The sequence below is a fragment of the Dendropsophus ebraccatus genome, chromosome 4 (assembly GCF_027789765.1).
Source record: "Dendropsophus ebraccatus isolate aDenEbr1 chromosome 4, aDenEbr1.pat, whole genome shotgun sequence".
Lineage (NCBI taxonomy): Eukaryota > Metazoa > Chordata > Amphibia > Anura > Hylidae > Dendropsophus > Dendropsophus ebraccatus.
In genome coordinates this window covers 118,124,191-118,246,086 of record NC_091457.1, presented here as the reverse complement: position 1 = coordinate 118,246,086, position 121,896 = coordinate 118,124,191, and the positions used below count along the sequence as shown (strand labels likewise).

General features: G+C 42.8%; 1 protein-coding gene across 1 annotated transcript; it reads right to left on the bottom strand.

Moving 5' to 3' along the window:
* Positions 1-5,037: 5,037 nt before the first annotated feature.
* RYBP (RING1 and YY1 binding protein) lies at positions 5,038-70,407 on the bottom strand. The gene is made up of 5 exons (XM_069966875.1): positions 70,128-70,407; positions 68,814-68,939; positions 16,721-17,188; positions 7,726-7,821; positions 5,038-6,017 (listed from the first exon to the last, which is right to left on the bottom strand). The coding sequence occupies exons 1-5, from the start codon at positions 70,157-70,159 to the stop codon at positions 5,765-5,767; spliced, it is 975 nt and encodes a 324-aa protein (XP_069822976.1). The 5' UTR covers positions 70,160-70,407; the 3' UTR covers positions 5,038-5,764.
* Between the last annotated feature and the right edge of the window lie 51,489 nt (positions 70,408-121,896).

Here is a 121,896-nt window from a genome sequence, read left to right as displayed (position 1 = left end):
ATGCTTCAAAGACTGTACAGTAGTAACTGTCAAAAGCAGAATACAAGCCAAAAAGTTTACAAAGATCATGTTTGACATAAACAAGCATTCTATAGGACTTGCCGGAAAACAAAACAAAAAAAAACTACAAAACTAAAAAAAATAAAAAAGACAGAATGTAACCAGCTTTACACAGTAAATAAAGGTTACAAGTCATACGTAACAACAAAATTGATTGTGCATTGAAAACCTATACGTTTCAATGTCTATCTAAACGTTGGCTCTGAAACCATGTTTGGTTACATACACGCAAAAAAAAAGTTCATATTATATAGTCAGCAATTATTAAAATTTTCAATAATTTAAGATATAATAAGCTTAAAGAAAAACAAAAATTAGTAAGGCAGGTGATAAAGTTTCACACACAGTAGGGTCAATTTTTTAAAGTGCACCCATAGCCGAAGCAATGAGCCAAGAATACCACAAGCCTATCTATTCACTACGAACTGGCTCAGTGCCCAAATTCTAAGCGAACAGACACGCTAAGTTGAAGTAACTCCCATCTTGGAGCCATCTAAAGGAACGCTCTAGGCAGAACGGATACCCTGTGCTATGCCTAAGGCAGTGGTGCATGACACAGAGGTTTAAAGAACACCAAAGAGATTCCCTGTGTCATTCTCCTCCCCTCAGACCCTGCACTAGGCATAACAGTGAATTATCTCTAGCAGGAGTGCCCCTTTAAGTATTGTAAAAGAAATTTCCATAGTACTATATTACAGGAATTGCTGTTTATACACTATTATATGGCTCCAAGGTGAAGAATGTACAGAAAGAAGGCAACGGGTAAACTTTAAAGGTATTTGAACCTAACCAAGTGTTCCGATGATGGGGTAGGGAAAGAAGTAAAGATTGCTGAATGCTTCAATATTTTATGATGTGATGCCTCAACTTGCACAAAGTAAGATTGTTATTACCTGTGATATTTGAAGGGGAAAAAAAAAAAATTAAAAACACTGTGCTCTGTGTTATAGCCCTGTGCCAGCAAACCATCCTATAGTCATTCACCCTCTGTTACAAGATCATATTACCGGCTGTAAATTAAGACTAAGGCAGAAGGGGAAGGGGGAAAAAAAATGGTTTTTACCAGGTCATCTTGAGAAAACAAAATTGAGTTTTACATTTACAGAATTTACCACACAAGAAACAATTTAGAATATAAGCTGCTTATTCTGTTGTGCAAGCCATTAAATATATACTGGAGGGTTAGTTACATAGGCCGCAGTGTTCCACCAAGAGATAACACGTTCATTGGCTTGTGCAAATCCCACACCAGTTTACAAGTTTGGGTAGCCTAATCAAATGACAGACCCAAAGCAGCCCATTTCAGAAGAGGTGTTTAACCCTTTCACGACCTGGGGTCATTGATACCTCAATGCCCAGGTCGTTTTAAGATATCAGCTATCATAATGATCCCATAAGCTTATGTTCCTGTGTCTGCCCCCTCTCCTCTGTTCCCTGCTGCTGTTACAATCTTGTAACAGAGGCAGGGGAGAGAGGGGAGGGGGCAGAGCTCACGGGCGTGCGCCCTGCCTTCCCTCCCTCCCACGGCCTCCGTAGCCAGTAAACCGGAAGCCTGAGGCTTCCGGTTTCCATGGCTACCAAAGGGGCTATGCGGTCACTATTATGCAAGATGAATACTTGGCTAAAGCTCATTAATATCCATTTTGGACAAATATGGTGGCTAGATTGAATGACATCAGAATCTGCCATCGAGGACAAATCATTGTTGCCCATTTTATTGTCCAAACATGACTATATGCCTAATGAGAGTTTGGTGGGGCCTCTTCACTTTTCAGGTACATGCTCCTATCCTCTATGTGCCCCCAATGTTTTCTCTAATGTCTCAGAATTATCACTTTCATGCTGTCTGAACTACAATTCATCAGGACAGTCCCAGGTGGCATCCCACCACCCCAGCAGCCTATACACAAATAGGGAGAGATCTATCAATCAAGACTGGTGGGGTGGGAAGAAGCCTCTGGGGACCTCCCTGATGATTTATGGTTCAGGTAGCAGGAAAGTAATGACTGGTTCCCTTTAACCCAGTGTTTCTCAACTCCAGACTTCAAGACTTACCAAAAGGTCATTTCCTTAGTATTTCACAGGTGACATAATTATACATCAGGTATTATGACAGGTGTTCTTTGTATGGGGTATCCTCAAAACTTCATGGCCTGTTGGTGGGTCTTGAGGACAGGAGTTGAGAAACCCTGCTTTAACCCAAAGAGAACCCTATTGATTGAAAGGATCAATGGTGGTCCATTTAGATTTCAAGGATCGCAATGTATACAAGCTGAATCATTTCAGGTTGGATTTGACACTAGTCACATGATAGTACTATATGATGTGTTCCATTTTTTTTTTTTTAAATAATAATAATTACTGGTACATAATTGGTGTGGTCTAAAGATCCCTATACAAATTACACAAAAGTTGTCTAAACTCAGATTTTGCCTAAACAGTTAACTAATGAGTATAGGAGAATCTTGACTCTCCTGGATTCAAAATGTTTGGCCCTTTGGAGGAGAAGTTGCTAGTAAAGTGGTCTGACAGTGGCTTACTTCCAGTTGAAAGAACGTGCATGTTTGCTCAAGCCAACCATACAAATGTATGGGGGGAGTCGGGAGAAACAGCTGACAACTAAAAAAGCATATGGCTGACAACTATCTAAGATGTATGGGCATCTCAAGAAATTAAAATAAATTTACTTTAGTAAGCATTAAGGTTACTGGAATATGTTTTAAGCCGCACAGGAAGATATACAATTTACCTTTACCCGAACCGACAGAATATTAAACCTTACAGAGGGATTATTTAATGGTGAATTTCTGTTTAGCAGCCACTTTGAAAACGTTTGACAGCAGGGTGCACAAGCCAATAAACGTTGTGGATGGACAACCATTAATGCTTCGAAAAATTAAAATGCAAATACACTTGATGCCACATGGAGTCAAACATCAATAGATCCAATACCTGAAAGAAACCGGACAGTTATATCTGCTTTTACAGCACAATAAGGTTGACGGAGATACAAGGAGTTAGCAGCGCACACATATGTGGGGAATTAAAGGGATTCCATAGATTGTCCTAAACCAGGGGGCACGGTTCCATCAAAGTCTATACTATGACTTCTGACATAGAGCAAAAGTTAAACTCATGGCAGAGGAACATGCAAAGGTTTAATATGCAACACCAAGAATTCAGACTTTTACCACATGTGAAGTCACAATTCCAATAAACTATCAACTTGTGTTGCATTTTGTGATACAGTCAAAGCAAAAGCTGAAAACCATGAAATGTGAGTTATTCCCAGAAAAGGCATTTTGTAACATTCAAAAAGTATGACAAGGTCCCTAAACCCAAAGCACAGACCACCTGTTAGCTGGACAGATTGATCAGCTCCCTACTGGTCAGGGGCTGGAAGTTTTATGAATGAAAAACCTCCCTCTGTGATCATAGTTTTAATCTTTGGATCTGAAAAGTACACAGAACTTTCATGAGGTTCCATTTTAACCTCTACAGACACGCACCAGCCCTGCATTTGAAGTTTCACAACAGCTAATGATCCTTAATGGACAACCCTTTGAGGTTCTATCCACATTGAACTCTGTTATTCCCATTAAAGATTCTACTGCAGTGGATTATGTCAATGTATGATCCCTATTTACCAAGCTTTATGTCTACACTCTTCCATTAACATATAGGTGGAACCTCTAGTGCTGGTTTCAGTAGGCCACATAGCACTTAGGGGAGACTATGCACTCACATTGTGATCCTAATGGGAGAATGGACAGAATAAACATCCGTAGTACCCATAATTAGGAGCATACCCTTGCCTATCATCTCCTGGGAAAACAGGTCCTTAAGGTCCCTATCCACTTTTTACTTTTCTCTGCTGTAGCAACCTCCTCAGCTGTCAGGTTCAGTTGTTCAGTTATAAGGTGTATAGGTTTTTCCTGACAGATAATGTTGGTGGATATAGGGGTCAGGCGTGATAGTAAAATCCCTCTTCAGACCCCTTTGATCTGGGAGAGAAAAGCTGTTCCTGTGTATGGGAAGGACAGGAGAGATAACTGATGGCTAAACAATGATTTATAAGTTATTAAAGATGTATGACCATCTTAATGAATGAATTTTGCAATGAAATATTGCGTTTTACTGTCCAAGCATGTGACCTAAGCTTCTACAACCCAGCTAAAAAATACTCTTCGAAAATACCTTAACGCCAGGGTTCTTACCAGAAATATGAATATGAAATACATACTTTCTATGTGTTACAAAAAGCCTTTTCTTTGCTAGCAACATCTTAAACTGAACATTGGGTCCACAACAGGACGTCTTGCATTAAGTATAGATGATGGGTCCAATGCAAGTCACTATAATTCCTCAGCCAAGAAATGGTATGTCGTCCAACTAATAACCATGGTGCCAGTTTCAGGAGTGGCGAGTTGGCCATGACAACCAGTCTAGAACCAATATTCTAGCTTAATTTATTCTATAGATAAAATATTATAATAAATAAAAGTCTAGGCTGTGGACCCTTTTAAAGCCTCCTGTTAAACAAATATATATGGAATTTCGTTACATCTTCAGCGACTGTCACCGACACTGAAAAACAGTCATTGATGCAGCAAGGACTTTCCAGCAAGGAAAATCTGGCCAGTCCATAGGGGATAATGTAGGTTGCCATTTCACAAAAGTTAGTTTACCTTGGCACCCATAATCAATGCCTATACCTTCTACAAGGGTTGCCATACCTGTCCAAGACTATGCTAACCATATCACAAATTGCAACTTAAAAAGGATCATTTTATGTTACTGTATAAAATATTCACGTATGTATCTGTGAATATTACAAGCCACCCTTTTGTCTCTGAGACTTGCATTTCCCGTTTATAGGAATTATTTCACCTAAGCCATTAACAGTCAGAATAGGTCAAGAGATCCTAAGCGGACAACATGGAAAACACAAGATGGTATAGAAGATGGAACAAAGCAGAAGGTTCACACTTTTTATTGTCACCATCTTTTTGCACCCTCAATGTTTATCTGACCAACACAAACTTCTGGCACCAAAATGCGTTAATGTTCTAGTCTTCGGGGCTGTGTTCAAATTCTCACTTCACAGTGTATCAAGCACCAGTGTTTTTCTATGTATTGGTTTTAAATAACCATTTATTTATATATATATTTATATATATATACTTTATATCTATATTGATGTATAAAAATTGATAATATGCTGTATTACAGGAAAGGAGTCGGGGGAAGATGGGGAAGGCAAAACACCTAGGGGACAAAAAAAAGTAAGGGCTCGGCAAAAGCAAATAAAGGAGTTGTCAATGCAATAAATAAATCCAAAAATAATAAAAAATAGAAAGAAAAAAAAAAACAGTAGATCTGTATAAAAAGTAGATTTAGGTGCACATCCAATTACAAATGATTGCTAGGGAAATGCTATAAAATAATGGAATACGCAATTGTTAGGGGTCATTCTTGACGGTACAATGGTTGCCAGGTTTCCAAGTAGAGTAGAAAGTGTCCTGGGAGGAGCAATTGTTAGGGTCCAAGAAAGGAATGAACCAAATGAATTCAGTCTGAACCAAAAATAATAATAATTATAATCCAGGAATATAAAGAGACGAGGCAGGCGGGTGTCTGGGAATTCCTGACCACGATTCGGAGTCTCTTCTGCCCAATGTATGTGCAATATTTTGTGTTCCTTTCAGAATGACTCGTCATTCACAACGGACATGTCGCCCTTAGGGGTTGAGGAGCGGGAGGAACCCTTGTCTGTGAATTCTGAGCCAGAGCCGCTCTGGTTCTGCTGTTCCGAGCCCGCACTGGAGGTGACTGTGGAGGAAGAGGTGGAGGAAGAACGAGTCTTTTCTTTAAAGTCTGTGATTATTACGGTCACATTTCCCACCGTTACCGCGAGCTGTTGTGCAGTACTTCTGTCCACATTCTTCAGCCTGGGCCTGTAACAGGAAAAAGATAAGAAGCTCTGTCAGACTCATTGCTACCTTAGAATTATGTAATCCACAATGTTCCTAATGCAGACCAGATAAGAGCAGAGCAGAATCCAAGGGAATCAGTTGGCCTCTACTTCCAATGGACACTTGCGAAAAGTAGACTAAGAAGAGATCTCATAGGGCCTACTATAGACTTATCCTTAAATTAAGTAAATTTTACTTTTGTAATCTTAGAATAGTGTTCCCCATCTCCAATTGTTGTAAAACTTCTATTAGGCCCTTATAGCCAAAGGATCTCAAAGTAATGTATGCTGGGAGCTTAGTTTTGCAACAACTGGAGATCAGAGTAGAAAAAAACAAACAAACATGTTGCCTTAGGACATGGAATTCCAATGCATCTTGCATCTAAAGATATAGTCCTGTCTAAAACAAAAAAAACTATTTTTTTATATCCACAAAATAATGCTGTCATCATATATTCAGTAACGCATTCACTGCAATTATCTTTCCTGCAGACCCCTCTCCCACCCACGAGGTCACTGGCATTTTAAGGGTCACATTTTTCATCATACAAATTGTAAATAAACTGAAATAGCACATATAACAAGGTTAACTAAGAACCAGTCTTTGTGGTGGCACATTTTTGCTAGATGGCACTGTTGCTACACTATACAATTTGTTGCTTATAGAAAGCACCACACCTGCCATAATATACTAGTTTAAAGGTGTAGTGTAATATAGTAGTCTCCTAATATAAAAAAGGTATGACCCATTACTCTTTTACCACCTATTTAAAGGCCGCCAAGTACCTATAATCATTTCATATTGATGTCTGATCAACGCTGGAAGAGTTTTCATCAACAGATCTGATCCGATCTGTGACTTAAAGGAGAACCAGAGTTAGGGTGATTTTTGGCAGAGTGTTGGGGAGGATGAAAGTAATAACATGCTCTCACCTCCCCCTCCCCAGCCAGAAATCACCTCAGCCCGGAGTTCTCCTTTAAGGTAGACATATACATTAAATTAATATTCTCCATACTAATCCAGGAATGCTCACATTTTTTTAAGGCATGGAGCATGAAAAGATGGTCACCTTGGATCAGCTCCAAAAGAAAAAAAGAGAAGACAAGACTTGTTTTAGGCCAAACCCACAAGAAAGTCTAATATTGATGATGGCTTCTAAATTTTAAGGGAAAAGCTTTGACCTCCCATAGTAACCGGCATTCTCTGTCGGGCAGCAAATGCAAAATCTTCATCTTTAGTTGTCTGTCCCGGTGCCTGGTAAGTGGACATGAGGGCAGAGACCCAGCAGCATGTAGTCATAGCTTTTCACAGACACTCATTTGATTGGCAGCCTAAGCGCAGGGAACTTAACGCAAAGCCCAGTGTTCATGCTGCCAAGCAAGCATTAATGACTGAGAAGAGGGCAAAAACAGCATGACATGCCACTGAGGCTCTGCCCACATGCCTACTTACCTGTCATCGGGGTAGATGATTAAAGATGAAGATTTGGCATTTGTCGTCATGATGGAGACTGCCGGGCACGGCGTCTGAGAGTTGTACTTGGCAGATGTAATGTACTGAGGCCAGCTAACTCTCCTCAGGGACAAGATTGGTTCCCTTTAAATATGCAATCTTGACAATCCCTTAAGTGAGAGTTAGTAGAGTTATGATTTGATGACTCCTCTTGACTTGGATTGCTCCTCAAACTCACCTTGAAGTGTGGTTAAAGTTACTGATCTTTGTTGCATTTGCAGACTGAATACTGTTCATTTCATTTTCAGGGTTTCTGTGTATGTCCGGCTTTGGTCTGTGGGGACACAACCAACAACATTAAGTATTTAGAATCAGTGTGTGCAACAGATTGTGTTAAAGAGGACCTGGGGACAACCCAAAAAATACTTTACTATCAAAAAACCCAAGTTGTCCCAGGAATACTCCTTTTTACTGTTTCCTGATATCTCCCATTCCTGAGATATATGGATTTATAGTTTGTCTAACAATTCAGTTAATAGAAGGACGTGAACTTTTAAATAATGCAAGTAAATATCAGAATGATGGATCTGATTATACAGACACCCCGATTGTATAATCAACCCATTGCCTGATATTCTCTCTCTTTATTAAGTTCACGCCCATCTGAGTATCGACTGAACTGTCAGACAAACTATAAACCAGATATATCGAGAACAGGAGGGGAGGACATATGAAGAAACTGTAAGGTAAGCAATCAGGACACCCCAAGTTAGTTAATGGTAGTAACAGCAAATTTTGGGGGGGATTGGCCACAGGTTCTCTTTAAGGCACCAGTTTGACTAAGTTATTAAGAGCTGCTCACTGCCACTTAGTGCATTAGCTGCAGTGTCCAAAATGTATTACATTTTCTGTGTTGTTGAGGAAAGGTCCATTTATCTTTATGGTCCACCATGGTAACAAAGTTAACTAAGCTTAAACAGAAACATTACCAGCATCCAAAAGTAAAAACCTACATATACATTAATGTCCTCAACATGTAACATTTCAACCCTCACAGGGGTCTTTGACAAAGAACACTTTATTACATGCTGGGGACACTAATACATAAGGGGTTTTTTTTCCTCTCTTTTTCACACTTCGTGTCCACACCTTAAAAGGTTACATTCATGAACCAGAAGTCACTAGGATGGTCCCCTGTAGCTTTCCCCTCCTTGCCAGCCATGACTGCTAGACCTCTCCCTGTTTGTGTATAGTGAACAACCTAATGAACTGTGGGTTAGACAGCATAAAACTTTATTTATTTTATTTATGTAGAACTTTAATAACTTAAAAAAAAATCATGCAGAATTATGCAGGCAGATTGTGGACTGCAAACCAAGAGAATACCATTTTTTTTCCTGCCTTGCAAGGAGTGAGGTCCTCTCAGATGTCTTTACTTAGTATTGTCTGATGGAAAAATAAATTCGTTTTAAAGTGATGTGCTGTTCCATTTTCTTCTATATGTGAGGTTATAAGTTAGGTCACAGTCCAAGGACAAAAAAGTTGGGTTGTTGCCATTATCAAGAATGACGAGGGACTCCAAAACCCCATTCTAGGCTAAAGAACAGGACATGCATCACTCCTCTCTACAGAGGAGTTTGACCTGCTCTCTAAACAAGAAAAGGGCCTTCCTTTTATGACCGGTCAAAAATTAGGTAGGGTTGTCATTGAAGAATCCTTTGAACATTACAATGAAAGACTAGGACTCCCCTCTCCTGGTTTTGTCCATCTTTGCTTAGGCACTGTGGAGGGGGTATGGTTGACTTCCTAACATGCTTCTGAAATTTCATATTACACAAGGGGGTCAGGAAAGCATAATGTCTCAATGAAAAATCAGAGCCACTTGTACAGAGTGGTCCTCTATGTTAGTGGGGGGGGGGGGGGGGGGTTCTGACTGGGGGACCCCAGCTACGATGTCCATGTACCCTAAGATGACTTACTCCAAAAGGCAACCCCTTTAAGGATTCCATACTTAATACAAACATATTGTACAAGAAACACTTGTCACCTGTAATCATGATTGCAAACTTTTCATTAGGCAGACAAATCTAGGGCTCTACTTCCTTGAACATTTATAAGAACCCAGACAGAGCCCTTTAAGAGCGCTCCCTCTCCTTCCCTTTACACTCCTACTACTAATAATCCCAATTAGGCTGTTGCTCAATAACAATTTTTCCAGCGATGCCTCACGGGCCTGTGAAATGGGATTTAAAACAGCAACTCCAAGCCAAGCACATTCTGCGAACACACAAAAGATTCCTTCTCGTCAACATACAAATATCTAGTGGCCAATATATCCCAGAATTCCACGGCTCTTCTGTTTTGGAATGTAAATTAGCTATTGAAACCGTGGCAACAAATACACAGCCTTGCAATATAAAGTAATTATGGGCTCCTCAGCCCCAAATCCAGAGTGCTTCTCACATGCGAGTGCAAACAATGAGACACTTTTATTCCCTAACAATAAGGGTTTTCACTCCCCGTCTTAATTCATACAGCTGCTCGGCCCGCCATGTTTACAATGATACAATTTACACTTATAGAAAATTGAAAGTTTGCTGTCAGTGATGTTTGTGGGGCCCCTTTTTCTGTTCTGTAATAATAAGGCTTGTAAATAAACCAGGACCAGAATTCAGCAATGAACAACTTGGGACTAAGGAGAAAATTATAGTGTCACAATTCTTAGAGCTACTGAACCATGAAATGCACACACACGCTCTTTGGTCTCGGCCCAGGCTCACATACGTGACAGAAGAGGCCGCTCTGTAGGAGGCTTCCTACTGTGGATAAAACAATTTCCCTGTTTTTCCTTTCCCCTTGGTCTTTGGGGGCTACCAGATACCAGATTCATGTGTAGCTCATCACACAGAAATCACAGAACATTACATTCAGCATCTTTGGAGGAGAAGATAGACATCTGTCTGAGCCACTCACCAAGTATAAGAATTATTTGTGTCTTGCCATAAAATGATATTCTCTGACAGGACGTAAATATCAAACCTGCCAAAGAGGGCAACATAGAGCTATCTCAAGATCACCACTTATCACCTATCCTGCAGACAGGTAGCGGTGCTCCAACCGGCCACAAGTACAGGGGTCATTTGTCCAAGGTGAACATAGTATCAGCACACACGCTCAACTGCCGCTCCCTTCACTTTCTATGAGACTGTCAAAGAGAGCTGATCGATGTATACTGCTATCTTACACAGTCCCATAGTTAATGAAGTGATGGCTGAAAACTCGTGGCCACTCCATTTACTCAGGGACAAGGGAACCCCATTGTTGTGAACACTGACAAGTCATAATATTGGAATAACTGTAAATACTAGACCCATGTCCCTCGTTTCATTATTATGCTTAGTCTATAACAGTATACTGCCAATTCCTAAGCTCACCTCATGGTTGCAGAAAGAATGTCATGTTTTAAACCAATCTCTATTCCGATTTGGAGCTCTGCCTTGCCTGCTATAAAGATATTTTAAAGAAGAAGAAAACTCCCACTAAATTAAAAAGAGGAAGGAAGGCAAGTGGTGGTGGTGGTGGTGGGGGGAATAAAACAACCTAAACTCACCTCACCCTGCACCTCTGCTGCACCGCTTTTGGGTCCCATTGACCACCAGCAGAACTCATCTCCAGCTGGAAACTGGGTGCATCACGTACCCAACTCTTTCAGAGGCAATGTCACGGCTGAGGAATTGCCCGCTCAGCCAGTCAGCCAGCCAGGCCATGACGTTGCAGATCACCAGTGACTTCAGCTGAACAAGTGAATATCGCTACGTGGCACTATAAGTAAAGGCCCTATTACACAAAATGATTATCGGCCGTATTCTGCCGTTACGGCCTATAATCGTCTTGTGTAATAGGCGCCAACGATCAGCTGACTTGAACGATGGCTGATCCTTGCAGTCGTTTGTCTTTCAGCATGTTAAAAGACAAACAACTATGATACTAGCGATCTGCTGCTATCGCTCCGAGGAATAGGAGTGGTGGCAGCAGACCGCTGCTGTCTGCTATGGACTGCCCGGACGATCAAGTGATCACCTGGGCAGCCCCCCCCCCCCCCCGTACTAACCTGCTCGCTGCTGATGCATGTAATAGCGTCTGCAGCGAGCGGTGAATGAGGAGCAAACAAGCGCTGACAGCTGTGTACTAGGGGATTAAGTTTGGTTTATTATTTTCCCACACCCCTCTGGCTTCCTGACTTTTTTTTTTGTGGGACTTCTCCTTTAAAGAGTGAAAAATGTTTTCTTCCAAATCAACTGGTGTCAGAAAGTTATGTAGATTTATAATTTACTTCTATTTAAAAATCTTAAACATTCCAGTACTTATCAGCTGTTGTATTGACTGCAGGAAGTAGTGTATTCTTACCAGTCTGGCCTGTTGCTCCCCTGCTACCACCTCTGTCCATGTCAGTAACTGTCCAAAGCAATAGAAAATTCCCTTGGAAAACCTCTCCTGCACTGGACAGTTCCTTTCACGGAGAGAGATGACAGCAGAAAGCACTGTCATACTGGAAAGAATACACCACTTCCTGCAGAATATACAGCAGCTGATAAATACTGGAAGAGTTAAGATTTTTAAATATATAGATTTGTTATTTACTACTAACTCTGTCACCAGTTGACTTAAAAGGAGGGGGAGTCATTCAGCAAAATTTTAAATTTAAAAAAAGATGCAAGTTCCGATGACTACAAAAATAATAAAACATTTCTCAAATCTTGTGTTTACTTAATTTCAAGCAATAATCAAGAATATTTACCCTCTTTACTGAAGAAAAATAAACCACCAACTTCACGACACTAATTTCATTAATGGAGCAAATGAAGCAAACCAATAATTATTATATTGACTGGGCCATTATGTAAACCAGGGGTGGGGAACCTCCGGCCCGCGGGCCGCATCCGGCCCCTGAGACCTCCCGATGCGGCCCGCAGCTCCCCTGTGATGCGCTCCGCTCTGGAGGAGGAAGGAGCCGGCATACACAGCATCCTCCGGTGTCTGTGACAGCTGCCGGATACAGGAGGATGCTGTCTGTTTTGGCTCCTTCCCCACTAGAGCGGCGCGTGTCTTCAGTCTCCTGCGGGCCGCACGCGATGACGTCATTTCATCGTGCGCCGCCTGCAGGAGAAGATCGGCACAGAGGACCTGGGAGAGAAGAGGACATTGGACAGAAGAGGACCTGGACAGCGTGGCAGCGGAGGTAAGGTGAGTGGGATGTTTATTTTTTTTATTTGGGGGTTAACTAGGCTGCCAGGGACAAGACTGATGGGGGTTAACTAGTCCACCAGGGACATGACTGATGGGGGTTAACTAGGCTACCAGGGACAAGACTGATGGGGGTTAACTAGTCCACCAGGGACATGACTGATGGGTGTTAACTAGGCAGCCAGGGACAAGACTGATGGGGGTTAACTAGTCCACCAGGGACATGCCTGATGGGGGGATAACTAGTCCACCAGAGACATGCCTGATGGGGAGGATAACTAGGCTACCAGGGACATGACTGGGGGGGGGGGGTTAACTAGGCTACCAGGGACATGCCTGATGGGGGGGATAACTAGGCTACCAGGGACATGACTGATGGGGGTTAACTAGGCCTACCAGAGGCATCACTGGCGGGGGTTAACTAGGCTACCAGGGACATGACTTGGGGGTTAACTAGACTACAAGGGGCATCACTGGGGGTTAACTAGACTACAAGGGGCATCACTGGGGGTTAACTACAATAGCAGGGGCACTAGGGGAACAATACTTTGTCTTGCCCCGTGTGCTGCAAACCCGCGCTACTAACTGCTGCGCACAGTATGCGGCCCTTGAATGATTTTATTAATGCCTAACCGTCCCTCGACATGGAAAAGGTTCCCCATCCCTGATGTAAACGAACACTGATCTCCTAGTTCGGCCCTCTTATACAGAGCCTAGTACACATCTTAATGATTGTACATGCCCGCCTTTGCGTTAATCAGTCATTGGCCGTAAATCCTCTTTCACATGGAGAGAGATGGGTGTCAATGGCCAATTATGTAATAACATCTCTAAATTAAGCTGGCTTTATTACATGGGGCAATATCTGCCTGATTTAAAAGACAATGAGCTTTAGGGTGCATTCACACGTACAGGATCCGCAGCAGATTTGATGCTGTCTTGTTATTTAGATTTAGGCTGGGTTCACACTATGTATATTTGAGGCTGTATTTGTGAGGCTGTATAGCAACCAAAACCAGGAGTGGATTGAAAACACAGAAAGGCTCTGTTCACATAATGTTGTAATTGAGTGGATGGCCGTCATTTAATGGCAAATATTTGCTGTTATTTTAAAACAACGGCTGTGGTATTGAAATAATGGCCGTTATTTACTGTTATATGGCGGTCATCCAGTCAATTTCAACATTGTGTGAACAGATCCTTTCTGTGTTTTCAATCCACTCCTGGTTTTGGTTGCTATGAGGACCTGACATGAGGACCAAATACTGCCTGAAATATACATAGTGTGAACCCAGCCTAAATCTGCAATTTGGTCTGTGTGAAGCTACCCTTATACAGCAAGTGATAGGTCAGAAAAAGTGACCCTTCGTCTTTGATCCCCATTAGGGCCTTTTTATTACCTAAAATGAGCACCAGTTATGTAGCTCAGCACTCAGAAGCCTTTACACAGCTCCACACTTGTGCAGGCAGGGATGCACAAATGATACCTGAACCGTTTGTGGGACCCTTCACTTTGTCAGCCATAAATTCCCTACTAAACACAGGGTGATGTGTGCCCAAAAAATATATAAGAACTGTATATATTTTAAGCCTGCTAAAACAATGCAATCAGTCAATATCAGCTCATTGCTAGGCCTTTTACATTGTTCAACCAATAACTGCCCCGTGTAATAGGGCTCTTGCTGTTCATATACTTGGTTGCCATTATAACTGTTAATAATGGCCTATCCTCAAGACTGCCCTTCACTACCTGATCGGTGGGGGCCTGACACTGACCACCTGTTTGCCAGAACTGCTGCACCTGCAATACACCATGAACAGAACCGGGAGCAGACCACGCCATACATTGTGTAGAGGCCATGCTTACGTTGTATAGAGGCCAGGCATGAGTTACTGCACGTCATTATTATTTATTTTTAAAGTGCCCTTGATTCTAGAGCGCTGTACAAATGATAAGGGTTGACAGACAGAATTTACACATGCAGAATGTAACAAAATCAAGAAAGTAAAAAAAAACCTACATGAAGATGAGCTTGTATGCACTTTAAGGAAAGCAGAGATGCAGATACCGAGTAATCTGCATCAATCCCGCTACAGAGGGGTTTGCCTCAATCTCTTTTTACTTAATATGCGGCACCGCAGTTCTGATACAGAGCTTGATGGTGGAGTGCTAGGTGTCAACACCCCACCAATGAAGATATTGATGGTTTATACTGAGGAGAGGCCATCAATAAGTAGATTCCCAGGAAACCCCTTTAATACAGAAGCACTACACATGTGAAGTGGCTGAATAGTTACTTTGGGAAATAAGGTTAATAATCTATAGATCTACCAGGTTTGAAGAGATTTGTATATACATGACATTTGACATATCTGCTCACAGAAAGGCCATAAATACCATAGATGCGACTCCTGAACCTGCTATACTAGACATTCAGACACAGTTTAGGTTGGCTGTATTGCCTTGGGTGCTGTGAACTTGTACAGGGCTAACCACTCTGAACCCTAACAAAGCATCGAGGGTCAGTGGCAAAACATTATGCAGTCTCCTACAAAAGGTCTTTCCCAAGATAGAGCAATGGCCCTTATACATGGACCCATAATTCGACAGATCATTGATTTGTGTAATAAAGACAATGATCATCGGCGGATTGTGTCTTTTGGTTCAAACCTAAAAGTCGCCTACTGAGCAGAGCAAAAGGTCCTATTCCACAGAACGATTATTGGCCGTTACGGCCGATAATCGCCCTTTGGAATTGACAGCAACAATCAACCGACATCATTCTTGTTGGCTGATCGTTGCGTCGTTTGTCTTTCAAACATGTTGAAAGACAAACGACTGATACAGCAACGATCTGCTGCCGTCGTTCTGTGGAATAGGAGCGTCGGCATCAGACGCTGCTGTATGCTATGGGCTGCCCGGACGTTGAGCGATCCCCCAGGTAGCCCCCCACGGCCCTCCCCAGACTCACCCAATCGCTGCTGCCACGTGGAATAGCGGCAGCAGCGAGCAGGGAACGAGGAGCAAACGAGCAATAATAGCGCTCGTTTGCTCCTGTCAGTTGGTCCGTGGAATAGGGTCTTAAGTGTAATGCGGCTGATGACTGTGTCCTGTAATGCGGCTGCAATCCCTGGTGTCCTGATAGTTTTGGCACGCTCCCTGCAGCAAATCACTGGCCACAGCACTATTCCTTTGATTGGCTGCGCAGCCTGTCACTTCAGACACTGAAGGGAGCAGACCCAAGGTAGCAGGACATCAGGGAGTACAGCGATATTATATTCCTTTGCACTGAAAATCTTCTGTGCTACATGTAGGACATTGCTTTCATGTATACAAACATTCCCTAAGGGTAACTTCACACACAATGGATCCGCAGAGGATTTTAGGCGGCAAATTCGCAGCGAAATCCGCTGTGGATCCCTTGTCATTCATTTTGAATGAGAAGACATACTCGCAGCGCGATTGAGCTCCTCCTGCGAGTATGTAAATGCCGCCCGTTAACCCCCTGCTGGCAGGAACTTATACTGTACCTGCTCCAGGATCTGGCTTGCTTTGGGGGTTCATGGCATCTGGGCGTCCTTGTTTAGCCAATCAGTGAGCTGCCCCACCGCAGCAAACTGATTGGCTGAGCGTGAAGTGCAGACGCCGGGAACCCCCAAAGCAAGCTGGAGCGTGGAGCAGGTACAGTATGCTCTGGTCAGCAGTGGGTTAACAGGCCACATTTACATACTCACAGGAGGAAGTCAATCCCGCTGCGAGTATGTCTTCTCAGTCAAAATGAATGACAAGGGATCCGCAGCAGATTTCCCTGTGAATTTGCCGCGTAAAACCCGCTGCGGATCCGTTGTGCGTGAATTCCTGAGACATTCCTAACTACAGTACGCCGCAGTTTTAGATGACCTGAAGGTTTTGCAGGTATGATATCCACCATTCTCAGCTGCCAAAAACCTGATGGCTGCACTGCCACCACTATAGGATATGCACTTACCGTGTCTTTTTATAAGTTGTCTTCTTGACAACACTTGTACTAATGTCCCGCTCTGGTTTTTCCTTTTCGTGCCTCTCTCTTTCAACTTTCTGTTCTTTTTCAGGTTTCTCTTTATCAGTCTTATCCTTCTCAATTTTTTCTCTGTCCATCTTTTCCTTGTCTAACTTCTCGCGGTCTAGCCTTTCACGATCCAGTTTCTCCCGGTCACTTTTTTCCCTGTCTATCTTCTCACGATCTAATCGCTCTCGGTCTAGCTTTTCCATCTTTTCTCTGTCCAGTTTATCCCTGTCCAGTTTCTCTCTGTCCAGCTTATCCTTTTCAGGTTTTTCCTTTTCTAATTTCTCTCGATCTGTTTTCTCCTTTTCAGGTTTTTCAATTTTCTCTTTTTTCTCCTTCTTTGGAGGTGGTGGGGTGGCATACTGCTGAGCAACTTGCTGTGCCACCAATTGAGAGTTTATTCTAGGCTTCCTATAAAGAAATACAGAAAGGAAATATTAGTTGTCTAACAAGAACAAAGATTATTTTACACTATAATGCCAGAAAATCAAATACTCAAGAACTGACAGGGGTGCATAAACTTAGAACAAAAATTCAGTGTCTTTTCACCAAAATCTCCATCACTCTAATTCATAGACTGTTTGGCACTGCACTATTCAAGTAAATGGGGCAGAGTTGCAATACTACTCACAGCAGTTTCTGAAGAGGAAAAAAAAATATTCTTAAACAGCCACTTTATAGAAATGACTTGTCTCAAACAAACATAACTGTTGGAAGTACAAAAATCATGTTAACAAGAGTTTAACGTTCCAAATAAGCAAAAATAGTGGTCCAAACGGTGCCATGGAGCATTTCTATAAATACTGTTATTTGGAACCCCCTGCATACATGTCTCATAGAGCATTTTTGATTGAATGAACAGAAGAGACACTATACAGACACAGAGTAAGCAAGAAAACCTGGAAGATATATGCTCTGAAACTTAAATTGTAAAAGAATGAAAAAAATTAAAAACAAACAAAAAACACACACTTTTATTTTGACTAATTCTTTGTGTCAAAGATAGTCATATATGAGAAGTATTGTATTGCCCCCCAAAAGTTATACAAATCACCAATATACAGTTATTATGGGAAATGCTTATAAAGTGCTTTTTTCCCTGCACTTACTACTGTATCAAGGCTTCACTTCCTGGATAAAATGGTGATGTCACTTCCTGGATAAAATGGTGATGTCACAACCCGACTCCCAGAGCTGTGTGGGCTTTGGCTGCTGGAGAGGATGATGGCAGAGGGACATTGAGGTACACAGGGCACTGGAGGGACACTGAGCATCCCTCTGCCATCATCCTCTTCAGCAGCCACAGCCCGCACAGCTCTGGGAATCTGGTCGTGACATCACCATTTCATCCAGGAAGTGAAGCCTTGATGCAGTAGTAAGTGCAGGGAATAAGCATTTCCCGTAATAAGTGTATATTGGTGATTTGTATAACTTTTGGGGGGGGCAACACAATACTTTAATAAAAAATTTCACCGGACTTCTACTTTAAAGTTTGTGTCTAGCCTAAGCCTAATAAGTGCTAGATCCCAAAAATTCATAGGAATATTTGTCGGCTGCACATTACCGTTCAGAGCCAGACAACAGGATCAACTAAAAAAGTATCTGCTACGCTGCGCTACTTTCCGTTGGAACAATTGAAAGAAGATACTTTACGTCTGAGAGGAGGTAGAGGCGTCCAGAGCTAATCTCCGATTCTAAGCACGCCGGTTTTGAGCAGAGTCTTCATCGTAGGACAGCATTACTCTACACAACAATAGATGCTGCTCGTCTCCAAGGAGTCTGAATGATTATTTTGTCTCCGGAATGACAGTTTCATACTCATTGACTGAAATTGTGAGAATGCAGAGACTGGTATAGCCGGGGATGCAATCATCCATCCCTTACTAAACCCCCTAAAATATTCTGCTTTTACCACCATTTTGCGCAGATTTTTTTTCCCCCCTCATTTAATATTGACGGGTTTGAATAATGGGTTGTACTGATCAGAAACCTTCTTTAATCTGCTGCTCTTCAAAAGCTTCACCCAGAGGATATTCAATTAATTCACCGGCTTTCTGTTTCAGCTGGTCTAAGGACAGTAAAGAATGAGACTAAATAATCTCCACATGTAGTTTTAACCTGACTAAAAAGGGAACATATGTAGCAGTCCAAGAGCCAAGAGAAATTAGCAGACGTGCTGACATTTTTCTCTGAAAGGGCACTAGTCATTTTGCTTGGCTGAACCATTATTTCTATTAGGAATTTACATTGAGTGTAAGAAATTCTGATTTTTGGAAAAATCTATGTTAACAATTGTACAGAAATTAGATTTAAATGTTAAAAAATATATATATATATATATATATATATATATATATATATATATATATATATATATATATATTATATATACATACACGTATGTGTACACATACACACACGGCTCCCGCCTTTCAGATTCAGGACAACACCGTCCATGGGCCTTGGCTGGTATAATAGTTCAGCTCTACTGAACTGGGCAGAAGCCGCAATACCACACACAGCTTAGAAGAAAGCAGGCCTGATATTACTAATCCTGGAAAACTCTTTAAAAGGTTAAAAAGCAAAGATTTGGTTGTAAACGCTACATCCAGAGTACAATGCCATACATTTTCACAACTTTACTACACAACTCTTTTTGCACAACGGGAACCATGAGTTTTAGATAGTTTAGAACATTTTTAAGCAAAAGTCCAACATTTAGTGACAGTACAGCCATTTTTTTGTTGTGAACACAAATGGAAAATGTCTGGCACAACCACCAGATATGCCACCTATTCAGAGGTGCAGAGCACATGAGGTCACCTTCGAATCATAGAATATTACAGAACAAAGACCCAGCGAGTCTTCCTGCGCCATAAAATATTTTCAAGCTTTATTAATCATCTTCTAACTATATCACCGGTCAATCTGGGGCGTTTCAGACTATTAATCGTCCTTAAATCAAAGCCTAATAAAATCATGTGGTTTATACAATGAGAGACAGAGCACATTCTCCTAGTGCTCTTCTACCTCGCTTAAATAGACCCGTGGAGGGGGGTGACACTTATATGGGGCCGCTTCTGTTTTTCTCCTTGTATACAGTGCATGATTTTATTAAGCCATGATTAAGGACGGTTAATAGTCTAAAACACTTGGCTGGATCAGTGATGTTTTTAGAAGATGATTAATAAAGCTTGAAAGTACCTTATGGAGCTGAAGTCTTGCTGTGTTTTTGTCCCATTCTTGTTGGACTGGTTAGAAGAATCAGGTAGTGAGGGAATTGGCTCATAGAGGGAAAAAAAAGAAAAAAATGTGACCCGAAGTTGAATGGGAAAATACTTGTTCAGCTGATCGCTTCTTTTGTGTGGCCAATAAAATCATTGGGTTGCACATTGCCCTGTGCCAGCTGCATAAATCAGTGCCGATTAGTGAGCTCAGCAAGTTTTCATGGCCTGTTGGGCCACCATGGTTCCTTAGCACAGTGTTAGAGCATGGCTGAAATTGCACCCATGTATTTATTAGTGGGGCAATTATGGACAATATTATGTGCAGTACTTCGAAATGTTAAAAAGTGAAGACATGTCCTTGCCAATATAGTATTTAAGAACCCCCCCACACCCTTCAATATGCTAAAATAGGGTCACCTCCTCAGCGATAGATGTCCTGTAATCTCAATTTGCCCAAAGGTCAAAGTGGAAGAGTTCATTAACCTTTGAATAAACAGAACCTTAGAAGTAAGGAAATTCAATCGCAAGCTTGACTGGATGCCTAATGCTTTAAATACCTGTCTAGCTAATAAAACTAGGATAGATGGCATGCTGTTCACTGTAGGTGCAAGTTAAATCTACATCAGGAAAGGGCTTAAATGTAAAAATAAAATATCAAAAATTTTGCTCCAAATATTTGAGGGGAAAAAAACTAGTACAACAAATTGGTTAAATGTAGACAACAACCCCATCCTATTAGGACGTGGTGGTGCTGGTACTGTCTGTAAGGCAATCACTGCTGCAGTGGGTATCCATGCAGGCGTTAAGACAACTCCAATTAAAGCAGATTTACACTTTAAACATTGAATTGTCCATACGTTACTAAATCAAGAGTCCGAAAATCAGCCAACTTTTGGTAATTAAGCTTGTATTATGGGACTCTTGCCGTGGCAGACATTTTTGCACAAAGGAGGCGCAGCCATATTAGTTTTCACCTTTTCACTATCCGGTCAAGAACCTACGGCACAACAGTCCATCAGTAAATGGTCAAACACAATGATGTATTTTACTATCCACTTCTAAAATTGGACTGAAAGGAAACCCCAAAAATAGCCACACAATAAATCTCTAAAAACACTCCAAACACCAAAGCCAGACGGGCACGATAGCACGATACAGATATCACTTAATATGGAGAGCGCAAAAACTTCAGACAATAACAAGACTCACAAAAAGAACAAAGCCTGAGGCAAAAGTACTGTAACATACATCAAGAGATTAGTTACATATGAAAACAGACTTTTTTTTTAGAATCCAATGAATAGAAACAACTGTATATAAAATCATACAAGAAGAGATGACACTGATGAGCCATTTCCCAGTGCCAAAGAAAATTGGCCCCTAGGCTTATTATATTTATAGCCTACAAAGCTCCCTATACATTAAAGAGGGCAGTACACAAATCCAAGGGAAATTTATATATCTAGACCTTAAAGTGTATTAAAAAAAAAAACTTAATTTCAACTATAGGAAAAAAGAGAGTAGATATGTGGTCCTGGCAGATGACCCTGCCCCACACTTTTCCTTAGCTTACATAATAAAGAATACTGAACCAGTCATGGGAACTCACATATGGCTATATAATCATAGGACTTCTAGAGGTAACCCATGCCTGCCTGGTAACAAATCCAGCTTGTGAGCTATGGAAAGGAGCCTTTGATGCAGATGTGAACCTAGCATTACAGAGCAACCATCAGCTAGATGGCAAGGACAAGATTGTGATAGTTAGGAAGTGTTTTATCTATACAGTTACTACCATATGTATGCTACCTGTATGGATAGTCCTCTCTGCCATTGAGTTTGTTGACACCATCCTGGGGACAGTTCCCAGACATATCTGACATCTATTGTACATAACCCTATGCTCCAGTGTCTAAATGGGGTCGTGTATATACAGAACTTCTATAATAAAAAGGTAAACAAGATGAAGAAAAGAAAACCAACTTTTTTTTTAAATTCCTCAAATTACAGTAATGGCATCTTATATCATCTTACATTATACAGGAAACCTCCATGTGTACCATGACGCTTTACGTTTGGCCTAATCTGTCTCAGTCCTATGATTATATCAATCTTTTTGAGGTCGGATGCCAACTCATATACAGGATACAGAGTGTCTACATGATGTAGTGTGCATTGTATGTAAAGGATAATATTTCCCCTAAGTATACAGTATCAATGTTACCATTCACATGTAAGAAACTAGTCATCCCTTTCATTAAAAGTATCATCTCCTGTATCTCTGGGGTTTGTGGTTTCCTTGTTTTTGTCAGTAAAATACTTCGAACCACACACAGTAACACTGTAGAGCAATGTTTCAAGATATCTAAACAATATACAGGCATTCACGTAATCGTTTAGCCAAGTTCTCGTAGATGATGTGATATACATATCTATATGCCCATGCACAGACCAAGATGATGGGCTCTACTCATAACAGATAAAGGGGCCATGGACGGCAAAATCATCTCCTATCAGAACAAAGGATTAGACCTCATTCACCAGGGGGCAGTTAAAAGGGTTTATCCAAGATAAGAAAAAGTACAGTTATTTTCTTGCAAAAACAGCACCACCTGTCTTCAGTGTGGTATTGCAAATGAACTCCTTTCACTTACATGAAACTAAGGTGCAAATTTACACCCAAACTGAGGACAGGGGAGGTACTGTTTCTTGAAGAAAGCAGCCATGTTTTTCTTTTGAGAACCCCTCAGACACATTAGTTTGTATCCGGAACATCCAATGAGCCTAGCTCCATGGTGTATGGAAACTTTTTGTATCTATAAAAATGTAAGGGCTCCTAATTACGTGTCAGTAGCTACAACATTTGGGCATCTCTCTACCCTGCTCTATACAGAAAGGGGTCTTGATCCCCCAAAAAGTTGTCACTTTTATGCCTTTTGGCCAAAATACAAGTGTAACATTTGTTTTTGGCAGTGGCTGTGGCCTAGGCTGCTGGTTATGGTTAGGTACACTAATGCATAAGGAGGTTTAGACACTGTGTAAAGGGTGGCCCAACAGCTACCCGTAGGTGACTTGGGTCTTCTTGACTAAAGCCATGGCAGTTGGATATTCCAAGGTGCACAAGTGTCCCAACAGTGGTGATCCTGCTGGTGCCTGAACTCAGTGATGGCACATTGGGCACACTTCTCTTTCACACACATTTGTGTCTCAATTGGAACTTATTAGTATAAGTCGTCCTTCCTGGAGGTATAGAGGTGTCTGGGAGGCCATCCCCAACTCATGGCTTCTTGTCAGACACTGGAGTAGCAGACTAGAGCAGGGCTCTCCCTAAGCCTTAGTGAAGGGTGGTCATCAAGGGGTGACTTCATTTTTGGAGAAGACTCTGGTTTGGTTATTATGAGTTAATTTTTTTTTTTCCGGCTGAAAAAGGAAATATATTTTTCTCCCCTCAAGGCATTGCCCTTGAAGTCTCCATACACCACTGGATCTCTTCAATGAGAATCCGTACTCCCACTGCTACTGTATAAGTCAAAAGCTCTTCAGAACACATATAGTCTGTTTATAGACTCTCAAAGTTCTCTCTGCTGCCATTTGTAAGCCTCAGATCACCTCCATCTATTCTACAGTATGAAGAGGGCTTCTGAACAGAGCCCAGACAATTTAACGTAAAAAAGAAAGGAAACATGGAGTCAAGGGTAATTGTCACCGAGTGCTTAGCAACTCGCTGCAGAAGAATCTTGTTACAATGGCCTATGCTCTTGACCCTACATTTTTAATTAGAGCTGTCCTATGGATATAGATAAGGACTGGAACAAAGAACATCTCAGGAAAAGAAAGTACATTTGTGACATTCTTCCTGGAGCAAAGTGCGTTCTCCGAGCTGGGAGACAAAGTGTTAGTCTGTCATTGGAAAATGATAAACTTCTCATTTCATTGCAGAACTCCAGTGTCTTCTCTACTGACAGCGGATACTTTCTGCATGGCAAAGGACAATCATTTAAAATTGGAAATCTAAATTTCTATCTATAAAGGGATGATACTGTACACATGACAAAGCCCTATGCATGGGCCCCATATGTCACTACATGGAGTTGATGTCGGACTATATTAGGTGCCCTGAAGTACTTTGTGCTGCCATATGGAATTGATGTAGGATTTTTTTTCCAGAAGCTCCTGGAGGAAGAGGAAATTAGCTTAATAAAATCGCCTGAAAGAAGAAAAAAAGTCTTTCAAATCAACTGGTGCCAGAAAGTGACAAAGATTTGTAATTTACTTCTATTAAAAAATCTCAAATCTCCCAGTACTTATAAGCTGCTGGATGTCCTGCAGAAAGTAGTGTTTTCTTTCCAGTCTTGAGAGCGCAGGAGAGGTTTTCTATGGGAATTATCTACAGCTCTCAACAGTTCCTGTCATGGACAAAGGTGGCAGCGGATAGTAGTGTCTCAGACTGGAAAGAATACACCACTTCCTGTCCACTTGACCATCTGAAGGCTGCTTTGTGGACCGGTAATCACTTACTTTGTCCATCTCTATCAGACTCACGTTAAGTCTTTCATAAAGACACACAGAGAAAGTGACTTCCTGTGGGTTCGGAAAGTCTCAGAGCTGGTGACATGGGTAAAAAATAAGACTGGATTGGCTATATGTGGAAATAAAGTCTAGCGGTAAGTGAAGGGGCGATGTGGCTCTTTAACTATAGAATGTAGCATTGTTTCCTGGAACCCATAATTCCCCCCCAGTATTTAAGGGAACCCATCATCGCTTTCATACTGCCTAAACTATAAGTCATCAGGGCAGTCCCAGTTGGCTATTCTTTACCCCACCATCCTTAAAGTAAAAAAAAAAATCCAAAGCACTCACTCAAGGCCATGTACATATACAATGTATAAACCATTATAAAAATGAATGAAGCAAAGTTACTAGTCCTAGAGTCTAACAGAACTCCATATAAATTAAAGGGTAACTATAATCTTTATGCAATGCAATCAACTGCGCTGCAGGAAGAAAAGCGCATCTGGTGAGTGTCTGCATAGGGAGCGCAGCGGGACTATGCAATCAACTATGCTGCTGGAAGGAAAGTGTATGTGGTGCGTCTGCATCGGAAGCGCAGCGGCATTTGCGTATCCTGCCACCAGCTAAAGATTATAGTTACCCATTATGATGCGCTTATTCCAGCATGTGCAAACAAGCAACGTTTCAACCTCATAGGTCTTTGTCAAGCTTAGCCTTGATTGATAGATCTCTCCCTAGATGTCCAAACTTAAGGCTGCATTACACGTCTTGATGCGTTAGATCAGCACTCGCTTACAAAGCCTATTACACGGCTCGATAATCGTGCGGGCAGGGCTGAACAGAGATCGCTAGCAATGTCCGTTCAGCCCTTGCTTTAATCAGATGTCGGCAATGCGCCAGCTACTATACAGAGAGATGTGTGGCCAATGATTCTTTGACATATAGAACGACAACGATTAGGCGATCAGCGCGCTCCTTAGGTGACCGTTGCTCCATTACACGAGGCAATACCTGCCTGATTGGACAGATAAGTGCTCCATGTAATATGGCCCTCTGGACATGGAAACAGTCCATATTAGTTGTGGTTCAGGCAGCATGAAAGTGTTGACAGGTTCCTTTTAAAGCCTCTGGAAGTAGGAAACGATGGTCTAAAAATTATGTTACCAAGAAAGCTGATGATATAGAAAAATAACTAGTCATAAGCGACAAAGTGAGTAGCATAATTGACTCCTGGCAACCCAGGTGATGTCTTAAGCAGCCATCATGTTAAATCCCTCTACCGTCCCCTGGCAACCATAATGCCTCATAGCTCGCAAAGCGGCTGCCAGATTCCTACGTGTTTTGGATTACTTAAGAATAATTCAGATTCTTTATGCATCTGGGTTAAGAGGATTAGAAGGGAAACTGTCAGACTGCATGTAAAATGTAAATGCTACAGGTAGGAACAGACTTGTGGTTCATTTCGTGTACATTTCATTCAAGTAATGTGAAGTAGCTGGCTGTTATCTACATAGGATGTGGTGCATGGGGGGTGGAAAGGGGATGGGGGCTAGGATGGAGGTTGTCAAGCAATCTTAGGAGCTTGTCATTTCCACCTTCCGATCACAAATTGGTTAACCAAATTGAAGCCGATTAAAACCTACATATTACCAACGTGACTTGGTTTCTGCCAGTAGATTGCATCTAAAACAGACCATAAAAATACAGTACTCATCTGGTCCTCTGGTCTGGCACTCGCCCAAAAAAATGTTGGTTGCCAGGCAGCAGAATTGCGGGGTCCTCTGTGATCACTACATGAAATTATGTGCACGAAACGCAGCGGTCCAATAGATGCCACACAACTGGATTTAGGTTAAAAGAAATGCAGACAGCATTTAGCAACTCGTCTAGAACATAAAAAAATAATAAAAAAAAATAGATGTAAAGCCCATCAGCTGTATAATAGTACTCTTAGGGTGGTATTACACGGGCCGAGCAGGGCCCGATAATACCTGTAAACGAGCAGCGATCTGCTAGATCGTTGCTCGTTTACTGGACCTATTACACGGCCCGATAATTGTTTGACAAGAGCTGCAAGGACATCGTTACCGATGTCCTTGCAGCCCTTGCTAAACTGGCATACATTACCCATCCACGTTCCAGGGCTGCTCCTGCGTCCGCTTCTCCCGGGGGTCCCGCGCGCTCTCTAGCGTCACAGCAGCCTGTCAGCTGGTAGGCCGCTCAGCCAATCACAGGCCGGGACCGCCGCGGCCTGTGATTGGCTGAGCGGCCTATCAGCTGACAGGCCTCTGTGACGCTAGAGCGCGCGCGGGACGCAGGGAGAAGCGGACGGCAGGAGCAGCCCTGGAACGTGGATGGGTAATGTATATCGTTAGTCGCCGGCCACGCACCGCTATTACACGCAGCGGTGCGCGGTCGGCGCCCGACGAAAATAGGTTCTAACCTATATCAACGATCAGCCGATGATCGTTGTCATTGGCTGATCGTTGCATTTATTACACGGAGCGATAATCGGCCGAATCGGGCCAATTCGGCCGATTATCGTTCCGTGTAATACCACCCTAAGTTTGTATACAACAACCCTACACAAAGTCATAAAAATACAGTATTTTCCAGCATAAGACAACTGGGCGTAGAGAGTTTTGGATATACTTGCTGTATAGGACTACCCCTCTTTCAATGCACACCAAAAAAACAAAACAAAAAGAAAAACAACAACATCAGACAGCAGCGAGATCTGAGAGGCAGAGAAGGAGGTACAGTAATACCGGTAGGATACAAGGGCGGCCAGATGAGTGAAAGGGGTGTGTTTTTCTGGGCACAGCACCACTCTACTGTATCTCTTTTTTCCATACCCCAGACGCCTGCAGCTTGCTCTGCCCTTCATACGGTCACCACATATGCCAGGGAGGGATGTTGCCGTTTTTGAGCTCCCCCCAACATAAGCTACAACTGAAAATCCTCCGATCCGGTTCCAAAGTTTCAGCACCTGCCCTAGAAGATGTCACCCGGCGTATAAGCTGACCCCTGACTTTTGAGAAGAATTTCCTGGGTTAAAAAGTAGTCGTATACGCAGGAAAATACAGTAATTAAACTTCATATGGTTTACATAAAGATTCATAGTGCCGTTTGAAAGGATATTTGCACCGGATTATTGCTTAATCCACTAATGCATCTGCCCGTGATACAGAAGGACAACATATCACTAGTAACAGTGTGAAAGACCCCTTTGATCAGTATAGATCTTAGCTTCCTATACATTTCCTATGAAAATGGCTGGGTGATGAAAAGGCTCGAGATCGAACTTAACCACTTATCTGCCAAATTGAAGTACTAGAACTAGAGCCCTGTATGGAATTATTCTGAACTACGAACAGTCCCAGCTCTTAACTGGCCGCAGGTGTCACCATAAGACCCGCACAAGGTTTTGGCATGTAAGCAACAGTTTATGGTTTCTGAACTTTGTCACCAGCACGTCACTAAAAAACACTGACAGGGCTGTGCAAACAGAGCCAACACAACACGTCTTTCATGGATTCATGAAAATAAAACCCAGCAAGAGTGTTCCCCTCAAACCTAACAAAGTCAGGTGCAGACAGAGGTCCTACATGGCTACAAATGCATCAATCTGCAGGCTTAGTCCTCAGGCACAGAGCCAGCAGAGTAACCTCATCAGCATAAATATGACCCACCATGCAAAACTACTAAAAAAAACAAATTGTGCCAGGGACACAGCAGCCCCATAAAATAGCCAGCCAGTACAGAGTCCTTCCAAAAGTGCCAACTACACCCCCACCCCACCCCACCAACACAACACACTTATGTCCTCCATGTTAGCTGCCAATCAACAGCTACTAAAATGCAGCCATCACATTGGGCCAGTCTGCAGCCAGAGATCAGCCAAGGGTCATGGATGTGAGATATATCAAGTTGCTTCACTAAACCCAGGACACATTTAGTTACGGAGTTAGTCATGATGCAGTGTCCCTGTACCAATATCTGTCTAAAGTTGATGCGTGGCTCAGATATATTTTGTAACTTGTCATAAAGTGTGTATCCATATATTATGGAAGTGCAAGGGTTAAAAGTGCTTTGTATTGCCACACCCAATAGTCATAGGTGAAGGAATTGGCCTTCCCTGCAGGCTGAAGTGTGGTCTGAGGAAGGAGTCTCCTAGGTTCAAACTCTTTCCATATGAGAACCAATCCCTGCTGAAATGTTAGAGCCAGTCTGCCCATGACCAGAGACAGATCTAGACAGATCTGGTTTGTATGAGGCATTTAAGAGGTTTCACCCAAAACTATCTTCAACCCATGCCAAGAGGACAACTCGACTTTCAAGACCCTGTTCCAAAGTCTTTTCAAGACAAGAGAGGTAAAGATGAACAAGGACTCTCTAGCAAAACCTAACTCTTCTGTGGTATTTTTCTTTTAACTCAAACCATACATTACAATTTGTGGGCAATCTATAAGCTTCCCGGGTCATTCATAAAACAGCAAAGTTATGGAATAAAACCCAAGACTACCGCACACTGTGGGGAAGTTTAATGAGATCCATATTCCCTCTACATAGTGAGACTGCTAAGGAGCTATGTAATATACGTGCTAGATGTTTAACAGTATTTCTAGTTATTTTAATAAGTTCAAATTCGAGTCAGAGAAGTTTCTAACAATGCAATTTGTAGAGTAGATCTACTAAACCAAACAATCTGTTCTTAATAAACACCTACATGTTCAATATAACAAAAGCCACCACATTATGTTGATACTTTTATTGTCCGTATATTGTTTTTGACGGTTAAGTGACTACATAAAAAAAAAAAACGTTCTTCTGGACAGTAGCGATAAGAGATGAGCGAACTTGTCGAAAGTTCAGGTTCGAACAAACCTGATCAATCAGCATTTGAATCTTGCTGTCTAAACAAGGACTGACTGAAAAACAACATTGACACCCTCATAGGCAGACATAATGCTGGCCCTGGAACACAAACATGTCAGCTTGATGGATAATCGCCAATTATCTCATGGCCTGGATGCCATATTTTTTTTTCCAGATTGGAGGCTTCAAGCGAGGAGTTAGAATAGAAATGGGCATGCACCTTGAACTGTCAGAAAAACAATAATTTGGCTAAAAGTTTTCTCCTGTCCTCCCCATACAGAATGTTCGGCACAGCTGTGTTCTTTATGGGGAGGGGAGGTAAGACTGCTCTGGTGGCAGCTTCTCTCTCTGAGAACAAAGTGGTTGGCCAGTGATTTTCCAGAAGTGGCTGATGTTGCCGAGAGCAGTGGGCATTGTCGACAAAAGTATAAGGTGTATGGAGACCATGTGAGAAAGTTTCTGCCATTATCGGTTTCTTGGGAAACTGCCCAGCACATTCTATCTCCATAAACATTCAACTGTCTATCATTAGGAGATAATGAAACCACTAAAGTTTTTAGCAGAATCATGGTTCCAAAGACTTCACAAGAAAAGATGATTGAAGTAAGAGGAAAGAAGTGCCAAAGAGTACAATATAAAAAGCACTAAAAGGACCCTTAAAGCTTTCACAAGAGTCATCCGAGAGAAGTCTACATAACCAGTCCAGGCCCTAAAAAATGTTCTCCATTGTTGCTAAGCATTCTTTAATCAGACAAAGAGCTGTCCATCACTCATGGGAAATCTATGCTCATCTCAAGACAAGTCATGAATACGGATCACTGCGATCTCTCCAGCCTCTATTGTCCCCGTAAAATTAGGTTACTATTGCTTTACCTTGAAGGACTCCATTAGGGGGGAAAAAAAAAATGTATGCCCTCGGGAACTCTGGAAATTTGTTTTCGGAAATCCTTTAACCCTTCATATACCACAGACATAAGTAGAGAAGTACGTACAGAAAACCAGAGCTTCGGTTGGTCGGATTATAGCGCTTATGACTATGTAGTCTACACTATCACTGTGCTCTAGGGCAATAAAGCTGCATTTTTATGGGCCATCATGAGACTCACTCCTAGTCAAGCATTTCTGCACCCATATACTTTGTCTATAATAGTAATCATTGGGTAGTCCAATTTATGGGCTTCCTTACACTAAAGAATACCAGTGTTACACAAAATCAATCATGAATAACTAAACAATTAGCATTCACCTCCATTCATTAAGCCTTATGTTAACTCTAGAGAGGAGCACGAGTCGAGCATGCTCAAGTCGAATTGTTCGAATCGGTGGCTGACTAAGTTGGATGCAGCCCTAGGTAGTCCAGGAAAACATGGATACATGGAACCATGATTATATGGGATAATGAAGTTTTATTACCGGGGCACGGGGCAGGCAAGTAGTCATCTGTGTGGCTCTCCGCCTGTGTATAGTCACCTGTCTCTCCCTATCTGCGCGCTCAGACGGGATAAGTAACATGCACCTACCTCCCCGGCTCCAGCGAGGACCTCCCCGGGGCCCGCTGTCATCTGCTAAGGTTCCTGGTCTCAAGATGCTTCTAGATCTCAGAGGGGACCCCACTCAAACCAGGAAACGGCCGGGGAGCAGGAACCTGAGTGGATGACAGCGGACTCCAGCGCTGGTGCCGGGGAGGTAAGTGCATGTTGTTATATTCCCCCTCACTGGCTGTTTTGAAGAAAGTCAGAGCCCAGACTTCTCCTTTAAATAAATAGGGGCCAGATTAAGGTTGGTGGAGTACCCTGGGTAAAAAAAAAAAAAAAACCTAGTGAAAGCTCCATTCCACCACCTCTAGCAGATTTAAATAAGGCTTGCAGCCATACATGTGCATGGTACGCTACATAAAAGCCAATGCAGGTTATGGAAACATCAAATCTCTAAGAATACAAAAAGGAGCTGCAAGCATGCACAGTGACCTCTCCATCTCTTCTCTGCTAAATAGGATCACCAAACACCCATCAGGGCCCAACCTGTAATGGTTGTTTATGTTAAATGCAGGTTGCTTAGAGAATTCGCAAGCAAGTCACAGTCACACGCAACTTGCATTGATGTAAACGGTAGCAAAGCTGCATGCGACAAAAAAATTAATCGAGGATGGATTTTTTTGGTGGCTGCCGCATTGCTGTCACGCTATGTTGCAGTCATAATGCAACTCCATTCATTAACAATACGTGAGACCTAGTACAAACTTTGTGTTACGCTATGCAAAAATGAAGAATTATTATACACTGATCCATCCAACAACAACAAAAAATAAGCAAAAATAAAAATGGAAGGTTTACTTAGAACAGTTTAATATTCCTATGGCAGTCTTCAGAGATCCCAACCTGTATTACGCTGTGTGTGCTGCAAATGCTTAGTACGTGCTACAGAAGGCATGGGGGAGGGGGAGCAGGCTGCTAGCGCTTTATGAGTGTGCTGCAGTGAACAATACATGCAAGCACTGGAAGAATGCAGGCCATCTTCACTGAAAGAGCCCAAGCCTTTCACTGCACCCCGCACACAGGGAGTCTGGGTGTGCAACTTCTTAGTATTCTTCTCCTGTCCTCGTCTGACCCTTACCCAGAAAGAGAATTTCCTGTTACTTGATCTGCTCTCCGGCTTATTAGATGAGCGCTGCTGCGGGGCTAAGGAAGGCTGGCTAATCATTGAGAATTCTGGTATTAAAAGGACAAAGAACACGGGCAAAGGACAAAGAACAAGCAGAAGAGCACCGGCTACTTCACTGAACTCTTAATGCATTGTACTTGGTTTGTAAAGTAGCGACCTGTATCATAAGACTACCATATCTACATAAAAATTCAAAGATATTTGTTTCACCGCTGGTAAGAAGAGGTGTAGAAGAAGTGTAGAAGAGTTTGTAGTGTTTAGTTCTATTCTTGGTAGTATCACAATACAATACACAGGGCTGCAAGGAGTCATCAAAATACAAGAAAGGGGTCACATGACCACATTGTATTTTTATTCCTCATATGCTGTATGAGTCCCCCGCTCAGCCTATTCATTTACTGCATGGCCAATACTGGTAGTAATCCTACATTTCTATTCCAGCAGCAAAACCAGTCAGACATAACCGAACAAGATCATCACCAGGGGTTAAAGAAGCTGGACCAGCAGTGATCAGCTGATCACTGAAGCGGCTGCAATTTTCCTAGTCTTCAAGGAGAAACCCCTTTAGGTCACGTTCAGTTGTGGCAATAGATTTGTTGCAGATTTAACACCAGAAATATACGATGCATCTAAGAACAATACATATGAATACGGTTTTCTGTAATAGAAACCGGTTGTACAGGCTTCATATACTCAGCTTTGGCCTTATGCTAAACAGAAGAGGCACTTTAAACTCGGATACTTATAAATACATTATCCAAAAGCAGGTTTCATCCATTACCCTTTATATTTAAGCCCCAGCCCTTTCAGACCAGTGGGGTCCAGAACAGAAGTTGGGGTCCCATGCTTCAGGTTTACACAGTAACACCACTACTCTCAATTTCTTCCAGTTTTGCACTTTTCATTCACCATAAAACTAATTAGTAGCGTCGGATTCATTTCTAAGCTGCTGAAAAGTCATTGGAGAATAAATCAAAGCATTATAATTTCAGGATAAACGATAATGATAATTAGGCAACACATGGTTAACCCTTACTATCCCGTTAATAAACATTCATTGTATGGTAGAATTTACAGACTCTTTACTGACTAGGGGGAAATAAAAATAAAGGTCTGGTTGGTATCTCCCTAGGATTTTGAGAGCGGGTGAATACAGGGAATGTCGAGAGTTCCCATGATGAACATTACAGGATGCCCATTGGGCTGGGTTCACATGTAGCGTTTAACTTTTTAAGCCAAAACAGAAAAATGGTGCAAAATTTTCCATTATTTTATCTCTGTGTTAGTTTTACTTGTTTTTTGCTAAAAATATGTGCGTTTCCATTGATGCCTGTGGCCCACTAAACTCCAAAACTGCCTCTTGGATTACCTAATTGCTTAAAGGAGAAGTATGGGGGAAAAAAAATCAAGTGCAGGCAGGTGGTGGGTTACAAAATATAGAATTTATACTTACCCATCCCCATGCCCCAGCATCACCAGCTCTAACACCCACCAGAACTCCCTCCTCCCCCCCCCCCCCCCGTCTTCCTGGTACTCGGGTGAAAGTACCTGAGCCAGCTGATGGATTGCCTGCTCAGCCAGTTAGTGACTTCAGCCGTGTCCTGCCCCAGTCACTGTCCCACTACGTGTTTCCTTTGCTCTTATCACACCTTGGTAAAACTATGACTCTTATGTCACAGGATAGGACAGGTTGGCCGCTGTTCTTTACTCCAACCACTAGACGTCACTCTTACACAGCAAAGCTGCAGATAACACTTCGGTCTAGCAACACATACACTCATTTTTCTCTAGTAACCCATCCTTTTAGTGAGCACTTGGCTACAGGCCAGGCAGGATGTGTGTATAGTTGTTTCTGTCACTAGCTATCCAACCACCATGGATAGCTAGACAAGACCTCTAGGGACACCAGAGACAAGGGAGTCTCATCCCTTACCTACGCCGAGGTCAGACTAACAGAATAGAACGGTCGACCATCTTAGAAAAGGGACGGATAAGTTCAAGACTGATCCTACAGTAGAGCACAGCGCAAATTCAGCCGCTCTCTACTGACAAGCACTCAGCTTTATAGGAAGGACACCACAAGTCAGCTCCACCCAGAGGAGAGACCTGGGACTCGTACTACCTCGGAGGATGGGTAACCAGACACTGAGGCAGAAGGTGGTTAGGTGAGATAACTAGTCTCATCCATACATTCACCACATCCCGGCTGAATACAGGGGCAAGGGCCCTCCTATCCGGTACCTATCTCCTGTAGTTGATTCTTCTATCAACTTAGCCATCTACCTGTTGAAGTATTGTTGATTATTTTTGCATTAAGTACCTGAGCACTGTTTGTGACTGTTTGCACTAAGATAACTTTTTTAAGTAGTTTAAAGTGGGGCTCTCATCTTTTGCCAGACCTGCACCTTCATTTCGCACTTGTCCTAACCAAGGTTCTTCTGCTGTGTGTCTGGGGGAGGGTGTTAACTCTCCTGTCCACCGAGACAAGTGCCACCAAAACACAAACCCTACCAGCAGGCCCAACATCAGTACCAGCACCCCGGGTCATGGCACAAGTGTTCCAAAAAGTGTCTGCAAAGTGGACAAGCAAAGACCTTGACTCAGAGCCCCGATTCCTGTGAGCAGGACAAGCTAAAAGCAAGAGACACTGTCTTCTCCTACTGACTTCAAATGGGAGGCAGGGATACCGCCCCACACACACAGGCTCAGATTATGTCTGTGTGGTGTCCCACTATTAGTGTCTTGTGCACCTGTCACAAAGTTCTCTCTCAGGTTAAAGTGGTGATGAGGTATTCTTAAGTTTCACCACTAGGGGTCAGTGTTTTATATTTATATGTATTGCACAGCTGAGGAAGGTTATGGGTTAATGTTGTTGTTATACCATGTGTTTGTTTCTGACCAATGGGAGGAGCTTAATTTCTCTCTACCTATCCCTGCTCTCTAGACACTCACCCCCTGAAGGAAGAGATAGTTAGCTCCCTGTGGGTTGGTGGAAATCAGTGCAGTGCAGTCTAGTCTAGTCTATTCACAACAGTGTACACATGCAGTTAGAGACCAACCTGTTTTTTACTACTACCACTTTATCTATTATGCAGTGCTAAGCACTTTAAAGGGAGAGTTCACCAAAGGAACACCCTGACCCATGCCGAGAACAAGTCTACACAGAGCAGGACATTATCCTGAAACAAGAGGAACTAGCCTCGACAGGACAAAGCAGCCAGTAGTTAAAGCCTACGTATCCTCTCACGCAGTGCAGGTAACTAGGACATCCCAGACACTTAGCTTCACTCAGATTACCATGGCTGGGGCTTGTATCACCCTACTGGGACGGGTTCGACGATACAAGGGGGCTGAAGGTAGCCAGACCAAAGTCTATACACAAATACAAGAAAACACTTCACTACAAATATTTCTCCAGGTTCTGGCAGAGTACACTGCTACACTGGGTTGGAGCTCCTCTGGCTAACTCCTCTACACTACTCTACCTTGCAAGCGCAGCTAAAACTACCTCTCTTACTCCTCCTCAAGCACATTACTCCTCCTCAAGCACATAAGGTCAAGCACCAAAATCTGTGAAGAGATTTATCTATTTTGTGACACGTGTACTGGTACGTGTACTGAGAAGCCTTACAGTAAAGCTGTTTTATTTTTTTTATACTACTAGGACTCTGTCATCTTTTATCCGCACCTGCACACACAGCACGATACACCTTGGGTCATTTTTTCTCTTTCTGTGGGTGGCGGTACCGACAGTCCAGGTGGGTCAGGACTGCCATGACAAGAGCCCAAGGGATCCGTAACAACCCAGCAGGTTACAGACCATTTGGAGAACACAGTCAGCCATACAAAAAGCAGGTACCAACATTACACCTGAGTGCTGGACTAGCACTGGCGTCACGACAACCAACACCTCTGGCTGAGCCGACACAAACACTAGTATTAACATCACCTGGTGCCAAAAAAAAAACCTCTGTGGACAGGAACTTTAGATAAAAAGCACACACACTCTAATTAAACCCAAAGCAGATTTACAATACTACTTTCACTTAACCCTGGGTCAGGGGGTCCTGGCACCTGCTTGCTAATGTTTTGTCTATGGGCCTGTTCACAATTCCCCTGGAGGAAGGAGGCATATATTTTGGCTCTTAGTTGTGGCCCCTTGATACATATGCCATTTAACAAATGCCCAAATAAACAAAGACCTGTACTGTTACCTCTAAAAAGTGATTTTCAATCTTTAAAAAAAAAAAATTGTCACACTGAAGCTAAGGAAGCCTTTCATTACCCATCCCACTTAATACCGGCAATCTCCCGGCAGTTCACTCGCTCGGGCGGCTAGGACCGTGAGGCACACACAGACGGATGTGCGGCTTACTGGGAATCCTAATGCTTATTTTTTCCTGCTGGCTAAACACAGAACTCCTGGCTGTTTGCCTGACCCACAACATGTGTGGAATTGTACAGCCAGCACAGTGTGTCATCTGGAAGGGGAAGCTGGAGTCGATGGAGGCATTGTCTTATTTATACCCGCCCCGAGGCTCAGAGTCTGCAGCCACTAACAATTTAAATGTCACTCACGAGAGAATGAAAGGTGGCACAGTGGTTAATATTACTGCCATGCAGTGCTGGGGACGTGGGATCAGCTCCTACCAGGGCATATTATCCATGGATTTTTTAAACGTTTTACCTGCATTTGTATTTGTTCTTAAGTTTGACAGACCACACTGGCAGTTTACAAAGCTATCAAGGCACATTTTATATACATATATATATATATATTATACACACACACACACACAAATATAAATACATGTGTACATATATTACACAAATATGATTACACACACAAACTTTTTCTTGGCCTTTGTGTAAAAAAAAAAAAACACAGAACTGACTGAATCTTTGCTGATCAACTGTTTTACAAATATGTCACAGAGGAAATTTTTCAGCCCTTGATCCATGATGAGGATTTTTAAATGGGCACTCAGGTAAGGACCCTAAAAAATGAGCAATTATTAGCTGAATCTGGTCGATTCAGGCAGATATCACTCTTATAAAGAAAACGATCAGCCGAGGTGACGGTCAACAACTGCTGACTGTGTATTGCCGACTGTGTATACACTGATAACAGTGTAAAGAAAATAATAAAGATTATACTTACCTGTTGCCTGTTTGCTGCAGCAGCCTCTGAAGTGACAGGCGGTTCATCCACTTACTGGCCACAGTGCTGTCCTGTCTCGATCAGCGATTGGCTGAGTGGCCTGTCACTTCAGAGACTGCTTCAGAAGCTTCAGCAGCTGCAGGAGACCTGGGGAACCTGGACAGGTAAGTATAACAATTTTTTTTTATAAAAAGCAAGGGCAGCACAACGTGCTAACGTCCATGCAGCCCTTTCGGCCCGTTTCTCGAGCCATGTAATATGTTCCATAAGCAAGCACCAATCTGGCAAATCACTTGCTTACAATGATCGGGCTGCGTAATATGGCCCAAACAGATATGATGTATATGCCTATAAAATGTTGGCTTTCTATTGTTTTGGGGTTAAGTTGTAATAGAGAGCAGAACACGTGGAGCCCCTGCACCTCACTGGAATTTTTGGCCCTCAGAGTGGGATGATACATTTGTTTATGCTCCCATTCCTTATATTCCAGTAAGTGATTTTCACCCACGTGTGTGGAGTGTGGAAGATACAATTTTTCCTGTTTTTAGTATACAGCTAAAGTTTTTGTGGTCGTTATAATTATTTTTTGTAGAAGTGCTATGTACATTAAATAAAGATGGTGGTTTTGGTATATATGCAATATGCATAATTTTGGTCACTGCACGGTATTTGCTTTTATGGTTTATGTTTCATATTTACCATGTTGGCTTGCACAGCTTGGCAGGAGGTTTCCACCCTCATGGAGTTCGAACAGAACCCTACCAATCCCTATGTGTCTGCGTTAAGAGACTGCCCCATAGACTTTGTATAGAATTTCATCTGGTCGCGCAGACAGCTGAGAGGTAACACATTTAGAATGCACTCTTGGCGATATTTAGCAATTGTTGACTTGTTTGTGACAGGTATCATTTCAATTTTCCTTGCAATTTTTCACGATGGATCTTAGTGGGGCCCATGGTAGGCCAAGAAAGTTTGTTATCCAAAATACAGGTAGTGTCTATTGCTACTGTAGCCCAAGCGAAGTACTCTCTCTCTAGTATAGCTCTGTCGTCTTCTGTAACAGGACACTGAAAATGCTGCTCGGTTATAGAAAGTGGTATAACAGCAAGCTACGTCTATTACTCAGAACATTCCTGCCTGTCACCTCCATCAGATCATCCAAGTACTGAAACCTGTAAAGTAATATCACCTACTCTAGTTTCATATGGACACTTTCCAATAAGCTGGCCCTATCCCAACAATAACCATAACTATAAGTGGCGGTCTGAGAAGCTGACCACAACTTAGTAGTTGATGCTAAACCAAAACCTATTTTTATACTCATGGAGATGAGCACATGCATTGTGTAGATCCTGTTTCCATGGAATCTCTCTCCATTGTTGGATGAGGATGGTGCTCAATATATAAATCTCAATGAAGAAAACCACCAATTGGCTTTATGGTAAATCTTGAGGGCAATGCTTGGCCCACACATTCTGCACCACAAGCCCAATCCCAATCTAATCAGCAGAAAACAAAGCACTAAAAACAGCCACACTTAGTAACTAAATGAAGTGAGCAAACCTATGGAAGCCCACCTACCAAGCAAAGATGACCTGAACTTCTGCACCAGTATGACTGAAGTCAGAAAAGGAAAGGTTTATTATTCTATACATAAAAGGCAAGTCAAAAGTCAAGAGTATGACCTCTTTGAAATGAATAGGTTGCATAAAAAAGAACAGCAGGCTAGGATAACAAAGAAAACCTTAATCATGACAGTCAAGAGGAGCCTAATCTACCATTTACGGAGGTATTAGACGGATCTTGCATGCCCAGAGCATAGGCGAATTTCATGCCATGGAGAGGCCATAGTACAGTGTAAGACTGTCCCGAGCATGAGGCCACCGTAATGTGGTGGGGCAGTTTATACCATTTTCAAGTGGTAACCAAGAGCCTCATTATTTTTATGGAAGTTTTTTATGGCAGTTGGGGGGGCTGCTTTTAACTATTTTCATGTCTGTAGTGGGTCTGTATCTTGCCATTGCGGTGAGCTGTTGCATTTTTCTGTGTTTTTGTGTACCTGACTTAACACCTAGTAGTGAAAATGCCCATAGTCTATCAGGTTAAAAAGGTCGATTGTCTGATATTGCTATTCTGGTTCATTTACCTTCTACACTATACTACAGTCGATGTAACTGGTTTTCTTTCTGGCAGGTATGTTCTGCTTTCATATCTTTGATGGTTACTCTGTCATTGTTTGTTTATTATTGGGGGAAAAAAAAAAAAAAAAAAGGTCTATTGGTCACCCTACAATGAGCGGACCACATGGGTTTATGGCCCATTTATTGGACTGTTAAATGGAAAACACCTACAGTATGGTTGAACAGTGGATAATCAGGAAAACATTAATGTCCTACTGTGGCTGCCCTTCAGTCAAAGGGTGCTGATAATAAATAAAATATAAAAATTATTTTAAGAGTAAAGATGAGCACTAACAGCTATATCCATGTTTTTCTGGACTCCCTAGGACTGCATGTAACTTCTTTAGCCACCGGTATTCAAATGCGGAATGATCGGACTAAAACATGTTCGAGTTGTGTTCATTTCTAGTTATGAGCTGTTTGCACCATAAATTGGTTGGTAATACGTCAGCATAGCTAAAAATGACACAAAACAGCTGCCCTTTAATCAGTCTGATAACAGCGACACGTGTCTCTGGCCGCTTGGGCTGGAAGCGGAGGAAACAATCCATATACACAGTAGAAAAGGATGGTGACACAGACCAGAACGCCACAACTGGGAAGAACTGGGAAGTCAAAGAATAATTTAGCGTGTACCATTAATAGTTCAAAGCCATCCCAAGATTTAAAAGTATCCCCTATTTTGTGGGTAGGGCTTAGACAACTAACCAGAGGAGGAAAGTAAAAAAAAAAAAAAAAAAAAACTCTGATCAAACAAAAAGTTAAAGAAGTCCAGTAAAAAATTTTTAAAAAGGAAGGCGGTGGTGGCAGTGGAGGTGGGCTATTGTGGAAAATAATTATTCTTACCCCTCCACATGCCCCATCCATAGCACTGCTTCAGTTGACAGCCAATGGCCACCTGCGGCTTTTCCAGCTGCAATGTCACATACCCAGGTGATCAACTGGGGCAGGACGCCACCCTAGTTACTGACTGTCTGAGCAGGCAATCACTCAGCCGGGCCGGGATGTCGCAATTGAAAGAGCCAGGTACTTGACGTAACCTGGATAGCAGACACAAATGACATTCGGCAGCCATTAGCGGGACCTGGGATCGGTGCTACAGGAGACATAGGGACAGGTAAGCTTTCTCAGTTTTTTTTTTTGTTTTTTTTTTTCCCCCCACCTCCCTACCTTTCTCCCTTTTTTCAAATTCACGGGCCTTCTCCTTTAATGGAAAGGTTCAATCACTGTTCTATTAATTTTCTATGGGACTTTTGAACATTACAAAGTGCTGATTTTGACAATGTTCAGAGGCCCCATAGGCAGTAAATGCAGTAGCGGTCAAGAATACATGCTGTTCCTCCATTCACTTAGGAAAAACTGACCTCTGTGGGTGTCCCAGTGATCAGCTAGTTACTTCTAATCCTGGGATAACCCCTTTAAAGGGGGTTCTCTTCTTTGGACAATCCTATTAGTTAGAAGTGTTAATTAACAATAAGCTGATCACAAAGTGTTCTCCTGCTGAGACCCCCACTGTTCAGCTGTAATCCTTAGCACTAGGAGTTCAATTCCCCTACAGCACAACCAGAAGTTTTGATCTGGGTGGTAAAAGGAATCAATAAAGTGGCCTATCATTTAAATCATTTTTTTATGTTAAAAAGTATTTTGGGTGGTTATTTTCTAATTTTACTATCTATATTTTAGAACAATCTCGAAATCCTGTAGTTTTCCTTCTCACCACTGGGCCTGAGGTTTCCTGTTGTGTCTGTGATAAGAAGGCTGCTTTATAGTGATCTGTACAGCATTACAAAGGTGAAAGGTGACACCAGTACATAGAGATTTTAACAGCTGAAGCTCCCATCTCAGCCTCCCTCTCCCTATGGAATGACCTCTTCAAAAGTCAGAGTATGCTTCCTATTCATGTCAATAGGATAGGTCCTGTCCATTGTTGGATATTGCTGGACTGTCAGATTAGAGATCAGCTGAATGATCTTAACATCATCAAAAGGTAACCATCCACAGACTAAAAGGACCCTGGGAATAAAATACTCTGTACCATCCAATCAAAATCCCTGCTCCTTATAGTCTTGTTCACCACAGATGTCAATGGCGTTCTGTATCTGTGACTGTTCCCACCATGCTCTTACTTGCCTATTCTTCCTTTATCTCCCATTCATGACTCTGCATGAGTGGTTACACAATCTTTGCCAAGAACACAACCCCTTTGTTTTGGGATCAGTGCAGGTTTTAATAATTGGAAACACACTAATGACACCAATGCCAGTTAAAGGGGTGGAAATCCCCTTTAAATTTTCCACATAATATAGCTTACAAAAAGAAACTGCACAGAGTAGTTCAAAAGACGGCACATGCAGGCGTTCCGAGGGTTCGTTTCATCTATAAACCACCAAGCAGGCTATGGAGTATGATGGTTGAGGGGCTCCCTTAATAGTTTATGACTTGCCTGCAGCTTGTATTATGACTTGAACAGCTCTTACTTAAGGCCTATGGAAGTATGGGGAATGTGAATGAACTTGTGGTACTAAAGCCAGCCCGGATATGTTTCTCAGTTTACCCTGAAGATGGATATACTGCAGCAGGTAGAGCAATGATTCTGTGGCTTCCAGAATGCTGCACTATGGAAAGTGACAGACGGCTGTCAGGATAAGCCCCTGGTGACCTGTTACAAGTCTTCTGTTCTGCTGGAGATCAGAGCGAGATGTGCAGGGGAGGATTGCTGCGTGACTTCTCATCTGGGAGAAGATACACATTTGTTTGAATTTCAGGTTGCTTCCCTGACCGCCTGGAGGAACGGCTTCTATCAGACATAGATGTTTACAGCTGTCAACAAAATGGCACAATGGTGTCCGTGTTATTGCATCCAATTTCATAAACGTCATGTGCTCCCTGTGATCATCCGTGTTCTGCAGTCATGAAAAACCTAAAATCTGACAGTTCGCACTTTCCCTCCAAACCAATAGGCTTTATGGAGACGTATATTCTAGAAATTATGCTTTTCATCATAGTTTGGTGGTCCACAGTGACCACCATACAGGTTGCTGTAAAATGAGGAAAGGTCATCAAAGGTCACTTTTCCATCCTTGTAAGCTGGTCACAACAAAGGAAGATGGCGGACTCCATCTGCCATTGGAGACTCCATATATCAGGATTACATTTTTAACCTATCCTGCTAAAACTGGCAAGTTCACCAAATGTCCAGGAGTAGAAAAAGTACTGAACTGGCTCCTACAATGATCCAAGTGGCTACTGAAAGAAAATAATCTGAGGCTTTATTCATATCTGCCCTGAAGATTCTGTTAGGAGCCTTCATTGCTGGCTTCAAACTCCAGGAGCCTCCATTAGAGGCTTTATCAAAATCCTGGTAACATTTTATCCCCTATTGTAAAGATACTTATGGTACGTCTTTCTCTCGTTTCTCCTCTCTTCAATAAAAACATAAATGCTTAGCTATATGTATCTACAATGAATGACATGCAGACTGTAACGGAACTGGATAGAAATATTGTACATTACCCAATACAACGAGTTGACAATGGTTTTTAACAACAAGAACTCTAATGGCAGCTCTAAAGATTAACGCAGAATATGTATGAGGCAAGTAAACTATAAAATGTCATCACATAACTGTTAGAGATGAGCGAACTGGGTTCGGGTCAAAGTCAATCCGAACCCGAACGTTCAGTATTTGATTAGCGGGGGCTGCAGAACTTGGATAAAGCTCTAAGGTTGTCTGGAAAACATGGATACAGCCAATAACTATATCCATGTTTTCCACATAGCCTTAGGGCTTTATCCAACTTCAGCAGCCACCGCTAATCAAATGCCGAAAGTTCGGGTTTGGATCGACTCGAGCATGCTCGAGCTTCACTCATCTCTAATAACTGGTCTTTACTCAAATTTAGAAAAATGTTCAGTCCAAAACTAAGCAATGTTAAAAACGTAAACTTTTGCTGGATGATTCACTTTGTTTAGATCCAGTGTGTGCCGAGCGCTTTACAAATATAGCAGAGTACATCAAGTTCTGCGCTAGTGTCCAAAACTTCAATATATTTTCTAAAAATAACTTGGAAAAGGCCAGCGCAACTAATTTTCATATCAGAAGCAAGAAGGATACAGCATAGCGGTCTCCTATAAAAGATTTGGGTAGCAGCTCATCCACCGATATTAAAGAGGTTATCCAGTACTACAAAAAGATGGCCACTTCTTTCAGAGACTAAACGACTCTTGTCTCCAGTTCAGGTGCGGTTTGCAATTAAGCTCCATTCACTTCAATTGAGCAGCAAAACCCCGCCCAAGCTGGAGACAAGAGTGGGGCTGTCTCTGGAAGAAAGTGGCCATGTTTTTGTAGCGATGGATAACCCCTTTAATGCCAAGTTGTAACAAAGAGGGCACATGAATATCTGTAGAGGGAAATACCTCTACCAATGAGTCTTTAGATGGACTGCCTGGACTATACCATGAGTCACAGAAGGAATTTGGAGGTGGCCTTTGGCTCCTCCAAATGACAATTCAGAAGGATCATAGTCTTCTTGGAAATTGGATTGGAAAACTGTATGTGATGAACCCAATGAATCTTGTGGTGATTTGGGTCAAGTATCATACAGGTCTTCATATGATGACCAATGATAAAAGCAGTGACATAAATCTGTAATGGGGAGAGGGTCATCCATCTTTATTCTTCAGTACCGCAACAGTTTTGCTGAGAAAGCAACACAGACAACGTGATGTTAAACCTTAAAACAACAGGAGGAAATGAGACTGCCATTTAGTGAAATAGCATCAGTGAAACTGTGTGTCACAATGACAGCTGTCACCGCAATAAGCTATTACAACCCACTACTTGTTTCTAGTGATAGACAAGGTGGCAATTGTCGAGAGGTAGCAGCATCATCCAACAACTTCAGAGATCTTACAAAGTGGAAGAGCGTGATCATGTAATCTGCAAACCTCTAACCATGGAGGAAGTTTCTGGCAGTCACTGCAATCAATACAAGCAACAAAAACATCTGCCACTTATGGTACTTTTACACGGTGCGATAATTCGCCTGATCGCACGATTAACGATTTTGCATGAACAATGTTTTTTTATAACGATCAGCGTTTAGACGGAACGATACATCGTACGGAAAATTCGCTATGCGATCGTTTAAGCCTATCTCACACTTAGGTGAAATCGTTGAAAGACGATCTGCGAATTTTTTGCGAACGATCAACGATGATTTGAGAAGATGTTGAAAGATAAAAATGATTTCTCGCTCGTCGTTTGATCGTTCGCTGCGTTTACACGTACGATTATCATTCGAATTGACAAATAACTCGTCAAATAATTATCACTCAAATCAGCTTTAATCTGATTAACCTACCTCTACGTCTAGGCATCTGGAACCTCACAGACTAGATTATACCCTTTATAAAGGGCTAATATAACGTATTTATGGTGTATTGTTAGGACATGCCATATGTGCCACATAGAATAGGTGAGACGTGTACCGTTGGTATCCTCAACTATTAAAAGGGGTAGTTTACTCCAAAAAATTTCTTTCAAATGAGCTGGTCCCAGAAAGTGACAGATTTGTAATTTACTTCTATTAAAAAAGCTCCAGTTTTCCAGTACTTATCAGCTGCTGTATGTCCTGCAAGAAGTGGTTTATTCTTTCCAGTCTCTCAAAGTGCTCTCTGCTGCCACCTCTGTTCAAGTTAGGAACCAACAGGATTTGCTACTGCTTTGACACCACAGCAGCTGATAAGTACTGGAAAACGGGAGATTTTTTTTATAGAAGTAAATTACAAAATCTGTCACTTTTTGGGACCAGCTGATTTGAAAGACATTTTTTGGAGTAAACTACCCCTTTAATAGTTAAGGGTACCAACGGTACGTCTCTCACCTATTCTATGTGGCACGTATGGCATGTCCTAACAATACACCATAAATACGTTATATTAGACCTTTATAAAGGGTATAATCTAGTCTGTGAGGTTCCAGATGCCCAGACATAGGAGGTAGATCAATCAGATTAAAGCTGATTTGAGTGATTAATATTTGACAAGTAAATTACAAGTCTCTGTCACCAATTGATTAGAAAGAATTTCTTAACAATCGTTTTTCCGGTTGTCATATTCTCACCCAGGACAACCTACAAAGCATGTTTAATCTGCAAACCACATTTTAGACAAACAGATATGTGAATGATCAATGAACTAAGATTTTTTAACATGTTGAAAGTCAACGATTAACGACATTTCGCTCATCGTTTGATCACTAGGTGTTAATGACTAATTTTTGGACGTTATATTGAGTTTTTACATAATAATCGGTCTGTGTAATAGGGCCCCTACTTTCGGATGTTTATGGAGCCTCCTGACTCTTCTCCGACATATTATGCTGGGGACAAGATGTTCATATGATCAACTACGCAAGGTATAACTTCTGCCCCATCTATTATAATACAGCTAATAGGGAGAGGGATTCCTTGCCAACTATTATCAGGTAAACAGAATACTTCTCACAGCAGAGGGTTTGTTACATCTGTACCCAGTCCAAGCAACCCTCAATTTTGAACATTCTGGACTCCTTACTCTCATGCCAGTGTACCTATAGACACATTTAAGGAGTACAGTAATGATTGTGCCCTTTCATTTCCTGGGGTTCATGAAATGTAAACGCTGACTTAAACCTCGAACGCGTTAGCTAAACGGAGTGTTAGCCACATCACAGTAATAACATGCCCACTAACTGCTGTGGAAGACTAAACCCTTCTTCACCTATTCTGCACTCCATCACTGATCTGAAAACACAGCCCTTCAGTTTACCCAGGCGAGGGGTGGGGGTGGGGTGGGAGGAGGGTGGTGCGAGATGACGGAGAAGAGGAGAATCTAAAATGTTTCCATTTTATTTCTTTAGCGTTTCAGCCTAATTCTTTATGCGCCCTCTTACTAATAAAATCAAAGTGCATTTCATTTCATGGTTCGACTTCACGCTTAGAATTATTGTAACCGGGCCCTGTGGGGAAACTCACCACAAATAATTACACTGATTTCTCAAAGTACTCTCTAAAATGATCTCTCTCCTTGCACTGAGAATATTGAGCCGCCACAATTGCCATGCAGGTGGGTGGCGGATGGGAGGAAACAATGATATTGGAATTTGGGTGATCTACAGATCTGGCCGCTAATTGAACAGATCGTCCCACTAATGTAATAGTCTGAGAGCAGCGAGATTGTCTTTCAGTAATATGTGACATGAGCCAAATGGAATTATCCGCTATTGTAGATGAGAACGGAGAGTCTGGGACCTCTGGAAACACTACATGGTAAGAGAGGCACTTACTGACTAATAATATGCTGCGCGCTTCAGTCCTCCAGAGATGGAGAGCTGAGAAATATCTTGACAGCCTGTTAACTCCTTCATCACATCTATGGGGCATGTGAATGTGGATACTGCTTAGAAAGTTGGTCAAAATTATATTAATGCTTGATCTATACATAGATGGTTCTCAGCAGACCAACGCGATGACAACTTTATTCACATACACTGTTAGTAGAATGTACTGTACTGTAGAATAAAGCTGCAAACCGTGCATAAGGCCCATAGATACGGCAGATGTACACGGTCCCTGAATCTCTGTACTTGAATACGGTGCCATAGTTTTGTTAAAACTTCCCAAGTAAATAAGTAAATGGACCCTTATCCTAGCTCCTTGGCAGCAAGAACCTGCACCAACATGATAACCACATGACTAGGGCGGGAACGCAAAGTGGCTCCTAATGCAATTCAACGGGCTCCTAAAGTCTACAGTATTCAGAAAACCCTTGGTTACAACCTCCAGAAGTCCTTCCCAATGATGTTCTGCACAGCCAACCACTACTGATCACCACCACCACCACCAATGGCCACTTAAGGTCCAAATTCACAGTGGATCTAAATTTATAATGATTTAAAAACACAACATCAAATCCACAGCGGATTAACTATATGTTAACATACCCGTAAAGGGGTATTCCAATCATCTACATTTATGTGACAGTATAATATAGCACAAGGGCTGGCACCACACAATAAGTATTTAAAGTGCTAGTCCTTATAGTTCGTACACAAAGCACACCAACATCTGAGCTGGACAAAAAACGGACTGCACCTTGCAATATAATATAATTTTTATTTAAGCAAAGAATAAAAGGAGAAATAAGGTTAAAAACAACAACTATTCCATTACTGGCCATAGTACAACTTAGTAAAACCTGATCCAACCTATATAATAAGTAAAGAATGGCAGTGCAATAAATAAAAAGATTAAAGAATTGATACAATTAATGTCACTTACAAAATAAGCCAAACTAGCAATATCAAGTGCTAAAAGTGCAAGTGCACATAAATGATGGTAATAAAGTACAGGACTGCCGTTTTAGAGTTGTATAAATTGGGAGGAGCAGTCTACTCTCGTCCAGCTCAGGTGTTTGTGTCCGATTGCCACATATGAAGAGAATGGGGTTTTACATAGAAGGAAAGGTGTTACGGCACTTTCTGTAACTTCTATATACACTTCTTCACTCAATACTATGGAGAGACTGCAGTGGTCATCATATTCCCATCCTCCCAACATGGACCAGGTTTGTTATGCCAGTGTAATGGTCAAGATTCCAGACCGCCATCTATTATGCCTAGCAGTTATTTCCCACTGCTCATATAGCTACAACATATAACTGTGTACAAAATCTGCTCTAATTTTTTGGATTTTCTTCCTCCACACATGCATCTAATATCTGAGCCACAGGTTCAGTTTCTTGACGGCGCTCCAACTTTCTGTTCCTGTTTCTTCACAGCCTGCTTGTCTGCCTTCAAGCTGTGCGGAGTCTGGATAAACAATAGTTTTGACAAATTTTGACAGAAGTCAGAAGAGGACAGGAAAGAAAAGAAAGGAACGCCATCGTGGTGTGAAAGTAAAATTGGCTCTGGAAGAGCACCGGAACCAACATAGGTTATAGAGTAGAATGGTGCTTTTCCAATGCTTCCTAGTTCACAGAGGAGACCAACGCTGGTGTTACCAAAGAGGAAACCTTTGTGCCATGCACTGCACCCCATTCATCTGGAGTGTTCCTATAACCCATCCCCAATCTCTGCGCAGCTCAGGACATTATGCGGTATTTACAATTTATTACAGTTTTTCAACCTCCTGAAGTTAGTGACACGCAACATTCATCCATCATCATGTGGATTTATACAGATGCTTCAATTTACACTTCTCAAGCTGTGCATATACATATATATATATTATATTTATATAAATTTAATCCAGATGAATGATCAGGAAGTTGTGGAAAATGTAATATACTGTGCATTAGATACTGCAAACATAACCGCAGATAAATGAGCTGAACGTGTCGGGGAGGTGAGGATTTGTCACTATTCTCATTGCTCCACACAGGGCAGATGTATCTCTGTAATGGCATGCAGTGCCAACTCCGGGAGCACGCCGCTAAAGTACTGGATACATTTTTATTGAGACAAATTAAACCTGTTGCAGGGGTGTACTCAAAAGCATATTCCCATCTCTCCATACAGCATAAAAATTCTGACTGAATCCCAAACTATGGGGTGGGAAAAAAAATGTATAGGGGTTATCAAGGATTACAAAATCTTGCTCCACCACCGGTTTTCGGCTTGTGTGTCCACTCCATTAACGTAAAAGAAACTAAGCTGCAATACCACATACAAACTGAGTATCTATATGGGCAATCATTAGAGATAAGTGAACCTAGAGGATGTTCGGGTTCCTCCAAAAGTAAACTCTGAGCATTTGATTTCTGATGCCGAGAGTTTGTGAGCGGATGAAGCCCCAACGTTCATCAAGTTTGCTCATCACTAGTAATCATGGATGGCCCCTTTAAAAGGGAACTAATCCCCACAATAGAGGGCCAGAAGCTAGTAACATAGCATAATACAGCCAGTAGCCGTGTTGCTATACATATAAATACTCTGGGGGGAATTTATCAAACTGGTGTTGAGTAATATTGTCTCAGTTGCCCCTAGCAACCAGATTCCACCTTACATTCCCCACAGATTTTTTGGAAAAAGAAAAATGTAATCTGATTGGTTGCTAGGGGCAACTAAGCCAGTTTTACTTTACACCATGTTTGATAAATCTCCCCCTCTGTTTCCATGTTAAACATACCCCCCAATATCTAATTTGAAAACTTCCTGCTCTGTATGTAAATTACAGCGACTTAGTCGTGTGGGTGGTCCTCCGGCACCAAGTAGTCATGGATTGTGCAAATATTCATCTGTAAGCATGCCTCTGTGGGCATGATTCTCTGTGTCAGAGCTCCCAGTGTCACGGTGTCATCATCACTGGGCCCCTTCATGACACTGGGAGCTCTGAGACAGAATCATGCCCACACAGGCATGTGAGAATGTTTGGGACATCGGTAACTACTCGGAGCTGGAGGACCACCCAAATGACTAGATAGCTGTAATTTACATACATGCAAGAAGTTTTCAAAGTTGATTTTCGAGGGGCATGTAAAACATGGAAACGAAGTATATATCTGGGAACACTGCTACTGACTGTATTATATGTTACTAGCTTTTGGCCTAATTTAGCGGCGACTGGTTCCCTTTAAGTATATTCCATATTATTCTATCATAGGTCATTTTGACTAATTTCTTGAAAAACCTAGCCACCCTCCCATAGCATCCATCGAGCTTGGGACCTCTACCACCTTTCCACTTTGTGGAATTTTGACTAATCACAGAGTGACCATTGCAGTCAGATGATCAGCGATCACTAAATATACCAGGCCATGAGCTACTAAATCTCCCTGCAGCGGCCACTACAGGGGAAACGTAGTATTACATGCAGTATAATAAATGCCTAGCGACATAATTATGGATGGCTCAAGTCTGCTAAAACTGCTATTGTTAAGAGTTCCACACTAACTTAACAAGGCACGTGAATCAAGAATTGTCAAGATGAGATATCCCCCCTTTAAGATTTAATATCAGGAAAAATTATATATATATAACAGGTGATTAAAAAAAAAAAAAAAGTATCTGGTGGAGGGGGGTCAGCCAATGAGACCAACATTTTTGGATTTTGTTTCCGATTTATATCTATCTCCTTGAGTATCCAGCAATGTACAGTATCTACCCTAACATTTCAGAGCTTTCTCTATGGGCTTTACATGTCCTAATAGGGAATACAAGAAAGTTTCTATCAGACAGGGTCTATGCAGAGCCAAAAAAAAAAAAATCAGGGCAGTCTAGACTAATTCTACTTTTTTAATTCATCTCTTCTTGGATCAATAAGTCTCTGGCAAGGGATGTGCTCAAAGTACAATTAGAGGCACACGTACAAGGCTGATCTACGGTGTCTGGCAATGAGTGTAATGGTTATATGCTATCTAGGGACACATTGGTGAAAGAGTCGTAAACGACACAAGATTCGGGATAATGAGTTCCTATTTACAACTAGTTTATTATTTTATCTTTAACTGGAAAAGCAAATATCCCAAATACTAGATCAACAAAGGTGAAGGCAGCCATTGGTTATAGGTGGCCTGGTCACTATTCAGAATCAGTGGCACATAGTCATAAACATGTAGCTTAATCTATAGGAAATAAGTCTTTCGCCCTGAGATGAAGCTTATAAGGATATAACCTCATATATTGCTCAGCTTTCATTACCTATAGGCTACATTCCCTGATATAGAGCAAACACTTTCTTCAGTGCTATATACAATCCTTGTCCCCATGGGCTTCACTGGCGCCAATGTCATAAAACTCTATTATGGTACCCACAGGAAGGATGATACATTGTGTAGTCAGGGCAGCCAAGAGTAGTAATCCGTAGAGTTTCTAGGTATGTTGTGTGTGTGGCTTTGTGGATGGCTGACCTTGAAGCTAACTAGGCCTAAACCTTATTGCAAAGAGCCTAGCAAACAGGAGACTATAAAACTTCCTACCTCTTCCCTGATGTAGCCAGGACTGAATTAAATTCTACTCTAGAAAGTTCTAGCCCTCTGGGGAGACTTGGGTCTGCAGGGACTGGTTCCAGCATCACTATTAAACGTAGCGATGCATGGTTGGCGGATGACGATTTTAGGTGAGGACTAGAGATGAGCGAACCTCGAGCATGCTCAAATCCATCCGAACCCGAACGTTCCGCATTTGATTAGCGGTGGCTGCTGAAGTTGGATAAAGCCCTAAGGCTATGTGGAAAACATGGATATAGTCATTGGCTGTATCCATGTTTTCCAGACAACCTTAGAGCTTTATCCAAGTTCAGCAGTTCCGCTAATCAAATGCCGAACCTTCGGGTTCGGATGGACTCGAACCCGATTCGCTCATCTCTAGTGAGGACCAAAAGACACGATCAGCCAATAATCCAGGTACTTCATAAATAAGAAACAAACCTTCCCCACAAACTATCACCTGTCCACTGCTCTGAGCTGGTTCTGGGTTGTCCCTGCAGGAACTCCCTGTACAGCCAGCCAGTCACTGGCTAAGGTGGGGAACTACTGTGGCCACTAACTGGCTGAGCAGGGATCCCCTGCGGGGCCATACCATCACAGGAAACAGAAAGCAGCAGACAGCAGATAGGACCAGGAGCAGCAGGGACAGGGCAGGGGAATAATGCAGGCGAGTATGGTTTGTTTTCTATTTTTAATTGCCATATTTATTTATTTACTTAAATTATAAAATTTAAAGGAGAGAAGTCTTAGTCGTCCTCATGTCCACAGACCTTAAAACTGGACTAAAACAAGAGTAGAGGTGGTATTAAATGGGCTATTACTGCCTGATGAGAGTGCTGGTCAATTTTATCAGCAATGTTAAGAGAGTCTATTACACTGCTCAGTAATCGTGCTGGCAAAGCTGTACAAATGATGGTTTGCGCTGCCCTAAAATTCTAGCATTCATTGACCGCACGCTCTTTATCACATAAGGAAATGTGCAGACGACAAAGTCAATCACTGAGGATCATGGGATCAACCTAAAAGGTCAGGTGGTATAATTTCCTAGGGTTTTAAGCACAAGGCGAACTATTCAATGAAGGTCTAAATAACAAAATAGAAAAAATACTGCGGGAGTGGAGGGGTACCCAAAAAATTTACAACATAAAAAACAGATACACTTACACTTGGTGAGTGGTGTATCCTCACCACTCACTGTTGTATCATAGCCAGCAATAGTTCAAAATGATTTTAGCCGGGATCGCTAAACCCTACATACCTCCACCAGCTCCAGCACAGGTAAATGGAAAAAAAGCAACAAGCAAAGAAAAATGGGGAGCGATCTCTTTACAAACCAACTGTACTGTAAAGTAATGTTGCACAGTGTATCTGCTCACTTCTCGGAGGGGAGATGGACCTACTCCCCCCCCCCCCATTGCCTGGAAAGCTCGTCTCTCCACTACCGCCTGTCTTCTGCTGGAAAACCGTTTCCTTATTCTGATGATCAGATCGGAGAGGTTGTCCCTGACAAAGGAACTTGAGGTTCTCATACGCGTTGGACATAAAAAGCTACATTGTTTCCTTGTACATCATATGTTTTGTGAAGTAGTTAATCCAAGAGATGCCTGGACGGCTTTCATCCTTGCACTGAGGGCAGATCACACTGAGCTTCGGGTGTGCATGCACCTTGCAGCTGGAAGCCTCAATCTGATCATCAGAGTTAGGAAACTGTTTTCCAGCAGAAGACAAGACCGTAGTGGAGAGACAAGCTTTCCGGGCAAAGGGGGGGGGAGTAGGTCCATCTCCCCTCCGAGAAGTGAGTAGATACACTGTGCAACATTACTTTACAATGAAGGTCTAGAAATAAAGGACCTGATACTCTATATGTAGAACAGAGAGGTCTAGGCTGTTAGAAACCTATAACATTGCTTTTATCTTTTCTATTCCATTCTCTCCTTATCCATTTGCCATTTCCTTGATCTTATCTAATCCTTTCCCCTGACCTTTCAACCTGACCTGGAAGGTCAAGCACCTCAGGGAGGATGTTGCCCATCAAGCCAAAAAAAAATCATTAACCTTCCTTTATGCGAACAGTTTTAGATGTGTAAAATTAAGCAAGGCCTTGGTAATCTCCCTTGGTGCAAGAAATAGAAAAACATGGCTTAGGCTGAATCAGACTTTAAAAAAAAAAAAAAAAAGAAAGAAAAGGAAAACCAAAAGGTGAGCTGTGGGGACCGGGCACTGTCAGAACAGAAGTGATGGGGGAAAATGCAGTGTGGGTATGGATGGATATACACACACACACACACTATATATATATATATATATATTATATATATATATATATATATATATATATAATTAAAAGTGGTGTAGGCCGGGTAAAAGGGGGAAATGTTGCACAAACCACAGCTCACACAAAAAGTAAAAATGTAAATAAATGGGAAATGTATTGAATATACAAAACCCCAGGAGCTCTCTGTGCCTCTATGAAGACTCCTAGTACTAGAAGCATAACTAAAAGATGGCAAAGGGCAGTAAATAAATATGAAGATAAATTACTGGGAAACCAATAAGAAAGACAGGTCAGAGATCGGGGCTTTATGTTCTGACCTCACTTGCTGCTGAGGGCAGTCATGATGGAGACGCGCACAAGTTTCGATATAAGGCTTCCTTGACTAGTATGTCACAGGAGACATTATAAGCTGCAGAAAAGTAATAGAGTCACAATAGTTCGGATGTACTAGGGTTGCAGATAGTAATCACTTAGATTATCACTTTCATTTTAAAACTTACATTGGAAAAAAATTGAATCTGAATAACTTCACGAGGGCCCATGGGTGGAAATCACTGGGCCTGCATGTCAGCAGCAACAAAGCTGCTCATAAGTGCAAGCAATAAAACACTGTAATGAGACGGTCACCCTCTCGAGATGCCAAGTACAACACATGAAGCAGCGCCAGATGAAAAAACTTTATAGAGGCTAAAAAGAAAGACCCGAAAACTAAAGTTAAATAAGTCGAATAGCCATCCCAGTCCCAGAATAAACCATATACCATCTCCAAATCTGAAGTCTGGAATTCTTCTGAGGTAAATAGATCACTATTCCCGAATATACACTGAAAGTGATACTGTCCATGATATGCATTAGCCATAGTCATAATAAAGAAGCAGCTCAGGTTATAGTCATGTTGCCTTCAAGCCTTTTCCTACATCAGCACTTGCAGTGAGTTTAGGCTTCATGAGGCAAGTAGGGCCTCAGGCACGGGAGAACATCACAGGATATAGAAGCTTCCTGATAACTACAGCAAGTGAAGAAAGGGAAAGTGATGTACCGGTGTGTGAAGAGGACAGTGGGGATTTAGTGGCTGTGCTGCTCTTGCCTGGGGCCAGATAAATCTGATTTCAGAAACCAATGACTGAAAGCTAAAAACCAATGGGATCTTCCTAAAAGTTACAAGATTAGGCCATCATCTGACCAAAAGAAAAGAACCTGATGTTAAAGGGAACCAATCGGAAAAAAAAATGCTTATGACCCACTAGCTCAGTACAGCGGGTCCTATCCGTGCTGTGCATGCACGCAGTAATGACCATGTCAGTACGCCAATGTGAGGGAAGGCCCACCTCTTGATGACATGCCCAGGGGACAGTGACTACTTGGGAAAAACCACCACCTAGATGACTAGTAGGGGTTCATTTACATAGAACATGGAATTTACAAGAGTATGTTTACGGATTATACCGGGCAGGGAAGCAGGTTATATGCACATGTTTGGGAAGAATGCTATGTGATGCTTCAGCACATTTCCCTAGCATTATAGACTTCTTTTTTTTTACCGATTGGTTTCCCTTAACAAAGTTGTAATTTCAGATGTTTTTTGGTTGATTTGTCAGATTTGTTTTAAGTGATAGGGCCCCAAGTCAAGGTCTCAACTTTTCTCAACCATTCCTTTAGGCTATGTTCCAACATCATCTTTCTAGGTGAAAAAACACAGCAATTTTTTCCACAATAAGAACCACTATTAGGCTATGTTCACACAGAACAAAAGGGGCGGATTACGCGAGGAAATATTTCCGCCTGAAATCAACTGACGCTGAATTCCGAGCAGAATATAAGCAGAATGCAAGCAGAATCCCTGCGTATTCAGCTAGGAAAGTGTTCAGCTCGTAATCAGCTCTTGACAAATTCAGAGCGGAATACTCGAGGAATCCGCGCTGAATCCGCATGCATTCAGCGCTGAAATTCAGCGAGTATTTGGCGAGTAAACTAGACTATACCAGAATATATACTAGAATCCTCCTCCCCCCTTTTTTTCCCCATTTCCGCACTGATTCAGCGCGTAATTTCCGCTTGTATTACGCTTGTATTCCGCGCTGAATACGCGCGTATTCCGCGCTGAAACTGAAAATTAGAGCCCCACTGGTTTGTATAGGCTTCCGCTAGCGGAAGAATGAACATGTTCATTCTTCTGGCGGAAAGCGGATTAGTTCAGTGCGGAAATTCCACTGTGTGAACTGCAGAGCAGAATTTCCTTTCAACACAATGGAAATTAGCTCTGCACCTATTTTAACGGCTGAAATTTCAGCTGCTTTTGCTCTGTGTGAAAGAGCCCTTAATGATTCTGATCATTAGCGGCTGTCATTGTATTAAAAAATAAAAAGGGACTTTTTGACCTGAATAAGACATTGTGCAAGCATGGCTTTAAGATGTCTTATTAGCAATGGATGTTCAGCCACCTTCTCATCATACTTAAAGGGGTTATCCAGGATCAGAAAGAAACATTTCTGCTAGCAGTGCTAAAACTGTTCTCAGGTTGTATGTGGTATTACAACTCTGTAATACCACTTACAGAATGAAATAATAATAATAATAATAATAATAATAATAATAATAATTATTATTATTATTGCAGGGTTCACCATTTCCTCAGCCTTTTTTTTAGTCTGCATTCCCATGTGCCGTGATTTTTTTTCTGCTTAAAAAGTCTGCACCTTTTAGATGAACTGCTGACAAAGATATTTTGTTAACCTTGGCCCATGAAACAATTTTGTCAGTCAAGTCCTGACGCAGTTTGCCCCTCGTCGCCCCTGATGATTTATATATGAGACAACTGTCATATTGTCTGTCCGTATCTGTACAGATTGAGTAGGTCTGGTGACAGCAATTTGACAGCTTCCCAAACCGCACTTAGCTACCTGAAATGAGAGGCTACCCCTGCTCGACTCTAATTCCACACTCCCTGCAACAAAATGCTGTAGCCCCAAAACTTTGCAGCAACTGTCACTAGTTGTAAGTTGCAATTTGCCCAGTGGACTCATTCTCATAGAGTTCTTGGATTCCCACCAATCTATGCAAGACCTTACTTGACTTGCGAGTAGAGATGAGCGAACCTGCTGAGGTTCGGGGTTCGTATGAACCTGAACTCTCGGCGTCTGATTCCCGCTGTCTGCAGCCTCCGTGAAGAGGGTGGATACAGCCGGAGGACCACCTGGAAAACTGGGATACAGCCATAGGCTGTATCTCAGTTTTCCTCGGGAGGTTCGCTCATCTCTACTTGCGAGCACAATCACTTTTTCTAGGGAAACTTCTTTATTAATCAACATACTGAATTTTGTAGTGGACAGGAGTGAATTTAGTTACATATTAGATGAGACAAGAAGGTCTCTGTTTGAGCTCTACCGTCTCCACAACGTCAAAGATTTTTTTCTAGAGAGAGAACACCTGTAATACACAATAGGAGCACTGATCACCTAAATCTGGGCTCATCTACAGTGCAAGTCTAGAATTGCTCTCCTGACAGTTTTGCAAACTTCAGCGTGGCAAGACTCTGCACATGCTGGGTGGTAAAGTTGCCATGACAACTATACAACACCCTGCAAGTCATCGTCATTGGAAAAGGGCTTGTGCACAGAACTCCCCGGATATCATACAGTTGTAACTCGCCAACTCTACCGCCCAGTGTGTGGAGTCTCTTTCCACACCAAACTTAGCAGAATAGACTTGCCCTTTAAGAAGTCTATTATACAGCTCTGTTAGCAGACGGGCAGAGCCACAGGATCATATATGCAGTTCTTTATTGCCACCATTCGTAAGCCACACATCTATTACAAAGGGTGAGGTGATGGGCAGATGAATGAGGATTTATTCACAGGATAAAACCATGAAATTATCAGACAAATGAACATCTGTTTATGTGTTGGCTGGTCATTGGGCCTATTGCACAGGGTATTTATCAGCTATAATTGCCATGTGTAATAAGAACCTTATGTGCACAGTCTACCATGGTTATTCCCATTTTCATACTGCAGATTTAGTACCGTGACCACTTTATTCTCAGGATCAGTGGGGGTCCGACCTCGGAGACCTAGTGATATGCCATCAGTTTATTGCAATGGATGTGGGTTTAAGAAGATGGGTATACATTTAATATTCTCAGTAACAAATTTGATACATTTTAAACTTTTCCCAGTTTAGCTTCCAACCCAGGTGGGTCAATAATTATCAAGTTTAAATAAAAATCTGGGATTTTGGCATCTGTTTTTAATTTACCACCAACAAAAGACCATCCAAGTACAACACTATCTCAAATGCCTGGGGTGACATGCGAACAAGGTTTATCATGGCTTTTATGTACACTGCCAATCTTCGCTGTTTTAGTATACATCCTAAATGATGTCATATACACCTCCCCCCCCCCCTCCTCAAGGCACTCTACCTCCATCGTGAACTTTTAGTACTAAATGTATTTGTTCAACTGTGTTACATTTATTAGAAAAGGAAATGACTTGTTCAGTCTTAGAACTAAACCCTGGGAAGTATTACTCCAGACACCAGTGGTTTATGGGACGGGGAACCATTCCCTTCATGAGTAACGGTTCCAGGATGTCTTTGTAGCCGCACTTAAAAGCGGAAAGGTTTTCACAGGGATCATTCTATAATATGTGGGAGAGTTTTTAGTACAAACAGTATATCGTCTCCCAGCTTTAGAATCCAGGGATTACAATTTTTTTTTTTATTCAGCTGGGTAACCTTTCTTCCTCATGACCTCTGGTGTCATTGCTTTGAGGGCTTGGAGATCTCAAGGTTAAATAGGGATCTTTTATCACAGTTAGGACAAAATAATTTTTTTTAATATTTTGTAATAAACATCAAATGAGGAACAATACTCAAATAATTCCAAGGAAAATATATAGCATGAGTCAACTCTCTAGGCAGCGTATTGATATAACAGAGGAATAAAGACCACGGCACTTTTTGAAAGGTCTAGACTAATTCCTCTTCTTTCTGTCTTTAGGGAGGCATTTTCTGGAACCATAGGCTCTTTCTAATATTTTTGCTACCGTAGATCTAAAATCCCCATGGAACACCACAACTTACTATTTAACCAAAAACACCATAGGGTTATCCTGAGCATATTAACTAGAGCAGTAATTCTAACAATAACGGAGACGCTAAAGATTCGCTATAACGATGGATCGCTAGTGAAAACTAGCAATTTTGAAGCGAACAATTCTGAGGTTATTACATTCACTTATTACTGTTATGAACAATCGTTTTTATGTTGTTATATGGTCGCTAATCATTCCTCAGGATAAACCACACAAAATATGTTACTGGCAAATAACTTACACAAACAGATATGCGAACGATCTGCAAACTACCAACGATAATTTTTCAACATGTTGAAAGACAAAAATAAAACCCGATCAAGCAATGAATGAAAAATCGTTTATTATGGTGAAAGATAATTGCTCGTTTTCTATAATTATAAAGAATTTCTAAGCGATAATCGCTCCGTGTAACACTTTTAGTAACAGTAGCAATGAACTCTGAAGAACTATATATTATTCTTGAACAGGAATTCTAGCTGATAAGCCACATTTTGGCCAGGGGTAAGATTCTGGGTTACTACTTATCTTACTTTAGGTTAAGTAACCCAAGCGTTTCTTATTCTTCTCGTCAATGGGAAGCCTCCAGCAGATTGTTTTGGGGATAAACACTTTATCTGCTGCTTTCCACTCTCTTAGGTAAAGAATGTACTAGTGTGTACAGGAAACAAACTTTTTTTTTCTTTGTTCAAACCCTCTAAACATTTTGTTATGAACAGTCCTTTGAACTTGAATTTTCTCATTGCTCATAGATACCCGGATATAACAGTCCATTATTATAAACAAAAATTTTTTAAAAATGTAATATTTCAAATCCAACGAGTCTCTAGTAAATAACTTTAGCACAGATTTATCAGAATGTGAATCATAGGAGGCTGATGAGGATATTATTCTCCTCTCTCTATGTCTGGAGGCAGATGGAAGAGGAAAAGAGCTCGATAATTCAGTCACAGGCGGATTGGTCTTTTTGCTTCATCCAGATTTCCTCTCGGACCACATTATCTGTACATTTTTTTGCATAGCTTTTTTAGTGCATTTGTCAAACAGATTGGTAGCGCTTATGGCATACTTATTTGGTTACCATTATAGACTACAAGAGCTGTCTTTATAACACCCACATCAAACAATAGAAATAGTAAAGGAATTTGCACAACAAAGACAGCAAGATGAAAATATTACTGCATATATTATTGGTAAAACATGTACAGGCCCAGTGCATGCAAAAAAATTCCCAATTTCCCTAATTGGTTGCAAACAGGAAGAGTGGATTGGAAGACCTCATAGGGAAGAGGAAGGGATTGGAAGACCTCATAGGGAAGAGGAAGGGATTGGAAGACCTCATAGGGAAGAGGAAGGGATTGGAAGACCTCATAGGGCAAATTCCACAAAAATGCTAGTTTCCTCTTAGAAGTTACAACCAGGCTGCCGCACCTATAGGCCCCCCAATGTGACACCACCCTCTGGTGTTCAGGGAGATGAGAAGGGAGAATAAAGACATCCCACTGGGTGCCTAGCTATAGATTCTCCTCCTCTTCTGTCTGTCACCACAGCAGGAGGAAGCAGGCAACGCAGCAGGCAAAACTACAGGCAGGATGCCTGCTTACTTGCCCAAGGTAAACCTGATACATCAGCACATGATACCTGATAGGGGAAGACATTGATGTATGAGGACCCTTTTAAATTTGCATATCTCTACCTAGTAGCTAGAGTACTGTCTCATGGTCAGGTGCCATAGTCATGAGTGATGGTTCGAGAGTTGTGTTATTCTTTCACCAGATATATCATATAAAGAACAAAGGAATTCAACAAGCAACAGTCAATGTATTCCGAGAAAGAAGGGTCCTCAACATAATTCCATAGACTTTCATGCTCCGAAAATGTACATATAATAAAAGAGCAAAAGTAGAACCGTAACAACCTGATGGAGATGACACATGCTGTGTCCACAGATCAATTAACAAGCGGAGTCCTCGACTGGAAGAAATTAAAGTGATTTTCTATAAGAATGCTTTGAGAGTCTCTCCCAATGCATCATCTTTTCATCACCTCGTTTGCCCTTGTCATATAGCGTTCGCTGCCAGCGCCTCTGACAGTGTGAAGCGACCAGACCGAATGCAGCTGGCGCTGCCTGTGTAATTGGAAGGGTAAAAGCGGCATAAAAGCAAAAAGTCTAATAATGTTAAATATGGAACAAGACTGGATTTAATAGGAGAAATTAATAAAGACAGATTTGCACAGATGTAAAAAATACCCTTTAGTACCGCCAGGCTGCATATAATAAAGGGGGTGATTTCAAGAGTTGAACAATGCAGAATACCTAGAAAAATCTCCATTATTGTAGCAGGAATAAAAGATAGTGATGGCATATCACTAAAACAGTCATCCCTAATCTGGGGAAAAGCTTTAACTGGGAAGACCATTGGGACCCCTACTGATCCTTAGAGGGGTAATCTGGCAAAAATTGCTTCTAATTAACTGGTGTCAGAAAGTTATATAGATAAAATCAAGCCTTCCAGTGCTTCGCTGCGGTATACTCTGAGAATGTAGGGGCCACAGTGCGGTATCTTCTCTATGGCCTGTTACTCTGCTGACACCATGTAAACTGTTGCACAGGTCCTCCATCTTCCAGTGGAAAAGGGATGTAGGACAGAATCAGCACCAAATCAATAATATTAAAGGGGAACTCTGGCGAAGCTTTGTAATTTACTTCTATTTAAAAATGTCAAGTCTTCAAGTACATATCAGCTGCTGTATGTCCTGCAGGAAGTGGTGTATTATTTCCAATATGACAGTGTTCTCTGCTGCCACCTCTGTCTGTGACAAGAACTGTCCAGAGCAGGAGAGTGTTTCTATGGGGATTTGTCAGACTGGAAAGGATACACCACTTCCTAAAGCACATACAACAGCCGATATTTACTGGAAGACGTCAGATTTTTAAATAGAAGTAAATTACAAAGCTTTGCCAGAGTACCCCTTTAATATTTTGTATTTATTGCTGATCCTGCCCTACATCCTCTTTCCCTTGGTGGAGGACCTATGCCACAGTTTTCATGGTGTCGGCTGGAGTAACAGGCTATAGAGAAGATACCGCACTGTGGCCCCTTCATTCTCGGGGTCCTGGGGGTTCCAACTAAGAATTGGTGACATAACCTATCCATTACTGTACAAAATACACAGTGTAAAGGACCCAAAAATTATAACCATCTCAGACTATACAGGATTTGCTTATAGAATCTAACAATGGAGACACAGATCTGCAAAGATGCTGAATACATGTAAAATAAAGCAATTACTGTAGTATATTCTGCCATTTCACATATATAGGGACCATAATAATTTGGCGGCAAAGGGGTACATACCCTTTAAAAGGGATAGTTAAAAAAATTCTCAGATCAACTGGTCCCAGAATTTGTAATTTACTTCTATTAAAAAAAAAATCTCAAGAATTCCAGTACCTATCAGCTGCTGTATGTCCTACAGGAAGTAGTGTATACTTTCCAGCCTGACAGTGCCCTCTGCTGCCACCGCTGTCCATGACAGGAACTATCCAGAGCAGTAGCAAATCACAATAGAAAACATCTCTTGCCCTCCAGCAGAAAGAATACCACTTCCTGCAGGACATACAGCAGCTGATAGGTACTGGAAGACTTAGATATATAGATGTAAATTACAAATCTCTGGCGCTTTCTGTCACCTGTTGAATTAAACGAAATAAATGTTTGGTGAACTAACCCTTTAAGACCTGCCTCTATAGTTTTATAGAAAATCCAGGTTTTACTGCTCTCCCAGCACTAATCTTAGAGATTTATTTCTACATATAGATTAATACTCATACATAATGCAATTAGATAGGGAGACAAAGTGTTAACAAGACGAGTGCAGTATCAGCCGAACGCTGAACGAGCCGGATCATTTTACTAAAACATTGAGAACACCACAAGCAACATCATCTGAATAAAACATCTAGGCGTCTCAGGCTCGACATCTTAACAGTCTAAATGTTGTTCATCAATCATTATGACAACTCTGAAAATACTAATATAAAAGACGAAGAAAAAAAGTCCTCAAATTAATAGATCGGTGAATAAAGGTAAAAATCAGCAGCGGATATTCGGGGCTGGAGGAAAATCGTACAAAATGATGCTTCAGGGTCACCAGTTTCCCATTAGCCTAGATAAACCCTTCACCATCTTAAGGATCTCTGCTTACCATTGGTGAATAGGCACTTGCTGACATGTAATAAGGGCATAGAATCCATATGGATATACAATGGGTTGTGCTTCAATTGCATCTATACTAGACAATCCCCTATTAGCCAAATGCATTATAATATCTATCCCCATAGAGAAACATTAAAGGGGTACTCAGGAGAAAAAAAATATATACAGTTTTCAAATCAACTAGTATCAGAAAGTTATGTCAATTACTTCTATTAAAAAACTGAAGACTTCCGGGACTTATCAGCTGCTATATGTCCTGCAGGAAGTGGTGTATTCTTTCCAGTCTGAAACAATGCTCTCTGCTGCTGGTGACATGAACTGTCCAGAGCAGGAGAGGTTTTCTATGGGGATTCAATGCTGATCTGGACAGTTCCTGTCACGGACAGAGGTGGCAGCAGAGAGCCAGACTGGAAAGAATCCACCACTTCCTGCAGATATCTGACTAGTTCTGTGTTTCGAGACTCTTCAATGAGGCTCCGCGGCCTCTTTTTCTGCATATTCATGTTTCCCAGGGGGCAATACACCTAGGATTTCACTGCATTGAGCGTTTTCACTAGCAGCCGGCAGTTTTATCGTTTGGCTGGTTTCCCCGAGATCAGCTATCTCTTCCACTTCCTGCAGGACATACAGCAACTGATAAGTACAGGAAGACTAAAATTATTTTCAATAGAAGTAATTTACAAATCTGTATAACTTTATGACACCAGTTGATATGAAAAAATTTTTATTCTCTAAGGCCACAGACTGCGGTTTCAATTTAGCCTCACTGTCATTTTTTACTTCATAGATTTATAATATAATCAATTGGATGGCTTCTACTATAAAGGCCCAATCTGATAACCCTGGTACGAAGTGGCACCTGTGAGTGAATATCTGCATAGACAGAAGATACGCCAGGTAACCGTTGCGATGTCCACAGCCTCCAGCTGTAGCACAGAAGCCATCATACTCTGGGTGGGTTGTGTATATGACCAACTAATATGAAATAGGAGAAAAGAACAATAGGTGGATATGTTCCCACGGTGCTCAGAAATCCACTGTACTACACCTTTTCCAATCCTGTCCCAGATTCCAAGAGTGAATGGCAATTGGCGATTACAAGGCTGACCCAACATTCATAAAGCAGTCTCTAGCTGTCAGAAAAGATATCCCATTCCTATATGCAATCCCAAAAACCCATGGGGGGGGCTACCACTTTCAGTCTGCAGGTGGCATCTTATAGGGCAGGAGATAAATCTTACTTCGTTCTGAGCTAAGGAGGCGGTTCTTCTCTGACAACTCTATTACAGGCATTTACAGACAGCTATCACAGCGGAGTAGTTCCACCCATGTGACTACCCAAATGACAAAGTTATCTTGAAACTTTTCCCCCAAACAAGCTTCCTGCAGATTGGGCTGGATTTCCTATGTGACAGGTTCCCTTTAAGCAATGCTCCAGCAGCTCCAAGTATGCCAGTCATTCCATCTGTCTGTGAGTGGTACAGATACAATAGTATTTGCCAATAAACAAGTGCACAATAATGCACACATTCCGCTACACTGTGTACAAATAATAGTACGCTATAGTGATATTTACATAGAATGTGGTATAAACACTGTACATTGCCCAGGCATCAATAATCTACAATGTCAATAATCCCCCACTAACTATAATGAGAAATGAACCAGCACATGTACTACCAACATACCCGCGTGTACATTGTATAACCATTCATTGCTATGACATAGAATTATAAATGGAATGGTGGAGACCCTCAGGGTAGTTGCCCCCTCTCTCACCTGTTCAGGTGCATATAGTATTAACAGGCACAAAAGCATTGCTAAGTTAATCATTATTGACCTGAAATGGTGTTCTGCTCCATACATTACAACTAATGGTCTGCAGTAAAAGGCGTCATGTGACACATCTGTACACTACAGTCCTGCCCTCTAAACACACAGACAACCCAAATCATTGAATAAGGGTCTATTCACCTGCAACATTAACAGACCTTAACAGCTTTCACATCTGTCAGGGGGCAAACGTCTGACAGTGCTTTACCCTCCAAGCATGACATCACAAATTCCACTTACTGAGAGTCATTACCAATTTCCTAGAACTCATCAATGAAGGGTGGATTTCTATTCAGAAGGTAAATTAGGACTATGTTTACATGGAAGTCAAGTCTTAAAGGGGTAGCTTACCTTTTGCTACCCCAACCCTGCTCTCCTTGGAGCTGACAAACTACAAATGCTATTCAAGGTGCCTAGGTTATGGTAATGGAGAGAGAAGCTGTCAAGATGGCCTTTAACACACCAAGCCATTACAGGGAACTGGGGGCAGGCACCTTTCATTACTCAACCACCATCATAGAAAAAGGAAGGTTCAACAAAAACAGTCAGCTGTGACCAACACATCATCTACTCACTCCAGTCAAAACAGAACTCAGTCCTGTTGACCCTTTAAATTATCCCTCGTGGGAAATCATCAGCCAGTTGTTAACTCTTCAATACAAAACACTAATTATAGGTCATGCTGGCCGACACTGCCTAGGGTGGTCACGGGAAGGAGGCATGGGCATGTGTAGGTCTCTGTGGGATGTGTCTATACCTGCAACATCATCATATACCTACAAGAAGATCTATCCAGGGACCCTCACTATTGACTTTTATTTTCCAAGCAGGGCCCAAAATAAATTTGGAAGTGGGTCCACAACAGACCTCCTTGTCAGAAGGCCATCCAGCTGCTTCAACTAGCACTTCTGGCTCTAAAAATGAAGATGGCCACCAGTGAGTAGAAGGCTTGACATCTAATTCCCTGTTTAGTTTTTTTTCTATTTGCAAAATGTTGACTGTCGTCCTAAACTCTGAAGTACAAAGCATTTGTGTGGAGTGAGGAGACATCACAAACACAACACACCACCGACACACTTTCGATATCACTACTAGGAGTGGGAGCACCTTGTTTATTATTAACTGTCAATCACGTGCAGGAAATACTGGCTGAACGCTTAGCACAAGGACTGCTGGCCACAGCCTGGAAGTTTCACGTGAAGAGATGAATCATTCAATTCTTTGAAAATTCCTAAAGTCTAGTCAACGTCAAGATGTTATGCAGATTCAGCATGAATAAGTGACGAGAATTGTAATGGGGGGGCTGTTCTCAATGACTCTTTTCTTTGAAATGTCCCACATAAGACGGATATCAAGAAGACTTCAGGAGCATTCTGTCGTGACAAAACAGTTTGCTAAAGGCCCTATTACACCAAACAATTATTGGCCGCACTTGGCCAATTACCAGCCATTCCAGCCGATAATCTTTGTGTAATAGCGCATGATAAAAGACCACAATCAGCCAACATGCACAGTGATCGTGATCTTTCAACATGTCAAAAAAATTCCAATCCTGACAGCGATGGGTATGCTGCCCGCCCGTGTAATAGGTGAGTATGGCTGGTGTCACTCAGTGTTCCATCAATTTTTGTACCATACTCAGAAGTGGATCCAGGAGCAAGAAGTACAAAATCACATTAATAATATTTTCCGATTTCTTTTGAATTTACCAAAAACTGCAGCTTTATGTGAGTTCCATGTGCAACCCCCTAAAGCAGGGATAATGGAACCTTAGGCCCTCCAACTGTTGCAAAACTACAATTCCCATCATGCCTGGACAGCCAAAGACCGGGCTTGATGGGAATTGTAGTTTTGCAACAGCTAGAGGGCCAAAAGTTCCCCATCCCTGCCCTAAAGGGCTAAGCCATGATAATATATGTCCCATGATAATATATGTCATAGATAGAGGTCAGAAGCCAACATGAACGAAGGCCGTGAGCTTAGGCCCCCCTACTGATATACAGATTGAATGTTTTAGACCCCTATGGTGCTGGTGAGGCTTCTGTAAAGTCTCCAGCATAAACCTTCAATGATAAGGTACCATTCATGGACAAACAGAGGCCATTAAAAGTGAACTATAATTTGGAAGAAATGCTAGACTGGAGACTCCGAGAAGTCTTCTAGCAAGTGTCTAAGGTAGACATTAGAGATTAACAAACTTACAGAAAGCTTAGATTCACATGAACCTGACTGCTCAGGATTTGAGTCCCACTGCCTGAAGAAAATGGATGCAACCCGGGATTCCAATGCCAAGTAATCAGGTTGGCGTGAAGCCAAAGTTACAGTTCACTCGTCTCTAGTAGACATCTTCTAATTTATGGCGGCGACAATAGATGCATATTGATTAGAGATGAGCGAACCTCGCCCACACTTGGGTGGCTGTGAAGAAGTGGGATGCAGCACTTAAGCTGCCTGGAAAACATGGATACAACCATAAGCTGCCAGGACTCCCTAGGAGTGTATCCAACTTCAAATGCAGAGCGTTCCGATTCAGAGGAACCAGAGCATGCTCAAAGTTCACTCATCTCTAATATTGATGATTTCCGTTTCAGAACTGCCGCCTTAAAATCACACACCAATTCTAGACAGTGAGCCAGCTCAAGATGGTGGTAATGCATTTTGGTATCAATATTATGGCCACAATACTCAGACCAGACCCCCCCCCCCCGGGCTACTATAGGAATGAACTTAGGATGATTACTTTAAACCCAATGACAATCTGTCACTATAGAAACTCCCATGGGTCAGGCCAGCCCACTTATTGGCTCATCTCTGGCCAATGTTACGGCCAACACTGAAATAAAAGGCCGGCAATAAAAGAATATTTACGCCTTGGCTGTTCCAAGCAGATTAATTGTCAAGCAGATTCATGGATAGAAAGTAAACAAAGAACCATCCAAAGCCTCGTGCACAGTTCTCGGTCAAGAAAGAATGGTGCAAACTACAACTTCCAGCAAGTTCTACAGGTGACCATGCCAGCTGGTTGTATAATGTATTTCACCATCATGCTATAGAGATGCACCACACATGGATTTGCGTTTAAGCTGCATTAACTCTTTCAAAGCAGACCAGTACTACTTTGTACGTTCTTAAAGGGTTAATCCTCCTTGATCAGACAAACATGACCAGATATAAAACAAACACATAGAAAAGCAAACAACAGTTATTGACATTAAAGTTACATTTGGCAAGAATCTATTTCCCACATTATTCAGCCATTCTCCATTGTAACCAATACGAAATACGTCCGGAATATAAACACCTGTAAATGTCATTTGGAAACAAATCCTCCCACAAAGAAGTCTTGAAAGGAGGGGGATATATCTACTGTCTAGACAAGTCACCTGCTTCTCACCTGCCATCAAATACTACATTAACATATACAGTGGATATACAGCCATCGCTTATAATGGGTCAGCGCACTTGAGAATCCTTCAAACTATCAAGTACATGTAGCTGAGTCAAGGTTCCCAGCTGTGGCAGAGCTGAGGTTGTCACTTAGCGCACAGTGGGGATCAACCAAGGAATGTAGGTAATCCTACTCCATAATCCTAAGGCAGAAAGCCATGACAATGCAGCCCCTAAACAGTTACATGACAAACTCAGCTCTGCTACATCAACCTAGCAGCCAATATGAGCAGTTCCATTGGAAAGGAACAAGTGACATAATTCTTGTACAATATTGTACAATCCAAAAGTGACCAAACTCCCATAAAAGTGAATGATCATATAACATCCATAGTAATATTTCTGTAGGGAAGGATACAGAGTCGCACAATGGCATGAATGAGAGTTGCATGACATAACAGCGTTGGACGTCACATGACACAAGTTGTCTTCAATCTTCCATGACATACACAACACCAGAAACATACAATAAGCAAACCAGGAAAAAGTAACAAATAAATGTATCAAGTAAATATTTACATATGATCATTGCAACATTTCCTTGCTTGAAGAAGGGCTGAAACCTGGCAACCGGTACTGTACCTTGTGGACGTTCCCTTCCGGACATCGCATATACTGCATTTAAAGGCTTCTGCACTGTTCCTAAAAGTGCACACACTACAATCCCAATATCCCTCATCCGCTGAAGGCTTAGCTTGCCGTTTTGGCCTGTAAAGCAAGCACAAGAAATATCAGGGACACATTCACAGACCTGTCAATCACTCACACATGCCCACATGGACCTGTCATATCGGATAACCCCCCACCCCCCATAGAGAGCCTAAACTTTCCAGCCCATCCTACTAATAGAAAAAGAAAAAAGCACAATAAAGCAGGTTGTCAATTCTAGGACTGCAGGGGGCACCAAGAATCACCATATCCAAGATTAAACTCCCTGCCCTTCAAATTAACCTTACAGAGCTGAGTGAGCGGGAAGGGGTTAACCAGCCTTAGAAGAGAGACAGCCACACAGATCTACTCCTCTCCTTGCAGCCTTCTGCCAATGCGAACTGCTGTGCCCTCACCTCACCCCCCTAACTACCACCTTGTGCCAGCACCCCGTCACAGAAGACACCCACAGCATCTCCGCCAATGAACTGCCCCCCCCCCCATTATGACATACAGCCATTCCAACAACAGTACCCCCCCCCCTCCTCCTACAGCCGTCACCATCGTGCTTAACCCTTTACGTCCCTATAGGGCCCTGACATATAGCAATGAGAAGATGGTCACGGAAAGGAAAGGGAGGGGGGGGGGGGGGTGTTGCAAAGAATAAAAGCATTATAAAAACACAACACACCCCACTGTGAAAATAAGGCACAAAAGACAAAGAAGCCATAGCCAACACAAGCCATTCCTGCCACCCACTGTCTCCCATTCCCTCCCCATTCACCTATCAATAATGAAATAATACTAAAGGATATTAGGGAGGGGGGGCAATGACTTATTTCGATTTTAAGGCTAGTGGAGGCGTTTCTCTCTCTCCACCCTGCCCTCCTTTTTTTTCCTCTCTCTCCTGGTAAATATTCTCTTTGTCTGAGGCTCTGTGCAGGGAGTGTGTGTGTGTTATGTGTCTGAGAGAGGATCAGCCGCCATAGTAGAGCTGGGCACTTCCTCCCCAGCACACACAGCTCCCTATATACATCTATACATCCTACATTATAATGGGGAGGGGGGCTTACAGGGTGCTGGTACTGCAGCCTCCACTTACAAGGACAGGGAGATGATTGGGGAGGAGGGGGGGATTATGTCTCCATCTGTCTACATGGTAATGGGGGTATATAAATAAACCTACCCCCTCCCCTTTAAGGCTTATTATTATACCCCTCCCCCCACCCATCCCCTGCTGCACTGTACCTGGTCGGGCTCTTCTTGTCTCCCATAATCATGAAGGTAAAAATCCTGCACGCCTGGTGCACCCTCCCCCCTCCTGTGTTCTGCAGGGAACCCCCCAACACCTATAAATAAATAGGGATTTAAAGGGAGGGTCCAGGGGGGGAGGTGGATGGATTGGAGGTGAGCGGGGTATAGCTGTGAGGGTATGGCGTGCTCAGGGGGAGGGGGCCGGCAGGCTGGCTGGTCCTCCTCGGTGGCTCCGGGAGCAGCCCCAGCCGTGCTCTCTCTCCTTCGCCGATCCGCTGCCAGACTGCACAGACACTCGGGGACGGAAGGAAGGGCGGGGCCCAGCCGACGTGACGTCACACACTCCGCCAGCCAATCGCGCTCTGTGGGGGATTTAAAAGTCCAGCAAGTGGGGAAGGTGAAAGATTCTTTGGGTTTTAATTGATGGATATCAGGGGGGTCACCAGGCCCGGAGCCATGTGCTGGGCTACTGAGGATGGAGACAGCTCCTACAGGCAGGGGTGGGTATCAGCTGCTGCAGAACCTCTTGGGACCAGAGCACAACAGGTTGGTGATGTGGAGCTATGGGGTTAATATGACGTCACAGAGCTAAGGAATGGTTGGCTGCTGTAATGACCAAGCAGTTCTGCAGCAGCTACAGGTGGTCTGTGACCAGTGTCAGGGCTCACCTGTACAGCCTCTCTATTTTCAGTGGAAAAGTAGTCTCAGGCTTGAGCAGCCTTCAAGGGGGACTACAAGTGCCATAGCCCTCTCATACAAACGGTGGGTGCACTGTCTAACCTGAGATACAGCGTGCACCAACCTGCGGCTATCCACCTGCTGCAAAACTACAACTCCCATCATGTTCATTTTATTTTATCTTGCATGTTTTTAGCTGTCCAAGAATGATTGGAGTTGTAGTTCTGTAGCAACTGGAGAGCTACAGATCAGAGAACACTTCTCAAAAAGTTTGTGTAGGAAGACAACTACAAAACCCAGCATAACTAGATAGCAGGAGCACCAGTCTAAGCTAAAAGGTGTCCCAGATTTTGTAGAACCATGGGTCCCAGCATACAAAGACAGTCTCTGGCTACACTTGCCTGTTGTCCTATTGTCTATGCAAAGGTTCTTATTGTAAGTTTTGCAGGGCTTGTCTCTGGTCTGCCACCCTGCTATTCTACATTGTGTAGTACTACAAGTCTCAACATACAGAAAGAGCCTGTCAGTTTGTCTGTGTGCACATAGTGGTCCCAGCATCCTACAGAAATCATCATTTGCTCAGAGTACTTATATTGTTAGGCTGAGGTGTAAGGGGATAGGCATTAACTGCTGCAGCACCTCTTGGTCGCTGGCTTACTGAAGACCACAAAACTGTAGTGTTTGACTAGACAGCAAACACCAGGAAATAGATCACCTTTTCTTTAACCCCAGTCTCTTAAGAGTTGTGAAAAATGCATTTGGGCTTTTATATTCAGTAATACAATGTAGTCTTCCATTGAAGCATTTCCAGAAGCTTTAGTACTACAAGTCCCAGTGCACACATATGCTCTTAATAAAGGTTTTTGTTAACTAGCCAATGTCTTTCTGCAGATTAACATGTTCAGACATGTTTTCCCAAAACAGATGGAGCCACAGTTTGCATCATGTTTCATCTACTGGTCATCTACCACCCATCCAGACTCTGAGAGAAACTAATAATTGCTGCCGATGGTGTCTGGCAGCCGCTTATCTCCCATTGAAATAAATAGTACAGTCATGGCCAAAAGTTTTGAGAATGACACAAATATAATATATTTTCACGTGATCTGCTGCCCCTTTATGTGTGTTTGTCAGATGTTTTTATCACATGCAGAAATCTAATTGCAATCATATTATGAGTAACAAAAGCTTATATTGACAGTTAGAATGAGTTAATGCAGCAAGTCAATATTTGCATTGTTGACCCTTCTTCCTCAGGACCTCTGCAATTCTCCCTGGCATGCTCTCAATCAACTTCTGGACCAAATCCTGACTGACAGCAGTCCATTCTTGCACAATCAATGCTTGCATTTTGTCAGAATTTGTTGGTTTTTGTTTGTCCACCCGTCTCTTGATGATTGACCACAAGTTCTCAATGGGATTAAGATCTGGGGAGTTTCCAAGCCATGGACCCAAAATCTCTGTTTTGTTCCCTGAGCCATTTAGTTATCACCTTTGCTTTATGGCAAGGTGCTCAATCATGTTGGAAAAGGCATTGTTGATCGCCAAACTGCTCTTGGACGGTTGGGAGAAGTTGCTCTTGGAGGACATTCTGGCACCATTCTTTATTCATGGCTGTGTTTTTAGGCAAGACTGTGAGAGAGCCGGTTCCCTTGGCTGAGAAGCAACCCCACACATGAATGGCTTCAGGATGCTTTACAGTTGGCATGAGACAAGACTGGTGGTAGCGCTCACCTCGTCTTCTCCGAATAAGCTGTTTTCCAGATGTCCCAAACAATCGGAAAGGGGAGTCATCAGAGAAAATGACTTTACCCCAGTCCTCAGCAGTCCACTCCCTGTACCTTTTGCAGAATATCAATCTGTCCCTGATGTTTTTTTCCGGAAAGAAGTGGCTTCTTTGCTGCCCTCCTTGAGATCAGGGGGGAGATTTATCAAAGGGTGTAAAATTTAGACTGGTGCAAACTGGCCACAGCAACCAATCACAGCTCATCTTTCCTTTCACCAGCGCTGGAATCTGAGCTGTGATTGGTTGCTGTGGGCAGTTTGCACCAGTCTAAATTTTACACCCTTTGATAAATCTTCCCCAGGTCTTGCTCCAAGAGTCTCCGCCTCACAGTGCGTGCAGATGCCCTCACACCTGCCTGCTGCCATTCCTGAGAAAGCTCTGCACTGCTGGTAGCCCGATCCCGCAGCTGAAACACTTATAAGAGACGGTCCTGGCGCTTGCTGGTCTTTTTTATTTTTGGACGCCCTGGAGCATTTTTGGCAACAATGGTTATGGAACCTTTCTCCTTGAGTTTCTTGATGATGCGATAGATTGTTGACTGAGGTGCAATCTTTCTAGCTGTGATACTCTTCCCTGTTAGGCCATTTTTGTGCAGTGCAATGATGACTACACGTGTTTCTTGAGAGATACCCATGGTTAACAGAAGAGAAACAATGATGCCAAGCACCAGCCTCATTTTGAAGTGTCCAGTGGGGTCATTCTTACTTAATCATGACAGATTAATCTCCAGCCCTGTCCTCATCAACACCCACATCTGTGTTAATGGAGCAATCACTGAAACAATGTTAGCTGGTCCTTTTAAGGCAGGGCTGCAAAGACGTTGAAATGTGTTTTGGGGGATACAGTTCATTTTCTAGGTAAATATTGACTTTGCAAGTAATTGCTGTTAAGCTGATCACTCTTTATAACATTCTGGAGTATATGCAAATTAACATTTTAAAAACTGAAGCAGTAGACTTTGTAAAAATGTATTATTTTCAAAACTGTTCGCCATGACTGTAAGTTTGCATAGATTGAAAGCTCTTGTGAGCAGGGTCCTCGCTCCTCATGCTGGACTTTATGGCTACATGTGTATCTCTAAAATGTCTGGTTTTGTCTGTGTACGTACCCCCAGAATTCTGAAGTGCTGTGGAATATGTTGGCGCCATATAAATATCATTATTAATATTTTCCTCTGTGTTAGCTAGTTGATCCTGTCAATGTAAAGTTTTGATCGGTCCAGGGCTAAATGGTTAGACCCATACCAATCGTGAGAACAAGCCAGAAGAAGACTGCGCTAAACGCCGGGAGAGGGCTCTCTGTCATGTGATGAATCTGGCTTCTAATGTAAGTCTAAGAAGCCCGACTCTTTCACTTACACAGAGCAGGGAGCTGACGGTACTGCAGGACAGTCCTCTCCCTGCTCGTTCTCATTATTGGCAGGCATCTGAACACTCAGACCTGGACTGATCAAAACTTTTAAAATGTCTCTATGAGACGTAATTTTTTTTTTTTTTTTTACAAATGACAGTGAGAGAACATGTCATATTGAACTTACAGTCTAGTCTGCAGGCAGCATGCTATAGAGCAGGAAAAGCTGAGCAGATTGCTATTTAGTTTTATAGTAAAGGTTCCAGAAAAACTTGTGGAAATCTCTCCTCATTCTGGGCTAAGTAGTCAAGTGGGCGGTCCTACTTGGTCACTGACAGCTTTCTATATGCATACTCATGTAACTGTAAAAGGGAAACAACCAGCAGCTTAGAAGCATCTAACCTGCTTTTAGCGCATAGGGAGCTGAGGATGAAGGTAATTGTCTTACCTTCCTCTTTGCTTCTAACCTTCTGGTTTTCCCATTAATTATCCGCGAGAATTCCTCAGTATGAACCCATCACAAGGATGGAGTCAATTTTCATTTTTTTCCTCCTCGAGATCAATGCAGTATATATATACTTCATTGATCAATGAGAACAGTGCTCCATTGCTCTGGGCTGCTGAAGCCCCGAGCGATGCAGTGCTAAGACCTCTGTGATCGCATCATGGGGGGTGATGTGTCTACTATACCACCAGCATGGGCTTTTAAAGGGGTTTAAATGCAGCTGTCAGTTTTGATTGCAGCTGGGATCGGAGTCAGAGCTAAATCCCCTAGCGGACCCATGCCATACAGGTAAGGCATATATCCTTAAGGGGTTAAACATAGAAAACGTAAAAAATATAGGGTATTTTGCAAAACTGCTTACGATCACAACCCCTGTTGATTTCTTTAAAAAAATAAAATTGCGACAGTGTGTCTCTAACAAAGCCAGAGTATCCACATTAATAGTGACAAAGTTCCACTATAAGCGGTGCCATCTGGGGAGTGCCCACCCAAATATTGCCAAATTTAGCAGCGTGATTTCTGATTCCCATTAACAGTGCCATCCAAAAAGTGTGACACGAACAAGCAGGTTTGCAGATGCTTAAAGTAGCACTCTGGAAACTTTCCCCCCTTTCTACTGCCTGTAACATGAGATAGATAAACAGTCATTCTGATCCTTTTCTTACCGGTCGGCTCTATTTCTCCAATATGATGCCTTTCCGGTCACGCTGCTCACCCATGTCATTGGCACTGTAACTATCTGAATCCCTGCACAGACCAGAAGTGACTTTTTCTATGGATCTCTATAAGACACTCAATTTGCGTTTCATAGAGAAAGTGACTTCCAGTCAACACAGCAGTCACTATGGGATTTACACAGTCAAGTGGACGAGCAACAGAACCGCATTGTATTGGGGAAATAAAATAAGAGAAGAACCAGCACAGCTGTTTAAAGGGGTATTCTAGGGAGCATTTGTATACATGAATATGGTATGGGTGGTGTAAAAAATAAAAACCATACTCTTTCACTTTTCATGCATTTGAATGGCAAATCCATACATCTTCACCTCTTAGTTTTGCATCACATATCACATCTGCCGCAGGCTGTCAGGGCATGCTGGGAGTTGCAGTATTGCAGCTATTGAAGAACACTGCCATAGGATATGTTCTCATCGTAAAGAACAACCGTGGTGTTTCCTCATAGTAACTAAATGTTTAACTTGCAGTCGAAAGTGAGATATTTAGTGTAATGATCTGACAGGTTGTTATAGGAATTTCCCCCATTTCATTTGAAATATACAATAGCAATGTGTGAGGAAAGTCTCCAGAAACATGGCGAACAGGATACAAAGAGATAACCGCATAGAGGATTCTGGAGAGCAGCAGATACCACAAGTCCAGGAAGTTACGAAGGATACAGAGAGAGAAGAGGATGTAACTGTGAGCAGATGGAACAGGAACCGGGATAGATAGAAGACAAGGTGAGAGGCGCCGAGGTTACATGGATAACATCATGAGAAGAGGATACAGATATCACAGAGCACGTGCCATGACAGGAAGAGGACACGGAGAGCTGGGGATTTCAGTTACATAGAGGAAGTAAAGAAAAAAAAAAAGGTTGTCCACTTTTATTGTTCTTAGGTTCCCCAGAATATAGGCTGCCTGGATTCTGAGTGAGGATCAGCTGAACGTGGCTCTGGGTATTCAATTCCCCTCCTGCACATTCACAAGGGAAATAAAGAATTACACAATTCCCATTGAAAATAACGTACAGACATGTTTGGTCCCCCAGAGAGAGAAAAGCTCTGTATCTGCTCTCACACTGGCTTATTGATGGAGTACCCTACAGTCCTTCCATCTTCTCTCCAGTGAAGTTGCTGTCTTAGCTAAGGCAACACCTATCAAAATGCAGGCACTGGGACGATCAGCTAAAGGCCCTATTACACGGAACAATTATCGGAACAATTACCGTTACGGACATCGTCTTGTGTATGAGAAGACAACAATCAGCCGACATGAACCATGTCGGCTGATGGTTGTCTAACAAGTTGAAAGACAAACTACTAAGATAGCAAATATCTGCTGCCATCGCTCTGAGGAATAGGAGTGGCGGCAGCAGACCACTGCTATATTCTATGGGCTGCCTGGACGATCACCTGGGCAGCCTCCCCGTGGCCCCCCTACTCTTACCTACTCACTACCGATTTTTGTAATAGAGGTGGCAGCGAGCAGGGAACGAGGAGCAAGCGAGTCCTGTAATAGGGGCTTAAGAGATCACCCCTGGTCCAGATACCACCCTTCCCTCCCCCCCCATGATAAGAATATATTTATGCTGGGGAAAACCCCAATTAGAGAGGCCTTTTTCCTGTAATATTACATGGCGACCATTCATATCAGGGTCACCCAACTAGTGGCTCTCCAGATGTTGCAAGACTGGAAGTGTGTGGTGTTCCTGACTCTCCTCTAATAGATGAGGTCAGAGAAGAGTAGGATCAGGCATGTTGGATTTTAATTGCCCAACCCTTCTGTTTTTGTGGAGATAAGTCACCATCAAAGGTGTCTGAAAGATGATGTCTTTCTTTTGAGAACACATGAGCCAAATGTTGAAGGGGTTGTCCATGGATCAGAAGGCAGCTGAAGCCTTCTTCTCCCCAGCACTTTTTATTTCTCTTCTAAGACATGAATGGGTTGGCCGAAGTCCTGATCTTCGTGCTGATGATGTCCAATAGCTGCACAGTGTTTCCAATGGTAAGGGACACTCTGCAGCTATAAAATAGCATGCAGGCAACACTACAATGATGATCAGGACTCCACATCTTAGAAGTAAAGGTGTGGTCTTTTGGGGAGGCATCATTGTTTTGTTTTTACGTTTAGTTTGGGGGATGTATTACAAATGCTATCTGGACTGTCTGATGGTTGGAGAATTTGTGGTGCAGAGGAGAGGAGGCCGACTGCTTTGAAACTCCGCCAGGTGACACTGTCCACTAATAAAATGAAGTGATTTTATACAGGTATATATCAAATGTGCTACATCTAAGCTTGTAGATGGTGCCGAGAACAGCACATAGAGTATAGGAGGTGACAATATCTCTATAAATAGGACATGTGGCCAACTACCCAAAAACTAAGTGGGCCCCAGATACCCCAGTCCAACACTGCAGCCGCTAGAGATCAGCTTAAGTCCAGTGGCTAAAGAAGTTGGATGTAGCTCTAGTGAGTTTGTGGAAAGATGGATACAGCCTATGACTGTAGTCATGTTTTTCACACAGCCTTAGGGCTGCATCCAACTTCTTCAGCCACTGGTATTCGAATGCTGAACAATTGGACTTGAGGATGCACAAGTTGTGCTGAACTCTACAGGCTGCACATCTGTGTGTAAAGGGGATGTGCAGCCAAAAACAATGAATTTAAATGGCTGCACGCACATTACAGTGATTATTTCTGCAGCTCAGGTTTGTTCAGTATAAAAGGACCTTAATACACCCCTCCTAACTATATAATCACACCCTGATGTTTTATTGTGTGTACGCCAGCGGGAGTATGTACGGTAAGCACTTGCACCTGCAGGTTGCTGTTGCACTTTTTTTTATTGTGTGTACACTGGGCAGAGTATGTACGGTAAGCCTTTGCACCTGCAGGTTGCTGTTGCACTTTTTGTTTCTTGTATGTCTCAGAAAGCATGTCAAAAGTTTTGATCAGTCAGAGTCTGAGTATTCAGACCTGTACCAATGGGGAGAACCGCGCTGCAGCACATCCACTCTCAGCGCTTGTTCTCCCGATCGGTAAAGGTCAGAAAAAAATCCAGGGGGGACAAGGGTTGGGATCATAATAAAGAAGTCCTATTTACCCTTCCCTGTGCCCCCATAGTGCAGTGTGCTCCCAATTCTGTGAGGTCATGGCATACCTCCCAACTTTTGCACAGAGGAAAGAGGGACAGTCACAGCAATGTGCCACGCCCCCGTAGCCATGCCCCACACAGACACGCCCCTCATAACCGCATCACCTGTTACCATTACATCAGAAACAAATATTATCACCAGATCTTCACCACATAGTGACTTATCCCCCCCTTTATACCATTACTACATAACTTACACTATACAAAGACCAGTACTCTCCCTCAGCAGTGACCATAGATGTGGCTGTACACCTGCAGACCTTATAGGTGGTTATATTGCAGGTATTCGGTGACTCACAGGGGACATCTTCTCTGCTTCAATTTTGTGTTTCTTGTCATCTTTCCCCTCCCCCTGTGCTGCAGTCCCCATAGAGTATAGCCCTCCCCTGTAGCAGCCCCTATATAGTATAGGCCTCATTTCTGTGCAGGAGACCCTTAAAAGCACATAGTGTAGCCCCCACATATTATAACCCCTCCCCTCCACATGGTATATAGTATGCCCCTATGTTGTATGCCTCTTAGTATCCCTTTAGTACCCCCATTAGTACCTTCTTAGTACCCCCATTAGTACCTTCTTAGTACCCCCCTTAGTACCTTCTTAGTATGCCCCTTAGTACCTTCTTAGTATGCCCCTTAGTACCTTCTTAGTACCCCCTTAGTATGCCCCTTAGTACCTTCTCAGTATGCCCCTTAGTATCCCCTTAGTATCCCCTTAGTATGCCCCTTAGTATCCCCTTAGTATGCCCCTTAGTATGTCCCTTAGTATGCCCCTTAGTACCGTCCTTAGTATGCCCCTTAGTACCCAATCTCATGGAGTTTCTGGTGCAGGCTTCGGCAGTTGCCAAGAGTATGACGCGGTAAGCCCCGCGCCTGCGCCCACCGCAGCACTAACTAACCAGCAGAGTACACAGGGCCAGAGGAGGAGAGACGCCATGGACAACTAGAAATATGGTAAGTATAATGGGTCAGTCTCTTACCATATTTCTAGTTGTCCATGGCGTCTCTCCTCCTCTCTCCCGGTGTACTCTGCTGGTTAGTTATTGCTGCGGTGGGCGCTGGGGGCGGAGCTTACCGCGATACTGTTTGCAACTATGGGCTTCCTTTTCCAGCTCCACGGTGCCTGCACTCTTCTCACATCATCTGTGCCAGGCAGGAGAGGAGTGCGGGCGCCCTGGGGCTGGAAGAGGAAGCCTGCACCAGAAGCCTGTGCATCACCTCCTCAGCGTCGGGAGCGGCGTCAGGAGGGACATGCGCCCGGCCAGTAGGTGTCGCTGTAAGAGCTGCAGCTGCCGGGGTCGGGGTGGGGGACAGCAGGACACATGGTGACCGTTCCGGGACAGTGGGACATTACCCCAAAACCGGGACTGTTCCGCTGGATCCGGGACGGTTGGGAGGTATGGTCATGGCCCCACTCAGAAATGCCCGCTCAGCCAATCAGTGAGAGAGGCGGGACACAGCTGCAGCCACTGACTGCCCGAGTGGGTAGTTCCTGTTGGGCTGCAATGATTCAGGAGCACAGACACTGAAAGAGAGCTGATAAATCTGGGCCTATGGCTGACCCCCCTATATCACTATGTCTGACCTGTATTACTATGGCTGACCTCTATATCACACGGATCTGGCATTGTTAGCAGTGTTTCTTTGTGTATAGTGAATATTACCTAGAAACATTGTCAGCAGGAAAAGACCACCTGCTCCATCTAGTCTAGTTTTGAGTTGTTCAGGACATGGAGGCTGGAGACTGGCTTCTTCCACTGCACACACAGAAGAATCTGCTTTATATCTTTCCTTAATCCCTCAGAAGTCGCCCCAGGATCATGTAGGACATTACACAGAAGCTGCTGAGCCAGATCTACTTTACACTATTTGGACAAATAAGTCCCCTGTTTTCGAACTGGCAATTTATGAAGGAGCTGGAGTCAGAGGCTGAGTCGGTCCTGATAATATTAATGAGTCGAAGTCATAGTTGGAGTCAGATATACGGTTTACCGACTCCACAGCCCTGATGGGTATACCACACATAAATCATAGGGTACTTATCAGAAGTAGCGGCTGTTCACTGCATAGTGGCCGCACAAGACCTGCCAATTATTTTGCAAAGCAGATACAAAACGGATGTTTTTTCACAGATCACGGAGGTAGATAGTGGACTACATCCACGGACCTTGAAAATCATGGAACGTGTGAATACAGCCTTAGGCCATGTTCACACAATGTATGTTTTGTATAAATCACAGCCGTTGTTGCAAATTGCACAAAACATACGTCGAATTGTGAATGAATGGAATCCCGTCCGGAGCCTATACACATAGTATATGCTCCGGCCGTGATTCCATCGGCTGCACGGAAAACTGACATGCCGCAGAGAACCTGTCAGTTCACACAATGGAGCATGTGGCTCCGTCCGCATGCTCCATTGTGTGCAGCTGGGAATGTGGATGCAGCCGAGTCACAGAAAGGCCGGTGTCTTACGCCATGTGAACATATCCTTATGGTGTGTTTCGACAGAGAGATTTAGGGTCCTATTAAACAATAAACGATCGCAAACGAGATTGTTTATAGTTAACCTGAAATCGTTCACCATATTACACAAAACGATAGTCGTCAGTTACGATCGTTACTACGATCCATTCATTCTATATGGGCGCTGCAAAAACAAACACTGGGCCTAAAGCCCTCAGACCCCCTGCAATCAGCTAGTTATTCCTATCCTATAACTTCTTTAAAAATAACTTTTGACATATCAATCACAAAGGGTCTCACTGCTGAGACCTGCTGTAATCAGGAGACATCGCATGGCTGAAGCAATCTTCCTGGCCAATCTCTAATTCCGACAATGTAGCTTCGTAGACTTAAATTGTTTAAGCGACCAGGAGGTAGTCTTAATGACAGGTATACTTTAAGGCTATGTTCACACAACGTGAGATTCATATTAATCACAGCCATTGTTGCCGATTTAAACAACGCCCGTGATTTATAGGACCAGTGGCGGATTATAATATGGGCGGTTTGGGCGGCCGCCCGGGGCCCGAGGCTCCGGGGGGGCCCACGCCATGCCGCCCACATTATAGTCCGCCACTGTTAACTGTCCCCCGGCTGATGCGCAGCTGCTGGGGGTGTCCCGTCCCCCCGGGAAGGGGGACCAGCTACAAGGGGGGAAAGAGGGGGACCATCAATAAGGGGGGGAAGAGGGGGACCAGCTATAAGGGGGGAAAGAGGGGGACCATCAATAAGGGGGGGAAGAGGGAAGAGGGGGACCAGCTATAAGGGGGGAAGAGGGGGACCATCTATTAGGGAGGGGGACCATCTCCTATAGGATTAGCACTCTCCTCTCCTGACATCCTCTGTGCTGCTGTGACCTCCCCTATAAGATCAGCACCCTCCTCTCCTGACATCCTCTGTGCTGCTGGGATGCTGTGACCTCCCCTATAAGATTAGCACCCTCCTCTCCTGACATCCTCTGTGCAGCAAGGGACCAAACATTATGTTTATTGGGGACAGCATTAGGGGGGGGCAGTAGTGGATTATATTGTGGGCGGATTGACCGGGGGGGGGGCAGGTTGGGTGGACAGCCCGGGGCCCAGGGTACATTTAATCCGCCACTGTATAGGACCCTTACATTGTGCTGCCTTTTGAGGGATCCCTAGTGGCACCGTGAGAAACGGACTTGAATAGCTGCCGCAGAAAACCCTGTCAGTGCACACTATGGAGCGTGCGGCTCCGGCCGCACACTTCATAGTGTGCAGGGGGAGTTCTGATACGGGCGTGCACGGATGCGGAACGGCCGGTCTCATACCACGTGTGAACATGGCCTAAGATTGCAATACCTTGTTATAGCAGGTCAGAGTTTCTGATGAACCACTGTATTCTTGTTATTGAGGGTTGTTATTCTGCTGAATAAAATAGAATCTAAGAGGTGCTGAGACATTGTCAGAGCCAAAGGGTTGCCTCTGAGATTGTGCAAGACGAGTCGCTGAGGAATCAGATTGCCACAGGCATAAAGAGCTGTTGCTGTGGTGAGCAGAAAGAAGGTGGTAGCGGATGGAGTGAAGCCTCTCCACATGAGCATGACTGTAGAAAGTACATCATGCATCTAGTCTGCTTTGTGAACGTGTACTTTTTTTGGGGGGGGGGACTCCTGGTAGACTCCACTTTTGAATCCCACAGAAAAAAAATTTATGTACAAGTGGACCCTCAACTTACAATGGCCTCAGGTTACAATATTCCCAACATACAATGTTCCTTTCTGGACCATTGTAACAAGGCCAGACTCAACATACAATGCTACAGACAGTCAGGATCTGCCGATCATGTGAATAACTAAATGATTGACCAACAATCATTTTACTGATTAAACCCAGTATTAGTGAAGCAGTGATTGGCTGTCTAGTACCGTGTGAGGACATTTTCACACTTCGTGTAACACCGGTCGTTCTGTGACCCAGCCGGTGTTACTGAAGATCATCCCGGGCCGGGAAGATCTTCATTTCTGATGAATTCGGATGCCGATGCACCTGTGTGTCTGCATCCGAATTCCCCGCTGCACACAATGGAGCGTGCGGTTGGAACTGCACGCTCCATTGTGTGAACTGATAGGTTCTTTGAGGCCGCTATTCAATGAATAGCGGCTGCAGAAAACTGACATATCAGTTTCCCGTGCGGTTGGATGGAATCCCGGCCGGAGCATATACTATGGGCATTTGCTCTGGCCGGGATTCCATTCATTCACATGCAACATATGTTTTGCATAAATCACGGCCGTTGTTGCAAATTGCAACAACGGCTGTGATTTATGTAAAACATATGTTGTGTCAACATAGCCTGATACTACGTGTCCTGTATTGCTTTTTATCTACGCCAGGGTGGCCAGATGAGAATGGCTTAATTTTGTTTTCCTGGGATCCTGTGTCATCTGTACAGGACCTTAAAAACTCTCCAGCCCTCTACATAGAAAGTAATGTACAGTCTCCAGTAGCTTATTCTGACTGCTGTATGTGTAAAAATTTGCCAATTTAAGGTTGTGTAAGGATTTTTCTAATTTTGGGATGACATTTTGGGGGCTTCACAACCAATCACCAGTTTTCCATAATGTTTTGGTCTCAAGCTACAATAAATTCAACATATATATTGGAACCAATTAATATTGTAAATTGAGGGACCGCTGTATATACAATTGGGAAACAGGCAGAACTTTGTCACTACATGGATACATTATATCTTTTAAAATTGATCGCTGTGCTGCAGTATACACCAGAATACCCTTTTGCAGGTGACCTGAAGTATACTGGCTTCATACCTGGAAAACATGACGTAAATGGGGCTGTGGATTGAGTCTCATTGTAGAACCGTTAAGGGTGAGTGCCATGAAAATAAAGTTTGATTCACTAAATGAACTTTGAACTAATGGTCTGTCTCCCCCGCACTGCTGTGCCCTAGCCCCCTTGTGTGATGGTCACCTCTGACCTCTTCCCACCACACACTACAGCAGGATGCAGGGATGTTTTTCTTAATGTTGTGTAAAGCTGTGTCACGTTTGTCCCCCTCTGACTTTTCACTAGTTATAGCATTATATATACGTTTTGCCCAGTGGCCATCATACCAAGTCTAGATTTGGAATAAAATTATAGGTCTATTGTACTACACAGTAGGTTATACTGTCAGCACAAAGCCCCACTGCATTCAGTCCTGGCCGATCCATTGGCCATAACGTGATGGATGCAACAATAACGCAGCCGATACCATTGGGGCTGATGCATTAAATACAGTTTAATTTGATTTATTCAGTACTTCTGAACCCTAGCTAAGTCCCAGCAAATAAATTTCACTCGACAATTGTCCCTGAGATGTGGTTCAAGTACCGCGTGGGGACTGGTGTTTCTCTGGTCAACTGCATCTCCAAAAAATGGCAAATGCCCAACACTGAAAAATGTTAAGATTCTTCAAAAGTGTTCCAGCGCTCCTTACCCAACCACTTATCAGACACAAGAGAATGGTACGGCACAGCGCCTATTGAGCAAGCTAAATACACAGATCAGCACTTAGAGGAATAAGCATCTTAGCTAGGGAGCCCTTGAAGAACCAGAGCAGGTTCTGCCATAGTATTGGTTGTCTCTGTGGCAACCAGACAGGCTACCAGCGTGTGTGTCAGACACATTCTCTTCTTTCGCCTCCGTCCTTCTGCGGGTGAAAAGAAAAGAAAAAGCTTTTTATTTAGCAGGTTTAATTGTGCCAAGGCATTGAATGCAGGAGAGCCGGGAGCCTGAATGATTTAACCTTGATAGGAAATGTATTTCCTGTGCCCAACGCGATAACTTGAATACTTTAAGTGGTGGTAGCTTCCTCTGCCACATATTGACAGCTTTTTTTCTTTAGTATTTCTTTTACTTCTTTTTTTTTCTGTTGTTGTTGTTGTTGTTGCGTATATAACAAAGGAGTCTATACTAATTCCTGCCGAACTGTTATTAAGGTATGTGTCCTGGAAATGCCATAACTTGTCGTAGAGGGGATGAATCAGGACTTTGCCTTCATTCGACTACAGCCCTTATTTTCCTGATGTACCCCGGTGCCATCATTTCCTGGAGTCAGCCTTAGTGTCCTCACAACAAATTGTGATCCACCTAATTTAGGCCATGTTCACACAACGTATGTTTTGTGTAAGTCACGGCCGTTGTTGCAATTTGCATATAGTACATGCCCCGGCCATGATTCCATGGGGCCGCACGGAAAACTGTCATGTCAGAACCTGTCAGTTCACACAATAGAGCATGCCGCCCCGGCCGCACGCTCAGAGGTGAAGATCTTCAGTCCGAATTCCTCAGAAACAAAGATCTTCAATCAGTGGCGAATTAAATGTACCCTGGGCCCGGGCTGTCCACCCAACCTGCCCCCTGTCAATCCGCCCACATTATTATCCACTACTGCCCCCCCCCCCCCAATGCTGTCCCCCAATAAACACTGCCTGCCTCCCCTCCCTGCTGGCCCCAATAAACATAATGTTTGGTCCCTTGCTGCACAGAGAATGTCAGGAGAGTAGGGTGCTGATCTTATAGGGGAAGTCACAGCAGCACAGAGGATGTCAGGAGAGGAGGGTGCTGATCTTATAGGAGAGGTCATGGCAGCACAGAGGATGTCAGGAGAGGAGGGTGCTGATCTTATAGGAGAGGTCGCAGGGTCCCAGCAGCACAGAGGATGTCAGGAAAGGAGGCTGCTGATTTTATAGGGGAGGTCCCAGCGTCCCAGCAGCACAGAGGATGTAAGGAGAGGAGGGGGCTGATCTTATAGGGGAGGTCACAGCAGCACAGAGGATGTCAGGAGAGGAGGGTGCTAATCCTATAGGAGATGGTCCCCCTTCCCCCCCCCCTTATAGCTGGTCCCCCCTCCCCCCCCCTTATACATGGTCCCCCTTCCCCCCCCCTTATAGCTGGTCCCCCTTCCCCCCCCCTTATAGCTGGTCACCCTTTCCCCCCCTTATAGCTGGTCGCCCTTCCCCCCCCCATAGCTGGTCGCCCTTTCCCTCCCCCCCCCCTTATAGCTGGTCCCCCCTCCCCCCCCCCCCTTATACATGGTCCCCCTTCCCCCCCCCCCCCTTATAGCTGGTCCCCCTCCCCCCCCCCTTATAGCTGGTCCCCCCTCCCCCCCCTTATAGATGGTCCCCCTTCCCCCCCCCCTTATAGCTGGTCCCCCTTCCCCCCCCTTATAGCTGGTCCCCCTCCCCCCCCACCCCCTTATAGCTGTTCCCCCCCCCCCCCCCCCAGCGGATAACACAAAAAAAAACCAAAAATCACAAATCACCTGCCGTCCGTTCCCCCGTCGAGCCTCTCTCCTTCTGCAGCCTCCGGCTGATGTGCGGCTGCCGGGGGTGTCCCATCCTATCACAGTCAGGCGCACAGGGAGCTCTCTGATGCGCACGCTGCTGGGTATAGGACGGGACACCCCCAGCAGCCGAGCAGCAGCAGGGGGACAGTTAACAGTGGCGGATTATAATGTGGGCGGCGTGGCGTGGGCCCCCCTGGAGCCTCGGGCCCCGGGCGGCCACCCAAACCACCCATATTATAATCCGCCACTGTCTTTAGTTACACCGGCCGTTCCCTGTTATACAAAGTGTGAACATGGCCTGAAACTGTAAGGCATAACATGGCGTATCACACCAGCCTTTCTCTGACCCGCTGAATTTATGATTTTGCGCATGGAAAAATTATAAGGAAACCTACGCTAGCTCAGAGCTGGCGTAGGTTTTCCTCTGTGCGCTTTGGATTTATGTACAGGCAGTGCGCCTCTACATAAATCTGCGTAATGTCAGAGCTGCGGGGACATTTTTAAGCCTGGCGTAAAAAAAAAACGCCAGACTTAATAAATGTCCCCCTATGTGTGCACACTCCGGCCGGGATGCCCTCTGAATGCAGTGCATACAAGTTTTGTATTAATCACGGCTGTTGTTGCAAATCGGCAACAACGGCCGTGATTAATACAAAACTTACGTTGTGTGAACATGCCCTAAGACATATCCTGACCCATCCATTCAATTCATCCCACTCATTTCATGATAGGGGACCCTTCTTCTACAAAGAATTTTGGGGTTGTCCAAGATAAATTCATAACTGGGGATACTGCAGGCAACGTCACATTGATGCATACTTACCTGCCCTGCTGCCGATTTACAGGCTGTCTGCTCTCCACCGCTGTCAGTGTTTCAGCAACATCTGCTGATGTGATGCTACCACCGGAAATGGCCGCTCAGCATAGATTCTATACTGTCTATGCATTTCCAGTGGGAACGGCACTTTAGTGAATGTTGCTGAAACACTGACAACGGTGAACAAGGACAGGTAAGTATATTGCACTGTCATGTCCCTCGGAGCCTGGGCAACCACCCCAGTTATAAATTGTATCCAGGACAACCCCTTTAAGCAGTCATTGTTATCTTTGACAACTTTTGTCTGACAACTTCAGACCTCAGGCATTTGTTGGATACGGCCGGGAGAAACACTCAACTAAGCATTTCTCCCCTCATGTTGCTGTGATCTCCATCTCATTGCAGAAGACACATCCCATAGACTTACAATGGGAATTGTCTCCCACAGCGAGATTAAAAGGACAGTGAGCCAAGGAGTAAAGCACATAGCTTGTCTCTCTCTAATTAGCCAAGACCTTGGCTTATCAAACTTTTACTATGTCTCCAGGATATGTCAAAAGCTTTTTTTTTTTTTTTTTATGTGACCGTGCCCATTTAAGCTGACCATACACATCAGATCAGTTAGGATTTGCACTTTGGCCCCTTCCTTCTGCAGATCACATATCATAAAGTGATGGCTTATCCTCTTCAGCATGAGCTGTCATATGTGCACATGAGTACTCTTTTTAGCCATATACATTACAAAATGTACTTTGTTTATGGAATTTTTCCCCTCTGCAGAATCCATCTGTAATTTTCGGCGCATCTCTATCTGCTTCTGTCTGTCTTCAGCCACTCTCACTTCACTCATCTTCTCTCCATAGACTTTTACAGGCAGCTTGCTGTCTGATTCTTCGATATGCCGATCCATTTTTTCAGAGTGAATGATGAGTTTAAGAAGGAGGGTGATGAAAAGTAGACTGATCAGTGAAGAAAGAGATATATTCCATATTTTCTTGTGCTATAGGCCAAAGTATGCAAGGAGACAGCACTTCCAAAGAATGTGTTTTTTATTCCACACAGAAAGCAACTTTTTGGCTTATACCAAGCCTTTCGGTATAAGCTGAAACGTCGCTTGTGTGGAATAAAAAACACATTCTTTGGAAGTGCTGTCTCCTTGCATACTTTGGATGTACAGATGGATGGGTGGTCCAGTCCGATGAGGCGTGCACCTGCGTATCGCTTTATTTTTTTCTGTCTGTGCTGCTATACTTGGTGATTGTATATAGTTCGTAGGCCGAAATACCTAGTTTAGAAATCTGATTTATTATAAATCTATATAATACAAATAAATGTCTATCTGTCCTCTAGACTTCCGATCCCCTGAACCGCTTTGCCCCAAATTTGGCACCCAGGTGCCCAGGATGGTTAGAGTGAAGGTCCTGTCCTTGCCAGATGTACAGGAGAGGCGGGCGGGGGTGGACGGGGTAGACCGCTCCATAGAAATGAATGGGAGAATCTCCACACTGCACACGCGGGGGACATAATTATAGCTGCGTCTCCCCTACAATGCAAAGGTGATAGAATTAGCCTCAACCACCAGAGCTATAGAGACATGAATGTGCAGATCCAAAGAATCACAGTCACAAACATGACAGCTAGGCCTGTGGGTGGCTCATGAGGAGAGGGTTGGGGAAAAACAGACCCATAGAAATAAATGGTAGAATGTTCTGGAGATCTCATTTTAGCTCACAAAGATGATGTCAGTGTCTGCCACACACCCCTACTCACATACACACAATAATGGTAGTTGGGGTAGGTATACTGAAGTGTTAGCAACCTGCACTATGGTGTCTATGCACCTGGCAATAAAACTGCCAATGTTGTATATAAACTGGCTCTGTATAAAGTCTTATGACATGACATCTCCGCTTGGCTAGTAGGTAGTAGGTATTTAGGATGTTATAAGTTTTTAGTTTCTTTTCAATGGGCATAAGTTAAAATGCACATAAACAGCAGAATATCAAAAGTCAGCAACATGGCTGATACCACTGAATTGCACATCCCTTTCTTGCTAATTATGGAATCTTCATGTATGTATGAAAAGGTAACCATGAATAGGGTGATAGCAGAATTTATGGCATGTCTCATGCACAGACTGGGAGACAGACAGACAGACTGTACCATTTACAACAACACCCATTGATGGTGCGTTCACACCTACAGGATCTGCAGCTGATTTTCTGCAGCAGATTTCATTTAAATAACTGAACACAGCATCAAATCTGCTGCAGATCCTGTAGGTGTGAACGCACCCTTACAATTCTTTTTACAGTACATTATGGCTTAAAGAAGAAGGTCTCTTGAGAGTATTTTAATGGCATCGTTAAAGCAGATAGTCTTTTGCAATTTTTTTAGTCTACTAGGAGTGGACTATATGGCTCATAGGCTGCAGGCACAAAGAGAGAAGGACCACTTCATACATCGTGGGAGTGCAGACTAGGTAAGAGCTGGCAGTCTGTCAATTACACTGCAGGCTCCAATGTTGATGGCAGTGTACTTATGCCCCCGCCCCAGCACGTTCATCACTCAGCAGGGTGGATTAACTTTGCTATGGGCCCCAGGCTGTTCACCAACTTTGAGCCTCCCCATCCCACTGTAACTATGGTGGCACTAACTCAAGTCTTTTTCCTCCATAATGCAGCTTGTAAAGGACCTGTGGTGACATCATTGTCACATGATAAGGTCCTTCAATATATTCTCTAATGTTACTGCATTGTCTCCTGGCTGCAGTTTTGCCCTGATTTGTGCAAAATTGCAGGAAAAACGAACAATTTTTATGCAAATAATGGAAGAACATAAGTCTGTTTAGGGGGGCCATGGGCCCCTCAGGAGTTCAGAGCCCTCCTGACCTATTATAATCCACTACTGATCGTGAGGCTGTGGGCGAAAGCATTAACAACAGTGGGCCTGGTGCCATGTCCAGTTGCAGCATGGCTAGCCTTGCTTTGTGTTAAAACATACCAACCCAGCCCATACAGTCAGAAACTTTTCCACCTGGAGACCTGGTACAAATATAGGTTTTGCCTGATGACAACAGAGTTAAGGCCCTATTACACAAAGCGAATAAGGTGGCCGCTTTGTGTAATAGAAGACAACTATCGACCGACAACAGGCTGAAACACAAACGATAAGCTGCCATCACTTTATGTAACAGGAGCTGCAGCAGCAGACCGCTGCTATGTCCTTTGGGCTGCCCGGACTATCTGACAATCGCCCGGGCAGCTCCCCACCGCACTTACCCACTCGCTGTCAGTTCGTGTAATAGTGCTGGAAGCTAGCTGGGAAAGAGGAACAAGCGAGCGCTGATCTGACAGGTCAGCACTTGCTTGCTCCTCTGATTTTCAAGAGCTAGCAAGATCTCACCAAAGGCCTCCAGAAGATGTTCTCATCAAAGTGCGCTGGTCTAATGTCTTCTATACCCAATGACTTCCTTGAGTCCTGAGTCCAGAAATATAAAATATGGTAAATTGTTAAATAGCATTTATGGCCATATGTAGATGGGGTGGGGGGGATCGAGTGCAGTGTGCAATAAAGAAGAGAAGGATCGAAGCATAAAAAGAACAAAGGCTTGGGATCCATGATGACATATTGTGACTAAGAGTTGTCGCTTATGATGGTCATGGTTTTTGCACTGGAGCCCAGGATACACAAGATTGTATCATAGACAATCTCATTACGTTAACAACCTAAATCCATTTCAAGTTTAAAAAAAAAAAAGAAGTCATCTTGGCAAAGATAATCTTCTTATCCCAAAAGCAATAATGCAGGACGGTGGCTGCTGCTATGCAAACTCAATTGATTTTCTTAATCTTGAAGAACTATATAATGCCCTCAGTCATACAATCCTTACCTTAACAGCCTTGCCGTACGTTAAGTTAAATCACCCACTACTGGCTAAGCCTAATTAAGTTACGTTGCTGTTAGCAATTTCAGTTAATTAGGTAATTAGACGAATTAGCTAATTAAGTGTGACTGCCGCTACGCAAAGCAGGTAGTACTACGAAGGTGATAAGAAAACAAAGCATGGGGACCAATAACACCAGATTATAGATCTGTTTTATTATCTGCATTAGAGGACAGATACATGGATTTTCTTTTTCATGGGCAGAGTGAGAGATTACTATGTGAGATTACATGACTGATGCTGGAGAGCTGATCTCACACCTGTTACAGGTATTCAGGTCAGGTCACTGGAAGCAGCAGCAGCACAGGGACATGTGCCATTATTCCGGGTCAAGGCATATTATTCATCCGGGTCAAGGCTTATTCTTCATCCATGAGGTCTCTTCATCATTGAGTAGTAGTTTGTGCAGCTTCTATTTTATACCTTTATGAGTAGTTTCACCATCTTAAAGGAGTTGTTGCCTATTTCCATGTTATAAATCCACTATCAATAGCTGATCATTGGCACTAATCATAATTACATGCTATTGCAGGGTGGGAGTTAGGTAATACATGCTCCAATGGACCTTCACAGCAAAAGCTGATTTGTTGCGGTTTTCTGCTCTGCTGCATTAAAGGGGTTATCCCAAAATGACATGTTATGTGGATAGGGGATAACTAACTATCTGACTGATTGGTGGAGGTTAGACTGCTGGGACCCCTGCGGACCATGAAAAGAGAGGCCAATTCTCCAACAAGCGCAGCAAACATGCTCAACCACTACTTTACTGACTTTGGCACCTCTGAACATAGACAAGTTCAACGATGTTTGGAAGTCCCATAGAGAATGAATGGTGTGAGAATTAAAAATGTGTGCTCTAGAAAGGGAATAACTGTGTAAACTTAGGGTCCTTTAACATCTGCCGATTTAACGCACATGGGCTGCTGCATTTGAGCGATGATCAGCGAGATCAGTGCTCATTTGCAGTGCCTTCACATGGCATGGGAAATTTAGCAGCCGGGCTGCACAAAAGATCCATGTATTGTTCATACAGCCATTAAAACTGACAGCACAGATTCCCCGCCCTTAGGTGATCGTCACATCAGGACTGTTATGGGCCAACGTTCCTGGCCAATAATCAGGCCGTGTAAATGGCCCTTTAGCCTTAGTGGTGCTGAACTGAAAAAAAGTTGCCAAACTGCACAATTTGTGACTGTTTTCCAAAAGAAGACTGGCACAAAGAGGTAAATAAACTCTCATAACAGCAATTTATCAAGAAGCTAGTTGTACACTATTAAGAAAAACGTTGCTAATCTTGTCCATAGGTCATCAGGACATGCTGGCATTTGTAGTAGTCTTGCAACAGCTGGTAAGCCACAGGTTGGAGACAACTGGGCAGGACTAGGGTCAGCCAATTTGCACATTAATAGTGGTGACAATGTAATTCACCACTTCAATGACCTATTTATAATGCTAATCATTTGACATTGTTAATCTATGAATCCGTCTCTTTTGTCTCATTTGCTTGGAAACCCCTCCTAATCCTAATGTCAATAAATGCAATTTACAAAAATGATACCAATTTAGTTTGCAAGATGTTTGAAAAATCCTTGGTTGTCCACACGCTGGTAGTGTAACTAATCCTTATTGAAAGATATTGATGTCTTGTCATTTCATTAAAATGATTTCTCCTTTAGAATAAGGGTTGCCTGTAATTAGAAAATGGAGGGTTTTTTATTTTTATTTTTTTAATTAATATTATTAATATATATAAATATATATATATATATTTTTTTTTAGAATTAGCGCCACCTTTAGTCCATTTGTTGTGTCTGGTATTGCGGCCGATTAATGTTTGACGCTGTTTGTTGAGAGGAAAAAAAAGGTTACCATGCAAGATGGCTCACTGGTTTGCAGTATTATTTTATAAGACTGGAGTTAGGGCTAAGTGTAGGTGGCAGTCATACCTGAAGAAGGGCTTTTGGTCCCCTCAACAAAACACAACACCAATATTTAACATGGCGAATGTTGTAAGGGGCCCTGTTAGGGTCCAGAAGCTTCAGGTTATTATGCCTCAGGCTGAGGTTCTGGGACTGGGTTATAGTCTAGCATCTGTTTGTATGTTCTTCCTCTTTTTGTATGGCTTTCAATAAGGCCCCCAAACACATTAGAGAAATGTAATCCAAATCAACCAGTTTTAGCTGGACCCCCACTCTCCCCCAAAATATGAAGTCTAGGGAGAAGATCAGGCAGTTATGCTCCAACATGCCCAATCCTTCTTTCTCTTGATTTGTCAGGAAAGTGTTCAAGAATCCCAAAGAATGTTGAGTGGAGTCCTATAGAGCAACCTTATTCACTGTAATAACCAAGATAAAAATACATGTCCTATATTACAGGGGTTGGCTTTGAGGTATCAGGGACCTGACTGTTTAATGACTGTGTAATGTTCTCCTGTGATCTATATGATTCTAAACAAATCTAAAAAAAAATAACTTTGGTGCGCACACAGTATACACAAATGGGGGAGTGGAGGGGGCGGCTCTAGTCATACTCACTGCACCCCCATTCTGCCCAGTCAGGGTGGATTGACATCCTGAATGCTGGGTGCCTCCCTCCACTTAGGCTGTCAATCAAGCTTGACAGGTGGGAAGAAGGCACAGTGAGGGTGACAAGAGCCATCCTCCTGCACTGCCCTATTACAGATTGCACACCATTCAGTTTTGTTCTCACATTTTTTCAGTTTATGCAGCTCCTTACCTTTCAGGTCTTGGGGCTCGTCTGTACAGCATCGGGGACCTGACAGGTTCTCTTTAATGCTTGTTTAAATAATAGGGACATGCAAGACTATGTAACTATGTAAGACATATTACAAATGAAATAGTATCACTATGTCACCGCTATTACATCAGATTACTCACTAAGGCTGCTGGCCTTCCTCCATACTAGGCAGTATTTTAGTATTTTACATCAGTATCGCTACAGTGTGTTCTAAACACAGAAGAGGTGCAAATCTATCCATTCATGGGGGGAATTTACAAAATTTGGCTTGCACCAAGAAGGTGTCCAACTCTAAGGCTATGTTCACATGCTGTACAAACAATGACCGTTGTTTAACGCTACCCAGGGCCTGAATTAATGATCATGATCATTAATTCTGGCTGTGGGTAGCGTTAAACAATGGCCGTTGTATGGACAGCGTGTGAACATAGCCTAAAGGTGTCTATAATATAATTCTATAATGCACCACCAGCATCTAGCTAGCTTTGTAGACTTGCAGTTTTTGTGTGAAGGTTCTACTTCTAGTTTTCCTTTACAAATGTTGGTGCAAAATTCTGACCCCAATACTGTGTATATGGCCTGAGGCCCCATATCATCGTTCACTCACTTCAAAGGGCAGACTCTTCAAAAGGAAAGGCCGTGGACGGAAAATGGTCAGGCAGGTCATAGCCTCTTGAATTCCTCTACTTTCTCTCTGGCTTGTTACTTCTCCTTATGGGCTACATGTCCTTTTACATGGCCCCTATACCTTCCATAGCTGGGAGCCAAAGTCATCAGGTTTGGACAAGTTTTCTCTAATGCATCACAAGCTGAAGTTGGTTTCTATAACTTTTCCACTGTATATAAGAGTAAAACAAATATTATATATTAATGGGGGAGATTTATCAAACTGGTTTAATGTAGAATTGTCTTTGTTGCCCCTAGCAACCAATCAGATTCCACTTCTCTTTCCTCACGGATTCTTTGGAAAATGAAAGGTGGAATCTGATTGGTTGCTAGGGGCAACTAAGACAATTCTACTTTACAACAGTTTGATAAATCTCCCCTATTGTGTGTGTGTGTGTGTGTATGTATATATATATATATATATATATATATATATATATATATATATATAAAATGGTAGATTTTTTTTTAGTGGTTACAGAAGCTTTGTGCACCTCATCTCCTTCTTTGTACCAATACTTTGTGCATTATTTCTGTGATGTGACATTACTGTATCATTCTTCGTAATATATGTGACATATATATTGCAATGCTCTGGTGTCATAAAAGGACATTTATAAAAAGTCCAGCAGAAGCGTACACCAGGGAAAAGGCGCAGACTCGCCCCTTCTCCCTGGCGTACTCTGATGGGTGGGCAGGAGGAACGGGACAAGGTGGGAAGAAGGCGTGGCCTTCTTCTGCGCCTCATTTATCATGATTTACGCCTGCTCACAGTTGTAAATCATGGTCGAAATCTACACCTGCTTGAAACAAGTGTGGATTTGCCATACTGGGTGCAGGGCCAGGCGCCCAGCTGGACAGATTTACTAAGAGGCGTGTGCCTCTTAGTCAATCCGGCCAGGAAAAAGGGGGCAGGTGTTATTTAAGACCGGTGATCACAAACGAGATTGTATATTGTTAACCTGAAATCGTTAACCATATTACGCAGAACGATAGTTGTTAGATACGATCGTTATTGCGATCGTTACTATGATCGTTTATTCCTTCTGATCTCAGGAAAACAATCGGCAATGTGCAATTACACTGAACGATTAGTGAAAAATGCGGAACTTGAGTGAACAAACGTGGAATTACAGCAAACGATTAACGATAATTTTAGGAATTATTTTTCGATCGTTGCCTGCAATTACACAGAACGATAATCGTTTACATTCGAACGATATAACGATTTTTCGCATGATAATCATCCTGTGTAATAAGGCCCTAACCCTGTTCTATTCACTATGGATATTCCCATCTCAAGAAGATATCCCCTAAACGATCAGACTTGAGCCTACTTGAGTTGCGCTCATCTCTATTAGTGAACAATGTTCACTATGGCCCCCTTGGTTACTTGCAACGCCTTAGCTTAATTTGATACAATTCAAGAATATTGACTGTCTGCAAAATGGTCCCTAGCATGCACATACATGGTACAGTGTAACCACTGTACAGAAGGACTCATGGAAGTGATTATAAGCTAAATATTGTAATTCGCTGTGGAAAACACATGAGCTATACAAACAATAAAAAGATAAAAAATTCTAATCCATTTGTCAGTCTTGTGGTATATTAGTGCAGAACGGCAGCCTCTGACAGTCTTAGAGTGGCGGGCTGCCATCTTTAACACTGGATGTCAGTTATTAATACCTTGTAGTCACCGAGGTTGACAAGCCTAGGTAAGCATTTCAGGGTGATAAAATAGTGTTGGTTTCCCTTTAATTGGTTAATTAGCTAATCATTAGTACAGCCTCTAAACTCTGCTGTGCCAGCGTCCCTGGAGGGTGTAACTTTACTCTGTCAGCCAAGTGATCCCAGCACACAGAATGAACTGGTTGTGCTAGGAGACATGCTGCTCAAAGTCTTGCTCTGGTTTCGATTACAAGAGGAGGGTGTCACCATACTCCAAAGAGAACACATTGGCATGCAGGGAATGTCATCTGCTTGAATATTATATCAGCATAAGACTGCAATGTGATTTTTTTTCCCCCTCACTTTTCTATTTCTTGGAGTTATTGAGAACCTGGAACCTTCATTCACTGGAGAAAGTCATTGATGGCGGAAAGGAGATGTCCTCTTTTTAGTAAACAAATCCTCCAACAATGAGGTCATCACAGGGTGTCCCGCTAATAGGACCCCAAGGATCAGCTATAATCTGCAAGAGAATATATGAATATTATTGTGCTCAAGCGACACCATAAGGGAAATGAATTATTACATGGAGGACAGTGATAGGTCCTCCAGAGAGAGAGATGTTCTATATAACTGCTCTCGGTTTTGGCAAATAGATTCTGACTTTACTCCATATGGAGGATTGCCTGCTGGGGATATGCCAGAATTGGTGCTTTTCCCGTAATAGCTGCCAACTTCCACGGAAGTAATAACGTCTTGTATAGTCTGTGCAACACCAGTTGCGAAATTGATGGCTTCATGTTGGTCAACAGTGAATTCTATAGCTAGGCAGGCAACACATTCATATGGACAAAACAATAACCCTAAAGCATACTGGGTCACCATGCCATACAAAACTGGGGAAACAATTATAACAAATGTCTCAAAGACCTGCATTGTTGTATGGACAGGGTTACCTGGGTAGCAGTGGCTTCAATTTCATCCAGTGAAGTGTCCAAACACATTGGATATCTGTAGTTCAGTCAACAGCTGTCAACCCCAACAGACATGTTACACAGGGCTTTTATCAGCCGACCAGGGCCGACTGCAACCCCATGAAAAAGACCCTGCAACCAGCTGACCAATGAGAAAACACTTGTTCTTTGGCTAATTTTTGGCCCAAAAATTCATTGCTAGTCACCAGCATATGTCCTCATGTAAACATGTGCTCTGGCAATAATGTAATTGAATGGCCACATGACTAATTGAGCAATTATTCATTGTGTGGGTGTGATTTGACCTGCAGGCAATGCCCGCAACATGCTCCCGCCCCCTCTCATCTGCACAAGTTATCAACACAGACGGGCAGGGGGAGGAAGTGGAGCGCCGGAGAGCAGACAAGGTAGGACCTTTCCTGCTCTTCAGATATCCCCTTTAACTGCCCGCAGATCGTTCAGCTCTCCTGTCTTTGTTTGCACTGTACATTGCTATATTACTGTATTGCATCGTACGTTGTTGTTATACCACACACATTCCTGACACCTGACCCCCTTCTACATGAAGCAATTGGTGGAATAAATCGTTGGATGAGCGATCGTTCCTGATCTTTTACCCTGTGTAAAAGACCCTGTGATCAGCCCACAGTCACACGTTTTATAACTATTGTTCCTGCAGGAAGAAATTGGATGGCATCATCTTCCTGTGTATACAGAAGCTTCAAACAAATAATGAAAGCACACGGCAGCACGATCGATCCAGCGATCATTTGGGCAACTGTTCTCTCCCAACATTCAGTGAACGCCGATCGACTCCTTTATAATTGATCATGCTCATAATAGGCAATAATCTGCCCATGTAAAAGGACACCACAAAAGTATACCCAATAGGCAATAATCTGCCCATGTAAAAGGACACCACAAAAGTATACCCATCCCGTAAAGGTTTTACAATCAGATTCACGTTGGACGCAACATACAATAGGAAAATTTCCACTGCAAAAAAATTAGTTGAAAAATGCCAGTGTGTTGTTCACCGCATCCTGATGAACATAATGAAAAGTGTTATCTCCTTTCAGCTTCTTCCAGGTGGACGGTGAATAAATTACCCACTTGCTGGATGATCAGCCAGTAAAATTGCTTTTCCTCTGGCTGACAATAGAGATGAGGACGTCATTTAACCACGTAAGTCTCTTGTTAAGTGTCTGTTTTCTGCTCCTTTGTTGTGCTCTCAGCAGGAGATCTCTTCAGCCCTTGTTCACAACATTCTTCAGCCCTCAGGATTCTCCGCATTGAGTGATCTTGTATTCTGACTGTAGAATTTGCTTTTAGACTCTGACACAAACTCCCAAATGACTGTGGAGTCCATCACTTTGCTAGTCAGGTGCTGCAATTGGAGTCTGATCAAATGGAAGAAGAAAACCGACTCAGCGTTCTTCAGGAAAAAAAAAGCTTTAAATCTATTATCTTAATATTTTGGCTATATAGCAGAGGGCATAGTGGGGAGGGGTGAATGGAGCACAAGCCTCAACTGGCAGCAGATGCCAACAAGCCACTCAGCCTTGGCCAGGATGCTTAGATACAAGGCAAGAGCATCCTGGGTGAAAGCTTGGCTTTGACTCTGAATAGCTCATCAATATTTGAGCAAAACGGGTCTGACCCCTGAAGACCCACAACGATCAACAGGATGAAGGAGTCACTAGTCCCTTCACATAGCGTATAGGCAACTGTGCTTGTTATGAAAGCTTAAAGTGGTACTTCGGCGAAGATCTTTTTCTTTTAAATCAACTAGTTTAAGTAAGTTATACAGATTTGTAATTTACTTTTATTTAAAAATCTCAAGTTTTCCCATACATAGCAGCTGCTGTATGTCCTGCAGAAAGTGGAGTATTCTTTCCACTCTGACACAGTGCTCACTGCTGCCACCTCTGTCCAAGACATGAACTGTCCAGACAGTTCCTGACATGGACAGAGGTGGCAGCAGAGAGCTCTGTGTCACACTGGAAAGAATACACCACTCCCTGTAGAACATACAGCAGCTGAAAAGTACTGGAATATTTTTAAACATAAGTAATTTACAAATCTATATAACTTTCTGAAACCATTTGATTTGAAAGAAAAAAACCACTGGAGTACCCCTTCAATTTTATTCTTTTACATTTGATTCTGCAATACCAGACACAACAAAACTATGTATATGGCGCTTAACCTGGGGGGAGTGGGGGGCATAGGCATAGTAAATATTGACCCACATTTATTATGCCTACTTCAGCAGAATTTTGTCTCCAACTGCACCAGAACTGTGGGGTATAACACTCGAGACACATGAATTATACATAGTGCACCAAAAAGAATAAAATATGACTCATCCAACAATGAAGTGTGATTTATAAGAAAAGGTCAAAGCTGTATAGAAATTAGGCTTCGCGTAAAATGTGATATCGGACACCAAAAAGCACCAAAATTTTGGTGCTCTGTTTTTGTTCAAAATAAGCCAACCTATAGTTGGTCAAAACTTAGACCGTGTACGGATGAACCACTGTGATAAATCGGTTGCATCTGAAGATAGTCTAGTCTTGGTTTTTGTTTCAAAGAATTAAAGGGGTATTCCAACTTTTAATATGTTGCTGCCCTGGCAGAGAATATAACAAAAATGCTACTCCTATCTTTCTGCACTCCTCCGGTGTCCTTCTACATTATTTTTAAACCCCCGGCTAAATAAGAACACAACAGAACAGTGTCTCTGTTGTTAACTTTCAAAATCTAAATCGACAGTAGATGTGATATAAAGCAAGTTTGCAATTTACATTCATCATTTATTTTTTAGTTATCAAGGAGAACACAGCACTTCCTGTTTTGTGACTTTTTTCTCAAAAAACAGAAAACAGTCAGAAAAGAGGACGTCCTGTGTATCCCAGGCCATCTGAGCGCTCACAGAGAGAAGGCAATCATGTGACTGATGGACACAGAAAATCTGCCTTCAGGAGGCTGGACCTGGATTTCTGGTAAGTTCAGCTTTGTTTTACAGCATGATACCCAAAAAATAATGAATTAATATTACAAACTTGCTTTATATCACATCTACTGTTGATTTAGATTTTTAAAGTTTAACTAGGGATGGTCCGAACCTGGTTCGGACGGGGTTCGGACGGACCCGAACCCTCCGCAATGATTACCGCTGTCTGCCCGCTCCGTGCAGCGGGCGGATCCAGCGGGAGGAACGCCTGGAAAACTGGGATACAGCCATAGGCTGTATCCCAGTTTTCCAGGCTGTCCTCCCGCTGTATCTGCCTGCTGCACGGAGCAGGCAGACAACGGGAATCCGATACCGAGCGATCGGGTTCAGCCGAGGGTTCGGGTTCAGCCGAACCCGAACCTCGGCGGGTTCGGACCATCCCTAGTTATTACGACAGCGACACTTTAAGCCTGTTAGTCAGCTGATTTTAACTTTTGTGGGGCCAGTAAAGTCCTTGTTATCAGCCGCACATCTCTCCCTGTGTAAACAGGAGGTGTACAGCTGATAACAATGCACGTAATGGCCGCATGATAGTTCATGTAGAAGGGCCCTTTAGTATCAGTAAATCTTTATTTCCAGAAATACTGCAATAGAACAAGCTGCAACACAGAATGAAGAATCTAAAGTCGCGTTAATCCTTTCACTCAAGGGACAGGAAACTCAATCCATTCATACAACAGATGTCACTGATCTGTAAGGGATCTGATACCTAGCAGGTGAGGTGAGATGTATACAGCTCCCTGAGCATGTGGTGTTGTAGATGGAAATTACAGCATTGTAAAACTGTATAAATTCATATTGTAGACTAGAGGGAATATGGAGCAAAGGTGGCGGATCACTGTCAGATGGGCACAGGCCTGGTTCTGGGGGCGGGGGGGGGGAGCCAGCTGCACTGGACCTTTTTAAATCTAAACATGATAAATGAAGAACCGTGAGAATAGAGCGTGGTAACTTTCACTGCAGTTAAAATATATTGGTGCATCCCGCCACATACATACTAGTAATGATGACCCAAAGACAAAGGTTTCAAGGGGGATAAAGGCAGGACAGAAGGAAAGGGGGGAATTTAGTGTTTTCCCATTGGCACACACCTCTAAGAGTCACCTATGTATGTCATGGCTTGCTAAGAAGAGGGGTATACAACCAAGGTGCTATTACTAACCGGGAAAAAAGGGAGTGAATTGGCCACATCGCTAAGGGCCCTATTACACGGGACAATTATTGTGCGCAAAATTGTTATATCGTTCAAATTTACTATAAGCAATAATCTTTCCTTGTGTATGCAGGGAACAATAGGTAGTAAAATTGCATCTATTGAGCTGAGACCATAAAATCAATGCTAATCGTTCGGTGTATGTACACATCGTTTGTTCGTTTGCTGGAATCAGAAGGAGTAAACAATCATAAGTAACGATCATAATTACAATTGCAACTAAGAGAACAGCGACTGTATTATGCTTAAATCATTGTACCTGGATGACCTTTACAGTTGTTGTAGTGTTTTGTACAGAAGATCTCACAGGATGGTATACAATCTTCAGGGCACATTCACATGGGTATTAGATGTGCCTATATGGATGCAGAAAACACAGATTTTCCACATTCAAAACAGTGCGTATTATTGCCCTGCTTCCATTGACTTCAATGGAAATGGGGGAAACAGGCTGAAAAGAAGTGACATGGTTGAATGCTGAAGCTGCCATCTGTCAGACAAAATTTACATTCAAAATTGCTAACACTGTTTGATCTGTGGTCAAAGCTTTCCCAAGTTCCTGATCTGCTGCAAGCTAGAAAAACCTCTTACTCCCTCTCCCATAACGGAACCTGCTTGACTGAGAATCAGATGAAAACTAAGCTCCTAGCAGAGTCAGGGATGGGAGAAGGTGTTACAGCCTGCAGCAGATGAGAAGCTTGGGAAAGTCTCTTTTTGCAATGGTGATTAAGGCTGGGTTCACACTACGTATATTTCAGTCAGTATTGTGGTCCTCATATTGCAACCAAAACCAGGAGTGGATTAAAAACACAGAAAGGCTCTGTTCACACACTGATGAAAATGAGTGGATGGCAGCCATTTAATGGCAAATATTTGCTGTTATTTTAAAACTACGGCTGTTGTATTGAAATAATGGCAGTTATTTACTGTTATATGGCGGCCATCCACTCAATTTCAACATTGTGTGGACAGATCCTTTCTGTGTTTTTAATCCACTCCTGGTTTTGGTTGCAATATGAGGACCACAATACTGACTAAAATATATGTAGTGTGAACACAGCCTCAAAGTGTTTGTCAATGGTCTGGAGGCACAGTTTGATATTTGAAAGGTACCACGTGTCTCCTTGACCTAACAGCTATCAAAAGGGTCAGCAGTTTGGAGTGTGAATTGAAGCTCACAAATTCACTTTAAGCTTCCTGCAGCTCAGAGAGAGCCATGTGGAAATGCTGCACAAGGACATATCTTGTGCCCGTGTGTCAACATGGGCAAAAATATTATGATTTTTGAGCCAAAAAACAGGATGGTAAACTTTGCTGTCTTTGACACCAGTAGGGAAAGGGCACAAAAAGGAAGTGACTACTTCTGCACAATTCAGTGCTGAAGCTTTCATTGAAGTCAACGGTAGCTTTAGGGATGGCCTCTCTCCCATAGAGCTGTGGTGCATGGCTTCAAACATGATTGGGGTGCATTGCTTTACCTGAGTGACCATATCCTTACAGGAGACTGGGGTCCCCGTTCTCAAGACTGTGGGGGCCCACCAGTCAGACTATCTGTGATCAGCCATTTATCCACTATCATGCACATGTCCTGAACCTTTTAAGTTGCATACTAAGCAGAGCTACTGACCCTTCTCTCGTTTAACAGAAAAACAGGCTGAATAAACAATGTCTGTGAATATAGGGGGGTCTTGAATTGAGTAATGACAATAGGCATAAATATGTTTCCATTTTTACAAGGCATTTTTCCTGACTGAAATCATCCCTCTCTCGTATCATACAAGTAGATCAAGTTATTCTAGTGTTTGATGAGGAGAGATTTTCCTAGAATGACCTATTGGAGTATATAATGAGTGATAATGATCATTTTTTGCCATTCAGATATTTTTTTCAAAGCTTCCTAATGATGAAAGAGCTTAGCCACTAATGAAAAATCATGAGGAAGTAATCAGGACAAAGTTTCAAAGACAGAATCCTCTTTCGAAGGTCAGGACTGTGGTAGAATGTAAACCTCACAACTTATACTCGTGTCTTGAGGGCGTAATAAATCTTCAAGGGAAGAAAAAAAATGAACGTGTGTTTAAGGTTTGCCAAAGATCTCCATAATCTATTGAGAGAAGAGAAAGGCTAGGGGATGAGCTGGAAAGTAAGACGAGATTCTGTTCTGATGGCTCATTATTCATAGCTGAAGACTGTGTGTAGTTTTAAACATGAGCGCACACATATTCTCAGATTTATAGTTCTAAAATGTAACAACCTCTAATATTAGTGCCGCTATACATAGCACCCAAAACAAGATGCAGTTATCGACACTGTCTTCCTGTTCTGCACAATGGTGGAGCAAAAGACCTGGAGTTAACAGGAGAAAAAATCTTCCAGGTCTTTAATTCTAAAGGAGGGTTTTCTTTAGCAATAAATCCTATCAACATGTTCTGGTCCACTGGTGGGCCCTAATACTTACTGCTGAGAGATGAAGGAAACTGAGGGAGTACCTTTGCTCATCGCTATAGTTCATTACTGTTCATGGGAGTGCCTGTATAGAGGTGTAACCAGTAGGAAGAAGGAGATTGTGGTCCCGCTTAAGGATGGTCCAAGCCTACCGAGGTTCGGGTTCGTATGAACCCAAACGCGCTCGGCATCAGATTCCGGCTGTCTGGCCGCTCCGTGCAGCGGGTGGATACAGCGGGAGGACCGCCTGGAAAACTGGGATACAGGCTATGGCTATATCCCAGTTTTCCAGGCGGTCCTCACGCTGTATCCACCTTCTCCACAGAGCGGGCAGACAGCGGGAATCATTGCCAAGAGTTTGGGTTCATACGAACGCGAACCTCGGCAGGTTCGGACCATCCCTTATCCCGCTGTATAGAGCTCCAGTGAGACAACATCTGGAAAATTGTGTCCAGTTCTGGAGACCTCACCTACAAAAAGATATTGATAAAATAGGATGGATCTAAAGATGGCCTACAAAAATGGTGGACAGTCTGAAAACAGGAAATCATGAAAGAGTTTCTACTTATCTTTGAAATCAATGGCACTTCCAGAATTTCTAAGGTCGTTTTACACATCCCCATACCATTGCAATAATGAGGGACGATCAGTGAATTTTTTTCTTGCGGCCTACTAACTTCATCATAGCTGGCCGCACATTCCTGTTAACACTAAAAGATTTGTTGGCTGATCGCTGGTCCTTTTACATGGGTCATTTATCATCAGTGAACCTTCCGAACTGCCGATAATCGGCCGTGTTAAAGGAACTTAAGACTTAAATAGTGGAGGGTGTGGGGAATGTATCATGAATTAAAGGATGTCCCAGAGGAGGTGCTTTAGATGTCAAAGATTAGAAAAGTAACTTTTAGTTCTAGAATATGGACAAGAATGGCCCCAGCTGTCAATCTGGGAGGACCCTCAGGCTTTTTGTAAATTGCACTGCTTTCAGAGCTCCCATGGTTGACATGTACTTGTCCTCTTGACTTTTATTTATTCTATATTCTATTCTATTTGTTCTTTAAGTATCTTTTCAGTTACATATACAGTTCAGATATCTTTAAGTATCTTTTTAGTTACATCTACCACTTGTGATATCACTATGCTTACCTCAAGGCCTAATACTTGGCCAGTTTCAGTATCTAAATGGGGGAGAAAAAAATCTATGTCAGCTTGGCCGCACATCCCCTTTTTACACACAAAAGATGCAAATAGCCGAGGATCTTGCTTTTCTCCGCTCCACGGCTAATCACAGACACTTTTTGGCCTGGTTCTTGGCAAACGGAGCATTTCTAGTAATGCTTCTTGCCAGTAATCCTCCTGTGTAAAAGGCCCCAAGTCCGTCAAATGAGTCCATCTCAGAAGTGGAGTAAAGATGACGTAGGAGGACATTGGTGGAGCACGGAAAGGTAAGAAAAGCCTGTTTATGTTCTGTACCAGGGCAGCAACATATTAAAAGTTGATTTTGAGTGGAACGCCCCTTTAAGGGCACATATCTTACTTGTGAAAACTAGAGGAGACTGAGCGGCCTGAGTTGAGGTCCCTTTGAGGAGCGCTACTTGGTTTCACTTCACTGTGGAGGCACATATCTTGTCAGCACTACATACTTCCCTAATCACCTCCATGTAATTTCTGTTTAAACAAGAGCCACTTATCAGATGTAGAGTAAACAATGGTCTCTCTACCAAGTGAGTTTGGAAACAATTTATGTCAAGGGTGAAGCAGTGTTTGTGGCTTCTAGAGAGACTTGACTGTGAGGGAACGGAATGATTTTATAGTCATGATGCCTCAAGAGGTATGATCTCTCTTGGAAGCTGCCTCTTTTTTTTCAGTGGCGGACATTTACCTGCTGTCACGTGCTTAAAGGACACCTGTCACCCCCTGTGCCGGGGTGACAGGCTCCCGACCCCCTGTTAGATCCCCCTATACTTACGTGATCCCGCTTCCTGAGCCGGCCGGGTCCCGGAGATATCAGCGCCCGAAGCCCGCCGCGCGCGCTGAGAGATGAGTCCGATGCCCATAGAGAATGACGGAGCATCGGACTCCCCATTCATTCTCTATGGGCGTCTGACTCTGCTGTCAGCGCGCGCACCGGGCTTCGGGCGCTGATATCTCCGGGAGCCCGGCCTCTTTAATTATTCTCTTATGGCCCTATTACACCAAGTGATTATCCGCAATAATCGCTTGGTGTAATAGTTACTGTTAAAAGACTAGAATCAGTCGACATGCATGATGTCAGATGATCCATATGTATTGGTCGTCACTCTAAATAATAGAAGCAGCGGCAGCAGACCCCAACTATATCCTATGGGCTCTTTAACGATCTAAAGATCGTCTGCAGAGACCCTCCTGCACCTCCCCTTGGCCCCCCCTGCTCTTACCTGCTCGCTGTCGGTGTGTGTAATAGCGAGGAGCAAGTGAGCACTGATCTGACAGGTCGGCGCTCGTTTGCTCTTGCTGTTTTACTGTTGTAATAGGGGCTTTACAGAAAAGTATTTCTATATGTGTAATATACCATTACATAGTTATTTGTGACTTTTTATCTTGCCCTACTCAAAGTTTTTTGCCCTACCCAATAATTGACAACTGTATTATCCAGTTAGAAAACCCCCAGAGCCAACAATCATTGCCTTATGGAAGAGCATACTGGGCATGCTCTGTTACATGTTATGCTTACCTCTTCGGTGTTCCCCTCTGACTGCAGCCCTGACACTGCTGAGACGGACTTGTTTAAGCAGTGAAAAACCACTCAGCCAATCACTGACTGATATGGGACAGTGCTGTGGTAAGTGATTGGTCCACTGAGATGAGTCTTCCTCAGAAGTATTGGGGCTGCAGTCAGCGGAGGACACCAGCAGCGCGGAGAGGTAAGGATAACATGTTTATTATGTTTTATAATAGGGTAGCAACATATAAAAGGTTTTCTGCTGCCAGAGTACCCCTTTAAATAAATGACAGATGATAGCATTTAAGAAGATAGTGACAGCATGATCAGCCCCTTGGTGTGATAGGTCACATCCCATGGACATCTCCCCAGGGAACGATTGACATTTCCCATCTTGAGCTTTTGTGAACCTACAGGGAAGCTACTGTTTAATGTGTTTTTCAACATTTTACAGGAATTTGAGGCTGCTGGATCTGCTGCTTACTAATATTAGGGCCGCCAGAAGAAGTATCTGGACCTAATACAGACAAAATGATCAATGCTTCTTGGGTACCATTGACCCATGCAGCATAGTTTTGTTTCATTTTGCAGGACAAGATAATCCTTATACAACAATCCTATTTTTACATACAATAGCCTACGGATCTGAGGATTCCATAATTTATCTTTTGTACGTTCCAGTGCTGAATAAGAAGACAATTTCGGGAATTACATCATTTTACCAAACCTATGGATGTATGTATGTGTGTGTGTGGGGGGGAAGGGGTGTCTGGCAGGAGGTAATGTCAATTTAAACCTAATTTTTGCATTGTTCTCAAAAAGGTTACCGTATTTTAGTCTTTTTATTAATTTAGATCTAAGGAAAATTTGATTTATGGTTAAAAACTATTTTATAAAATTGATGCACATTCTGATGATAAGCCTTCATGAAATGTGATAATTGGTACAATAGATGACGATAGAAATTACAGAATTTGCAAAACAAAGTCAAAGTATTTTTCCCCCAAATCTTCTTTTTTAAACATCCCCCATTCTACCAGTTGAAGTAAACTTGTTGGTTGACACTGCAGCTCTCTGAATACGGCTCCTTCCAGGGTATTCTTTTCTTAACACACAAGATCTGTAATCAATTAGGACTTTTTGTATCTATTCTAGAACACTTCCCGCTGAGGACAAAAGTTAGCGCTTAGAATCCTATGGGGCTTTGAAGTCTGAGGAGTCAGCTCAGGATGAATAACTCCATTAACCGTTCTATACTGCTTTGTAGATGCCATAAGATGCCACAGAACTGACCACATGATGTTTTTATTGTTAAATTAGATTTTGGTCCCTCCATAGATTTGCAAACAAAAAATTTTGTCTTCTAATTCTTGTAGAATGTGAACAGGTCACACAATCCAGGGCTGGAAAGCAAATCCAAAGTAGCCCTGAGCAAAGCTATTATGCAACAAGTGGCATCTAGATTTTTTTGAAACAACCATTTTACCATTGTCATGATCAGTTATTTGAATAATTTTTTTATGGGTATCCAAAAGATGGAAAATCCATCCTGACCTAGCCAACAGTGTATCAATGCATGTCAGAGAAGCCTGCTATCTACAGACAATTATTTGCTTACCACAATGCCATACATACCATAGATACCATAGAGACCATAGAGTCCATGTGACTGCTATAGGGCTAGGGAGAAATGGGATCCAGTCGTGCTTGGTCCCATCCCTCTTATTACTTCGTGGTGCTAATCTGTACATGAGTTCTCTCTCTAGAAAAACTGCCTTGTTAGCAAGCATATAAGGGAATATTGTTCAAGTGACATGGAAAGGGTGGGGAAGGCCCATTTTTATTGGGTAAGCCAGTGGCTCAACACCTTCTTTGCTAAAGTGCGAACCGTGAGCTGATTTTAAGCGTCTTTCTGCTGGAAAATTAGAGGGTCAGCTGTTAGGGAAAGATGGGATTAAACACCAGTACTCTGGAGCTAGCACTACTCTTTAAAGCCTCTAGGATGTATATGTACTGTAACTGAGTACAGTGGTCCCTCACCATACAATATTTGTTGCTTCTAGGACAACCATTATATGTTGAAACCTCTGTATGCTGATACCATAACTCTATGGAAAACTGGTATTTGGTTCTGAAGCCCCCCAAATATTATCACAAAACCAAAAAAAAAAAAAAAAAAAAAAGAGCAGTACAGTACATGTAGTATCACACTGTACTGTACACCCCATCGCTACATGCACTTCAGTAATACTGGAGTTTTACCAGTAAAATGGCCACTTTTATTGGTCAGTCATCTAGTTATTTACATGTGCCTGTAGCATATTATGTTGAGTCTGGTCTCAAGTTACTATGGTCCAGAAAGGAACATTGTATGTTGGAAATATTGTAACCTGGAGCCATTGTAAGTTGAGGGACCACTGTATATATACAGGGAATGATCTGATAAGACAACCTTTAATTTGGGCACAGATGCCCTCGGCACAGAATGTGTTTCTTGTTATAAACTAGTGGAAGATTAGCTGGAAACTATGGTACAAGGGAAATGGAAAATTAGTGAATCATGTAATATATGGGCAAGCCAGGTCCTCCAGAGGGTGAGCTGTATTTTAAAGCAGTTCATTGCCTTTTTTTAATAACCCAACATGGCATTAGCTTGATGACCACACCAAGTAACCAAGCCTTAAGTCTTCTAGCTTAAAGAGGATGTACCACCAGTCACATCCTCTTTAATCTGAATGCACGAATCGAACAGCGCCGGCACGGGGAAGCCGGTGCCGCGGTCCGTTTTTTCGGACCGAGGCCTGGTTCCTGTGCACGGCGCCGTTCTATGCACCGGAACCGGCCGGTGCAGAAGCACTGGAGGCCGGCCGGGCCGCCCCCAGTGGGCGGCTCCATTCATTCTAAGGGAGCCGCGTCATACAGGGGCGGGAATTCCCAACCACTGGGGGTGTCCCGGCCGGCCTCCAGTGCTTCAGCACCGGCCGGTTCCGGTGCATAGAACAGCGCCGTGCACGGGAACCGGGCCTAGGTCCGAAAAACGGACCGCGGCACCGGCTTCCCTGTGCCAGCGCCATTCGATTTGTGCATTCAGATTAAAGAGGATGTACCAGGTGGTACATGCTCTTTAAATATGAACAGGGTTGTCCCTTCAGGGTTCTCATCTAATATCCCAAGTGAAGAATAGCTGAAGAGAGTGTCTTTTGCTCTGGAGGACCCAGCATGACCACGTATTACACAGCTCATTTATTTAATTGTGTAATGCTTTATGTCTCCTGTGGTGGCACTGCAGGGGAAGCAAACACATGCTGCCAGGTTCCCATAGTATTTACAGCTGATCGGTCTAGCACCAGGTCACTCTATGATCAACTCTCTGTGGGAATCCTTAAAAAAAATATATTAAAAGTAGATAGCCCCTTTAAATCTACTTTTAGGACAAACAAAACCTTTTTGATAACAGTTCGTAACCATGTAACTGCTGTTATCATACACAGCGTCGTACTATAGCATCTTTATTAGCAACACATGTTCCAGCCTCGGCTTATTTTATTTACACTACCACTGGGAAGTCTCAGGTCCTTAGTCACTGACAATAATGATCGCCCCATTTAGAAGGCGCCCCCTCCTTCCTCAGCGCCAGTGATCATTACCTCCAAAAGGACTATAAATGTGTGTTTTCCTTTTTCCTCGTTTACAGAGAATCCAGAGTCAGCAATTTGTACACGGACTGGATTGTGTCCAATAGATCTGGATTTATTTTTTCTTTTAACTAAATTTATGTACCCTGTGCCCTCCCCCCATTAGCCAGAGGCTGGATGTGTCATAAAGCTCTTGTCAGATATATTGTTTATACCCTGCTATTTATTTCCTCATGTTCTGTGGAGTAGATTGTGAACAGAGATTTTTATTTTAGAATCCCATCACAACCCATTGCACAGTAAAAGCCATTCCCATGCAGAAATCAGTGGCCACAAAGAAGGTTATTGCAGGCTTTTTAATTGTTTAAGTGGTTATAGGAGATTAGGAAAACATAATTTTCTTAAGGCCCTATTACAAGGACCAATAGTGAGGAGCAAGTCAGATCAGCGCTCACTTGCTCCTCGTTCCACCGCTTGCTGCCGACGCTATTACATGCGCCAACAGCGAGCGGATAAGAGCGGGGGTCACACAGAGGTGCGGGAGGGAGCCCAGAAGAGATAGTGGCGGTCTGCTGCTGCCTCTCCCATTGCATGGAGCAACGGCCAAAAAATTTTCAACATGTTGAAAGACAAGGATCAGCCAACATCGTGCATGTTGACTGATCATTGCCTTTTAACAGTAGCTACTACACCAAGTGATTATCGGTCGAATATCGCCAATATTTGCTCAGTGTCATAGGGCCTATACACAAGCCAATTATCGGCAGGCAGGAACGCTCATTGCCAATACTTGAACCATGGATATAGGAGCGATGTGTGGCTGGCAGCCGATAATTTTTAAACATGCTAAAAGACAATAATCAGCCAATGGGCGATTGTTTGCTCCCTCCTAGGCTGATCATTGTCTTTATTACACAGGGAGATACCTGCCTGATTTGGCACATAATGGAGCGCGTCCAGTTCAACAAGACGGAGATAGCAAGGAGCTGTCTGCAACGTGTTTTAAGTTTGTTTTTTTAAATCACAGGTAGGTTGTAGATACAAAATGGTGGACTTTTTTTATTTATTATTTATTGACTGTTTCCAGAGTTGCCTAATAGGAGCAATACAATGTTGTTGCAAACAGAAACACCTAGTGCACATAGACTTTAGGCCCAACAGCGGGGTGTACACAGGTATCGCTTCTTCTAATATGTGCGCTGCTAATATTATAATACGAATGTCTCTGTTCTGCTTTTGTATCAGAAGGGGAGGGACAGCTTGGACCAAAGAAATAGTCCTGTCTGTAGACTTTTAGGAGCCAGTGGTAATTTGGGCTGTTCATGGTCATTATGACCTGTATCTTATGACTATATGTTGGCATAAATAAGGTCACATGACAAATCATAGAAAAAAAGAATGATAGCTTTGTGGATATATAACTTTCAGCCAGACTTGAAGACTACTACAGTTTATTCTTTCTTTTAATTCTCCAGTAAAAATTGCAGTATATTATTATTAGAGGCTCCCGCCTCTTCTACCTGTGAATGCTCCCAAGACTACCTAGGAACTCCAGCATCTCTTTGTTGTCTTGTGGAAGGCTATGTTCACACTATGTATTTTTCATTACAAGAACGGCCCGTTCTTGTCATGGAAAAATGAACATCTTTGAAATCAATTGAAACAATTGCTGTTGTTTACACAGTGTATTGAACAACGGCCGCAGTTCAATACAAAGGCCGTTGTTTTACCTAGTGAGCCTTTATTTACCTATTAAGAATTTTTTTAAAACAGTTTTGGACAAATCAGACAATAAAAACCAGAAGGGAATCATAATGTATTTCTAAAAATCCAGGTCAGCAAATTTCTTTTGTCATTTCTGTTTTCATTCCTTCTTATCTGGTCATATGCTTTTATATCCTCTGGTAGGTCATAAAGAAAGATCATCGCAAGCTTCAGTGTAGGGAGGTCATCTGTGTCTACAGAGATAAAGTTATAAGTAAAGGGTCCATAACATGGAAGTATCATTGCACATTATTAGAATCAGAGTTTCAGAACTTGTATATCGAAAGAGCTTTGAGGAACAGAATACTAGTGCAATGAAGGGGTTGATTATGGAGTATATCATAGACACAATGAGCTCCCTTACCATGGATGCAGAGTATGGCTGGCCAAGGGTGGAAAGGTTTCCCCTTGATTTGACCAGCAATATTCTTCCAGTTGGTGACTAGTAAATGGTCATACACACGCATGATTTACACTGTTGTCTGTAGTCATTATCACCACATGTGTCTTTCCTCTCCCAGTTGCTGGTTACAACCTATAGTTATGACAATTGGTTAGAAATAAGTAAATACTTTTCTTCCAATAACATTTCTATGGACCGGTTGAAGCTTTTATGACACTCTCTTTTACAGCTCTCATTACGTCTATGGCAACCATAAGTCACTTCTCACCAGTCAAGTTGGTGTGCAGCTTGAAGTGTGGATGGAGGTATTTCCTATTACTATCATTCTATAGACATGTCATAAAAGTGTAATTGTTGACGATCTGACTGCTAGGAAGCCAGTTTCTTGGCAGAACAAAGCGGGCATTACAATGTCCAATAAGTTAGGATGCAGATTTTCTTACATTGCTTTCTTCAAGGGAGTAGTTACCAGATCAGAAGGTATGACAACTACGATGGGGACCAACTCTACTTTTAGGAGCCTCAAAATTGAGTGATTTATGGTAAATACATATAATTTAGTGAATACATAGAATCTTTTGCTTTTAGTTGGCAAAACAGCAATTCTTGAAGCTAAATAAGATAAATAATGGATGGTTGTAGACTAGTTTTTTCAGAGATGAGCACACCTCAAGCCATTCGGTTGGTCCAAATGGCTGAAGAACTTGGATGCAGCCCTAAAGAGCCTTTACCAGGGCCAATTATCAGCCAGGAGCATTGCAATAAAAACACTGTTGTGGTCGATCCTCGGCCGATCGCTTACTTAGAGCAGGCTTCAAAATTTTTCATCATCGGCCACACATCTTCCTGGGTAAACAGGAGATGTGAGGACAATAAAGGCAAACTGACAGCTCAGATAAAAATATCAGTTTGCAGATAACACAGCAGTTGCATACCTAACTAGTGCGCTGCTGCTTGTGATCCAGCATCCTCCTCAGAAAAGCCAGAGAAGAGGGTGCCAGATCACAAGCAGCTGCGCACTAGGTAAATATGCAACTGCTGTGTGTTTTGCAAACTGACAGCATGGATTTCATTCACCTTTTACTAGTTTTCCTTTAACAAGGCTGCTTTAACTTTGGTGGCTCCATGACAAACTAGCTCTGAGTTCCCATGGGCACATCTGGGGGATGGTCATCAAGCTGGTGGGTCTTGGAGAAGTGAATGTCTAGACTATTAGAAGGGGTTTTTTTGTTTGTTTCATTGACCGGATGAAGAGGGTTTTAAGGAGTAAGAAGAATAGGTCAGGCTTTCCCTTGACACATAAATCTCCTTTGTTCGTAAACTTCACGAATCACTGACACAAAACCTGTATTTAACCTCACAGTGCTACTAGTCCTCGTTCAGTAATAGACCAGATGTTAATGATGTATTATTGGTCACCTCAATATATAGAAGGGAGGAAGCGATGTACTGCCAATTTCTTCTACATATATATATATATATATAAAATCAGATTTTTTTTTTCCAAGCATGGGCTACATACTATGGGGGACATTTATCAATGTTGCGCCCCTGGCGTACACAAGGGAGAAGGTGCAGATTTCCTCCCTGCCGTATGCCCCACTCGCCTAATGGGTGTGCAGGGGGGGAGCCTCCTCCCACGCCTCATTTATCATGATTTACACCTGCTCACAGGCATAAATCATGATACAAATCTACACCTTCTGGAAGCAGGTGTAGATTTGTTGGGCCGGGCAAAGGGTCGGGCGGGCTTACTAAGAGGCGTGCGTCTCCTAGTGAATCTGGCCAGGGAAAAGGCGATGGGGCCTTATTTCAGACTGGAGTACTCCTATGCCAGTCTTAATAAATGTCCCCCTATATGTCACTGATGGATGCACCATGGACTGCTGAAGGACATTCTATGGGCACAATGGAATTACTATGGCTGGCGCTTACAGGGGCAACGGCTAAAACTAATGAGGGCTTATTTTATTATTATTATTATTATTAGTAGTAGTAGTAGTAGTAGTAGTAGTATTATTTATTTATAAAGTGCCCTTAATTCCAGAGCGCTATACAAGCGATAGGGGTAACAAACTGGAACAATACAAGATCAACACATTACAAGAAGGCAAATGGAAGACTGGTACATGAGGAGAGAGGACCCTGCCAGCGAGGGCTTACAATCTATAAGATTGGCACTTGTTACTTCAGCACTAAGACTTGTAAAATATCTGCTACATGTACATATATCTGTGATGTGGGCAAATATGCATATGTCTTCATTATGGAGGATGATTTTAGCTGCACTCGTAGAAGGTACCACACGTCACACGTATCTGCTGTGTATTTGACATTATGTTCAGCTACTCAGTGTACTGTTACACAACAATTTCTGGCTGTGACGCAAGGATGCATGGGCAAAATAACAGCATTGTGCTGCTGTGACTGCCAGCCATGTAAATGAATGGCGTCGTCTGAGATCACAACCTAATATGCATTATAGGTCAATTATGGAGCCCATCTCCGGCAATGAGATGGATCAAGCGGCGAATTAGATTGTGCATTGCTGCATACCACTTATGATAAATCTCACTAATATAAAACCACAACCCTCTGAGCATAAAAAAGGGCACATCCGGTACAAAAGCCTATATGAATCAACTGCGCAAACTCCATATGCAAAAACTCAGTATTAGCCAAAATAATAGCACAAACACAATGATACATCTGCCCCATTGTTGCTTCATACAATCCATTTTGTATAACTTGGCCTTGCAGGGGAATATTTAGACCAATGAAGATCATCCCAATATTCCAGTCACAGCACAGACATCACTCTCTGGCGTTTTGCACACCTCATTTACCTGGGCAGCGGCTGAGATTCCACATGATGCTTCCATTAATTAATTAATCGACGGGAAACAAGCCCTTCTTGTATCAATGAATTGATTTAGGCCGCAATAATTAAATCAGAAAGCCAGTGCTAAGTTCAGACTAATATTTCACGGCTGACATCGTTCAGCTCTGTCCTACTGCAAATTAGTCCTGACAGATTGTACAGACCTGGAGCAGAATTTTATGAGAACCTGAATTCATCTATACAATAATGGTGTGTGATTGCAATATACATTACAGTGGTGCCTTGGATTACGAGCATAATTGGTTCCAGGACGGTGCTTGTAATCCAAATCCACTCTTAAACCAAAGCAAATTTTCCCATAAGAAATTATAGAAATGCAGACAATTGGTTCCACACCCCAAAATAATGATTTATTATTCTGAATGACATGTAGGACAGATGAAACAAACATTCAGAAACAGCAGAATATGTGATATTATAAGTTACTGTACAGTAATGGAGAAGATGGGAAACACAAGGACTGACAGAGACTGCAGGGAGTATGAAGGAATGAGCAGGGCAGATGTGGGCACATACATGGAGCACTCTCTGTTTGGGGAGAGAGAGGTTACACCTATGAAGAGATTACCTCCACAGTCCTGTCCCCTGATGTAAGCCCCAGCCTGAAGTGGATCTGCTATGATTTGGAAGGTGAGTGAGACTTCCTGGGTAAGAGTACAGTGCTGTAGACCCCGCTATGAAGACCATACCCCTCCCCCACTCGCGCTCCCACCCAGGACAGGGAGCTCTTAAACCAAAGCAATGCTCTTAAACCAAGTCACAATTTTGAAAAACTGTGAGCTCTTAAACCAAAACGCTCTTAAACCAAGTTACTCTTAAACCAAGGTACCACTGTATATGTATTTATGACATATTCTCCAATCAGGAGAATATTTATAAACATGCCCCCCATTTCATTTTGCTTCCCCAAAATACTTAAGGAACTTGGGTTTCCACCACTCTCCATCCCAAGACCCACAACCCAGCAGGGAGGCATAATTGGTAAGGGTGCATATTAGATTGTCAAACACCCACTCTGCTGTCCATGCTATCCCACTTTGAAGCATTGTGGGTTGTGTTTCTTTTCTCCATATAATGTACACTCACTATCACTAGTCCTGTCTTCTGTTTCATTCCGCAGCACAGCTGCATCCCTACATTTCATTACTGTAGCTGGTCATGTGATCACCAGCCTGACCCTCAAAAAACTACAGCATTTAATGTTTTAGAGGAAATGCTGGGTCCAGGGTAAGCTGACTGCCTGTGAACTAAGGCATGACATATTCAGCTATCAGAAACCTGTCAGACAGGAGTATCTTGGGCCCACCAAAGGAAATCATTTTTAGGGCCCAGCCTACAGCAACAGCATTGTTAGGACATGTTTGTGTGGTGTCCCACCACAGGTGTTGCTAGTTTATACGCCCCTCGTAAAGCCTGTTGGCTGCCTAAAGTTTTTGTATGTCCCCAGTTCCCAATGTCCCTGTTTAAGTCCATACACCCGGCCTAGCCGTGATTCCCTTTCCTTCCTTCCCCTTTTTTGTGAAGAACTAGCCTCACTGTTTTACAAAAGAGACTGACGTATCACTGCACCAGTCAGGGTGCATATGGAAAGATGCATGCAGTGTTCCAGCCTTTATTGTGGATGTATTTATTATTGCCCAAAGCTAAAAAGTTTTATATGTGCACTTATTTTATATGTTACTGTAATAATATAACCCTTGTTGTGCCTTTTTCTCCATGTGTTATGTCGTGGAAAGCTTCTTCAAAGTGGGGGAGTGTGTGGGTGTTGCTAGTTTATACACCCTTCGCAAAAGTCTGTACTCTAAGTAAAAGTGGTAATGAAGTTGTACCTATGTTTTGCCACTAGATGTCACTAGTATCTATATTGTCTAAGTATTGCACAGCTGTAGTACTCAAGGGGTTATTGTTGTTTGTGATCTGTGCACCAATGAGAGCTCTTTTCTCTTCTGCACCTATCTCTATTCTCCTTCTTCTTTTGCAAGAAGCACAAACCAGAGTCTCCTGCAGAGTTTAGCGAGGAGCCTGGCTCTGCCAGGTTCCCTCTCGGGGACAAGTCCAGTGTAGTCTAGTCTGGAGTGAGGTAGTGGACAAACACACTTGGGAAGCAGACACTACTTTCTTGAAAGCAGCACTTCTACACACTATGCAGTGCTAAACACTCACAGAGGGGACTCTATCTCGCAGCACGGGTGTAACCAGGAAAACCTGACCACTCTGCTAAACCCAGGTAAAAGGTCTGGGGCTTGTGTCACCCTAGGAGGACAGGTCATCTAACACTGTAGGGCAATAGGTGGTATCAAGACAGAAGTCAAAACAAGGGCACAAGAATTCTCTCTACTCTGAAGGAATCTACTTCTTCTACTGCTAAAGTTCCGGCAGAGCACATTACTACTTGGGTTGGGACTCTTACGACCTACTCCTCTCCTCTTCTCGTACTCACTCTACTTCTCAGCAGACAACCAAGCCAGCACGACTATAGTACCTCTCAAGCTTTCAGCACAGATCCTGTTAATCAAATCAAGAGTCTATTGTCCAGTCGCAATTCTGTTGTCTACTATTGTATCAAGTATTCCTGAAGTAAAGAAGAGGTAACAGGACTCAGCGATTATTACTCTATCACCGACACAGTAATTGCATCTTCCTTAGGTCATCTCCCCTTTCTGTGGGTGGCGGTACCAATAGTCCGCGCGGGTCACAACTCCACTCCAGACGACCGTGATAAGCACCCAAGGGACCCCCTCACAGCCCAGCAGGTCACCGGCCACAGGGTAAAGAGTATAGCCTCCCTAAACTAAAAGCAGGTGTGCCCAACCAGCACTGGCATCACGACAACCTACCACCTGGCTGAGCTATATTCTGACCAACCACCACAGTAGTGGCGTCACACGGTACCATCTGGCAAGTGACCGGTCGAATACCATAGCGGTGCATCACATTTACACAAGCATTAACCATGTGGTTAAAAAAAAACAACGACACTGGCCCTCTGGTTATATGTCAGTTCCTTTCATCTGGTTCTGCTTAAGGCTTGTAACCAGAGTGGGTACACAGCCTGTAGGCAGCTAGACTCAAAGCTTCCCTGAGATCCAACAAACATCATGATCAGTAAGTAAAGAATTTCTTACCAAATACTTCTAAAAAGGTCATACAATTATCAAATAACATCAGTCTATTAAGAGGAAAATTCTCACCATACATAATACCACTATACTGTTACTGACCAAATCCAGTATACTAAGAACATTAAAAGATTGCCATCAGAAAAAGACCACCTGGTCCATCTAGTCTGTCCTTTTAGTAATTACTTTCTTATTATCTTAGGATAGATATATGGTTATCCAAGGCATGTGTATATTCAGTTATTGTAGATTTACTAACCACATCTGCTGGAAGTTTGTTCCAAGCTTATACTACTCTCAGTAAAATAATATTTTCTCATTAGAGATGAGGGCAACTTGTGCATACTTACGTCTGATCGTTCAACGTCTGAATACCAGCGGCTGAAGAAGTTGGATGCAGCCCTGGGGAGTCCTGGAAAACATTCTAGCTTTTATTATTGCAGCCTATTACTAATCTTTCTTTCCTTTACCAAACTATCCTAAATGTAGCAGACAGGCTTATCTTTCAGTCAAATGCTACACTGATGCCTCTATCCTCTGCCAGTAACTGCACTGCTTCCCCTTCCTATACATGACATGCTCCCACAAAGTTCTGTACTAGTGTCGAGTGAGGCTACATTTACACGTCCATGTGGACAGAGCATAGAACCAATGGTATTCAATGGCTCCAGTCACACATCCGTACGTGTGTACGGGGCCGCGATCCATGCCGCAAAAAAAAAGGACATGTAATGCGGACCTCATTTTTGGGCAGGGATTGCTACACTAATGAAACTGCAATGTAATGCTCCGTGAAGCATGGAGCACTACAGATGCATATTCGTAGTGCGGGCCGCAGCCCGGGTCCGCGGTCACAGGCTGCACTACGGATGTGTGAATGTAACCTGAATTTGCTAAACTGTTCGGTTTCGGCAATGTTCTCTGAACCAGAATGCTTGGCATTTGACTCCCGTCATCTGTGAAGTTGGTTGCCACCCTAGGCCTACAAGAAAGAAACAACATATGGCTGGCTTTCCAGGACTCCCTAGGTAGGCATCCAACTTCTCCAGATGTCAGGAGTCAAATGCTTAGGGCCACATGTATCATCCGGCGAATGGATGATTTTCGGCGGAAAGTGCCGATTTGCGTCTTTTTTTAAGCAAAAATGGCGGATTTGCGAATAAAATATTCGCAAATCGGCACTTTCCGCCGAGTACGCCAGGGGGCGGAAAGGGGGCGGAAAAGGGGCGGAGAGTGGGCGGAACGGAGGGACTCTGAGTCCGCGCGATTTATCATCCGTTCCGCCAAAATGTACACCGAAAACCTACTCCAGTCCTCAGCTGGCGTAGGTTTTCGGCGGTGCGCAACAGCGCGCACTGGATTTATGTAGAGGCAGTCCGCCTCTACATAAATCTCCGTAGCGCCGGAGCTGCGGGGGCATTTTTACGTCCGGCGTAAAAAACGCCGGACTTAGTAAATGCCTCCCTTAGTGTTCTGCTTCAGAGAACATTGCTGAACCCAAACAGTTCAGTAAGTTGTGTACATTTGCTGCACCTCCTTACATATCTTACTTCATCTCTGTCTTGTGCCATACCAGTGCTCTACATACTGCCATCGATCTGTGATGTAATGGTTTTGGTAACCAAAATAATATAATATATACTGACCAAAATAAAGTCCAAAATAGTATGTATGAATCCAGTGTTAAGCTAGCCATACACCTTAGGTATCCCATACATACAACACCTATGGTTATACTTAATGCATCAACTATCACCTGTGTAATACTAAGGATATCCTAAAAATATTACCTGTTTGGGGTACTTGAGGACTGGAGCTGAAAACACTGACATAAATGATTGAGCTGCCATTCAGTCCCATTATTGATCCATCTAAATGGTCCTTTACAGATGTATAGAGCTTTGGCAACCATGGCACTGATCATCTTGTACTTCATTGATCCTTGCTTGTATCAGCCTTTTATCTGCCTGAGTAAAAGCGCCCAAACTAAGAATAATTTACTGTTTTTGGCAAGTCTCAGTATAGTCTTTAAAATAATCCCTGCTCTCACCATATCTACTTTTTCATTGCATGTCTCCAGTTCCGGAAAACTCCATGATATCTACATACCTACTATGTACGTAACTTCAACAGCTCTTCCTGTAGTCTATATTTTTTTTGCGTTTTTGTCCTTGTTTTATTCTATTTCTCACATAATCAGTACATGGAGAAGTCCTGGGAGAAGATGATGAGGTTTCCTGTGGCCATTTCCCTACGCACAGCATTGAAATTCTCCACTCATTATTAATTTACAGCACAGATGTGTGAAAAATTTGACGCTTGTACACTCTCCCAAGTCTATTATGTTCAATGTGAGGAGAACATTCTCCTGGGTGGAAGGGGGAGGACGGGAACAGCCTCTCGGGTGTTGTCAGTTATATGAAAATAAAGACGTCCAATCATTCTCTAATGGGAAGGTTAGAGCGGGGCACTTTGAAAGCAGAGAGTGGAGCCTAGGGGGATTGGATATGATAAAGTGCTGGACTAATTGGGTTGGTTTACACTTTACAATTACATCATGTCGTGAACCACTATGGCAGGAAAATGAAACATAACTCCCGGGAAGCCTGGGCCTAGCCAAAAATTAATTTATATCTGGGCCAATATATAAGGAAGGGTCAGAGCTGGTGTCTGTGGGTGGTAAATCAGTGATTTGCATGGTAAATGGAACCATGTATTTTCAGTTTATAATCTAATATATTAATAATTGCTCCAATTCCAACGGGGATACATAAATTCTTAAGGCGGAAAAAAGGAAAAAAAATATTAAAAAGCTCACACATAATATCTGGCTATGTTAAAATACAGCATCTCCCACATGCATTCTAATAGTTTCAACTATATTTATTTATTTATTTTTAAAACTTGGTTGAATTTTCAATACTGCATTTACCATAAGCATTCTACAAGTTAAAAAATATATATACATATATTAATATATATATATACTGTATATATATATTTCCACTAATGGGTCTTTCTGTCCCAGCCTCACGCAGCATAATAAAACATCTTTTTCCCCTTTGTAAGACCACTGCTGCAGCTGCGGCTGGTATGCTCTTTCAGCTGCACAGTAGATCTATATTGTGCTGCTGGGAACCATATCAGCACATTGTGCTAATTGGTTTCCTTAAAGGCTGCATTCACACGTTCCGTGCTCTGTACGGAACATGGATGTGGAATGCATGTAACGGACTTCTCCCCCGCCCAGGCAGCATCTGTGGCGCATATGCATACAGTTCCCCTGCTCCCAGCATCTTATCACAGATGCTGCCGGGCAGGGTGGGGGGAGAGTCCATTACATGCAATCCACGTCCGTGTTCCATGCAGAACACGGAATGTGTGAATGCGGCCTAAAAGACCACCCTAAATAGAAATGATACACTGTGCTGGCACAAGGATTTTTTCTCTGGCTCTTTACTTATGTCATGCGCTGTCTTAGGATCTGCACAAAGAATAACAGTGGAAGAACATTTATTAAGATTGGTGTACTCGTACGCCAGTCTTAAATAAGGACCCGTCACCATTCAACCTACTGAATTTACTAAGAAGCACACACCTCTTATAGGAGAAGTCCAGTGAAAATTGTATTGTATTGCCCCCAAAAGTTATACAAATCCCCAATATACACTTATTACAGGAAATGCTTATAATGTGTTTTTTTTCCCTGCACTTACTACTGCA

Excerpts from the sequence above, each read along its gene's own strand:
- RYBP (XM_069966875.1), bottom strand. The coding sequence starts at position 70,159 with ATGATTATGGGAGACAAGAAGAGCCCGACCAG. Across the intron at positions 17,189-68,813 it reads CGGAAGGGAACGTCCACAAG|GAAGCCTAGAATAAACTCTC; the intron begins GTACAGTACCGG and ends ATTTCTTTATAG. Across the intron at positions 7,822-16,720 it reads ACAACTTATAAAAAGACACG|ACCAAAGCCGGACATACACA; the intron begins GTAAGTGCATAT and ends GTGTCCCCACAG.